This window comes from Carettochelys insculpta, chromosome 2 (assembly GCF_033958435.1).
Source record: "Carettochelys insculpta isolate YL-2023 chromosome 2, ASM3395843v1, whole genome shotgun sequence".
NCBI classification, from domain to species: domain Eukaryota; kingdom Metazoa; phylum Chordata; order Testudines; family Carettochelyidae; genus Carettochelys; species Carettochelys insculpta.
The window spans coordinates 143517965-143662143 of NC_134138.1; the positions used below are offsets into that span (position 1 = coordinate 143517965).

At 47.8% G+C, this 144179-nt stretch overlaps 1 protein-coding gene across 10 annotated transcripts; it reads left to right on the forward strand.

Annotated features, from left to right (window-relative positions):
* The first annotated feature begins 8200 nt into the window (after window positions 1-8200).
* LOC142009567 (uncharacterized) lies at window positions 8201-118907 on the forward strand. 10 transcript variants are annotated; one of them, XM_074987806.1, is made up of 5 exons: window positions 8201-8336; window positions 8725-8810; window positions 71239-71412; window positions 115660-117232; window positions 118051-118907. In XM_074987806.1, the coding sequence occupies exons 4-5, from the start codon at window positions 116746-116748 to the stop codon at window positions 118593-118595; spliced, it is 1032 nt and encodes a 343-aa protein (XP_074843907.1). In that variant the 5' UTR covers window positions 8201-8336; window positions 8725-8810; window positions 71239-71412; window positions 115660-116745; the 3' UTR covers window positions 118596-118907. The 10 variants fall into 10 exon arrangements, 4 of the variants coding, with proteins under 4 accessions (XP_074843907.1, XP_074843908.1, XP_074843910.1 ...); XM_074987807.1 differs by lacking the exon at window positions 8201-8336 and adding an exon at window positions 8440-8522; XM_074987809.1 differs by lacking the exon at window positions 8201-8336 and adding an exon at window positions 8451-8487.
* The last annotated feature ends 25272 nt before the right edge of the window (window positions 118908-144179 follow it).

Consider the following 144179-nt stretch of genomic DNA (forward strand, 5'->3'; position numbering starts at 1 on the left):
GCACGTGTAGACCCAGCCAAGAAGAAAACCAGTGTAGATGGTGCTCTTTCGAAAGTAAACCCCAACTTTGAAAGAATCTGTTTTCCCATTAAATAAAGGGAAGAAGGATTCTTTCAAAGATGGGGATTATGTTCAAAAAATCAGCGTTTACACTGGCTTTCTTCTTTCAAAAGAAGCTCTTTTGAAATTAGAATATGCAAATGAGGTGTCAATATGCAAATGTATGCCTCATTTTGCATTTTCAATTTACCTCATTTGAATGCCTCTTTTGAAAGAGGAATGCAACTGTAGACGCACCCAGGCTGTGGCCACACTGGAGAGTCACATCGAAATGGCTTATCCATGTCCGTTATTTCGAAATAAGCTATTTCGAAATAAGTGGCATGGAAATGACTGCACACAAAATGTGGATCAACGTTGAAATCCACAACATCAAAAAGACTCCCAGTCATTTTGAAATGGAGTGGCTACAGCTTCGTTTTGAAATAACAGGGCAGGAAATGGCGAGGGCAGGGACAAATGGCCAAGAAGCCCTTCCTAGCGCATGGGTGAGCCAACCCTTTAAAGGGCTCCTCCCAAACACACCCCCCATGCACAGGCTGAGGACCCTGGCGGCTTGCAGCATGCGACCTCCAGCACAGCACTCAGGAGAGCCTTGGTTAGCCACCACACCACTGCCTGCCATGGACCCACAGCACTTCACTGACAGGGACACCTTGACATCGTGGACGGCCTGATGGCCATCCTGACAGCACGCCATATGAGGCCACATACTGCCCAACACATGGCCAGCCTCCTACAGGCTCCCACCATAGTGCATCTGGAGCATCTGCTGTTCCAGCCCTGCCGTCGCTTCTGGCTGTACCCCACCAGTGGGGAATGGTGGGACGACATTGTCCTAGGAGAGGGGGACAACGACCAGTGGGTCTGCAACTTCTGGATAACTCAGGCCACCTTCATAGAGCTGTGCCATTGGCTGGCACCACCACTTCACCACCAGGACACCTGCATGTGGCCTGCTCCCACCCTGGAGAAGTGAGTGGCCATTGCTCTGTGGAAGCTGGCCACCCCAGACAGCAACCACTTGGTCAGCCACCAATTTGGGGTGGGGAAGGCCGCCGTTGGGGTCATCCTCCTTGAGTTAAGGCACCCGGGGCCAAACACCCATGGCGGGATCCTGGGAAGGGGGGTCCCTGGGAGGGGGTCCCAGGGAATAATGCGCCGGTAGGGTCCCCTTGTATGCTACCATACACTCATTGGAGCCTGTTCCCTCTACCCTACAGGTTGTCACCACCATCAACAGGATCCTCCTGAGCCGCCTGATCCACCTTGGGGATGTGGACGCTGCCATGGCCAGCTTCCAACAGCTGGGATTCCCCAACTGAATTGGTGCATTGGACAACACCACATCGCCACCTGGGTCCCACCACACAGCTGGGGACAGTACATCAACTGAAAGGGCTACCACTCCATCGTCCTCCAGGTCCTTGTGGATGCCCAAGGACATTTCACGGAGCTCTGTGTGAGCTGGCCGGGCAGGGCCCACGGTGCTCGCATCCTGTGGCACTCATGGCTCAGCTGCAGGACTTCAGAGGGCACCTACATCCCCCCATGGGAGCTGCCAGTGGGGGACGTGACCATGCCCCCATGCATCGTTGCCGATGCTGCCTTCCCGCTCCAGGCCTGGCTAATGTGCTTCTACATGGCACACACCAATGAGAGCCAGGACCTCTTCAATTCCCATCTCAACCAGGACAGGAACACTGTGGAGCAGGCATTTGGCTGTCTGAAGGCACATTTCAGGTGTCTCCTGATGCGCCTGGAGGTAGGCCTGCCCAGAGTGCCCCTGGTCGTGGTCACCTGCTGTGCACTCTACAATTTCGTGGAGTGCAAGCAGGAGCTCTTTGTGGCACACTGGTCAACTGAGGCCGTGGCGCACTATGAGCAGCCAGGTGCAGTCCCGTGTCGCCAGGTGCACTGGGACAGGGGTGAGCGTGTGGGAGTTCCTCCAGGAGACCTTTGCCTGGGGGCCCCTATGACCTTGCCAGCTCACTCCACACAACCCCCCCCATTCTCACCCCTGCCCCACCTGCACCCCCCTTGCCATCCCCACCCGAGGTAGGACACGAACACATACACCGTTAAATAAATTCAACTGCTATGTTTGGAAAATAAAGAATGTGTGACTATTTACGGGGGGTGAACTATTTACATGGGGGGGCAGGGGTGAACAATACATGTGGGGAGGCAGGGGGCTTCAATCCTCCATTGGAGTGGCTGGTCAGGAGCCATGACAGCCCCTGGAGCCATGACTGGGCAGTGGAGACAGGATGGGGCAGGTGGAACAGGGAGGTATGGCTGGACTGGGGTATCTAGGGGCTCGGACTTGTGGGGAGGAGGGGGGGGAGCCACGGATGGGCAGGGCTCGCCTGTCCACAGCCAGCGCACCAGCTCCTGCCACTTGGCTGGGGTCATGTTGCTGGGAGCAGAGCTCCAAGGGCTGTGGGGGGGGAGGGCAGAAGGTGTGCGGGGGGAGCTGGGGAACAGAGAGGAGCTGAGGAAGGGGGGAGCAGAGGAGGAGGCTGGAGCACAGTGGGGTGGTGGGGAAGAGGAGGGGACCGGGGAGGAACTGGGGGCTGGGGCAGAGGGGGGTGCTGTGGGAAAGGCCATCCTTGGGGTGGGCGGCTGGCAATGGCCAGGGTCAGGGTGTCAAGATACTCGGCCACCTGGTCCCAGGCTGCCCGCTCCATGGAGAGCCATTCCCACAGCAAGAGGTTCTGCTCCTGCCATGCAGCTGTGTGGTCTGCCGCCAGATCATCTGCCCAGCTGCAGAGGTGGTTCCTCCCACCACGGCACCTGGTTCGGGGAGGTGTCGCCCCTTCACCCTTCTCTGCTGCTGCGGGGCCTCTGGGCATGTCTAGGGGCTGGGGTGGCTGGCAGATGCCAAGACTGCAAAGACATAAGGCGAGAGGGTGGTGCCCCTAGAGTCATGAGCCCGAGTACCGTGGGCCAGAAGCCTTGCCCCCACCACCATCCCACCGTGATTGTGGTGAGGGGCTCTGGAGCAACCCATCTTCTGTGGGGTCCATCAACACAGGGCTGTTAGAGTGGTTGCGCCCAGCCCTCCTGGGCTTCTGACCCTCATGGCAGCCCATGGCCCCATGTGACCCCCCCCCCGGCAATGATGATGGCCGTCCCTGGCCTGTGGCCATGTGCTCAGGTCCCTACTGGCTGCATCAGGGATTCCCCCCTCCCTTTCCCACATGACCAGTGCACCCCACGCCCGGTCCTACATGAGGGTTCCTTGGGTGGTTCAGGGGAGGCCAGGGTGGCTCCACCATATATAGGGTCTGCTTGAGTGGTGCAGCCTTCCTGGGTCCCAGCAGTTGGTGAAGCTCCTTGAAGTAGGGGCAGGTGGCCAACGCTGCCCCTGACTGCCTGGCTGAGTCCCTTGCTCAGGCATATCCCTGCTGCAGCTCCTTCACTGTGGAGAGGATCCGGTCAGGGGTCCAGTGGGGGTGGCCCCTTGCGGCAAGGTTGCTGGGGGGGGCAAAGGTGTCCACATTTCTCTTCCACCCCTCCATCCTGAGCAGGATGTCCTCCTTCCCCCAGACAGCCAGCAGGTCCCGGACTTCAGCTTCCGGCCAGAGGGCCTCCCTCTTCTTTGAGGGCTGCCCAGAGCCCTGGGAGCCCTACTGCCTGGACCCCTTCGCTCTATGGGGATCCTGGGGTCTTGGCTGCTGGCCATCAGTCCAGCCACCTCGTGCTCCTACATCTGCCAGCACACTCTCAGCTTCCTGCACAGGGTTTCGGTGTCCCTGCAGCTTTAAGGCACCCACAGCTGACAGCCATAGAGCTCTGGCTGCTGGTGGGAGGGGCTGGCTCTGTGGAGGACTTTACATTTCGAAACGGCAGCCAGGGAGTGGCTACACACATTTAATCGAAATGAGGCGTTATTTCCAAAACAGGAGTGGAATAACCATTTCGAAATGAACGGCTTTTAATTTCTAAATTAATGTCGAAATAAGGAATTGCTGTGCAATCGCTCTCTTGCTCATTTGAAAATTGTGCCTTATTTCAAAATAATTTTCAAAACGAGCTGCTAGTGTGGCTACAGCCCCAATGTGTTGAAACCTGTAGCCCTCAGCTTAACCCCCTCCCACACGTTATTAACAATCTGCAACTTATACCGGAAAATGATCCCTCACTCTTACAAGCCTTGGGTGACAAGCCTGTTCTTTCCTATGGACAGCCACAGTAGCCAGACAGAATCCCGCCGCTTCACTCCATCTTGCCCCTCTTCAGTGCCTCAGAGCACAGCACAAAGAAACAGCACAGTCTTGGAATGTTTTGAGAGCACAGATGTGCTAATCTCAAACACTGTCTGCTGGTGCCTCACAAACACAGATGTGCTTTGTCAGCATGACCCTGGACTGGAGAATACCGATAAGGGGGCTAACGGTCTAGCTGACGGCCTCGGGGCTTCAAGCTGCCCTTGGCTGGTATTGATAATTGAGCCATCCACACTTTCATCCCAGGAGGGGAATTTTACTGCCCATGTGAAAGTTTGCCCCGTTTCTATAAATCTAGTTATCTCTGTCTTGCAAGTGTAACTGCCTTGTAAGTGCTGGCGTCACAAAGATGAACCAGTACAATTGGTACCTTATAGATAAGGAAGACTATACATGCCCCAAGGGTGTATAAAGAGGGGCCCGGCAGCCTACTCTAACTGAGCTCCAATTACCTACACCTGCCGGCCAGGTAAGGTCTTTGCCTCCCGAGGATCCAGGGGACTTTCTTCTCATATTTGTTCTTCTCAAGGGATTCACTGAGCGACGTTGGCTACTCTGGAGTTGAAGGACGCAGGGCCGAGAATTATACCTGCAATGTTTTTTTGTGCACATTAATAGTATGAGCTCTTTAGGCTGAGGTGTCTGGTCCTCAAATGGGTAACTTTTCTGATTGACATGTCATTTGTACCATCTTACTAGTAGTTAAGTAAATAGAGCAATAACAGTGTAACCATTAAGATTTTATCTAACTTTTCCTGCAACTGTAACCATTAAGACTTTATATAATTCTGTAACCATTAAGATTTTCATTTCTGCTTTGTAATAAATAGTAACCATGTTTAAGCTTCAGCCTGACTCCTTCTAGTTGCTGTAACTCGGCCAAACACGAACAAAGAACCTTAGCCGGTTTGGCTATATTCAGCCTGGTCAGTGGTAAGGTGCAGTAAAAGCTGGGCGCTGAATCGTGCTGCCTACATGGAGCCGATTCCCGGGTGCACCTGTCAGCCACACTGGCTGCCCACTGCAAAGGGACAGTCTGTCCTAGCAGTTAAAGTCTCTGGTGGATCTCTGGGGCATCTGTCAGGCAGTTTTGGCTGCCCGCTGCAAAGGGACAAGCAGTCCTAGCAGTTAAAGACTCGGATGTGATAACACACACACACTACGCATTACCCGGCCATCGGCTAACAGCCACCCAACCTCAAAAAAAAGAAAATCACTAGCAGCCGCACACCACACTACAGAAATAGTAACTCAGGAACCTATCCCTGCAACAAACCTCATTGCCAGCTCTGTCCACATATCTACACAAGAGATACTATCACTGGACCTAGCCACATCAGCCTTGCCATCAGGGGCTCATACACCTGCACTCCTAGTAATGTGATCTATGTTTTCATGTGCCAGCAATGCCCCCTTTGCCATGTATGTTGGACAATCTGGACAGCCTCTGTGCCAAAGGATGAATGGACATAAATCAGACATCAGGAAAGGGAATACACACAAACTTGTAGAGGAACACTTTTAGCCTCCCTGGATATTTTATAGAGTTTGAAAGTAGCCATTCTTCTATGAAAGGGTTTTACCACAGGATTACAAAGGGAGACATCTGAATTGGAGTTCATTTGCAAGTTTGACACATTTAACCCAACAATTAACAGAGATCTCAATTCTCTTACTCATTACAGGGACAATTTCCCTACCTTTCATATTTGCAGGAAAGGCACCTATCCCATTGAACTTAATTTACTTCTTCCACTGGTCCTATTAGTGACAATGACTCCCCCCTCCAACTTTTTTTTCTTTTTCTCCTCCTTCCTTCTCCCCCGGCTATTTATATATACCCTGGATTCCAGCTGTCTACTCCCACATCTGAGGCAGTCGGTCTTACCCACTAAAGCTCATTACCTAATAAAAAATGTGTGTGTTTGGTGCTGCAGAACTGCTAGATTTTATGAATTTGCCAAATTTGCATTTTTCCCAAAAAGGCACTTTGTGTGCAAAAGTTAGCCTAAATCAATGGTATAGCAGTGTATCAGTAAAAACATATACCAGAATATGGAGCTGCTAATGAAAGGAACTACACAAACAAAGGTGAAAAATAAGCATAATTAGTTAAGATTTACTTTTTCTGATCTCTTTCTTCACCCCCTTCCCTCCCTCCCTCCCTCAAAGAGCTGTATGTACAAGTTGTTAAATAATTTACTTTATCAGAGATGTGCCAATTAATAGTTTTTAATTGTCCTTTCCAATATACCAGCATTATCTCATGTTCACAAATCAATACAGAATATGTCAGCCAGGAAGTTAGAAAAAATGGTTTATAGTAGATGACTACATACATAAATTACAGCAGTTTTTTCAGATAAAAAAGCTTCCACAGCAAAAAGGGCCTGGCACTAATGGCATTACTTATGAAAACACTGTATGCCTCCCTAGTATTCTGACAGAAGATGGCAAATTTGGCTGATTATGTTGACTGTAGTCCACTCATCGTACTTCATTGGTTTAGAAATAATTGTGAAGTAATCTTTTATTTTCTGCTCACATCTAGGGATCTCCTCTTATATCTGACTGACAAACAACTCCACTGAAGCAAAAAACAACTACATGGGTGTAAACGCCTTTGTAAAGTGATTGGGCCCAATTCTGATTAATAATGGAACTGAAAAGAGCTCGACCCTTCAGGGAAAGACAAGCTACACCGCTGCTTAAATGTTCTTCCGACTCAGATGTATACAAAGAAATAGTTGAATGTGAATACAAAAGGATATCTTTCTGCTATTATAGTAATAAACGAATTGATACCTGGCTATTCAAGTTAACCATGAAGTAATATTAGGATTATTCATGTTTTATTTTAGCCTTAAATACAACACCACATAAAAAATAAAATAAAAGAGCCTTTTCATACCTCTCAAAGCCCTTGGCACACACTTCAAACCTCTATACTAATACCAAACTGCACCTAGTGCACCCTACTACATCTCAGAAAATTTGCTTATCACTAGATCAACTAAATAGCCTATTCAAAAGAATCTCTTCTGCATCTGCTTCACCCATCCACCGATGAAGAAACATATTATTATTATATTTGCTGATTGCCAATAGAGCAAAATGATTGTATGACTGTGAGCTAATGAGAAATGGACCCTCTCAAGGAGAGAGTAATAGCTATGACAAGCAGGTGAGAGTGACAAGCATAAATCTAGATATGAGAGTACTATGTTTTTTCATCTCTCTTGTGTCACTTGGAAAGCTCTGAAATCCTGAATGAGGCTGAATAGGCTTAGACTTAGTGAAGACAGAATGTACCATCCATCCACACCTGATGCACAATTGTAATGCTCCTTTTGTATGTAATATGCCTTAAAAACTAGTAATATGCTGGTCAATAACATCTTGCTAAAATGCAAGTAACTGTACTTCCCGTGAAGGTAGGAATATGAGCTGACACGCTGACTAAAAGTATGGTTGTCCATAGAAATTTGGGATCTGATGAATCCCACTCCTCAGAGACCAGGGGCAAGTTGATGCCTCAGCCAGGTGTAAACAAAGCTAATGGACTATGGTAAGTGACTGCTATTTGCGCGTGCCCAGTTTCCTGCCAAAGAATCTAAATCTTAATAAAGAAACAGCAGGTTTGTTGCCTTGCTCCCTGCTGGCAATGCTTCTTAAATGGGGAATAGAATTAAAACAGGGAGGGGAAGACACTCAAAGGCACCACTCCTCTCTCTCTCTCCGCCCATTAATTCACTGCATGAGAGGGTGCAAAGAAAGTAGCTATTCACCAGAAGAAGGGGTCCTAGCATAGCAATTAGAACAATAAAGCTGTCATAAAAGCATGTGGTGAGAAAAAGTTTGCTGTAAATATAACATAGATTGTTAATTTAGGCACCGACAGTGTCTTATCTTCATTCTTCTGATAAGCTTATCTGACTTTTATGACTCATTGCTTGTATTCACTTAAAATCTCTTCATAGTTAATAGACTTGTTATATCTGCTCCAGTGTGTTTCAGTGGAAATGTTGGGACTCTCCATTTGAGGTATGTGTGCATATAATTTCTATTAATAAAAATGACTGACTTTATATGAATTTGTATTGTTCAAAAGAAGGCCGGCCAGAGCAAGATATGAATTCTTGTGGGAAGAAGCTAGCACTGAGGTGTACTGGCATCAACCTGCAATATACCTAAGGTCTGGCTGGCTGGCTGCAGCATACACAGACATAGGTGGGAGTGACTTACGTGAAGGAAGACATTTGTGAGCAGCCTGGACTGGAGGCTACCACAGTAAATCACTATAAAGTGCACCCAGTTTAAAGGGCGGGGATGACAGCTACTCAGTCGGGATTGTATCCTGGGTATGTGATAGTATGTTAGGATTTTTCTAGCATTTATTCAGAGTTAATTATATCTTCATTGCTTCTTTCAGTTTTTCAATGTTATTTTCTGAATGGCAAGGATCCAATGAGGACAGCAACAGACAACTGGAATTTTAAGTGGTACAATGAAAAGCAGGTAGGAGCTTCCTTCCTTCCCACAGAACATTTTATACCAACACTGGTCACTCCTGGACCTAGTGCCTGTTAAAGATGACAGAAACGGTCCAAAAGGACAAAGGTAACTCCAAGTCTATGGGCTTTGTTCCTGTCAAATCCCAGACGTGTAAATCAGTTGTAAAAGTGTCATACTGAGGCAAATGAATGAAGACAGAACAGCATGTTAGTCACCCTGGGATACTCTGTCAAAGCCCATGGGACTGGGTCCTGCAGTGCTGTTGAAATATTGGTCCTTGCTGTTCCAAAGAGAGAGGATGGGACACAAGCTTGAGGGTCAAGGTGCCAATTTTAATATTGCCCCCACCAAACATATCGAACCTAATGCCCACCACACTAAACCCCATTATTGGCTATGCTGGTATTTTTGTGTACATATACTTAAACTATTCTGTAGCTCATTTTGTTCCTTTTAAGTACTAGTGAGCTTCTGTCACTCCTTTCAAGGGGAACAGAATTGTTCCCTTCATCTTCCATATTGGTAATGCATTGTTGATGGCTCAAGTATAGGATAACTTTAAATCATACTATTTCTTCTCTGGCAATGGCAAATTGAAGTCCAGAAAAAAAACAAGGGGCATTTCTTCTAATTCTGCCAGGGTTTTTGGGTTTTTGTATGCTTGTTTTGGTTCCTGTCTGTCACAAAAGAATCTAGTCTCTGCTCCCCAGTTCATATTTACTGCATCTGCTTATCAAAAAAAAAAATGGAATTGCCAATTTAGAAATGGAACATTCTGACCATGTCTATGCTAGCCATTTATTTAGAAAATAATGTCAGAATAAGACCCCTTTCGAAAAGCACCATGGAGCATCTACACACGTTATACGCTACTTCGAAATTGGGATTGAATATGAGGCCTCACTTCAAAGTCACTCTTCCATTTCTGTATTGGGAATAGTGCCCTATTTCAAAGTGTAACTTCGAAATAGGATGAGTGTAGATGGTCCACAGTCTGCTGTTTTGAAATAGCAGGTCCGCCATGGTGGTGGCCGTCAGGAGCGTGGAGATGCCCTGGCCAGCCCAAGTGGGGCTCTGTGATCACTACTGGCCCCTTTTAAGGAAATATACACACAGCAACCTGTGTCAGGAAGATGAGAGTGTGCTAACAACAGGGAGAACATGAGCTCTTAGCTGCACACCCTCCCCCGATGATAGGGCAGAGATTGCCACCCCCCTGTGCCAATGGCAAGTAGCCAGGAACCGTGTTCCCTCTGGGGTTCCCCTGGTGAATATTCCCAGGGCTCCCAGTAGCCAAGCAATCAGTGAGCCAGAAGGGGCCTCTGGTCAGGAGGAGCTCAAGGACCTCCTCAGCGTCTGGGGAGAAGAGGAGGTCCTCCTTCAGACTGGCGTGTGTCAGTGCAATGTGGACATGTTTGACCAGCTGTCTAGGGGCCTCAGTCCACAGCCACACCGGGGACCAGCTGAGGGACAGGAGGCCGCCACCCCACTCCATCTTGCAGCTGTGTGAAGTCGCCACCAGGCCAGATGCTGTCACTGCTGAGGGGATGAGGAGGTGGCAATGAACCGGACCTTCATGCAGGACATGACAGCTGTGCTCTAGGTTTGCCTGGAGATGGAGATGGAGGTGGAGGTGTGTGTGCAGGTGGCAGATTGCCTGGAAACCCTCACCGAGGCTGTGGCCACCCATCTCAACCAACCTTCCCCTCTCTCACCAGCCCCGCTCCCCACAGTCCCACCAGTGCTCCTCCAGTGCTGCCCTGATCCTGCCGGACCTCTCCCCAGCCAACTGCCTGGAACTGGTGTGGTGGCTGGTGGCCAGTGTGGCCCCTTTGGCACCAGCCCCTGAAGCACCCCATCTCTCCCCGAACACCCAGGCAAGGCTGAGGCTAAGGTCACAGCACCCCACCCCTGCTTGCCGCTACTTCCCTGTGGTCCCAGACCTGTCCCAGCCCTGGAGGGGGCCCCAGATCCAGGGCAGTAGAAGCACCCAAGGCCACCTTAGCTCCTGACCCATCACCCCAGTGGATGACTGAGTCCTCCCAACCCTGGCTCCGTCCCTCAAGTTTGGACCTTCCCCCAATGACATCCCAGATCCCTCTTGTATATAGTTCCCCCCTTGTATATAGTTGCAGGCACCTGTTTTGAGAGCAGCAGGCAGCCGCTTGTACCGGCGCTGGTCTCAGCAGCCCAGCTTTGCATAAGGGCTCTTGTTTACTCTCCACAATAATGTGGAGATCACAGCAGGCTGCAACAAATGTTGGCATGTTCGGGATGCTGACCTCCAACCTTGTGAGGAGGCAGCGAAAGTGTACCTTGAGATCCCCAAACTCGCACTCAGTGCTGTTCCTGGCCTGGTTTAGTCATGCATTGAACATATCCTGGGATGAGTCAGTGCATCCTGTGTAGGGACTCATGATCTAGGAGTGAAGAGGGTACACAACATCAGCCACAATGCAGGGCAGGGTGGTGATGTTTCCCACTGGCAGTTCCCACAGGTGGAGATAGATGCCCTCTTGCATCCTCTGCCCCAGCCAGGGGTTCCTAAACACCCTGGGCATCATGAGTCTTTTTTGACCACCCCATGCACATGTCCAAGAACCAGCCCCAGGCATTGACAAGGGCCTGGAGGACCATGGAGTGGTACCCCCTTCTATTCACAAAAGTGTCCACTTTGTGGTCCACAGCATGGACGGCTATGTGCATCCTGTCCAGAACATCAAAACAGTTTGGGAAGCCCAGTTCCACTAAGCCAGTGATGGTGATGTCCAGGTCCCCGATGGTGATGACCCGGTGCAGGAAGAGGGTGTTTATCACCTGGATGATCGGCATGGGGTGGAAGACAGACACGTCCATGAGTTTGTGGCCGGGTGGTCCCTGACTCCCTGGAGGGCTCCCTGCCCTAGCCCCCTGCAGGGCCACCTTCCATGGCCCCTTATCCAGTGGCTCCCTCCCCATGGTGGGTGTGTGGACTGAGCCAGGCTTACCTCAAGCAGGACTGCCCCGATGGTGGCCTTGCCTACCCCAAGCTGATAGCCGACACACTGGTAGCTGTCTGGGGTGGCCAGCTTCAGATGGCTATTGCAACCCTCTTCTGCAGAGGGAGCACTGGCTGCATTCTGGTGTCATGGTGCCAAAGAGCTGGGGCAAGCCAGTGGCACAGTTCCTCAAAGGTATTCCTGGTCATCCTGAAGTTATGCAGCCATTGGTTGTTACCCCATTTCCCCAGCATGAGGTGGTTCACCATTCGGTGCTGGTGGGGTACACCTAATGTGGCCAAATCAGTGGAATCAGGGGCGCATTGAAGTAGCCCCTGGCAGATGGCCCACAGGAGAGGGCCTGTGCAACAGCTGCTGCTGGAGGAGAGCCACAAGCAGCATGGCCAGCAGGCTGGCTATAGCCCCGATGAACTCCCCCTTGGGAAGTTCCTGTGGAGACATGGTGTCCCTGGTGGGGCTCAGGACCCTGTCCAATGTCTGCAGTGCTGTGGCAAACCTTATAGCCCAGATCACATGCACAGTGTGAGTTTTGGGAGGGACCCTTTAAGGGAGTGCATGGCTCCAAGCCCCAGAAGGGCTTGGCAGCCATGCAACCACATTTGTGGCATTTTCTGGCCCATTATTTTGAAATAGTAGCCATAGATGTGTAGACGCTCCCTTTTGGAATGCTGGGTCACTCTTCCAAAGTGGGGGATTGTGTCTTTGTGGGTGTGGATGTACAATTTTGAAGGCCATTCTTTTGAAAAGTGCTTTTTGAAAGGGGTCCTTTCGAAATTGCAATGTAATGTAGACATAGCCTCTATTCCATACACTACACTTTTGTGAGCATTTTTATAGTATTCTAAATCTGTTTTTCCCATGGCACTTGAAGCTTATGGGGTAGTTCAGATTCTATTGCATTCCTCTTTTTAAGTGCCGGAAACCGGAGAGCTTCATTAGAGTAAAATGTGTGAAAAGTGATACTGAAACAGAAGAATCTGTTGAATTGCTTCTGTCAGTTAAATGCTGAATGATGTTAAATCTGCTTTAATCCGAACATTTCAGTATTTACTGGATGGAAATCAGCAATTACCTCTTAAAATACACTGTCACATAGTAATAATGATGTACATATTTGTGAAACATTCTAATGCAGGAGGAAAGATGACAAAGCAAGGATCGACACTTTGTTTTCAAGAGTGAAGTATTTGAATTTGCAGCCATATTTTATTTTTTTTCCACAAAAGGTGAAGCTCATTGCCCATTCAAAGTTAAGTAGTCCCATTTCTGTTTCTCAAATGGGGAGAAGGAGCACAAGGAGGATGACACAGAGAAACAACTGCCGGAGCTGCTGTTCTATAGATTGCAGTGCTATTTCTAGGGTATCGAAGACAGCGTAGATTAATGGGAAAGAGTTATTCTGCAGATCTGGGATGACTGAGAGTGGTGAGACAGCAAACTACCACGTTTGAGATATGTGCTAAAAAATCCAGATCTGCAGTGCACCAACAAATGTTGCCCCAGGCCTTGGGAAGTGGCCCTTGGAAAGCTATTCACTCCTGAATGCCATCAGTTTGCAATCATCTAATTCAGCATGAAAAAATCAACTCATGTCAGGTATGCATATAATGACATGCATAAAGTACTACTGCATCACATTATTGTAAAACTTGGAAATGATCAGGAGATGCCAGTTTTGCAGATTTGGGGTTTCCAAACTATACACAAACAGCTGGATGTGAGTAAACAGTGTGCCCTCATAGACAAGAAGGTTAACAGCATATGAGGGTGCATTAGAAAGAGCATTTTGAGAAGATCTAGAGAAGTAGTTGTTCCCCTCTATTCATCATTGGTGAGACCAAATCTGGAATACTGTCTCCAGTTTTGGTCCCACCAGTATAAAAATGATGTGGATGTACTGGAGCAGGTTCAGCGGAGGGCAACAAAAATAGTTAAGGGGCCGGAGCACAAGACCTATGAAGATAGGCTGAGAGATTTGGGCTTGTTCAGTTTTCAGAAGAGAAGACTTAGGGGTGATTTAATAGCAGCTTTCAACTTCCTGAAGAGGAGCTCTAAAGAGGAGGGTGAGAAACTGTTCTCAGTGGTGACAGGTGGCAGAACAAGGAGTAATGGTCTGAAGCTGAAGAGGGAGAGGTCTAGGTTAGATATTAGGAAAAACTACTTCACCTGGAGGGTGGTGAAACATTGGAATGCGTTGCCTATAGGGGTAGTGGATTCTCCATCCCTCAAGGTTTTTAAATCCCAGCTTGACAAGGTCCTGGCTGGAATGACTTAATGGGGGTTGATCCTGCTTGAAGCAGGGGACTGGACTAGATGACCTCCTGAGGTCCCTTCTAGCCCTATGATTCTATGACATGCACATATAATTCCCCCATCCACATCCACTCAGGACTCAGTTTATCAGCAGAAAGATTTTTTGTCCATGGGGTTCCCAGGGCTGATTGACTGTGGTAACAGGTTTACAAGTATAAAAACACAGTGGTCTGACAGGATCCATTATGTTAGCATTTTTCAGAGATACATCTATTTTCAATAATGGAGGATTTTACAATTATTTGCCTTTAGTTTTACCTCAGAATTTACACTTTCAGAATTTTTTCCTGCTTAATCAAAATATCAAGGCCAACCTCCTAAGTTTCCTAGTTTCAAATAGGAACCTGATGTTAGATTTGCTTGAACTTCTGCACAAATTTGTTCAGGAAGGTGGATATGGGACTAAAGTGTAATTTATAATGAACCCTCAAATATGACTAGTTAAGTTAGATGTTATTTTTGTTGTGAGAGTTTTACACTGCTCTAATTAAGCAAAACAGCTCACAATAATGTTCACAGGAATTGCAAGTAATGGTGCATTTCTCTAAAAAATATAAAGCCTAATGAGAAAAATTAACAAGCAAGGTAAAACTCAGCATTATCCCAAACACCAAGTTGCTTATGTGCTAACTAAGGTATTCAAGTGTAAGGTAGTTATCAGATCCATTTGACCCCATCTCCTTAGCGATTGTGCTCATTTAATGAGCTTTGACTTTGGTTAGATAAATTCAATTGGCTTAATGTCTGTGTCAGTACTGGTCCCTCCTTTCAAAAAGGGCATGCAAATGTGGCAGATCAAAAATGCAAATGAGATGCTAATTTGCATATTTGGTGTCTCATTTGCATGATGACAGACCCTCATGGTTCCAGAAGAGCTGTTTTCAAAATGCAAAATAGCTGTGTAGATTTGCATTTCAAAAGCAGCTCTTCTGGAATGGTAAGTGGCTACCATTATTCAAATAGAGTGCAGAATACACAAATTAGCTCATTATTGGAATTTTCCATGCAGCACATTTGCATGCCCCTTTTGAAAGGGAAGGGCCAGTGTAGACATAGCCAATGTGCTTTTGTATAAGGTTTACCTCAGCCTGAAAAAATATTGCTTTCTTAATGTGGTAACTTTCCAGTAACTTTAATTTTTTTTCCAGGGTGATAAGTTAAAAATTAAGTTAAGTTTTCTTACAGGGGTCACTTCTTGTATTCAAGTTGTAATTAGAACTAAATACAACCAACTTGTCAATTGTATACACAAGGGGAAAAAGTACAAGCTCATTACCTTGTTATGGTTTACTGGCATTATTTCTATATGGCACATTATGCTTTCATAGTCAAAATTAACTAGACATCTTTAAAAAAAAAATCAAGCCTGAATCTGAATTGGCCTTAGTTCTACTTTGTCAGTTTAAGCAAAACTGCAGCAAGGGTTCCTAACTTGAATTATTAGTTTCCCCACTATATTTATCTGGATCAGAGTTTGAAATTGTTGAACTGTCAGTACACACTCACTGAATTTCTTCAGGGATAAAAATACTTTAGACACGCACTTAAGCACTCTCTCCCTCACCCACAAATCATTTTTAATGAAATGTTTCCTGCCATCTTGACAGCATTGTAGCTGTCAGCAGTACAGAGTAATTACCAATAACAGAATGTTGGGGGAAAATGGGATTTCTCTCATTTTTAAACCAATTTTTAACAACTTAGAAAATTCAATTCACATTTAAATTAATATTTCACATCAAGTTTCAATGAGACCGGTGCAAGAATTCATTGGTTTTGCTTTGCAAGAGTTTATGGAATTGTTATCTTTCAATTTGTTTTCCACAAGTTAGGCTGTAGCCACACTAATTCCTCCTTTTTGGAGGGGGCATGGTAATGGGCGCTTCAACAGATGCTAATGAGGCACTGCCATGAATATGCAGGGCCTCATTAGCATAATGGTGGCTGCACGTGCTTTGAAAGTGCCTCTTTCAAAACGCATTCTACCCGTGTAGCCAGGGGCCTTTCGAAACAACCCTCTGTTTTTGAAAACCCCTTCTTCCCGTTTGGTTTTGGGAAGAAGGGGCTTTTGAAATCAGGATGGTCGTTTCGAAAGGCCTCTGGCTACATAGGCAGTGTTCATTTAGAAAGAGGAACTTTCAAAGCGCAGACAGATACAATCATGCTAATGAGACGCTGCATATTCATGGAAGCACCTCATTAGCATCTTCCAAAGTGCCTTGTTACCATGTTCCCTCTGAAAGGAGGGGCTAGTGTGGCGTAACCTTAGTCATTAAGTTAAAGGTCCCAAAAGATAAAGACACAAAACAAAGGACTGCTGAAGTTCCTTGGTTTCTGATCTTTTCCATTACAATTTCCTTTGAAAATAATGACATTAACCACAAGCATTTAAAATAATATTTTGCTTGAAACAAATTCAGTTTTAATTAACTGCTGTTGCATCAGATTTTGCCATCACACTTTAAAATAGATACATACAAAAACAAAAGATAGGTTTTTTTTCCAAAGACATCCCCAAAAACACCTTTGTGCTTCACATAAATCCTACAATAACTGTAACCCTTTAAATTATATTAGTTAGCACTTCTTGGTGCCACACTTCTAGTACAACCTTTTTATTCAAATTAAAACTCTGTATTCTTATGTAAATAGGAGTACTATTGGAATAAGTGGAGGTTCTATGACAGCCTTATGTGCAGCATAAAGCCCATCTCAGAGGCAATACGATCCACCAGTTGAGTTTTGAGTCTCCCATTGGGATCCCAGAGGTCTCATTTTTGTTCCCAGCACTGGCCTGCTGGCCATCTTAGGCAAGTCATTGAACAGTTATGTCCATTTCCTTATCATATTTTGCATATTTAGACTGTAAGCTATTTAGAACAGGCATTATCTCAATGGCCGTGTCTACACTGGCCCCAAACTTCGAAATGGCCATTTACATGGCCATGAAGCACTGAAATATATACACAGCGCCTCATTAGCATACAGGTGGCCGCGGCACTTTGAAATTGACGTGGCTCGCCGCCACACAGCTCATCCCGACGGGGCTCCTTTTCGAAAGGACCCCACCTATTTCGAAGTCCCCTTATTCCCATCTGCTCATAGGAATAAGGAGACTTCCAAGTAGGCGGGGCCCTTTCGAAAAGGAGCCCCATTGGGATGAGCCGCACGGCGGCGAGCTGTGTCAATTTTGAAGTGCCGCGGCCGTCCACATGCTAATAAAGCTCTGAATATGTCTTTCAGTGCTTCATTAGTAAACTCTGAAATGGCCATTTACGTGGCCATTTCGAAGTTTGGGCCTAGTGTAGACATAGCCAATATGTACAATGCCTACAGTCTTTAGCTGAATGCCTTCAGCATAACATAAAACAGCATAAGTCAAGAGCTCAACATAAAAATATTATTGGCATAAGTTTGGGATGGCCATATTGTTCAACCTCTGCAATATAAACAACGATATCCTGTAGATGATTTTTAGACAAATATTTATGACAGAAGTGTTTTGATCTAATTTTCTTCTAGTAAAGGAAATACAGGAATTTATACCACACTCAGTTTGTGTTTAATATTTTGTTACCTTAATCAGTTATCACTCACTTTGAACCATCTGTTTAGCCCAAGCATTTTCCTTTTCTCCCATCTTGAAAATATCATAAAAAACAGTCCGTGCAAGAAGAGAAGAAAGCTGGTGCATGCATGTGCTAATATAAGAGTCAGACTTAGTAATGCTTTACCAAAGAAGTTAGGAATCAAATTGCTGGTGTTGAAATTAGTGAGAAAAAACAGCTAGAAATGCATACTCATTGGAGACTCAGTCTTGCCCCTACTGAGGTTCTGGCAAAATTCTCGTTTTACTTAAACCATTCAAAGGCCGTGTTTTGCTTTTTGTATGAGTGGAAATATGTCTGGTATCAACTCAAAGAAAATTTTACTCCCTTCGAAAGTTTTAGCATAACCTGGTTGGTCATTCTGGATCATATGAGGGTAAAGAATCATTTTAGCACATGTTTAAAGCCCCTCATCCTTTACCCTTCTTCCCAGTTTTAATGATGACAAAGTTTACCAGACAAAGCTTTCAAAATATATCTACTACTAATTGAGGATTAGTCTTTTTGGATGGGAAATTTTGACTACTTTGTCCTGTTCCCCCTGTAGGGAAATACTTGAATCTCCCTTGTTATTCAGTAACTAAAAGAAGACATCTTTTTACAAAAGAACTTAAGAACCTGATTACAACAGGAGACAGCTGAACTAGAGTTCATTTGCAAGTTCAATACAATCAACTAATGAATGAATGAATTCATCTTAATTAATACACTACAAAGGCAATTTCCCCTATCTTGATAATCACATCTCCACAACAAATTCTGTGAATAAGCCACATTTGCCCTGACTTGATTAGACTCATTAACATTGGTCCTACACTTGACAAGTATTTATTTTATTATTCTTGTACATACCTGTCTCTGGCTATGTCTCGACTGCAGAGATCTGCCACATCCAGAGTGTTCTGTTACCATTCCTGTAAACCTCGTTCTACAAGGAAGAAGGAATGGTCTATGGGGGGCAGTTTTCTGAAATTTGGCACCACGTAGATGGGCAAAATTTCAGAAAAGCCCCTCCTGCCATAAAAGCAGTCAAATATATGCAAGTTGTGGTGTACTATTTGAGAATGTTTTCCCAACATTTCCCCAGAGTGTAGCCTAAGCCTCTGTAATTTCCACTCCAATTCATCTAATGGCATGCGTTTTGTCTAGGAAAGCATATGACCTAATAAAGTGAGCAGTCTCTAAGGTGTCACATGACTCCTCATTGGTTTTGCAGATATAGACTGGGACTATTCCCCATCCTGGACATTCACAGCTCAGTATCTGCTGCTCACTGTGGGCTGTCTGTGTCTTTCTGCAGTTGTCTGATCAACGCTAAAGCTGATTAGAAACTTTGGAGTAGGGGGTTAATTTAAAAAAATAATCTATAAAAGGTGTTCTAATTAAATTGAATTCAATTTGAAGTTTCAATCAGCTGTATTCATGAGCCTTATGAAGCAATCAAAAGATAAAACAGACAATGAGAGAAACAAGTGTGTAGACATTTAAATTCCTCACTTTTGAGTTTTCCCACAAGAGCAGAATTTGGAAGATGAATATACTACAGATACAGATGCGACTGAATCTTTGGCTGGGGATGATAATGGCCATTAAAATTCTTGAACTGGTTCATGTTGGTATCTGGTCTGTGATTCAGTTTAGATGACATATGTCCCAAATTGGTTGTCCATTTCCAAGGACAGATGCTAGCTCAAATTGAGAGAAAAAGCTTTCAGTGGTAATTTGTACTCAGAAGTGATTTGTGAGAATATCTGAGTAGGTCTATACTCTTATTTCGGGGGAGGAATGTCTAATGAATAGAGTATTTTGCTTAAATTGTTCATGGTTTACACTCTGACACTTATTCATGTTTAACTTCTAAGCTCTTAAGCATCTTTATTACAGAAACTTTAGCTTATTAGTCAGTCTAAATAGCCATACCGGGTCAAAACAAAACTCATGTTTTAACAATTCATCCTTTTTTTCTAACAAAAAAAAAGTCTAATAACCAGAAATACAATGGCAATTCAACTGAAAACTGGAAAAATTCAAGGGCCCAGACTATTTTGAATCCTTCCTTTAACAATTTCTCATTTTCCTCTTCACCATCGCTGCTTTGGACTTCTCTTGTAACATATTCTGGGTTGTGTAACAAATGACCTGCACCTTCATTGCTCAAATCATATTTAACTATAAATTTGACCCATCTAGGAATGTTCCACAGCAATCAGTTCAGACAGTGAGCCCAAAGTTGTTGGATGACATGGTTCACTGGGCATGTACTAGTGCTATATAAAATGGAATGGGAAGGACAAATCAGAATCATCTGTGACAGTTAGTGACTTTGTGGTTCAGATCACTTCCAGCATCTTTATTACTTCTACACTAAGGCTACGTGTACATGACAGCGCAAATTTGAAAGGTGCTCTTTTGAAATTTGTGGTTCAAATGATCGCCTTTAGAAATAAAGTGTCCGCACATGAGCAGCAGCTGGCACCTCTGATCTGCCCTTTCAAAAGAAAGGGCCAGGAAACACTGTGAACGGGGTTGCAGGGTGGACAATGTCCTTCCAGCCCACAGCCATCCACTCCCTTAAAGGGCCACTCCCCAACACCCTCACCCTACACACTCTGAGGCCTGCAGAGCGGCCATGAGCCCTGCAGACCAAGTGCAGGCACCAGATGGACCAACCAAGGCCAAATGGACTAACAGCAGCTGGATGTCCTGCAGGACCTAGCCACCAACACTTTCACCCTGCCGTCCAAAGAACTGGTGGCTGCTCTTCACCCTCTCCTGGGGGCCTTATAGGTGTAGATGCACTTTGTCACCATATTGAATAGTAACAGAGAGGAAGCTGTGCTAGTCTATACACTGTCAAAACAAAAAGCAGTCAAGTAGTGCTTTAAAGACTAACAAAATAATTTATTAGGTGAGCTTTCGTGGGACAGACCCACTTCTTCAGACCATAGCCAGACCAGAACAGACTCAATATTTAAGGCAAATAATATGCCCTAAATATTGAGTCTGTTCTGGTACGGCTATGGTCTGAAGAACTGGGTCTGTCCCAAGAAAGCTCACCTAATAAACTATTTTGCTAGACTTTAAAGTGCTACTTCAGTGCTTTTCGTTTTGTCACCATATGTTACTGTCGACAGATGCTTCTTGTGGAGATGTAGCATTTATGTTTTAAGCATTTAAAGAAAAGGGTCTTTGAAAATACAAGTAAGCAAACTAAGGCAACAAATAGAGTACACAGAAGTAATACCACTTCTTATAGTTTTCTTGCTTATTTCCTGGAATTTAAACAGATGGAAGTATTTTTGATGAAAGGTTAATTTACACACACAATAGCTACGTCTACACTGGGATGCTACATCGACATAGCTTATTTCAATGTAGCGAAATCGAAATAAGCTATTTCAATGAATAGCATCCACACATCCTCCAGGGCTGGTGCTGTCGACGTTGAACGTCGACGTTGGACAGCACTCCATCGAAATAAGCGCTGCAGGGGAGCGTCTACATGCCAAAGCAGCCCAGATCGAAATAAGGGTTCCAGGAACACCTGCAGACAGGGTCACAGGGCAGACTAGCACTTGCGGGGCAACAGCAAGTTGCTCCCTTAAAGGGCCCCTCCCAGACACACACAGCCTGCACAGCACGCAGTCTGCAGAGCCACAGGCACGCACACCCCGTGAAGCACCATGGACCCCCAGGAGCAGCAGCAGCAGCAGCCAGAGGCCCACACACCCGCCCCTGGAGGAGCAGTGGCTGCCCTGCTCAGTGCCATGCAGGAGGCAGCTGACCATCTTTTATTTGAGGAAGATGAGCTGCCCCCAGGGGATGAGGAAGCAGCCCTGGACCTTGCTGCCCTCCCAGTCCCCCTCCCGCCCCCCCGCCGCACACACCACCGGCTGTGGAGATATCCCACGAGCACGGACTGGTGGGAGTGGCTGGTACTCGGCGAGTGGGACAACGACCACTGGCTCCGGAACTTCCAAATGAGCCAGCAGACATTCCTGGAGCTCTGCCAGTGGCTCACCCCTGCCTTACGGCACCAGGACACCCCCATGCGATGTGCCCTCACTGTAGAGAAACAGGTCGGCATCGCTGTCTGGAAGCTGGCCACTCCAGACAGCTACCGATCCATAGGGCAGCAGTTTGGCGTGGGCAAGGCCACAGTCAGGGCTGTCCTCATGGAGGTAAGAGGATCCGGGGGGAAGGGGGGATCCCTGGGGGGAGGGGAAAGCCCGGGGGGGGGCCTGGGGGGCGGAGCCCTGGAGGGGAGGGGGTTGAGCTCTGGGGGGAGGGCCAGACACACCCTGCACACCCCTCACCAGTGCTCTCTCATGTTCTTCCCCTGCAGGTTGTCCATGCAATCAACGCCCTGCTCCTCCACAGGCTCACGCGGCTTGGGAACCCGGATGCTGCCATCACAGGGTTTGCCGGCCTGCGCTTCCCAAATTGCTTTGGGGCTCTGGATGGGACCCTTATCCCCATCCGTGCCCTGGAGCACAGCGGAGGACACTTCCTCAATAGGAAGGGATACCATTTGGTGGTCCTCCAGGCCTTGGTAGACAGCCGGGGCTGCTTCCTGGACATCTATGTTGGCTGGCCTGGCAGCACCCACAATGCCCAGATGTTCAGAAATTCGGGCCTGTGCTGCCGGCTGGAGGCGGGGACCTACTTCCCCCAGTGGGAGATCCCTGTGGGGGACACCACCCATGCCCCTCTGCCTCGTCGCAGACGTGGCGTACCCCCTCCGGCCCTGGCTCATGCACCCTTACATGGGCCATGTCACAGCCAGCCAGGAGCGGTTCAACATGCGCTTGAACCATGAGCACCAGGTGGTCGAGCACACTTTCGGCCGCCTCAAAGGGTGCTGGAGGTGTCTCCTCACCCGCCTGGATGCAGGCCTCACCAACATACCCCAGGTTATGGGTGCATGCAACTCACTCCACAACCTGGCAGAGAGCAAGGGAGAGGCCTTCTTCCAGGGCTGGGCTGTGGAAACTGGCAGGACCAACTTCCAGCCACCCGCTGCCCCCAGTCGCCAAGTCGACCCTGAGGGGATCCGGGTCCGGGAGGCCCTGCGGGCCCATTTTGACCAGGCTGCTGGGTGAACGCTGGCAGGGCCAGCTGCGGGTGAGCCACCCACCCATCCTCCACAACACTCCCTGCCCCCACGCCCACACCACAGAGAACCCGAGAGCACACCCCCCCACACACACTTCTGTGCAATAAATGGGATTTTTTTTAAACAAAACTGTGCAACCTGTATTCATTATTAACAGAAGAAGGGGGGAACTATGTACATGGGGGGACAGGTACAAAACAGGGATAGAACAAAAACTATTTACAAAGATGGGGGGAATATGTCCAAGGGAGGGAGCCGGAGAGGGCCTTGGGGGGCAACGTCCTCGGCCACGCACCCCCCTATTGTCCTGTGCCTGGTGTTGGGGGGCGCGACCCACGTCTTGGCCGGAGGCCCGGTTGAGGCTGCATGGGGGCCGGGAGAACCAGCAGATTGGGCTGGGTGGAGTCCAGAGGCCCATGGTCCCCCTCGGTGGCAGGCCCCAGGACAGCTGATGGTGGAGGGATGGCAGGCGGAGCGGCGGGCGAAGCGACGGGGGGGCCAAGTGCTGCGCGATGTCCTCGAAGGTGCGCAAGAAGGCCCCCCAAGCCTCCTGGCTCCAGGCCAGTGCTCACTCCTGGAGATGGAGCTGCCGCTCCTCCACCTGCAGGCGCTGCTTGGACACCTCCAGCTGACGCCAGAGGGTGGCAAGCAGCTGGGGGTCCGTGGATGCCCGCAGATGGCTCTGCCACTGTCCGGCTTGTCCTGGGGCTGGTCTATGCTCCGCCGAGGGGCTGGCCTGGTGGGATGGCCCCGGTGGGCTGTCCAGGACCACTGATGCCACGCTGGTGCTCTCTGGGCCCTCCGATGGTGCAGCTGCAGAACAGAGGGGGGAAGAAGAGTGGAGACAGATGTTAGTCTGGGCCGTGACCCGTGGCCTTTGTCCCCCCACCCCTCTGCTGCTGCTTCCCCATCTCCGTCCCCTGGAGATGCTGATGATGATGATGATGGGTGTCCAACCCTGCTCCCCCTGGAGGACCCTAGGTTCCGCTCCCCCCATCCCCAGGGATGGGGCATGGCACTGTCCTGCTGAGGGGGCAGGGGCTGATGGACTCTTCTGAGGGACATGCCACTGCTGTCCTCGGGGCCATGGTCATCTGGGTGTGTGCAGGGCCCTGGTCATGTCTCTTGTCCCCACCCCTTAACCCCAGGGCTGTGCACCGGGGGGTACATACCTGACAGTCTGCTCCCACTGTTGGGGGACACCCATTGGGCGAACGCCCTGCTGGAGCTGTGACAGAGGAGCTCTATCAGCAGCCCCCCATCGCTGGAGCTCTCAGCTTCCTGCACAGGAAATAAGGGGGCAGGGAGCTTTAAGGGGCTGCTGCATGTGGCGACCATAGAGCTCAGGGGCTGGAGAGAGCATCTCTCAACCCCTCAGCTGATGGCTGCCATGTAGGACCCCGCTATTTCGATGTTGCAGGACGCGGATCGTCTACACATGCCCTACTTCGACGTTGAACGTCGAAGTAGGGCGCTATTCCCATCTCCTGATGAGGATAGAGACTTCGATGTCTCGCAGCCTTACGTTGATTTCAACTTCGAAATAGCACTCGGCACGTGTAGACGCAGCTAATGAGCTATCAAATGATCTATGGCAGTTTCCTGCTTTCCAGCTGATAACCTAATGACCATTTATGCTCACTCATAAAATGGGTTCCATATACCAAATTTCTAAAAATTGCACCATGTTGGGACATAGAACTATTCACAACAGCATACATGCATTTATTGGCTGACTCACCTATCATACACCAACAACATACAAAATTGCTTGGGGATCACAGTAATTCTGTTACATTGGTTAGATTTAAGAGCTCATTTTCTTCTATAAAGGGTTACTTTTGGAAATTCAGTCTGAATTAATATATATGTTCAAGTTATCCCACTTTAAAGGAATAACATAACCAAAAATGGAAAATGACATTTGTTTATAGGGAAGAAATGGATAGTGGGGATCTTGGTACATAGAAAGGAGGAAAACCAAGACAATAAAAAGTGTTGGAAAACATTTTAACAAATGCTACTGCATGTTTGCTGACATAAGAGTTTCTGGAAATACTATTATGAGGTAGGGCAACAGGGTATCCCAATTTCTCTCATCCTTAATTAACACCTTTATTATGGCCTTAAAGGGACAGTTAAATCTTAAATCTCCACTAGCTCCTTGACAAAGGACTTGGAGGCCATGTTTCATCAGGGAACATCTTCTGGGTACCAGGTTTATGACAAGCAGATTTTGGTGGCCCAGGGTCATCTTTTCTAGGGGCCTCACCAGGACCATGGCTCTCTGTTAAATGGAACCACAATGATTGACAGCGGTACCAAATGGACCTTTAGATGATGGCAAGGACTGTACAATTGACAATCAAGACAATAAATGCAGTCCCCTGGAAGTCTTGTATTCCTGGCCAGATATACCTTCATAAGATTCATGCTAGGTTTTCCCCACTCCTTGGTACCCTCCAAACAGGTAACTGTGGATGAGGTTTAATATTGCCCTCTGATATTTCCAGGGTACTAGGAACTGGTGTATATTTTCCTCCATGTAAGCCTCCCTGGATATTTGGCCACCTGACCTTCTAGGATTGGAGCCAGGTACTTGCTACAAAAGGGACCTTCCTTAGGTAGTCAGGTCAATTCTCTGGCTATCATTTGTCTTCCTACCAACATGATACTTTTTTGTTGGAAGTAGATGGATTGTTCCAGCCTACCCATTCAAGAAGATCTGGCAGCAGTCCCTGCATGTAATGGCCTATGGCCAAAGCCTCCAAAACTTCTGAGTGCCACACTTCAGGCCATGAACACTTCCTATGAGATGTGGATGGGACTTCAGGAGCTTGTCCTCCTGGTACTTCCACTCAGGGACCATGTGGGCAGGTACTGCTGTTGATACCCCAGTTCTGCTGACACCTTTTGCAAACAACCTGTGGCCCTCAGGACATGTATACCTTTGGACTGTTGAGTCTAGGGAATGAGGATCTTCAGCTGGACTCATCAATTTGCATCATCTGACCTATTAATTACTGGTTGAGTTCCTGCAGCAAACTCACATACTTCTGTTGTGCCACCACCTGAACCCAAGTGTCCTCCTGATGGGCAGCTGTGAATTGTACCAAATATTCCACAACCTCCTCACTGTGGCTAGGAACACACACACAAGCAAAATAAATCCAAAGCCCAGTGCATACCTTTTATTTTTTTCTTTAGCATGTGTATGTTCCACCACACTGTAAATAGTATGACACCTGACACCTGCTGTGACAAAGCTCCTTCTCTGCCTTTGTGAGTCGCACACTTTGAGCAGGTTTCTTGCCTCAGAAGCTCATGGCAGCCCTCAGTTTAGGTGCTTTCCTCAGTGGTACAAACTTGCTTTTGACTTACTCATCCTTATTAATAGCCAGCATAAGGGAAGGAGAACAATCCCCAAGTCTCTAATGCCCCTACTAGTGGGTTGGGGACTGCCCAGAACCTCTTCCAAAATATTTGTTCCCCTTTTGTTTATCTCACTGTCTAGGTCAACTCTCCCATGACAAATAGGGAGGTAGGTTGGTGGGGCGGGGGGCGGTGTGTAGAGACAGGACCCAGGCCTGCTCTCTACTCAGGGTTCCAGACTAGAGACCCTCTGAATAGTAGCTGTTTGCAACATCTCCTGAGCTAACTGCATGACAGCTACAATTCCCTTGGCTCTTTCTTCCTGGTCCCTGCCCACCCCCTTCTTTATCCTTGCCGCAGGACTTTCCTCTGATGTCTACTAGCATTTGAGCCTCCCAGTGCTCCGGCAGCACCCTTTCTTACTCTTGCTCCTTGCACAGTGTGAAGTAATTTAAGGGGAGTCTTTTTAACTAGTACTAGCTGCTTCTTAATTGACTCCAGATGTTTTTGTTAGCCTGACAAAATTGGTTCCAGCAAGTTCCTGGTTGACTCCAGGCAACCTGATTGTTCTGAATTAGGCCCTGTTAGCTTGCATAGGGAAAAGAGACCTGATTAATCTGGGGCTCTTGTACATGACTTCTATGACTCTCCTGTTGTGGGCTTGTGACTACCCACATTCTTGGTCCTCAATAGTATCGCTGTTCTGTAGCCATTTGACCTGAGGCTGTCACACTATTTACAGGGTGACTGTCATGCCTTGTAGATAAAAAGACGTTGAAGAAATCTGATATCTACAAATAAAACAATATTGCCTCATGATCTAGGAAGAATAAATTCACTTTTGCTCATGTATGCAACAGTTGGCTGTGGTAGTGTGTATGTAGCAACATATGGAAAGATTTTGGAGCTTATCTAATCGTATGCCACCACAATGCATTGCTCATCTTCCTGTCCCAGAAACAATTGCATCACTGAGGATGATTAAAGCATGATCTCTCCCACTGGACATGAATGCAAGGTCTTTACTTAAAAGGCACAATGAGAAAGGAATATTTTATCTGTTTGTGTAGCAGGTTGTAAATGAGTCCATTCCTAAAATGCATCTAAGTTGCACAGTGCCATATGTGAAGAAATTTGTTTTTGGTCCTAAGAACATGATCATGTTAAATCCTGAAACATAAATTTGGATTAGCCTTTAGTTTGCACATTAGTGTTAGCTGTCCCACTATATCTAACTTAATGACTTCGCACAGTGAATTTTACTGATACAAAGGCCAATCGCTTGTTATTGTTTGCTAAGTAAACTAGCATACAGTCATGTTATTTTGCTTTATCAGACAGAACACTGGTGGTACCACTAAGGCCGTGTCTACATGAGCCCCAAACTTCGAAATGGCCACGCAAATGGCCATTTCGAAGTTTACTAATGAAGCGCGGAAATGCATATTCAGAGCTTCATTAGCATGCAGGCGGCCGCGGCACTTTGAAATTGATGTGCCTCGTCACCGCACATCTCGTCCTGACGGGACTCCTTTTCAAAAGGACCCCGCCTACTTCAAAGTCCCCTTATTCCCATCAGCTCATGGGAATAAGGGGACTTCGAAGTAGATGGGGTCCTTTCAAAAAGGAGCCCCGTGGGGATGAGACGCGTGGCAGCTAGGCGCATCAATTTCAAAGTGCCGCGGCCGCCCGCATGCTAATGAAGCTCTGAATACGCATTTCCGCGCTTCATTAGTAAACTTCGAAATGGCATTTGTGTGGCCATTTCGAAGTTTGGGGCTCGTGTAGACACAGCCATTCAGTCAATCAGTATATCTGAGAATTCTAATGCATTTTTTCAAATGAACATTGACTTAGCTTGAACTTCATCTATTATTCTGGGTAATTCTTACCGTATTTACAACCACGTCAATAATTTTAATAAAGAATGAACTTTCCATGTCTTTCTCCAACTCCTTATAGACTTCTGATAAATTATAGTTTTACCATCCTGAATCTCTATCCCAGGGTATGACAACATTTCAGCAAATATTTCACTTTCCTTCCAAGGACTTTGTGCTTTGATGAGCCCTCAACTAGATCATACAGTAGTTCAATGCCTTCCAGTGTTCCTGACAAATAGTTTCCAAAAACAGTGATAACACACCATTTTCCATCCCTCAGAGGCTCTTCTTCAGCCCCATTCTTCTTCTACAATAGCAGCTATATATAAAAACTTCCATCCATCCACATCTTGAGCTTCCAGTCCATCTCAGGCTCTCCCCCAAATTCCAGCCTTTGACAAAACATCAACCACAAGATTGCCTCCCTGGAGTCCTGTTTTTGTTTCAAGGTGACCACAGGAGTTAATTGCATATAATATTCCACTGGTTCTCCCTCAGTCTGGCCCTGGCAGGCACTTCTGAGAAAGAGAAGAATCTACAGCATGGTTCTTCTGTACCTCCTCCTCACAACTGCACCTAGCTTTTTTTAACGCCTCCTTGAGTGTGACAAAACTTCAGGTTGTAACATGTTGGGACAAATAGCAGTCTCAAGAGCGGTTGAATGATTTTCTAGTTGTTTAGGTGTTTATTTACCCCCACCTGTGTTAAAAATGACTAACCCCAATATAGCTCTTTAAGTCAAACAAATTAACAGCTCATCTTTGAGTCTTTTACTCTGGAACCGTTTGCCTGATTCTCTGTCTTGCATCTTATGTACTCAACTTACAACTATGCACCATGAACAGAAGTGAAAGCCAAAAATGACAAATGAATGGATTGGGAATGAGGAAAGCTAGGTTCTATTTCAAGTTATGCCACTGATCTTCTGTGTGACCTAGGTCACAGCACAGCATCCCTGTGCCTCAGTTGTTCCAGCTGAGAAATAGGATTATAGATAATAAATCTCATCTATTGCACGAGCGTTTCATAACAGCTAAGTGTTAATAAATATTTTATTAAGGACTTGATAGTTATTCTTGTGGTACTTAGCTAGCTTTAAAAAATACCACCCCACATAATATTGGTAGAATTCTGCTTCCATTTGGTGTAAGTGTCAGTTTTCTGTTGGCTTCCATAAGGGTAGAGTTGGCTCAACACTGAGTTCTTGAAAAATATCACACATTGTGTTCCAGTAGACTTATTTAATTATTTATTAACCTTTTGGAAGTACCTTACCATGTTCAAGAGGCACAGTTTTTCTTGGTAGAAGCCACACTGGTTTGACCTTCTCATGTGTTACACTATTCCATCCATAATCAGATTATCAGTCAGTTTCCCTAGACTCTGGTAAAGCTCATGTGTACAAATCCTAGCTAGCTCTTATTTCAGAGGTCTGGAGAGCTGTTGCAGTTGATAGGCTGATTTACAGAGCTGAAGATTTGACCTTACTCTACCTAAACCAACTGATCTATAAAGATTTACATCAGCTGATGATCTCATCCGTTTCTTTTAAAGTTCAGCACTCTCACTGGTACTTGAGAGCTTTCCTTTCGAATGTGTAAATGAATACAGTCCAGCTCCAGATCATGGCCTCAGGTTTAAATGGAGCTGTACATTAAAGAAAAAGAAATTGGGCTTAAATGTCTGGCGTCAAACCTTGGTCACTAATAGCTTATTACACTTGATTTTCTTGAATTACTTCATAGCATCCTCCTTTGATATTTCAGTCATGGTCAAATACACACAGTAGATACTACAAAAATTACTTTTATGAGATTGTTAGCCTTTTTCTACAGTAATGATTAGAAAAATTAAATAAGTTAATAAAATATATTCCTATTCCTTCACTTTTCTTTGTAGTTCTAAATGGCTCAGTCACAGGTGTGGCCTTCCTGTATCTAAATAAATGAATAGGGTTTATAATTTAAATTGTTGTCTAGCAAAACTTCATTGAATATATGTGCTTTTAGGGCTGATGCATTTTTCACTTGCAACCGAGTTTTTGCAGAAAAAAACATCCACAGAAAAATGCAATGTTTCATGGAAGAAAAACCTGAAAAACAAATCCAAAAGAGAAATTTCGACTATTAGCATTTTTTTAATATTAAAAAATAATCTTCTATTGAAAACTTAAAAAGAAACTGATCTGGGTTCTTGTCATTTTTATTTCTAGTTTGCAAGTAAGAAGGAATAGTTCATGTTATTAGAGTATTCCCTTCCCTCACCCTTTCACGGGATGTTTCTCTAGTCCTAGACGTTCTCTGTAGCTGGCTTATCTCAGTGAAGTTTTCTCTCTGTCTAATTTTACTTTTTGCTCATTAGCACCTGAACATTCTGTGCATTTAACGTATGGTTCTGCTTCCATAGTGGAAAGCGATTGACACATCATAGCGGTGCCTCCTCATTGTTCATACTCTGTAAATACAACAAGAAGTCCTGTGTCACCTTATAGACTAACAGATATTTCGGAGCATAAGCTCCCACGCAAAGATCAACTTCGCCAGATGCATGAGTGGGGTGGTTTCAGAAGACTGAAAGAGCGGGAGTCTCCTCTGAAACCCCTCCACTCATTCATCTGACGAAGCAGGTCTTTGCCGACAGAAGTTTATGCTCCAAAATATCTGTTAGTCTATAAGGTGCCATAGGACTTCTTGTTGTTCTTGAAGATACAGACTAACATGACTACCTCTCTGATACTCTGTAAATAGTCACCCCATGTCAGTGAGTGAGTTTCCTCTGTGATCTAGCTTTCGTCCTCGTCACATTACTGCCACTATTTATGTTCACACTCTTTGTGGGTAACAAAATTCATCAAACAATAGTCCAGCAAATAATTCAAAGACCTGATGACAAGTTGCTGGCTCAGAATCATAGTTCATGCCACTTTGTCAGTGGCTAGTAGAGGAATCGAGGCCTTCGCTGAGTTCTAATCCAGGTACCTTTATAGACAGCAGCCAAGATGGGTACCATCACACACCTTACTGCTGTTTCTCAAGGCTGCTTCCAACACAGATAATATCAGGCTTCCTGCTCTGCAGCTTCTCTGAGGCTGTGTCTACACTAAGAAATAAAATCAAATTTAAAGGAGTTAGCTCAATTTTAAAGCATCACTGTCTTCTTCACTGTAAATACCATTAGCTCTATTTATTGAGCCCTAAGACCAATAACAAAATGTTGATATTACGAGACAGGTATAGTATCAATTTTGAATTTAAAATATATAATAAAGGCTAGTGTGGAAGCACCATGTCCTTAATTAGAATTTACTAGCCCCCAGAAGTGTCCTGTATGCATCCCACAAAGATATGCCGTGACCCTCCATGCATGGCTGCTTCGTTGTGCACTGCTCTCCATCCAAGTGCACAGGAAGAAACTCGCAGGAAGCCCAGAAATTTTTGTTTGAATTAGAATTTGAATTTGAATTGGATCTTAGCAGCACCCAGGCCTGCAAATATAAAGGGCGCCCATAATGAAAAATATTCCTTTGCCCATCGCATCGCACCGCATCAGTAGCAGTTGCACCGCTACCCAGCTACTGCAATACTGAGCACTCAGGGGTAGTAATCAGCCTAGTACTTCTCAGGCTCACAAAAGAGCCCCAGTATGGAGTCACCAGGAGATTCTGGCTCTTCTTGTGATTTGGAGAGACCAATGGCAGTGAAGAGACTTTGGGTGGCCAAGAGAAATGTGGCAATCTATCATCAGATGCCGTGCAAGATAATTAGCAGAGGTTACTCCTGGGACTCTATGAAATGCTGAGTGAAGGTGAAAGAACACCGTCAGGCCTATCAAAAAGTCTGGGAAGCCACCCAGTGGTCAGGGACAGCTCCATGGACCTGCCATTATTATGAACAGCTGCACATGTTTATGGGGAGCAACTCCACCATGGAGCCTGGTTTTAATTATGACACTTGTGGAAGCCCTGGTTTAGAGTTCGGGGTGAGCCAAGAGGAGCTGGGAGCCCCAGAGGAAGAGGCCAACAGAGAGGAGGAAGGGGGCAAAGAGCAGGGGACTAAGGAAGTTCTTTCTGACAGCCTGGAGCTTTTCACCATAGACCTGGAGCTGGTCCTCTCTATGCCAGTCAACTCCACGCCAGTCCATGAGCCCCCTCGACAAAGCTGTTAGGGTGAGTATTTATTCTGCATGCTAGAAGTGGGTTGTGGGTGGGTGTAGTATAGGACTGGGTATGGGTACAGGTTTGCTATGGTTCACTGTCCCTCAAAACAGTGAGTAATTGTTTCTCGGGATGGAGTGCTTCTTCTTCTTGGAGATCTGCTTGATGGCCTCATCCAATCACTCTTGTGTTTTTTTCACTAAGTTCTTGGGAAGGCCTGACTTGTTGTGGCTTCCATGGTAACACACCTTACCACAACAGGCAACCAGATAGCAATCTGGTGTCACGCCTCCACGCAGCATTTTAGCAAATTTTCCAGGCTTGTGGTCACACAGCATGAGCAAGTATTCATTCTCCATATATGTTAGTTTTAGGAGGGTGATGTCTTCTTTGGCAACCTACAGCAGAACTGGAATTTGCATCAGATCTTTTTTCTACCATGCTTCCTGCTCTTTTACATTTTCCTGCAGCAGCTGGTAGGCACTCCTTTCCCCACCACCTCTGTAGCCCCTGTGGGGCTTCTCCCCTCCCATGTTCCTTTCCAACCAGCATTTCTTTTTATTTCACAGGCATCCCCTGCACCCTGTGGCTGCCGGGCTCTCCAGGTCATTTCCCCCAATGTCCCTTTCCACCCAGCATTTCTTTTTATTTTTTATTCTACAGGGGTCCCCCCTTCCAACCCTTCCCCACCATCCTGTCTTGCCACACAGCTTGCTTATTGGGGAGGATTGCTCCCAGAATGGCCAAAAAATTTCTCCTGCCCTAAGACACTCCCAGGATGCCTGATGGCTTCCTCTGCTTTGCAGCCCTCCCCTTCCCCCAAAAAGCAGACAACTGCTTATAGCTTACAATGTCCAAAAAGAAATGTGCTGGGTAAGTGATGGCAAATTATGTATTTTGAAATGCACATTTACAATCCCATCCTTAAAAAGCCTTTAGCAGACTTCAACAAAGAAACATTCTCTGACAGTAGACATAGAGACCCATTCATTCCATTTGAAAGCACATTATGTGAATTGTATCTTAATTTTGACCTTCACTTTCCAGCTGCCATGCCCAGAGGAGAAGAGAGACAGAAATAGAAAGAGGTGCAAGTAGGATGTTATCTTGCAGCATGTGGAGTGAAATGAAGCAGAGCACAGTAAGCTGACAAAGGACACTTCTCAGTGGTGTTGTACTACAGCTCATTGCATCAGAGTCAAACTGAGCTGATTTCCAGCAACAGCAAGCAGTAAACCAGAGTGAGGCCACAGCAAAGCTCATAAGGGCAATAACAGAGACAAAGGCTGTCCTGTGTTCGCTGCTGCAGCTGCAGAGGGGTGCCCAACACAGCAGTACAGGAGCTGATACCTGCTGCCCAGAGTCCCCTGAAGAGAGGTCACCCATCCCCCATTGATGTGGACCCAGAATGCAGGGAAGGAGGACAAGGGCAGCCTGCCACTCTAGCCCCAAGGGCCTCTGCAAAAGGCTTTTTAGAGCCTTGAGAAGGCTTCTTGCCCATGCAACATAAACCTCTACTCTCCACAAAATAAAATCATTCTTTCGAGCGTGGTGTGATTTTATGGTGTGCAGGAGTGGTAGGGAACATAAATCATAGTGGGAGCTGGAGGAAAGCTGAAGGCACAACTGCCCACCACTATGTGGAGCACCTCACAGAATCACAGAATCATAGGGCTGGAAGGGACCTCAGGAGGTCATCTAGTCCAGCCCCTACTTCAAGCAGGATCAACCCCAAATAAGTCATCCCAGCCAGCACCTTGTCCAGCCAGGACTTAAAAACCTCAAGGGATGGAAAATCCACCACCTCTCTAGGCAACGCATTCCAATGCTTCACCACCCGTCTGGTGAAGTTTTTCCTACTATCTAACCTACACCTTTCCCTCTTCAACTTCTGACCATTACTCCTTGTTCTGCCATCTGACACCAGTGAGAACAATTTCTCACCCTCCTCTTTAGAGCTCCCCTTCAGGAAGTTGAAGGCTGCTATTAAATCACCTCTAAGTCTTCTCTTCTGTAAACTAAACAAGCCCAAATCCCTCAGCCTATCCTCATAGGTCCTGTGCTCCAGACCCTAAATCATTTTTGTTGCCCTTCGCTGAACCTGCTCTAGCAAATCCACATCCTTTTTATACTGGGGGGCCCAAAACTGGACACAATATTCCAGATGTGGCCTCACCAGTGCCGAATAAAGAGGAATAACTACTTCCCTAGATCTGTGCAAAATGCTCCTCCTAATGCACCCCAGTATGCCGTTAGCTTTCTTGGCTACAAGGGCACACTGTTTACTCATATCCAGCCTTTCATCCACCATAACCCCTAGGTCCCTTTCCATCGTACTGCTGCTGAGCCAGTCGGTCTCCAGCCTGTAACAATGTTTGGGATTCTTCTGCCCCAGGTGCAGGACTCTACACTTCTCCTTGTTGAACCATATCAGATTTCTTTTGGTCCAGTCCTCCAATTTATCCAGGTCCCTCTAGATTCTCTCTCTACCCTCCAATGTATCTACCTCTTCCCCTAGTTTTGTGTCATCTGCAAACTTGCTGAGGGTGCAACCCAGTCCCTCATCCAAGTCATTAATAAAGATGTTGAATAACACCGGCCCCAGAACCGAGCCTTGCGGCACTCCACTTGAAACAGACCGCCATCCAGATATTGAGCCATTGACCACTACCCGTTGAGCCCAACCATCAAGCCAGCTTTCTATCCATCTTATAGTCCAGGATCCAATCCATATTTCCTTAACTCATGGACAAGAATGTTGTGGGAGACCATATCAAAAGCTTTGCTGAAGTCAAGGTATATTACATCCACTGACTTCCTCATGTCCACAGAGCTTGTTACCTCATCATAGAAGCTAATCAGATTGGTTAGGGAGGACTTGCCCCTGGTGAATCCCTGTTGGCTACTTTTGATCACTTTCCCCTCTTCCAAGTGCTTCAAAATGGATTCCTTGAGGATTCCCTCCATTATTTTCCTCCTCTTCACCCCAGAGTCCCAGCAGGTCTCGGAGCTCAGCATCCACCCAGGAGGAGCCCCGCCGCTTTTTGGCCACCTGTTTGGCTGCCTGAGGTCCATGGGGCCCCTCAGGGGAGATCCCTGGGGGCACTCAGGGGGTTGGCTGGCTGCCATATGTGCTGGTTGGACAAGTCAGGGTCTGTGGAGGGCATGCAGGGCTGCCACATACATGTGCTGCTGCCTGCACGCTCTCTGCTTCCTGCCACAGGATATCCAGGTCCATGGTGCATTAAGGGCTGCTGTGTGCTGTGACCATAGAGCCCCACAGGGCTGGACAGCATGTCTTAACCTCTCAGCTGATTGCTGCTATGGAGGACCCCGCTATTTCAAAGTACTGGGACTCAGGTTGTCTACACATGCCCTACTTTGACATTTAACCATGAAGGAGGGCACTATTCCCATCTTCTGATGGGAATAGTGATTTCAACGTCTTGCCACCCAACGTCAGCTACAACTTTGAAGTAGCATGTGGCGTGAGTAAACGTTATGCATGCTATTTTGAAGCTGTGCTGGCTACTTTGAAGTAGCTGTCTAGTGTAGACACGGCCTGAGAAAGAACAACACCTGTCAAAGGAACAGAAGGCAACCACAGGGCAGCAAGGAGAAGCTGAGATGGGGATGAAGACAGAGAGGTGCTGCTATAAAGTAATTAGAGTCAGCTGAGAACTGAAGTTGCCCTAGGACTGGTTAAATGGCCTTCCCTGCTGGGAAATGGGGAGACAATGAACAAGGGTAGGGCTAGTGTCCAGGAAGACCTAAATAAATTGGAAGATTGGGACAAAGAAAATCTAATGAGGTTCAACAAGGACAGGTGCAGAGTCCTGCACTTGGCATGGAGGAATCCAAGGCACTGACATTAGCTGGAAGCTCACTGGCTAATCAGGAGAAACTGGGATTACAGTAGATGAGAAACTGGATGTGAGTCAGAAGTGACAGATGACAGAACAAGGAGCAATGGTCTCAAGTTGCAGTGAGGGAGGTCTAGGTTGGATATTAGGAAAAAAACATTTCACCAGGAGAGTGGTGAAACTCTGGAATGGGTTACCTGGGGAGGTTGTAGAATCTCTTTCCCTAGAGGTCTTTAAGTCTTGGCTTTTGAAAGCCCTGGCTGGAATGATTTATTTGGGAATGGTGGTGCTTTCAGAAGAGGTTTGGACTCAATGACCTCCTGAGGTCTCTGCCAACTCTATGATTACTGAAAGTTTGTGTGGTTTTCCAACAGACCCTGCCAAATAATTATTTGGGTCTGTGTCCTTCCAACAATATGAAAGAGGTGCTTTTAAAATAAAATAATTCTTCTGTCAGAAAACCACAAAGTATCCAGAATGCACTGGTAAACAAGTCAGCAAAGTTTTCTGTCCCACCAAAGATACCTGACAGATTTCATGGTGCAGCAGATGGAGGAGGAATATCTTGGCATGGCAGACTCTCACTGGAAGATGCTTCTCAGTATGCCTGGCATACCTGCTGCTGCTCCCACAACAGACTGGCACCACACCAAAATCACAGATTGGTGGGATCACTTTGTCATGCAGACCTAAGATGACTAGCACTGAGTCCTGAAGTTTTGCATGAAGACAGAAACATTTGTGGTGCTTTTTGAATAGCTTGCCCAGACTATCCAGAATGAAGACATACAAAGGAGGACCAGTCCAGTCCAGAAGTGGGGTTCCGATAACAGTACAGAACTACAGGTCTAAAGACAGCCAATGGATGGTTGGAAAGTTCACTATATGTAAAATGGTGGCAGAGGTTTGAGTCAATCATGTATGTGGTTTACCCCAAAATTGAGGGCATATAAAATAGCCTGGAGGTAACTGCTGGCTTTGGTAGAATTCAATTTCCTAACTGCATTAGCGCCTCTGGTGGAACTCCTGTGCCCATAGTTTGCCCCTCTCAAGGCTCACTTGAAGACACAAACCAAAAAGGATTCTGTTCTATTGTTCTGCAGGCTCTTGTGGAAATGTAATCTGATATCCACATCCCTGACAAAAGAAGGTTTAATTACACACTAAGCATGTCTAAAATGGAATGTGCTTTTGGCAGCTTAATACCACATTGTAGATGTTTACAGACCCATTTGGATGCTGATGTCATTAATGCTATTTTGTATTACTGTGGCTCACTGTGCTCTCGACAGCCTTTGTGAAGCCAAAAGAAAGCCATTTCTCTCTGAATGGACCTCTGACAGAGAGGGGCCATTGAGTCACTACACTCAGCTTTTAGATCTGGAGCTATTTGCTGCCTGGTAACCGACTTTAGTGATACTTGGTGCTTCCACATTATGGACTTGCATGGCCCAATGGCAGAGAGGGAATCAGACCCATGCAAAAGTGCTTGTGAATCAATGGGACTTTTTGGTGGGGAAGGGGTCGCATTTAGTGCTTAGAAGGTGTGTGGGCTTGGTTACAATTCAATTTCTGAACCACACAATGGGTAATTGGAATGGGAGGTAGCATGGGTTCGTGTAAGGAATTTAATGAAATGTGAATAGCTGTACCTGGGTAAATAAAGGGGCAACATATTGTTTACCAATGCATAATTGCTCCTGATCATATTTTCTAACTTTATCGTCTCTTTATGACAATATCATGTGATGCCATGAAAGCAAACTTTCTTGATGACCTTAAAATGCTTTATTTTATTAGATATGTTATACATATGTAACCCTTCTGTTAATGCCAGATGCCTGCCAGAAGGGCCGGGTTTAACTTTTGTAGGGTTTTTCTATTAAGGATACAACCAACCGGCTCGAGCCCCCACCCAGTGGCCTGGGACAATTTCACCCCCTTGCTGGGTGCCTGTAAGGCGGTTCTCCCCCCACCCTTGCAAGCACAGAGTCTGAGATAGAAATGGCTTGTTTAATGACCATAACCTACCCCAAGGTTACAGCGACAGATGCAGTATATCTCAGCACAGAAGAGACAAAACCCCTTTTACCCAGATACCATCCCCATATGCAGTAGAACCCAGTCTCTTGCTGGGGCTCTTGGCCCTTTTCCACACACACACAGTTACAGGGTGTACTCTCTGCAGTGCAATCCCAAACTTAATCTGTAGCCTCCCCTTGCTGTCACGTGCCGTCTGCCAGTCGCTGTCACCTGCCAGTCTCCATCATCTACCGCAGCCGCTCCTACCAGCCACCCACCATCGTCTACTGGCTGCCAGCTGTTGTCCGCTGGTCCTAACCCCACTGCTTGGGACTGCCCTAAGGCAGAACCCAGTGATTGCAGCTCTGTGTGGCCTCAGCTGTCACTCTGTGATTTCAGCTCTCAGTATCTCTAGTGTGGGGTTTCACAAGCACCCTAGTAACCAGCTCTATCTTTTAACAGGTGGGGAGGATTAGTCAAGCCAGGCTTATAGCTATAGGGCCAAGGCATAAGCAGGGCCAAGACACTAAACAAGCTGGCTCAACCAGTACCCCTCCCCTTTCTCTCACAATGCTTTAAACCAGGAAGCCCTGTGTAATCAATGTCTTACACAGCTAAGGCAACTGCCCTGTCCCCCGCAACAACCCAAAGCATTGGTGAGATCTCACAACTCCCGCATTAAGTGTCAGCTTAAATTGTGATTTTACAACTACATGTTTACAATAAACCAAATCTCATGGCTTACTTGCTACCCATTAGGCTTTGCCTGAAAAGGTATCACACATGCACACCTTTTGCATTCTTATGCAGATGAACTCTGGGAGACTCATTTCTCCCAGCCTTCAGCAGCACTGCATTCCTTCTGCCACATTCCCTACATCCTCCCCTCAGCTGAGAATTTGATGTCCCGGCAAAACACTGTTTCGATTATAACATCCACATGAATTCCCCTCTAATGGCCTGAGAAAGCTCACTATGGCTTCTACGAGTCTGTGTGCCAGATGTATTACATCCTCCCCAACTACTCCAGGTGCCTTACAAGTTAGTCTGTTTATGGGCTTTATGGCTCTATTTCGCCTATTGAGGATGGGGATGACAGGGGCAGGGTCCTTCTCTGGCAGCAGGGGCAAGGGGCATCCTCCCCGGGACTTCCCCTCCACCTGCGTTGGTCCTTGTGTCTTTTGCTCCCAGACTGGGATATCCTGGACAAAAATGTCTCCGTCAGCTAATGGGGGTGTATCTGCACATGCCTGTTTTTTCTCCAAACTGTTGGCAGTTGGGGCAGGTTCATCATCCCAGACTAGTCTTGTTGTGGAAGGAGGGTCCCCAGGCTGGGGCCTCAACACTTCTGCTCTGGGATTTAGTGCCAAAGGTGTTGCCCTTTCCCCAGGTTCCTGCAATAGACTCTGGGATCTGGTTCCCACTCTAGGGTGTTCCATGGGAATCTCATTCTCTTTAGAATCACTCTTGAAGGTGCTGTAAAAGGGAAGATCATCTTCATTGCACCCACTGCCTGTGTTGGGTAATGGATGTGACCTTGCACCTGGTTGTATGTCATAGTCCATCTCTGCAGATGCACCAACCAACTCTCCCACAGGCAGTAGGAGATTCCTATGTATGGTCTTTATTGGCCCTGATTCGCTCTCAGGTTTAATTTTGTAAACAGGTAGGTCCTTAAGTCTTTCCACCACCAGGTAGGGTGTTGCCTTCCATTTATGGGCAATCTTGTGTTTACCAGCAACCCCTAGATTCCGCAGGAGAACTTGGTCCCCAGGTTGGAGCTCCTGAGGGCACACTCTTGCATCATACTGGTGTTTGTTACGATCTGTGTTCCTGCGGGCAGCTGCTGTAGCCAAACGGTAGGCATCCCGCAGCTTTTCCTTTGGTCGGGAAACATACTGTAAATGTGTCTCATATCCTTCCCCATACCCTGACACCCCGAAACACAAGTCTATTGGTAGTCTGGGCTCTTGTCCAAACATTAGCGAATACAGGGTGGTTTCCATAGCATCATTCTTTGTGGCATTGTAGGCATGCACCAAAAAAGCAACATGTTGACTCCAGGCCGCTTTTTGCTCTGGGCGCAATGTCCCCAGCATATCCAATAAGGTTTGGTTAAACCGTTTTGTCTGTAGCCTCCCCTTGCTGTCACCAGCCGTCTGCCAGTCGCTGTCGTCTGCCGCCGCTCTTACCGGCCGCCCGCCGTCGTCTACCGGCCGTCCGCTGGTCCTGCTGTTGTCCGCCGGTCCTAACCCCACTGCTTGGGACTGCCCTAAGGCCTTACAGGCACCCAGCACGGGGGTGAAATTGTCCCAGGCCACTGGGTGGGGGCTCGAGCTGGTTGGTTGTATCCTTAATAGAAAAACCCCACAAAAGTTGAACCCGGCCCTTCTGGCAGGCATCTGGCATTAACAGAAGGGTTACATAAGTGGGGGCTCATCCGGGATCTCTTTTTCTGGGTAGTACCCCCTTTCAAGCACAGAGTTTGAGATAGAAATGGCTTGTTTAATGACCGTAACCTACCCCAAGGTTACAATGACAGATGCAGCATATCTCAGCACAGAAGAGACAAAACCCCTTTTACCCAGATACCATCCCTATATGCAGTAGAACCCAGTCTCTTGCTGGGGCTCTTGGCCCTTTTCCACACACAGTTACAGGGTGTACCCTCTGCAGTGCAGTCCCAAACTCAAAGCCCACAGATACATCACCAGGGCAATACTAGCTGTCCACTTGTCTGTAGCCTCCCCTTGTTGTCAACAGCCATCTGCCAGTCACTGTCTTCTGCCTCTGCTCCTACTGGCCACCTGCCAGTCTCCATCATCTACCACCGCCCCTCCTACCGGCCACCCACCGTTGTCTACCAGCTGCCCCCTGGTCGTAACCCCACTGCTTGGGACTGCCCTAAGGCAGAACCCAGTGATTTACAGCTCTGTGTGGCCTCAGCTGCCACTCTGTAATTTCAGCTTTTGGTATCTCTAGTGTGGGGTTTTACAAACATCCTAGTATCCAGCTTTATCGTTTAACAGGTGGGGAGGGTTAGTCAAGCCAGGCTTATAGCTATATGGCCAAGGCATAGGCAGGGCCAAAGCACTCAGCAAGCTGGCTCAACCAGTACCCCTCCCCTTTCTCTCACAATGCTTTAAACCAGGGAGCCCTGTGTAATCAATGTCGTACACAGCTAAGGCGACTGCCCTGTCCCCCACAACAACCCAGAGCATTGGTGAGATCTCACAACTCCCGCATTAAGTGTCAGCTTAAATTGTGATTTTACAACTACATGTTTACAATAGACCAAATCTCATGGCTTACTTGCTACCCATTAGGCTTTGCCTGAAAAGGTATCACACATGCACACCTTTTGCATTCTTATGCAAATGACCTCTGGGAGACTCATTTCTCCTGGCCTTCAGCAGCACTGCATTCCTTCTGCCACATTCCCTACACATAGATATAGATATATTATACATAGATATATGTATAGATAGATATAGATCTATATCTATATGTATATGATAGATATAGCTCATCTTTTACATATATATATACATACATAAATATATAAAATATATAAAATCATATATATAAAATCAGTAAAACTAGTCACCATTTCTGTACTGGCCAGCTGCTATTGCAACCCCCCCCAAGAAAATGTACCACAACAACATACTAAAGAAGTGCTGTGCACCTGATCACTATGTGGTCCTGGCCATGTATTCTTTCCTGGTTTCCCATGTGTTAGGTACCAGGAGAGGGGGCTGGAGGTATCAGCACAAGAGGGGGTTGAAGAAGCCAGGCTGCATGAGGTACAGTTGCCCTGCCGAAGCTACTCACAATCTGAATTCATAAGCCACCCTGACTTACAGTTGTCCAAGTTATTGCACAACAGATTCCAGTCTTGTGTGTCTTTGCTTCTGGTACAGCACCTGCAATTTTGTCTTCCAAAGCACGTTAACTATAACTTCATCATGCTATTGCTTTCTTTTGAGGTGGTACCTGAGGTGCATTGGGCCTGAGTATCTCTCAGTTGAGGCAGAGGGGGCTAAAACAGGGCAAGCAGCTAGGCTTATTGTCTAATGTAGCTCAATGGAGCAGCCCAAAATTATTTTTTTGAACTATCAAGGACATAAAGGTACATTTCAAAACAGAAACAGCGCTTATTACAAAGGGGATGCAGACTCTTTGTACACAGCGTCGTTAATCACAGTTACAAAACTGCAAAAACAATGAAATTTAAAACTGCTACCTTTTCTTGTTCTATAAAATTTCATAAGGCCTTTCCTATCATTTCAACCCTTTCACATTTCGGAAGACGTAACTGGTCTTGTGATGCTGTCTTTGAAAAGTGCGATGTTATTTCACTCTTCTGGTGGGAACTTGCAGTGTGTGCTGCAAAATTGTTCAAACAGATAGTGACTGAACAGTGCGACTGAATGGAGTGGGCTAGTCAGCTATTGAAGAGTGCCTATTTCACTGATGTGGCTAAGTTTCCGAAGTTGCTTCCCTAGGAAAAGTTTGCCGCTATTAGTAACTAGTAATGGATCAGAATTTATGAAGACGTTAACGGGAGGGTGCTTTAGTTCACACATGGCTTACCCTGTTATTGTTGCATGTAAACATGTAGAACTATAAAGTTTTCTTTCCTTCTGCTTCTGGCACAATTTTGGACAAAAAGGAACTTCCATTCATCCTTAGGTGACATAGAATCTATAAGATTAAGGTTGGAAGAGACCTTAGGAGATCAATCCGAACTAAATAATCCCAGCCAGGGCTTTGTCAAGCCTAGCCTTAACCTCTAAGGATGGAGATTCCATCTTCTCCCTCTGTAACCCGTTGTAATGCTTCACCACATGATTTTGTGAGCCACAGACAACATGGAATACCTCTAGCTGAAAGGGTCTCAGAAGAAGACTGTATAAAATAGACGACTGTTTCCCAAACCCACATACGTTGAACTCAGTTTCTGGGCAGTCCTATTGACTGGTATAATTACTAAGCTGAAAATTTCAGGCCCTAACTATTGAAAGCAAAATATGTATCACTCTAACAGACATCTATGACTTAACAGAAAAAGTACTCTTTAAAGCTGATTTCTAATATTTGAAATTCCCAGTCACCACTGTGAAATCCAGAACAACCTTTTAAAGTAAAATGACAATTCACTGATGGAAACAGCAGCAAAAAATCACAGAAGGGAAAGCTGAAAACTATTTCATGTTCAGGGAAAATGAGATGGGGGGTTGTTTGTTTATGGTTTGTTTTTTGTTTGTTTTTATTTAGTTTTGTTTGCTTCAGCAGTTCAACATTGGATAGATTTTCCTCTTAAAACAGCTTATGCACTAAAATTGTTCACTTCTGCTGTTTTGTATTTTAATTAAAATGTTGAGTGGAAAGTGTTTTCTATGCAAGCTGTACCTTCTCAAAGTCACTGGCCACGATCACTGCTGTGTTTTCAGGCAGCAGTATTATACTGAGATTCATTCCAGGGTGGACTTAAATGAGGGTCCCAACTACTGGGAAGTTGCTTGCACTCATGTGGAGCCCATTTAGCTCTTCAAACAGCAGGACATTCTCATCTCTGAACCAATTCTGTTCCCAGGAGAAGCACTCAGCACTTGGTGTAGGGGACTTACCTTAACTCTCTCCAGTTGTCCTTTCTCAGAACCAGGTAAAAAGCACAAAGAAGAACTTCTATTACTTCCCTCCAAAGCTGGCTCATCTGAAAACTCCAGCCTTTGAAACTACCTCATGCTGCCCCATACCTGAATCAGCTTATTGGAAAGCAAGGGATGGAGGGAAGAGGAGAGACAAAAATACTTTGGCACTGAACTTCTACTGGGAAATTGGAGTCACTAAAACAAATACATCTTAAAATTAATAATTTTCCCTTGCCTTATTAGCAAACATCAAGGCTGAAAACAGGTTAATTTGAGCTCAGAGAAATCTAATGTGCATTTTGTCCATGTGGCCAATTTACTTACAGCCTAACTAACCATGTTTCTTGTTGTCACTTCAATAATGGACCTTGCAGCCTATGGAGCTCTGACTGCAGTTCCACTGACCATTACACACATACATGAATGGCTCAATTCTTTCATCCCAGTAATACAACATTAATTAATTATCAGGAACCCTAGTCATGGACCACAACTCCATTGTGCTAGGGTCATCACCACAATTCAGCTCAAGCAAACATGGGCACAGCTTTTTTCTGATTCCAACTGTATTCCACTGTTTTGTCTGAGCTAAAATTGCTGCAAAATGTGAGAACATATGAAGAAACCATTTATATCTCGATATGTTAATGAACCTTTAAAACACCATATCTCACTGAGAATGCAGATCTGTGTGAGAATTGTTCCTCCTGGCACTTGGCAGATAAGCTCCCACTGAAGCCAAGATTAAAACTTGTATGGACTCAGCACCAGACAATGAGACAGTGAGTTAAGTATATTGATTATTCAGTCTTGCAAGCATTTCTAATACATAAAGGCTATGTCTACACTACAGCACAATTTCAAGTTGTGTCCTTTTGAAATCTACCTTTCAAAAGACAGCTTTTCAAAATTGTGTGTCCACACACACAATGCAGATTGAGGTCACAATCCGCTATTTCAAAGGAGTGGCCCAGCATTTCCAAAGGGAGTGTCTACATAGCCACGGCTGCTCTTTTCAAAATAATGGGCCTGGAAATGCAGTGGATGGGGTTGCATAGCTGCCAAGCCCTTCTGGGGGCTGCACCCAGCAGCTCCTTTAAAGGGCCCCTCCCAACATCCTTATCCTGCATGTGTGCAGGGCTGCCAGTCAGTCCACAGAACAGCAGACACTGTGCGGGGACCTGACATATAGCAGAGGCACCATGGCTCCCCAGCAGCTCCCTGAAGGGGAGTTTCTCCAAGCTGTCATAGCCTGCTTGCCACGCTGCTTGTGGCTGTCCTCAGCAGCATCAGAGGGCCAACCGCACAAGCCCCAACTGGGAGGCCATCTGCGATGGGCTACATCCATGTCACCTCTACCTGGGAATTTGGTGATGGTGGGGCTATACCACCAGCACCAAGTGGTGGAACTGCCTCATCCTGAGGGACTGGGATGGTAATCGCTGGGTCCAAAAATTCTGAATGACAAAGCAGATTTTTAGGAGCTCTGTCACTGGCTCACCCCAGCCCTCCTGCCCCAGGACACCAGGATGTGGCCCGCCCTCCCTCTGCAGAGGAGGATAGCGATTGCAGTCTGGAAGCTGGACACCCCAGACAGCCACTGGTCAGCCAGCCACCAGATTGGAGTGGACAAGGCCACCATTGGGGCCACCCTTATGGTGGAAAGCCAGGCTCAGGCAAAACACCCACCATGGGGAGGGAGAGGGGCTACTGGGCAAAGGGGGGCCCTGCATGGGGATGGGGAGTACCTGGCCACACACTAATGGATGTGTCCACCTTCCACCCCATGCAGGTCATCAGGGCTATATACACCCTCCTTCTTTGCTAGGTCATCTCTGCTGGAAACCTGAATGTCACCCTCATGAGATTCATGAAGATGGGCTTCCCTCACAGCTTTGACATGCTGCATGTGATGCACATTCCCAACGAGGTCTCAGACCATAGCATGGGCACTTTTATCAACCAAAAGGAGTGCCACTCTGTGGTCTACCAGGCCCTCGTGGATGCTAAAGGCTGGTTTGTGGATTTGTGCATAGGCTGGTTAGGCAGGGCACTTGACACCTCGGTGTTTAGGAACTCATGGCTCAGGCACAGGATGCAGGACGGGACCTACATCCCCCTGTGGGAGCTTCTAGTCGGGGACATGGCCATGTGCCACTTCATCATGGCCCATGCTGCCTACCCCATGCACCCATGATGATGTGGCCCTACATAGGATACACAGACCCATCTCAAGGACTTTTAACACGTGTCTGAACCAGGCCAGGAACACCACTGAGCAGGCATTCAGGCATCTGAAGGGGCCTATTGTGGAGAGCAGACAGTAGATCTTCATCCAGGGGTGGGCTGCCAAGACTGGCATTGGCTATGAACAGCCACCTGCTGGCCCTTGCTGCCAGGTACAAAAGATGTGGTGTATGTCAGGGAGGCCCTCTGTGAGGCCTTCACTCAGGGGCCACAGTGACATTCCCCCAGACACCCTCCCCTGCTACCCTCTCCCGTAGCCCTACCTCTACTACTCTCCCCACAAACCTTTCATACCGCCACTGCTCCCCCCACAAACTCCTTCCCACATGCCACCCCTCACCACACCCCTATCATACACCAGGGATACAGGAGTGCTGCTGAATCATAACCCCTCTAGTAACCCATAATAATAAAAGCAATGTAAGACAGTGCAACTTGAACCTTAAAATATTTACGGGGGGGGGGGGGGGGGGGGAAACCGTTTACAACAGGGCTCCTTGGGCAAGTGCAATCAAAGTTGGAGGAGGTCCTGCAGTGGGGGAGCTGGGAGATGTACGGTGGGCTTGGGGTGGTTGAGGAGCACGGGGCGGGAGTGAGGACAAGTGGGAAGGGAGGAGTCAGCTCTCGCTGGGTACCACTGGCCACCAGCCACTGGCCAAGTGCCAACCAGTGATGGGTGGGAAGGTGGCAGGAGCAGGGCAGCAAGGTCGGGAACTGCATGCTGGGTTGGGGACAGGGGGACTTGGTGGGTGCTGTGGGGTGAGCTGGTGAGGGAGGGGGAGGTTGGGTCATGCAGGTGGTCACAGCCCAGGTGAGGGTGTCTAGGCTGTCTGCCACCATCACCCACACCCACACCTCCCACTCTGTCATCAGCCAGTCCCACACTGTAACCATCATGTCCCACAGGGTGGCTGTGTTGGCAGCTGTCTCCTCCTCCCCCCATTGGCGATGGCAGCCAGCCCAGCAATGGCTCCAAGCAGACTTGGGGCAGGGTGGGGTCCCAGCCTCCTGGCCTTCTGTTCCCATGCTCTGGCCTTGGACAGGTCTCAACTGGCCCCCAGACAGCAGACCTGGGAGACAGAAGTGAACAGGGAGATGACCCATAAGTCCTTCATCCTTACCCCAGCCCCTGCTCCCATAGACCCCACCTTGCCCCTCCCCACCATGTCTGATGGCCCAGAGGTCCCAAGAGATACCTGTTGTGGAGGGGTCCCTGCATGGTGGGGCTTGTGCTGGGTTCATTCAGTCCCCCCATTCCCTCCCAGGATATATGTAATGTGGGGCTGTGCGGGCATGGGGGGGTGGTGCTGAGTGCCACATGTGTGAATGGGTACCTGCCAGCTGTGGCAGGGGTGGACTCCCCCCCTCCCCAGGCACTGAGGCATCCAGAGCACCTTGTACCTACCTACTGGTCTCTCCATGAACTTGGGAGCTGTCCCAGCTGGATGACCTGGAGAAGAAAGCAATGACGAGGGTCCCAGCACTGGATTCCTCATCATCACTGCCAGCCTCAGTCTCCTGGTACCTCGGATGGGGGATGGTGTCTCCCAAGGGTCCCAGCTTCTCTTCATTGGGTCGCTCTGGCTCCTGCTCTGTATCTGGATTTGGGTCAGCCACGTCCATAATGTACTCTGAGGGCACCACCTGCTTCAGGCCAAGGAGGCAGTCCATAGTGGGGGCACAGGGAGGCTGGTGCCCCCGCTCAGCTAGCCGCATCTCAGCTGCAACAGTTCTTTTACTTTAGACCACACTTAGTCTGGAGTGCAGGTGGGGTGCCCCTGGTGAGTAAGGACATTGGAATGCGGCACAAAACTGGCAACTTTCCAGCTCTGGACCTCGGTTTGCAGGAGGACCTCTTCTTCCCCCCAGAGTCCAAGGAGGTCTTTCAGTTTCACCTCTGCCCAAGAGGGACCCTTTCTGGGAGCCCTGGCTTGCCTCACTATGAGACCCCTGAGGGGTGCAGGGTTCCTGGCCATTCGCCATGGCTGGTATGTGATGGCTTGGGGATCCATCAGCTGTTGTGGGTGGCATGCTGTAGGGATCTCATGCTCTCTGTGATGGAAGCGCACTCTCAGCTTCCTCCCATGGGGTTTCTATGTCTCTATGTCTTTAAACACAGCCAGCAGTAACCATAAATCCCCACTTGGGCTGGCCAGGGTGTCACCGCGCTCCTGCTGGCTGGTGCCATGGTGGACCTACTTTTTTGAAAGAGCAAATTGCAGAGCATCTACACACATCCTCTTTCAAAATTTGACTTTGAAATAGGGCACTTTTCCTAATATGGGAATGGAAGAATGACTTCAAAATGTGGGTTACCATCCCTCAAAATCAATTTCTTAATACTCTCCATGGTGTTTTTCAAAAGGAGTTCTTCCTTCAAAATTGTTTTTGAAATTCGTTACTAGTGTAGATGCAGCCATAAATGAAACTAAAATGATTCCTGTTTGGATAAGTTATCTAGCAAGATGATTTTGGATTCTCACAGTATATAAAATCATAATGGCAGCATATGCTATAGTTAATCCAAATCTTTCTTTTATAATTGTAATGTAATTCACCTTGACCTTTCCTAGTATAGGGCAAAATGTCCATGCAAACCAACTGCAGTGTCTGCACCCTCATTCCCCATTTTAATCAGAGTTCAATTTGGATTTCTATGTCTCAGCAATCAGAACATTGCAGAGCAAGGTAACTGCAGAAATAAATTAGATGTTGCCTTGTTGCAGCTGATTAAAACATGATTCAAGGTGACTTTTAGGTGACACTACAAGCTGTCAGAACAGCAGTGTACTTTATTTTACGGGGAAAAAATGCGTGAGGGATATTTACTTCCCCTCTCTGAGATAAGTGATAGAGTCGAAATGACAGCACTGGTGTGCCCATGGAAATATTTATCAGTGTTTATAGAATCCTATTATTAGACACAGTGGAAATTACTTCTTGGAAAAGCCTCTCATACTGTGGGTAATTATCACAAGCTAGAACACTAATTGATTTTTGATCTGCAGACTGTGCTTCCAATGAGTCTTGCTGAGGACTAATGTGTTTGTATCCAGAACTACTATTTAATGAGTCCAACTTTTATCAGCATAATGGATCAGATCTTACTAGGAGGGGGAGAAACAGCCATGAATGAGATTATCTAAAAAAAAGAATTGCATATATTGTACATTTGTTCAGTTACTAAAATGTAAAAGATGCATTAACTCCAGTTAGACAAAGAGTTAGAGATTAGAATCAAAGTTGATCTCATTTACAATAGTGGAAATTCAAGGGTGGGTTTTTGTTTTGCTTTGTGCAGAATTTGGCCTTCAAGCTGAGTTTCTTAAGACAATTTCAGAACATTGATATATTAAGCATCACAAAAAAGGCTATTTAAAAGCAGGCTTGGAACGGGGGAAGGTGTTCTGCAGAAAGTTTTGCCTTTCAGAGAAAAAATAAAAATGAGGATTTCCTGTTAATCTAAACTACATATCCCATGATCCACCATAGTCTCCCACCTTTTGCTGAGATTCTGTGGTGCATCTTGGCTCGTAGAAAGGGAAGGGAGCATGAGAAACAGCACCATCACATTAAACAGCACCATCACATTAAAAGCTCCATCTTTGGACTACATTTTTCAAGTCTTTGTAAAAACAGACAAACAAACCCAGACAGTGTTCTACAGAAATAAAACACTTCGACTGTGTCTACACTTGCATTCCATTTTCAAAAGAAGTATGTAAATGAAGTACATTGAAAATGCAAATGAGTTACAAAACTGCATACCTGACATCTCATTTGCATATTCTTATTTCGAAATAGCTTCTTTCAAAAGAAGAAAACCAGTGTAGATACTTCTCTTTGGCTATGTCTACACTAGTCCCAAACTTCAAAATGGCCATGTAAATGGCCATTTCAAAGTTTACTAATGAAGCGCTGAAATACATATTCAGCCCCTTATTAGCATGCGGGTGGCCACGGCACTTCAAAATTGAAGCAGCTCACCGCCACGCGGCTCGTCCTGACGGGGCTCCTTTTCAAAAGGAGCCCGCCTACTTCGAAGTCCCCTTATTCCTGTGAGCAGATGGGAATAAGGGGACTTCGAAGTAGGTGAGGTCCTTTTGAAAAGGAGCCCTGTCAGGACAAGCCGTGCGGCAGCGAGCCACATCAATTTCGAAGTGCCACGGCCAGCCGCATGCTAATGAGGCACTGAATATGTATTTCAGCGCTTCATTAGTAAACTTTGAAATGGCCATTTGCATGGCCATTTCGAAGTTTGGGGCTAGTGTAGGCACGGCCATACAGGCATTAATAAAGGTGTTGAAGAAGACGAGCCCTCAAACCAATCCTTGGGGCACTCCGCTTGAAACCAACTACAAACCAGATATGGAGTCACTGGACCCAACATTCTAGTCAGCCTTCTACTCACCTCACAGTTCATTTATCCAATCCATATGTCCTTAGCTTGCAGGCAAGAATATTGTGGGAGATTATTTCAAAATCCTTTGCTAGGACTAAGTACCCAGACCTGTTCTTAATATGCAAACCTTCTTTTCCAATAGATGGTGCTCATTCAGCAAAATCTTGGCCACTTACAAAGTATCTGATATTCTGAATACAACATTGCAAAGCAGGATATTTTGTTTCATTTCTCTTTTTAAAAAATTGCTTTGGAGTGTTGAAATTTTATTTGTTCTTCTTGGATGCTGCAAGAACACTCTGCCTCTGTTTTTACATCTGCCAAACCACGGACTTTCTGTTGCACAGGTGTAATGTATTGAGATTTAAGCTGTGATACCAGAGAATTGGATTAAGTCCAGTGTGTTAACAGTCATAGGCTGTGTCTACATGGGCCCCAAACTTCGAAATGGCCATGCAAATGGCCATTTCGAAGTTTACTAATGAAGCGCTGAAATGCATATTCAGCGCTTCATTAGCATGCGGGCGGCAGCGGCGCTTCGAAATTGACGAGCCTTGCCGCCGCGCGGCGCGTCCAGACGGGGCTCCTTTTCGAAAGGACGCCACCTTCTTCGAAGTCCCCTTATTCCCATGAGCAGATGGGAGTAACTAAATATTTTGGTTAGACTTTAGATTAGTATGGCTTGGCAAACTCCATGGGCATGACTTGCAGTGGGAGATGGGAAAGACAGTTATGACATGGACATGTTTTATTTAAACTAGGCCGTGTCTACACTAGCCAAAAACTTCAAAATGGCCATGCAAATGGCCATTTTGAAGTTTACTAATGAAGCGCTGAAATACATATTCAGCCCCTCATTAGCATGCGGGCGGCCATGGCACTTCGAAATTGACACAGCTCACTGCCGCGTGGCTCGTCCAGACGGGGCTCCTTTTCGAAAGGACCCCGCCTACTTTGAAGTCCCCTTATTGCTATGAGCAGATGGGAATAAGGGGACTTCGAAGTAGCCAGGGTCCTTTCGAAAAGGAGCCCCGTCTGGATGAGCCATGCAGCGGCAAGCTGCATCAATTTCGAAGTGCCGTGGCCGCCCACATGCTAATGAGGCACTGAATATGTATTTCAGTGCCTCATTAGTAAACTATGAAATAGCCAATTTCATGGCCATTTCAAAGTTTTTGGCTAGTGTAGACATAGCCCTATAGTTTTCAGGGTGTGCCTCTGTGGTTAAGCCTGAAGTAATCAAACTCTTCTCAAAAGGCTTCTATGAAACATAAAAACCTACTTCATAGTACCAACACTGAATTCAAATTGATCAAAATGACTGAAAGTGGACTATTTCAGTGACTTTGCTACGCTAGAGAAGAAGCCCTTTAAATTAAATGATAACATGGAAGTTAGGGAAATAGTGAATTTTGGCTGACACCAATACTTTTGACTAATTACAATAACAATTCACATGGAAAAATTTAAAACCAAGAGAATAATGACAGAGAACCTTATTTTCACTAGCAATGACACTAGGGTTACACTCATATGCTTTATATTAAATGCCACTATTGGATTAAAGAAAAATGGGGATCTAGATTTCAAGCACACACCCTCACACACTCACACCCTTCTGTACTACTTACACAGGCAAACCCATGGAAGTGAAAAGTTACACAGGGATAGTGGAGGAAGCCAAGGGATAGTGGGCCCAGTATGTCTAGCTGTAGTCATGAATTCAGGGCAGCAAGCTGATTGTATGATTGCCTTGCCTGCTTGCTTTCTTGTCAACAATAGTACTCAGGAGCAGCCAGTACCATCCGTTATGGGGAGATGGGAAGAAGCCCAGGGCCAAGGCCCTGGACCTCCTATTGCCTTCTCAGACTAACTCTTGCAGAGTTCTGGTGGCAAGAAGAACCTCCACCCTATAGTTTTGCACCCATCTTTTTATATGTTTCAGTCCTCTTGTCCTGTCCCACTGACCCAGGATGCTGTAGGACCATGAGCTAACAGAAGACAGGATTTTGATCTTCTCTTAATGGGGTCTCTTTCTCTTTCTTGGGTGGATTCTTTTGCAGCCTCAGATCCTGTTACTCTGGCCATTTAGGTGTGGCTGGCATCCAGATAGGCTGGGTTCAGGGACTAATTCCATTGCATGCGTGCTCGCGCGCACACACACACACACACATTCACACGCAAAGCTCAGAGAAAGAAATCTTCCTTACAAAGGGACAGCCAGGATTTCCCACAGACTTATGACATCTTACCAATTTAAAACACTAAATATAGACCCAGAAGCTGCCACCAAACAAAACTCATGAAATAAAACACGACCATATAGGACTTAAAACCAGAAATGAATGAAAGTTACAAACCTTACATCTGCATTGTATTGGACTGAGTGGAGGCTTTGTACAACAAGCACAAATAGTTGGGAGAAAATACTCTTGTTCATATGTAAATATCCCTTTTTACTTGCTAATAGGGGGATTCTTAAGAGCAGTGATTCCCCAAACAGTTGTCCAAACAAAAAAGTTGTTCATGGGAGATGTTCTGCAATAGCTGCCAAATAGAAGAAGCTCCCTGAATGAAACAGATTCATGAAGTTAATTGAATGGTGCCCTACCCTATTTTACAGTGTCTACCAATAAAATCTGGTAAGCATTTAACATATATTGAATGAATAATTTGGAGATCTCAAGGTCCTTATTTTACAACCTTTTAATAACAATTTGATGGTGCTCATGGGAACATCTGAGAGAAACTGATTCCATTATTACATCTTCTAACAATGCCAGCATTTGTCCTTACCATGTAATACGCTTTCAGCATAAAGTAGTTTCAGAGAAAAGTAAAAGGAAATTTCATGCACATGTAAAACAGAGAGAGACTGTTTTCACTGTGATAACTTTGTGAATTTAAAACATTATAATTTTGGTAACTGGTCATCACCATAATTTCTGATTTTATTAAAAATTTGGACAAAATAATTCATTCATATATTTCACTGTTGATGTAAAGAAGACAAAAATAAGCTAATACTCACCATTACTAACCCTAGTGCTTTCAAACATTGCTAGACACTGTCATTTCAGGTCACCATCTTGGAAGAAAAGATTAGAGGATTTCAGGCTCAAATATCAACCCTCCGGTCCATCAGAGAAGATGCAGTCTTTCTCAACAGAGGGCTGCATTTAGTACTGCAGGCACAGCAGGCTGAGCAACCAGAGAGGGCAGTACAAAACAAGTAAGAAAACTGCAAGCATGTAATCTTGAGGAGAAGAAAACCAATTCAGGTATAGCCAATTCCGGTGGAGGTGAGCAACTGCTTTCATGCTTTGTGCACAGATGCTAAGGTGGAGACTGCTGTGTCAGAGACCTCTCAGGAAAGCATTGAGAAGACCCCACTCACCGGAAGGCATGGGATGCAAAGTCCTAGGAGCTGGGGTTCTATGATCACCACCCTAAAAGAAGAAGATGTGTGGTGGAGGTGGTTGGGGACTCTTTCCTAAGAGGAGTAGAGTCATCCACCTGTCGTCCAGACCTGGAATCTCAGGACACTTGCTGATTACTGAGAGCTACAATCCAGGATGTGCCAAAAAGTCTCCAAAAATAATCAGACCTGTGGATTATTACCCCTTCCTACTTCTCCAGGTAGGAACCAATGACAAAGTAAAGAACAACCTTGGGAAGATCACCACAGATTATGTTACTCCAGGAAGCAAGATCAAGGGATATGGAGCTCACGTGGTGTTCTCATCCATCCTCCCTCTTGAAGGAAGGGGTCCAGGCAGGGAATTGTTGAACCATGGAAGTAAATGTGCATGGTTGCAGAGGTGGTGTTGGACAGAGGGCTTTGGTTCTCTGACCATGGTATTCTCTTTCAGGAAAAGGGATTGTTAAGAAGAAAGGCGATCCACCTAATGAAGAGGGGAAAGAGCATCTTTGTGGGCAGGGTAGCAAACCTAGTGAGGTGGGCTTTAAATTAGGTTTGTTGAAGGATGGTGACATAAGCCCTGAGGTAAATGGGGACAGAGTACAGAACAATAAAGTAGGTTTCCTGGGTGAAGAGGAGAAAGTTGGCCAATCAATCACTTCTCTAAGGTGCTTGTACACAAATGCAAGAAGCCTGGGGAGCAAACAGGAGGTACTGGAGGCCTTGGCACAGTCAAAGGACAATGAGGTGATTGGAATAATGGAGACTTGGCGGGATGATTTGTATAACTGGAGCTTGGTCATGGAAGGGTATAAACTTTTCAGGAAGGACAAGCAGGGGCGAAAAGGAGGAGTTGTGCTATGTGTGAGAGAGCAGTGTGAGTGCTCAGAGCCCCAGCATGGGGAGGGAAAAGAGCCAGTTGAGAGTTTTTGGGTTAAGCTTAGAGGTGGTAGTAAAAGAGACAATGTTGTGGTTCGTGTCTGCCATAGACCACCAGATCAGGTAGATGAGCTACATAAGGATTTCTTCAGACAACTAAGAGATGCTTCCGAATCACAGGCCCTGGTTCTCATGGCAAACTTTAACCACCCAGACATTTTTTTAGACCAATACAACAGCACACAGACAATCCAGAAAGTTTTTAGAGAATGTTGGGATAACTTCCTGGCACAAGTGCTAAAGGAACCAGCCAGGGGCCATGTGCAGCTTGACCTGCTGCTCACAAACCAAGGAGAACTAGTAGGAAAAACAGAAGTGGATGACAACTTGAGCTGCAGTGACCGTAAGATGGTAGATTTCAGGATCCTGACAAAAGGAAGAAAGGTGAGCAGTAAAGTACAGACCCTTGATTACAAAACAGCAGACTTCAACTCCCTGAGACAACTGATGGGCAGGATCTCTTGGGAAACATGTGAAGGGAAAAGGAGTTCAGGAGAACTGGCAGTATTTTAAAGTCTTATAGAAGACACAGGAACAAACCATCTTGCTGCATAGTAAGAAAAGCAAACATGGTAGGCAACCAGCTTGGCTTAATAGGGAAATCCTTGGGGAGCTCAAACTCAAAAGGGATGCATATAAATAGGAGAAACTTGGACATATTACTAAGGATGAGTATAAACATATTGCTGGTGAATGCCAGGGAGTAATCAGGAAAACAAAAGCACAATTGGAATTGCAGGTAGCAAGGAATGTGAAGGGTAACAAAAAGGGTTTCTACAGGCATGTTAACAATAAGAGGGTGATCAGAGAGGGTGTAGGGCCATTACTGGATGAGGGAGGTAACCTAGTGACAGATGATGCAAGAAAATCTCAAGTATTCAATGCTTTTTTTGCCTCAGTTCCCACAGTGTGGGAAGAAGGTGGGCAGCCCTCAGTGGAGAAAGAACAGGTTAAAAGATATTTAGGAAAGCTCGTGGTACGCAAATCCATGGATCCAGATTTAATGCATCCAAGGGAATGGAGAGAATTGGCAGATGTCATTGCAGTCTTTGTCCATTATGCTTCAAAACTCGTGGAGATCAGGAGAGATCCTGGATGATTGTAAAAAGGCAAATGCCATGCCTATGTTTAAAAAAGGAAAGAAGGACAATCCATGGAACTACAGACCAGTCAGCCTTACCTCCATCCCCAGAAAAAATCATGGAAGGGATCCTCAAGGAATCCATTTTGGAGCACTAGGAAGAGGGGACAGTGATCAAGAGTAGTGAAGAAGTATTCACCAAGGGCAAGTTGTGTCTAATCAATCTGATTAGCTTCTATGATGGGGTAACTGGCTCTGTGGACATGCAGAAGTCAATGGATGTGATATTCCTTGACTTCAGCAAAGCTTTTGACACAGTCTCCAACAACATTATTGCCCATAAGTTAAGGAAGTATGGAGTGAATATATTGGCTGTAAGATAGATAGAAAGCTTTCTTGATGTATGGGCCAAACGAGTACTGGGTAGTGGCTCAATGTCAGGTTCTCAGTTGGTTTCAAGAGGAGTGCCCAAGGATTGGTTCTAGGGCCAGTACTGTTCAGCATCTTTATTAAGGACCTGGATGAGGGGGTGGATTGCACCTCCAGCAAATTTGCAGATGGCACTAATTTAGGGGGTCAGATAGGTATATTGGAGGATAGGAATAGGGTGCAGAATGACCTTGACAATTTGGAGGATTGGGCCAAAAGAAATTTAATCAGGATCAACAAGGAGAAGTGTAGTCCTGAACTTGAAACAGAAGAATCGCAAACATTGTTACAGGCTGGGGACCGACTGGTTACATAGGAGGACAGCCAAAAAGGACCTGCATATTATAGTGGATGAAAGGCTGAATATGAGTCAACAGTGTGACCTTGTAGCCAGGAAGGCTAATGGCTATTGGAATGCATTAAAGGAAGCATTTCCAGCAGATCTTGAGAAGTTATTCCCCGCCCCTTGGCACATCTGGAGTATTGAGTCCAGTTCTGGGCCGCCCAATATATAACGATGTGTATGCATTGGAGTGGGTTTAGTGGAGGGCAAAACAAATGATTCAGGGGCTGAAGCAGTTGGCCTATGAGGAGAGCCTTGTGGATCTGGACTTACTTAGTTTGCAGAAGAAAAGACTGAGGGGTGATTTTATAGCAGCCTTCAGCTTCCTAAAAGGGAGTTCTAAAGTGGATGGTGAGAAACTATTCTCTGTGGTGACAGATGGCAGAACAGAGAGCAATGGTCTAAAGTTGCAAAAAGGGATGTGTAGGCTGGATATTAGGAAAAAATATTTCACTAGGAAGGTGGTACGGCCCTGGAATGCATTATCTAGAGAGGTGGTGGAATCTCCATACATCGAGGTTTTCAAGTCCCAGCTTGACAACGTTCTGTCTGGGATGATTTATTTAGGGTTCATCCTGCTTTAGGCAGGGGTCTGGACTCAATGACCTCCTTAGGTCCCTTCCAGCTGTTGGATTCTCTGATTGTAAGTCAGAATACTGAAGAATCACTTATAGGCTAAGTTCTCTGCTGACTTTTAAAAAAGGTAAATGAATAAATAACTCCATTAGAATAATTTGATTTGCATCAGTAAATTTGAACTAGTAGCATAGATGTACAATGGAGGGTTCAGTCTGAACCTCCTTTCTATCTACACACGTGCCTAGGAACCAGGACACTAAGGGCATTAAGGTGCTGAGTTTGAGTCAAACCAGGACACAATGTTCAAGTGCTATTATTTTGCAGTTAAACTCATGCTGAAGAAGTACCTTTCCAACAGGATACCACAAACAGGGGGCTAAGAATTCCTTCATTTTGGGAGGCTCCAGGAAGTCTGGGATACATGTTGCTGGATTCAGACCTACATAATGCAGTGCAGACACTGAAGTCTAAGCTTGGGATTCAGGTTCAAAATTTTCTAATGTGAAGTTGCAAAAGATTGTAGGTGCTCAATTTCCAAAGGCATGCTATTTTATAACAGCGAAGGATCGAGCCCCAGGACTTGTGTTGTATCCATCAAATGATATTACTGTGTTCTCTGTCCTGGGGGGAGGGTGTTAATATCAAATTTACATGTATGTCTATTATTTTTGTGCTTGTTTTTAAATGAATGAAACATTAAATCTTGAAAAATGTTCTGACCATTAAAAATGAGAAAAGAGATTTGCCAGGCATAAGAAATAATCAAGACTAAAAGATAATGTAGTTGAAGAAAAAAATCATCACAACTTTGAATGTTATATGTCAGGAAATCCGTGCTGCTTTCACATACAGTTGCATTTTGAAATGGAAGATTCCATCTCTTTTTAAACATTGTTTTTTTTTTTAATTTTCTCTAGTGTCCAAGTCTACAAAGGTCAGGTGCCAGTATGATCTAGAATAAGACCACTTGTGAATAATTTGGAAAGGTTACTGAGAAAGAAATCTAATACATGAGAAGCCTCCGGAAATATAGCTGACTCCATCCTATTACTTTCTTTTATAGGTGATACCACTTTAGATATACAGTATGCTAGATTTTTGAATGGTTAGGGGACAATACGGCACCATATCAAACAACAAAAATAATTAAAATCAGGAATGTGCTTTGGGTCCATATTTCTTGACAAGTTTACTTCTTCTTAGCATGATCATGCAGTGAACAACTCCAGAAAGAAAATAAAACAAAACAAAAAACTAGTAAAATGTCTATGCTAATTTCCTGCATTTTCAAAATTAATTTATTCTCTATACTATTTAGTACAAGGGAAGGTGCTTCATTTCACCAGAGATGTGAAGCCAAAATTTACATTCCTCACAGTACCATTTTTATGTAATATTCGCCCTTAGATTATCTGTCCTCAGATAATCAAGGGATGCTATAAGAAAAGGAAAGATCAGACAGGCATCTGGAAAAAGGCAAGGGACATTCCTAAAGCAGTCTTTGAATATAAAATCAAAAAAAATTGAACTATATTTGCCAGGCGAGCAATGTAGAATACAAGCATTGTGGCTGCATGCCAAATTTGATTGATAGGTTTTGTACCATTTGCAGCTTTCCTGAAGTATATTAAAGCACTAAAGTCTGGAGTGTGTGATTTACAAACATGGGCAGTAGGTAATGTAGGCAAGGGAAGACATTGCCTTCCCAAAACTGCCTATACTTCCCAGGTGCTGATTACACTTGATTACTGTTCCTCCTTGTAGACCTTCATGTCAATGCCTGCAGGCACTTTGACCTCTCCAGTAGCCCAGACTGATGAGTGAAAAAGTTGGTGTGCCTATCCCAAGGCTGTGCCTTTCCACTAGTGCAATACATAATTCCATTCCTGACCTTTACACTTTGGTCCCATACTTAGTTATTTTGAACATTCATATTGTGGTAACTGAGTTGGCATGAAAGCTGGAACTTCCTATTATCATCCATTATTAATTATCAAGAAACAAACAAAAAACCATAAATACTCCAAATAGAAGTCTATTTGCAGCCTGTTCTTACCCAGTTTTCTTCTTCTGCCTAAACATTGTGCTGAGCTTGCCTTTACTGATTGCAATTTCAGGAACACTGTGGGAATTTGGCCAAACCTTTTTATTTGGACATCAATAGCAGTAGCTTCATAATTTAGCTGAAAGGGAACAAAAGAAGAAGTTTTGCAAATATGTTACTTTTAAGGGACCAAGTAGACTAGTTTCAGGCCTAGTGTAAGTCCTATTTTGTTTTTTAGGACCAATATCTGTGGTGCTTTAGGATTTTCCAACAGACAGCATCTATACACAGATGTGCATGTGATTTGAAAAAAATCATATAGCCAGGTTCATTGCAGAGATTAACTTGAAGCTGCTGCAACCCACAATAAATCCTTCTTATGTGTGTGGACAACACAAAGGAAAAAGCCAAGAATGGGAGGGTGACGGGAGCTGGAAGCAAGTTCAAACCTCAGTCAGGACAAAATTTATTAGCCCAAAAAGCTTTTTATGTCTTTCAGCAGGTCTGTAGTAAGGCTAATAGGTGGCAATGAAGGAATGGATAATCATTTGTGTAGTTCTTCAACTGAGATTTAAATAGCCATTTACCACAGTTCTTTTCACCATAGTGCAAGTGGTTTTATATTTTGCTGAGAAGCATCTAGAAGGCAAAATGCATGCATTTTATCCCACTAAAATTAATTTATAGGGTCCCTCACACAACCGGGTTCCCATGCAGATCAGTACTTTTGGCTGCTAATGACAATAATAAATACAACAAAAATGGACAAAACTACTTCAGTGCACATGTAATTACCATTCAGAATGTAAACATACTTATAGTAACAGAAAGATAGCTGTGCTAGTCAATATACTATCAAAACAAAAAAGGAGTCCGGTAGCACTTTAAAGACTAACAAAATAATTTATTAGGTGATGAGCTTTTGTGGGACAGATGCACTTCTTCTTAAACATACATATATTATTCAAAAGATGATGATAAGGTGTTTAGGTGGACTGTATGGAGTCCAGACAGAGGATACTTCCTGGCAAACAATGCACATAAAACTGGAAACAGAAGTCTGTGGTAGTTGACTGTTACAAGAAAAACTATGATTAAGAACGTAAAGAAATATTTCCTGTTTAAGGACAATGATTCCATACAATAATACTTAGGCTATGGCCACACTTGGCCAAAACTTCGAAATGGCCATTTCGAAGATTACTAATGAGGCGCTGAACTGAATATTCAGCACCTCATTAGCATTTGCACACTTCCAGCTGCGGCGCTTCGAAAGCACCTCTTTCAAATGCGCGCGGCTTGGTGCGGCTCCACGAGGGGCCATTTTGAAAGGACCCCTCACATTTCAAAATCCCCTTATTCTTCTCAGCTGAGGAGAATAAGGGGATTTTGAAATGTGCAGGGTCCTTTCGAAAAGGACCCCTGTGCAGCCGCACCGAGCCGCACATGTTCAAAAGCAGTGCTTTCGAAGTGCTGCGGCAGGAAGCATCCTAATGCTGATGAGGTGCTGAATATTCAGTTCGGAGCCTCATTAATAATCTTTGAAATGGCCATTTTGAAGTTTTGGCCAAGTGTAGCCACAGCATTAGAGACAGACAACTTGGGGCGGGGGAGGAAGGGGGGAAGGGAGGAAACAGAGCATCTGCATCAGAGCCCAGTAATTCAAAGAGGTTCAGGGTGCAGCAGTGGGAGCAGGTGCACCTGATCCTTTAGACTGAGTCTGGCACCCTGCACGGCTTACCTCAAACAGCACTTGGGGCTGCCTGAGAGGGGCTAGCCCACCTCCCTGCTGTTTCCACCCATTCTGGGTGTGCAGAGCTGACCAACCCCAACTTTACTCAGGGCCTTGGTTATTATGTCAGCCCCTCTACTTGAAGAAGTTACTTAGTTGAATGCAAGACTGGAATAGTAGCAGTAGTAGCATCCTTCAGTCTGTGTAGACTATGGATAACGCCCTTTGTAGTTCCATTTGGGATCATCATTTGCAGCGTCGACTGTGACAGCCCACATGAGAGTGACAGTCCTTGCCGCATATGTTGCATGTGTAATGGGTGTCTGGCAGGTCTTTACTGTGCTTTCTGTGGGCTCACTTCTCCTCTGCTAGCTGTCTGATCCTCATCTCACCCTTCTGAAGGCCCTTGTGTAGTTCCTGCCTCCATCTGCTGCAATCGTCTGCCAGCTCCTCCCAACTGTCATGCTCGATGTCTACCTCCCTGAGGTCCCTCTGGCAAACATCTTTGTACCGCAACTGGGGGCGTCCAGGAGGTCTTTTGCCAGAGGCTAGCTAGCCATACAGGGTGTCTTTTGGGATCCTTCCATCATTCATCCTGTGGATGTGGCCAAGCCAGCGGAGCCGACGCTGCCTGAGGAGGGTGTGCATGGTTGGGATTCCAGCTCGCTCAAGGACGGTGGTGTTGGACCCTCTGTCCTTCCATGATATTCCAAGGATGCGCCTGAGGCATACAGGGTCCACAACTTGCTGCCGTAAAGGAGTGTGCTGAGGATGCAGGCTCTGTAGACTTGCATTTTGGTGTGGGTGTACAAATTGTTGTTATTCCACACTCTTTTGCTGAGTCTGGACAGAGTTGTGGCTGCTTTTCCGATTCTCCTATCTAGCTCAGACTCCAATGACAGGGTGTCAGTGATGGTGGACCCGAGGTAAACGAACTCATGGACGACCTCTAACGAATAGTTGTCAATGCTGATTGATGGAGGGTCAGCAACGTGCTGAGCAAGTACATTTGTCTTCTTTAGGCTGATGGGAAGCCCGAAGTCCTTGCATGCTTTGGAGAACTGATCCAGCAGTTTCTGAAGCTGATCTTCTGTGTGTGACACTACAGCAGCGTCATCTGCGAACAGCAAATCTTTGATGAGGACTTCCCACACCTTGGATTTAGTTTTCAGCCTTGCAAGATTAAACAGTTTCCCATCAGATCTTGAGTGCAAAAAAATTCCCTCTGTTGAAGATCCAAAGGCGTGCTTCAGGAGAAGCGCGAAGAAGATCCTGAACAATGTTGGAGCAAGCACGCATCCTTGTTTGACACCACTCCTGATGCTGAAAGCATCCGATAATGTGCCGTCATATTGGATGGTTCCTCTCACGTCTTCGTGGAAAGACTGGATCATCTTGAGTAACCGTGGCGGACAGCCTATCTTGTGGAGCAGTTTGAACAGTCCATCCCTGCTGACCAAGTCGAAGGCCTTGGTCAGGTCGATGAAGGCAATATAGAGTGGCTTCCTCTGCTCTCTGCATTTCTCCTGCAGCTGCCTCAGAGAGAAGACCATGTCAACGGTAGTTCTCTCTGTGCGGAATCTGCACTGTGATTCGGGATACACCCTCTCAGCAATCTTCTGGAGTCTGCCGAGGATGAAGAGAGCGAACAGTTTACCAGTGATGCTTAGGAGGGAGATTCTAGGGTAATTGTTGCAGTCGCTTCTGTCTCACTCGTTCTTATACAAGATTACGATGTTAGCATTGCGCATATCCTGTGGAACCTCTCCCTCTCTCCAGCACAGGCACAGTAGCTCATGTAGGGGTTCCAGGAGAGTGTCTGTGGCACACTTGATTACCTCTGGTGGTATACCATCCTGGCCCGGGGCCTTTCCTACTGCAATGCTGTCGATGGCTGCCAAACCAAAGCATTTGTCCAATTCTAGGTACTGTGAATTATGCATACCTTCAGTGATCAGTTTTGTGTGTTTCCAATAAAAGAAATTGAGGAAAGCTGGGAAAAGAATAATTCTTGAGGTTTATTTGCCAGTTTTTATTTTAGTCCTTGAAGATATGTAAGGCACTTAGCATCTGTTCCTTTTTCTCTAGCACTAACATGAGTCAAAATAGGACATTTTATTTTAGCCATTTTATTTTTTTTTACAAGATACTTTTATGAACTTGGGATTTTTTTATTTCCCCAGCCTTTACAGGTAGGTCATTATCTGATAACCTTCAATCATTATGGATATGAACATTTGAAAATTTCAGAACCAAGACTTAATGCCAAGTTTGGTGATCCAGATGCCATTAAGTCACATATAAACCTGTAAAAGTAGACAAAAATGAAGGAAAAAAGACAACAGGAAAAGCACCAAAATAGATTACCAAAATAAAATGCTGAAAAATATTTATAGTTCATGTCAGGCATTTCTGTGCCAGCAAGGAATGACATTTTCCTACTGAATGAATCATACACTAAACTGAGTAAATATTTACAACCAATTAATAGCCAAATTGCACAGAATAAGAAATAAAACACATAAACCATCCACAGAACAGAGGTGGGTTGCAGCTGTAACAAGCAGTGAACATGGTTAACAATAGTACTTTGTAACCCACCTTGCCACATGTACATGTGATGAACTTATGTAACAGCAAGCAGAATTTGGCCCATTAAACAATTGTAACCTAAAAGTGTTAAGAGGAAGATATGTTACATGTTCTTAAACAGGTAGGGTCAAAATGTGGTCTGAGTTACTGAAAATTTGGGCAGATTTCATCTCATTCAGTGGTGTTCAAAATGTTCCCCATTCGTCCACTCCTGTTCTCCTTCAGAACTGGCAAATACTCTGAAAGAATCTTAATCTTCTCTTCAAAAGAATTCAGGCTTGGTGTCTTTCTTACCTTTTGAAAAGCTATATCTATGTCCCTCATCAGCTGCCCCCCCCCAATTTTTATAACTGTATTTAATATAAGAAAACAGTAACTCAACCTGAACTCATTATTCTAACATACTCTCATTATTTCTTTACATGGTGCTAGAATAATTCCATTAGACATATATAAAACCTGTATTGATGGAGTTCAGAATTGTGCTGGCTTTCTTTATGACTCATTTCCCTGCCCACAGCTTTAGAGATTACGCCCATCAGAATTTCCACAAGCTAGGTCTACACTATAGCCCTATCTCAGAATAACTTCTGCAATTTGGGTTGTGCAAATTACATAAGTAATTTTGAAATAAGTGCCTATTTTGAGCTTCCCACTATCCCTCTCACAAGGAGATATAGCAGGAGCAAAATACCATGCTAAAAATAGCCCTGCTATGTAAATGTTTCCTGATATAGGAACCTTAGTCCCAGTCTTTTCTTATTTAAACAATGTGTCATCTAGCTATTTAAAAATCTGCTTTACTTTGTTGGTGGCAGTGGTTGTATGTTTGTTTGCTTCGTTTGGCTGCAGCCATTTTCTTTACAATGAACTGTACTGCGTTTTAAAGATTTAAAGATTTCCTTGTCTGTGTTGCCTAGTGCCTCTTCAATTTTGTCAGGAAAGAACTCAGGCAGGTATCTTGCAATAACAAGTATGAACTTAACAGAACACTGTAGGCCAAATTTAACTCTTATTTATATTGCTAGAAAAACAAGAGATCTCGTATATCAATGTGTGAAATCAAATACAGCCTTATAAGTGGGAAAATTTATGCTTTCAAGACATTCATGGGCATATCTGAGGGCAGAATGTTGCCTAATGACACTAAATGCACCTTGGCTTGGCACCTGGGGTCTGGCACAGAAGAGGAAGAGAATATTATGTTTTAGTCATTGATTCTCTCTACTGTTGAAGAAGGCTGTTAGCAACAAATATTTTGGAAATGAGAATAAAATATTATTAAATAAAGGGTGGAAGTCTTTGGGGATTTTATTTTTGCCATGTCTGATTATTTCATTCACTAGGTCAGTTCTGTCTTCTAGGGGAGCTTAAAGGTTTGCAGATTAATTAGAGAATAGTATCTCCATGATAGCAGGTACAGTGCACTTGCATTACTTCCATTTATTTTACAGCACAATGCATACATTCTGTAAACTTTCTGACCTGAGCTACCACAGCTACCCTGAAATAACTTCCTTTGATGCTGGAAAGCTTTTGATATTCACTCATAAAATTGGTTTTATCAGTCTGAAAGGGTTACCTGAACTACAGTGAAAAAATATAAGGTCAATAAATGTGTACTTCAGGAAAGAGCTAAGCCTTGGCATGCTCATGGAAAAAAGATGTAGCATAGGGCAGGATGGATTGATTTGAATCAAAGAAATTTAAAATAGCAATTTTAATCATGATTTAAATCAGCAAGCAGAAAAATCTTGATTTAAATCATAATTTTAGATGTGTTTTGCTTATGTACTTTTTCATGTATACCATAAAGTGGGTCTTTGCCCATAAAAGCCTATGCTCCATTAAATCAGTTAGTCTATATGGTACCACAGAACTTCTTGTTATTTTCACTTTTTCATTATTCTCCTAAAGAATGTTTGATTCCTATTAGCTGAGAATATGAAAACAGGTCAATTTGCAAGTAAATATAGACTTGCAATGAACATGTTGTTTACTTCTGCTTACCGGGGCACACTATACATATTTATTTAAGCAATTATATAAACTTAGCTAGCATTTATTCCTAATTTTTATATTTTCATTATGTTAAAAATGAAGGATGATGCATTTATCTACTAGATTAACTTTTAACTTGTGATTCATATCAAGCTCAATTTGAATGCAAATGGAAACACTTTTTTAATTCAATAAAAGTTTAATTCAAAATAAGTTTACAAAATTTATCACAAAACATTTTCTACTTGGTAAACAAAAGAAATATTATTCATACTTATTGAATAGAAGTGATAGCCATGTCCTTAAAAATTTTAAAACTAGGCGATCTTACTCTCTCTTCTGTAGTTTTTATACATAAATTGGAAGAGAAATACTACCTTTTCTGCTTCTCCAGTACTCCATGTTGGTTTCTTCACATTGAATAAAAGAGAACGGAACTAATTGAATAACCTAAAATTAAGAAAATACTATAATTCAACCTGCAAAAGAAGCCACTGCTGTCTAAAGCTGGTTTAGCATTTCAACAAACTGTGATCCCATGTGCTCAGCCAAAGGCTTTCGGCAGTTCAATAACTAGACTTTCTTCAAAACTTGGTGTCAAACATTTAAAGTGTTTCTACACATGCACATTATTTTGGAAAGACAGGCCCTCTTTCGAAATCACAGAAGGAGCAGCTATACGTGCAACGCGCTCTTGCAATTGGAAATCGGAGGAATGCAACTCAGACATTGAAAGTCGGATACTGATCACATAGTGGGAAGAGTGCCCCCTTTTTTAAAAACTATGCCGAAAGGAAGTATGTGTAGATGCTCCATGACCCCCTCTTTCAAAAGAACAGTCTTCCAGGGCATCACCCAGCTGGAGTGCGGAGATGCCCTACTCTGCAGCAGTGGGGCTCTATAACCCATGCGTCTGACCGCTCTTAAAGCCACACGGACCCAGAAACCCATGGCAGAAAGCTGAGAGTAGGCAAGCTGCAACAGAACAAGCTGCCAACAGCACACCTACTCAGCCGCCCTTGATGATAGCAGAGGCCACATGGCCAGCTCACAGCAGCTTCCAGAGCCCCAGGCCCCCCTCTCAGAATCCTCACAGGGTTTCCAGGAGCCAGCACCAGAGAAAAAAAGAAAAAGGGTCCCCTCCTGGATGGAACCTGAGCTCCAAGACCTCCTAGGTCTCTGGAAGGAGGAGATCCTCTGGGAGATGGGGGCTAAGCAGAGGAATGCTGCAGCCTGGCCCAGGAACTGACCAGACATGGCCACCTGGAGTAGACTCTGGATCAAGTCTGGAGCAAAGCGAAAGAGCTCCATCAGGGCTACGCCTGGGTCCAGGATGGGGCCAGGCACTCAGAGGCAGGTCTCGCTACCTCTCCCTACTACCAGCAGCTCCACTCCATCATGGGGCCCCAGGACAGCTCCCTGTCCCCAGCGGTCCTGGGCTCATCTGCGGACCAACCCAATCTAGAGGACCTCAAGGAGCCAGGACGAGCCAGCTGAACTGGGGGTAGACACCACCCAAGACTGGTCCAGGGAGGTGGGCAACCTCATCATAGACCTCCCCTCGCTGTTGTCCAGCTGAGCCACAGGGAGTCAGGTGTCACCTGAGGTCATCGAGGGATCCCCTGGTAAATGTACAGTGGGGGTGACACAGCTGCCAGTGGGCCATGCATGGGCCTAGAGGCCTTGGGCCAGACACCTGGCTGGCCATGGCCCACAGCACACAAATGGTGCACACCCATATCACCCAGCACCCAGCCCATTGGACAGCTCCAGGCATCAGATGCATAGTGGGAAGTATGCAGGTCCAGGCCACAGCCAGGGATGAACCCCATGTGTCCCCAACACCACACAGATGCCATGGCCATCACACCTGGGCCCTGGGGAGACAGGGTCTCGGGGTGATGGGGAGAATGGGGTCCAAGGGAGTTGGAGTCCTTGGGGTGATGGGGGGGGGTTCCAGAGGGGATGGGGCCTCAGGTGGTCAAGGTCCCAGGAGGCATGGGGCTCCTGGGAGGGAAAGGGAGGGATGGAGGACTGGGTCCCGGGGGGACAGGGCTCCCGGGGGGATGGGGTCCTGATGCGGCACTGACATGCCATCTGTCTCCCTTTCCATCTGCAGCAATTGTGACTATAGTGACTCAGAAAATCCCCATCCCAGTTCAAACCACATGTTAATGTGCCAAATTTGCATATAAAAGCCAGCTCGGCTGCTTCCCTTTGAATAGTGGTGCGAAAGTTTTTTCTCTCGTCTGCATACTTGGCTTAATCTAATTCTTGACCTTCCCCCGCCCCCAACTCTCTGATTTGCTCACCTTGATCATTTTTTTCTGATTTGTCCTCCTTGCTTACTGTTTTTGGTTCCCTGTGCCTTAAATATTGAGTCTGTTCTGGTCTGGCTATGGTCTGAAGAAGTGGGTCTGTCCCACGAAAGCTCACCTAATAAACCATTTTGCTAGTCTTTAAAGTGTTACTCGACTGCTTTTTGTTTTGATAGTTTATGGGTTTGATTCTTCTCTTTTGTTTTGTAATAAACACATTTCAAACCATATGAATGTTATAAATGTATCCATGAGTTAATGCACCAAAAGTGGCACACCAAATGATTGCACATGAAAATGGCTAGAGCATGCCTAAAACAGCATTCAGATGCCCAAAACACAAAACATAATAGCACAAAAGGCTATGTTTGGGAGAAGAATCTTATTCTAATATTGTCTGGATGTTGTATCCAATTGAACTCACTGCTTGTGAAAGTAGAATACTGAGCCTCCATTTTCTGCAAAGAGTGAAATCAGATTGTTTCTGTTCATCATGAGTGGTTGGAAGTCCACCCCAAAAATGCCTTCTGCTTTAGGACAGCTCCTGGGCTACTTTCTGAGGTTCAGCCACTCTGTGCACCCTGCCTGTGCTCCAGTGCAGGATACTAGGAAGCCTGCCTTCCTTGTGTTCCAGAGCTGGGGTAGCTGGGGCCACATGCCACCTGCTCTCCCTGCGTTCAGGAGCTGGGGAGGCTCCCTGCAAGAGGCTGAAGGACTGCCCCTCGGAGGGGAGGGGCTTGGCTTTTGTTTAGAGTAGGGCCTAAGGCAGAAGGGACTGAACTGGGGATTTACCTCCCCAGGCCCTAGTTTCACCCACTATTCATGCTGTGCAGTGAAATGTTTTTAAAAGATATTTGTAGTTATAACTCAATTAGATAAAGGACAATTCTAAGTTCAGGGCTTAGATGTGCTTCCAGATTTGTCTAAATTTACAAAGACCTAAATCTGATACACAAAGTCTACAAATTAGGTTAAAAAATTATCTTTGAAAATAGGACAAGCAACAATGGGCTTAAATTGCAGCAAGGAAGGTTTAGGCTGGACACTAGGAAAATTATCTTAAACTGTAAGGGTGGTTAATTACTGGAATAATTTGCTTAGACTGGCTGTAGAATCTCCATCATTGGAGATACTGGAGATATTTAAGAACAGGTTGGATAAATATTTAATGGGGATGATCTAAATGGTCCTTGGCCCTTCTGTGAGGGCAGGAGATCGGTCCATTCCAGTTCTAGTATTCTATGATTCTGTAACAATCAACACTGGTCTCTTCAATTTGACTCAGAGTGGTGACATGGAGAGGACATCTGACTATGACATATGTGAGGCCAGGTTGCTTGAAGAAAGAAGCAGCCAACTGAAAAACAGCTGCAACTCTCTATGAATCCCCGTGCCTACTTGTCTGCTTCGCAAGAGGCCATTTAAAGCAAAAAAATCATTTTCTTTTTGCTCATGTTTATCCACTGAAAGCAGTAGAGTACAACAGGGCTGTCCCAATTTTTCATCTCTTGAACAATAGGAATTGGCCAGCCAGCAGTTTTGTCTCCCTCAATATGACCTTCAGATGAGAGGGAAGGCAATGGACTGGAGTGACAGATACTCCGGTCTAGTAATTGTTGCAATTCCTGAGAACAACTCCTTTTGAGGGTCTGATGGGGAAGGGGGGAACCACAAAATGTGAAGATTTGACTGAAACCATTGTAAAGACTTTTCCTGTGATCAGGACAGAAGGTCTTAAGGACCTTCTCCCTACCCAGAGATGATTCAAAGTCCCCCCTAGAACAACCACATGGAAATTAAGGGAAATGGGGTGGAAGGATATGTAATAAAAGGAAGGACAATGGAAGCTGCCATACATTCAGATACCACAGTGAGAAGTGACCTCATAAGAACTTGGACATCAGTCATGGAATATTAACAACTGAGGCCGTGTCTACACGTGCCCCAAACTTCGAAATGGCCATGCAAATGGCCATTTCGAAGTTTACTAATGAAGCGCTGAAATGCATATTCAGCGCTTCATTAGCATGCAGGCGGCAGCAGCAGCGCTTCGAAAGTGATGCGCCTTGCAGCTGCGCGGCGCATCCAGACGGGGCTCCTTTTCAAAAGGAAGCCACCTACTTCGAAGTCCCCTTATTCCAATGAGCTCATGGGAATAAGGGGACTTTGAAGTGCACGGGGTCCTTTCGAAAAGGAGCCCCGTCTGGACGCACCGCGCGGCTGCAAGGCGCGTCAATTTCGAAGCGCTGCTGCTGCCCGCATGCTAATGAAGCGCTGAATATGCATTTCAGCGCTTCATTAGTAAACTTCGAAATGGCCATTTGCATGGCCATTTCGAAGTTTGGGGCACGTGTAGACGTAGCCTGAGTGTGATTTAGGAGCTATCTCTGAAACTATGTTTTTCTCCGTCAGGCAATAGTTTACTGCCTTTGACCTAAGAGTAAATCATTAGGTATTTGCATTTAAAATTTTTTTTCTATACACCAGTTTCCAAACTGATTTCACTGTATGCAGAAAATTGCACTTGGAACTCTAATCTCTCTTAATGTTATTGGAAGAATTAATTCATTATTCATCATTAATTGGAACAAGCTCATTGTCAGAGTTTTCACTGGTTGAGCACTATAATCTTCAACACATTCTTAGAAGAGTTCTTTGATTTCTACATTTTTGAGGAAAGTTAGCTTTTCAATATTACTATTTCTGGAATTAAATTGTCATAACTTAAATCACTGTAAAATAGTCGCTACTCTACAGTATTTCCCTTTAAAATAAATCTGAGAGAAAATCCATAATCCAATAATGCATAAAGTTCTTAAAATCACGTAAAGTAGCTACCTTTCCTGGTAAAAGGAATAGCCACTAATTTCCGCTTTGTAATGTACCAAAAGAGTGTAACTTCCCCAATAAGATCACTGTTGCATTCAGTTTGTCAGTATAATTAAGAGAAATCTACTTTAAACAGTATATATTCCTTCTAAATCTCAAGCACTATACGGTAGGTTAAATTGTCCCTGTAGTCTGTACATATTGATTTAAAATGAGAGCTTGAGACCTTTAGAAATCTTGTAATTAAATCTTCTAGCCAACGCAAATATATTAATGTCATATAATCATTAGCTATTGTCCACTGTGAATTTCTATCCTGGTAGTGAAAGAAAACTCTTAAATGTTCTGTATTCATACATATAGCATGTGATAAACTGCAGCAGAATAGACAGAACTTATCTTTTGTTATGCATTTTTGTTTCTTGCATAAGAAGTCAGAAAATGTTAACTGAAAAATTGTTTACCTAATGCTGTTTGCAATTTCCCAGTATTTCAGACAGAGCACCAGAATATTGGATAATACGATGACGACTAACTACAAAGCAGGTTGAACCTCTCGAATCTGTACTCTCTCGTCCAGCAACATATGTAATCCAGCATGATTTTGGTTAGCTGGATGCCACTCATCATGTGCGTGGCCAAGTTCTCTGTGATCCCATAAGGTTTGTTTCCAGCCATTACTCCTGGCTCTCTGTTTTGTTTGCTGTTATTTAACTGTCATTTACCCCAAGTGTATTGTGAGAGTGCAGGAAGCAGAGTAAGTGTTGGTAATGTGCTAGATAATATTGACCTTCTGCGGTCCAGCGAATTCTCTCATTCAGCACAGGTCAGGTCTCAAGCGTGCATGACTAGAGACGTTCAAGCTGTACTAACCAATTCTAGCTAAAATTTTTTCCATTGAATTGTTAAAGACTGAGAAAGCATGAAGCTATTATAAATGTTAACTTATTTTACACTAGAGATCACACCAGGGTTACATTCAAATGTATTTAAATGCCACCATTGGATTAAAGGAAGAAAGAGGAACTAGCTTTCAAGTACACATCCACACACACTCTTACCCTCCTGCTCTCATCTACTTACACAGGCAAAGTCACACAGGTGAAGAGTTATATCTTCTATAATTTTCATTATTCTTCACTTGTATTAATTTCACTATCAAAGTAATCCTGAATGGCACTGAACTTTTCATGGTGTCTTCTTCACAGGCTATGTCTGCACTAGAGGGTTTTGTCAGGAAAATAGCCAGTAAGTTGGAAGAAAGCATCACTTTGTTGACAGCTGTACCCCACTCTAAATGAGGAATAATGCCTCTGTAGACAGATCTCTGTCTACAGAAAGCTTGTCTGGATGTTCAGAAGAAAGAACTAGGAAGCACTGCAGATGGAGTCACAAGGCAGACAGGCCCTTCTGGGCCTGCAGCCAGTCACTTCTTGAAATAACCCTTCCCCAACACCATCACCCTGCACATCACAAGGGCTGTGGAGCTGCAATGACCGGTGCAGACAAAGCAAAATGAACCATCATCAGCAGCTTGAGCTGCTTCTGGCTGGCACCAGCAGTGTGGTTGCCTCGATGTCCTCAGCAGTAGCAGCCACCCGTGGCACTGCCCAGGAACCCCCAAACCTGCGACTCCTGCAGCACTCCTAGCCTGGGTTCTCCACTGACCCTGGAGCTACCCCAGTAGCTCCAACTCATAGGAGCTCCTGGTGATGGGGAAGTGGGAAGATGCTAGGTGGCTGCAGAATTTTAGAATGTGGAGGCAGACCTTCCTGGAGCTCTGCCAGTGGCTTGTCCCTGTGCTGTGGCATAAGGCCACGTGGATGGGGAGGTTCGGCTGGGGGACTGTCTTGGCAGGGGACTTGCCATCAGCAGGGGCCTTGTCAGATTGGCCCACTGTGGGGCAAGCAGAGGAGCAGCTGGAGGGGCAGCAGGAGGGTGCAGCTGGGCCAGAAGCTCCCTGGAGGTGCCTGCCACATCCCTCGGGGGTCTCTGTGATGGGGTGTACCAACCCTGCACTGACCAGCGGGGTGGGACCAGGCTTGTTGGCTGGAAAAGTCCCCACCCCCAAGGCCCTGCTGGGCATTCTCCAACTGCTACTCAGGTATAAAGGCGCAGGAGGCCAGTCAGTTGGGGCAGACCACCTGACAAGCAGGAGCTCTTGGTATGGAGTGGGGGCAACACTCAATGCAGCAGTAGCAGCAGCAGCAGCAGCAGTAGCAGCAGCCCATGGAGCAGCAGTTGCAGCAGCAGCAGCAACCCAGGGAGACGCAGGTGGAGCCAGGACAGCCCATCACATCCAGAGCAGGGTAGGAAGTGGCCCAGGGCAGGAAACTGTGAAGGCCCTGGTTGTAAGCTCAGTGTGTTGTGGTGAGGATCCCCAGTGGGCTGGTGGCTGGGGATACAAGCCCATCACCACCAGAGCCCTGGGCTGGAGATCGATGGAGTGGGAGGGCCCAAGTTCCCCTACCCTCACCTCCCTGCGACCCTGAGACAGGGAGAACCAAGGCCACTGAGGCCTTAGCTGGGTCTCTGGTCCTGGGAATTGTGACTAGGCTGTTAAGCCAGCGAATTGGGACTAGGCTGTGGAGACCTTGGGTAAGCTGCTGCGCCTGTGAGTTTTGACGAGACTGCTGAGGCCTGACTTTGGTTATTTGGCTGCAGTGCCCTGACTGCACGAGTGATTTGTACAGCCTTTGGCTGCTAGGCCACACTGCCCCGACTGCAGGGACAATTCGTACTGACTAGGCTGCTAGGCCTGTGAACTTTGACTAGGCCACTGAGGCCTGACTAGGCTGTGGGGACTGACAAGAGGGCAACACAAGAGCCCTTGGGAGGGTCACAGGGCAGGAGACCCTGCCACAGTCCCTATCAAGTCCCCCCAGGCCTCCCACTGCCAGGTCACTTCGGCCTTCTCCTGGTGGAGGTGCCAGTCCATGGCCTTGACCTGGCTCCAGACAGAAGTGGTGAGGAGGATATCCTCCATGCTCTGCCTCTGGCCTCTTCTAGAATGGGAACAGCCTGGAGCTGGTGTTGGGGCTTCCCAGTCTCTGTTCCTTGACTCTGGCAGGCTGTCTGAGACCATAGAGAGTGCAGGGCTCTCCTGGCCCCTCTGACAGCACAGTTGTGGGAATGGAAAAGAAGAGACAGGCCTGTGAGCCAACCCCCACATCCCGCTGTGGGCAGCAGGTCTCTATCCCCCGTCTGACTGCAGGGCCCTGGGGGATCATGGAGGCAGACAGGATCCCCAGCCCCATGGGGGTGAACCCATTGCTAGGTCTGGCCCCTCCCACCTCCTCCTACTGGGAGCAGGCCAAGGCACTATCCATGTGAGTGGGTACTGAATGCCACTGGTGGCTGTTCCAGCATCTCAAGGGCCACATCCATCTGGGCTGTGATGGGCCAGGTTCCTCTGGGGGTGTGGTGGGCCATCTGGAGGGTATGGAGCCCCCATCCAGTGGTCTGGTTTGTGCTCCCTGTTGGGTACGTGCTAGAGGATCCACCGCTGAAGTTAGGGATGCCCAGCTTGTAGAGACACAGCAGGAGGAGCATGAGGGGAGGTTGATGATCAGGTTTCCATCACTGGTCAATAACTCTGGAGGTGGTTCTTGGTCGGGTATGGTGGGGCTGTCTGTAGTCCCTAGCTCCTCCTTGGCATCAGGGTGAGCTCCTTGGTGGTGCTGTCTAGGACAGCAGGTGAGGTGGTGTCCCTCACCCTCAGGATGCTCTGCAGCTCCTTGCCAAAGGGACAGGATGTGGGACCTGCACCTGACCGGCTGGCCTAGTCCATGGCCCGGGCAGAGCCCTGCTGCAGCTCCTTAAAATCCTGACCTGCTCAGGAGTGTGGACAGTGTGGTTCAGGGAGGAGAAGCCGTTGGCCACCCAAGCAAAAGTGGCTGAATTCTGCTGCTTTGTCCCCATTTCCTGAGGACCTCCTCATCCTGCCACAGGTCAAGGAGGTCCCTGAGCTCATGTTCAGTCCAGGAGTGGGCTTGTTTTTTCCCAGACCAGCTGGACCCTTGCAAGCCCTGGGCATGCTCAGGGGTGCGGGGGTGGGGCTGGGGCTCCTCAAATGCCATCGTGTTCTCAGCTTCCTACAACTGGGTGTCTAGGTCTGTGCGGGTTTAAGGGCTGCTGGACGCATGGACCACAGAGCCCCACAGATGCTGGGTAGCACGTCTCCACGTCCCAGCTGGACATGGTGGACTCGATCATTTGAAAGGGCAGATTGTGGAGCCTCTACACGTTTTATTTTGAAAGGGCCTTTCAAAAGGGGGTGAAGCTTCTCCTATTTCCAGTTAGGAAGACCAAACTTGAAAAATGAGGCACATTCCTTCAATTTTCTTTTGAAGGAGAGTGCTGTGTGTGTAGATGCTCCACACTCTCTTTTGAAAAAGGGCCTCAAATTTCAAAAGTACTTGTTAGTGTAGATGCAGCTTACGTGGAGCAGAGACAGGACTTTCCAACCACTCTTCAGGGGAGATCAAAACCATTTCTTAGTGGCTTCCCCCGCTCCAAGAAATCTGAGACTGGGTAGAAGCCACAGGGTTTTCTGCAGAAGAAGGAGACTTGCTGAGGTGGGAGCCTCCCACTGGGAGCCCACCATCTACAGGCTCCAAGCTGTAAGTCCCCATAGGGCTGGGGACGAATAGTGTTTGTCCTTTCCCTTCATGACTACTCAGGATGGGAGACTAGGGGACATCAGACCCACCTCAGGTGTATCTTTTGGCTTTGGACACCCACTGTTAAAATGCCATGAAATTTCAGCTGTAAGCACAGGAAAAAGTGAAATTCAACTATATTAAAACCCTATGGTTATAAATATGATCAAAATGGACCATGAATTTGGTAGGGCTCTAAGTATAGCCGTTTATTTGAAGATTCAGGTAGTGTGGAATGTCCTGCTGGGTTTCAGTAATACCAACTAGATCAAATGTAAGCTCATAAATGAGCAATTCCAGTTCCTTTTGTTTGTTGCCCAGGCTCCTAACTTTAGTATATAGACAATTCAAAACTGTTCTTTCTTCATGTCCCATCATACCCCACTGAACACCAACCAGCCAACCTTAATATAAACCTCAGTAGAGGCCTCAATTCTTTAGTAGAAAGAGGGTTTTTTCTCTATATGTAGTACACATTAAATATAGTTTAATATAAGGAAATCAAACAAACAGCAATATAATTTGTTAAACATTAGAATTTTTGTAGGAACTGGAGAACAGTCATATTACTTGAAAATTTCCACAAATGTATCTAGGTGCAAGGAACCCTGCATTATTCTGACAGGGTTTTTAAAACTATTTTTTTCCTTACCCAAGCCTACCCTTGGATAATCTTAGCAGGTTTTTCCCATTAGTCTGCCTAAGGCTTATAAATGAGCAAAACTGATGTGAGGCTTACCAAACTCCATTAATTTACAGAGTGAAATAATAGGAACGTGAATGACAACATGCACTATTGTTTGTCATTTGAGAAAACCAAGGCAAATCACAGACTCCCTTGTGTCATGTTTGCAGAGAGGAAGGATTATTTGTTATTGTACATGAGTGGCATCCCTTTATGTACTACATATGCATGCTCTACGAGGGAGAGTCTGTGCTGACTGTTGCAGCTCTGACAAGAGGGATTTACAGTTCCTTTTGATCCATGTTGGTGCCCTCCTAATTCTGGGATGTTCCACATTCTAGAGTAGCCCCCGCACAGTGAAATCTAGGTACTCAAAGGGACTGTAGTTACAGCAGCTGCCTAGCAACACTACCTAGGACCTCCTCAGTACTGCACACTAAAGCCCTCCACTCAGCACCCTTTCTGATCCTAGTTATCCCCCTTACACTATGTGGTTTACAAAGGGGTCATTGGAGACCAATCTGTGGCTTTCTTCCTCAGTGCCTGGGCTGGGGAAATTCTCCTCTAGACAGATCTAGTGCAGGTACACCCCCTTTATGCAACAACTGCCCCTTTACCAAGGATTAAGAGACCAGAACGCAGTTGAGAATCAGACTTAATGCACTGAATGTGCAGTGCAGCCAAAATTTTGGAAAATAAGCTCCTGAAGTCAGCTAAATAAATGTTTTGATTTTCAAAAGTGCAGAGCAGCCAGTGGCTTACATTCAAATCAGTTGTTGCTCCTGGGTTCTCAATTCTGAAAAATCAAGCCCTCTTCAGGTGTATCAGGTAGGGCATGCAGAATAATCACGCTTGAAAATCTCATCCCAGATCTCTAAATATGGTTTCATGAGCCCAACTTTGCACAACTTAGTAATTTTTGACTAAATCACTAAGGCCATTTCTACACATGCCACTTTCAAAGAAAGTGGCATGCTAATAAATGGCCCAAAATATGCTGATAAGGCACAGATGCAAATTTCCCATGTCTCATTAGCATAAGGTCGCGTGATTTGGAGTCCAGAAGGCGGTCTTCTGGAAGGAAGTCCTTCCGGAGGCCCCTTCGTCCCAAAAATTTTCAGGCAGAAGGGGCCTCTGAAAGGAGGACTTCCTTCCAGAAGACCTCCCCCCCATGGGCCATGCTTCTAAACAACATTTTGGAGACCGGAAGAACATCTTCTGGACTCCAAATCACGTGAACTTATGCTAATGAGGCATGGGGAATTTGCATCCGCACCTCATTAGCATGTTTTGGGCCATTTATTAGAAAGTGGCATGTGTAGAAACGGCCAAGGAGAACCTGCCTCTGATATGCTTCAAGAGCTAGGACTCTGAGGGAGGTGATATAGAATTGGTCATACTGGCGCTGACACACCTCTGCATTCTTCTGTACCAAAAAATCGCTGATAATTAGTTAATGGAGCATTAAGGAGAGTTTATTTTATCTCCAGAGTAGTGCAAAGTAACTTGAATGGATGCCAGGAGCTGACCCATACTTTCCACGGAAGATCTGAAATAGCATTGGATGCACTGTATTTGGGAATGCCTTGCAATACCAGTGCCATATGCCAGAGACTCTAGCATTCATTTATACATCAACTTTAATGTGAATAAATTTCAAGATGTCAGCCTTAATAGTGGTTGTCTGGTGTTCACTGCAGCCTAAAAGATGAGATGAATCCTGAGGTTTAAGAGCTATCTGGTCTAGAAGCTTCCTAACAATGCAAAAAAAAAAAAATTATGCACCATCTCAAAACTCCATCCCAAAAGTACATACAGCACAACTATGATGCTAATCAGGAACACTTCTTTCCCTCTGCTGATTTGAATGACACTATTGAGGGAAAGTAGAGATACATTGCAAATGAGCATTAATTAAAGAGTTAGGGGCCATGTCTACACTAGCCCCAAACTTCAAAATGGCTACGCAAATGGCCATTTCGAAGTTTACTAATGAAGTGCAAAAATGCATATTCAGCACTTCATTAGCATGCGGGTGGCTGCGGCACTTCGAAATTGATGCGTCTTGCTGCCGCGCAGCTCGTCCCAATGGGGCTCATTTTCAAAAGGACCCCGTGTACTTCGAAGTCCCCTTATTCCCATGAGCTGATGGGAATAAGGGGACTTCGAAGTAGGCGGGGTCCTTTTGAAAAGGAGTCCCATTGGGACAAGCCGCGCGGCGGCGAGACGCGTCAATTTCGAAGTGCCGCAGCCGCCCGCATGCTAATGAAGTGCTGAATATGCATTTCTGCGCTTCATTAGTAAACTTCGAAATGGCCATTTGCGTGTCCATTTCAAAGTTTGGGTCTAGTGTAGACGCAGCCAGGATGTGATTCAAAGTCCACCATAGTCAAGACTTCCATGAATTTCTGTGGAGTTGGAGCAGGCCTTTGATAAGGCAGAGAGATATGCATGATGGTCATATTGGGAGTTAACCACAGAGAGGTAACTGTGTGAGTCTGTGTCTTCATAAAACAAAAAAGCAGTCATGTGCCACTTTAAAGAGTAACAAAATAATTTATCAGGTCAAGAAGTTTTGTGGGACTGACCCACTTCTTGAGAGACTGAAAGTGAACTAGCGTGACAAATATATAACAGAGATAAAAAATAAAAATATTGAAATAAAAACTGACAAATCAGCTAGGAGGGGAGAGTTGTGCAGGTAAAGGCTGTCACATCAACAGAGTAGGTATGGTGGAAAAAAATCAACAACAACAAAATGAGGGAGACAGAAGCTGCGTCTACACGTGCACGCTACTTCGAAGGAGCGGCGCCAACTTTGAAATAGTGCCCGTCATGGCTACACGTGTTGGGTGCTATTTCGAAGTTAACATCGACGTTAGGCGGCGAGACGTCGAAGTCACTAACCCCATGACGGGATGGGAATAGCGCCCTACTTCGACGTTGAACATCGAAGTAGGGAACGTGTAGTCGTTGCGCGTCCCGCAACGTCGAAATAGCGGGGTCCTCCATGGCGGCCATCAGCTGAGGGGTTGAGAGATGCTCTCTCCAGCCCCTGAGCTCGATGATGGCCACGTGGAGAGGACCCTTAAAGCTCCCTGCCCCCTCCCTTCCTGTGCAGGAAGCTGAGAGAATGTGCAGGCGGCAGCCCAGACACGCGGCCAGCCTGCACGTCCCTCAGCCACCACAGACACCCCCCGCCAGCTGTGATGGCCGCATGCCAGGCCCCCAAGCGCTCCCAGGGGACCCCCCATAAGGGGAGCCAGGGCTCCCAGCCCAGCAGCCAGGTGGGGAAGCGGCAGCGGGGACCCTCCTGGACGGAGGCCAAGCTTCAGGACCTGCTGGGGCTCTGGAGCGAGGAGGAGGTGCTCCAGGTAATGGGGAGCAAGAGGCAGAACGTGGATGCGTTCGCTCGGCTGGTTGAGGGCCTGGCCTCCCGGGGTCACCCTGCCCGCACTCCGGATCATGTCCGGAGTAAAGTGAAGGAGCTGCGGCAGGGTTACGCCCGGGCCCGGGATGCGGCCGGGAGATCTGGGGCCGCCCCCGTCACTTGCCCCTTTTACAGGGAGCTCAGGGACTTCCTGGGCCCCCGGCACACCTCCTCCCCTCCAGCCACTCTTGATACCTCGGCCGAGGAGCCCCAGAAGGCCCTGGAGGCAGAGTTCACCCCGGAGGCAAGCCCCGCACCCTGTGGGCCCCCCCAGGAGCCCACCCCCGGGGCACCAGAGGAGGAGGAGGAGGAGGGGGAGTCCTCCTCCAGCGACGCCGGCCTGAGGATCGTCCTGCCATCCAGGAGCTCCAGCCGGGTGTCCACCCCCCGGGTGTCCCCCGACCATGGGAGTGGACCATCAGGTATGTACCCCCTGCCCGGTGCACACCCCCGGGGTTGAGGGGAGGGAGTAATAGATATGACCAGGGCCCTCCACATGCCCAGATGACCATGTCCCCAAGGACATCAATGGCATGTCCCTCAGAAGACTGCATCAGCCCCTGCCCTCCCCCCAGCACGACAGTGCCATGCCCCATCCCCAGGGCTGGGGGGAGCGGAATCTCTAGGGTCCCCCGGGGGGAGGGGGTGGGACAACCAGCAGCAGCAGCAGCAGCAGCATGTGATGCAGTTGTGGGGAGTGCAAATGCGAGACTCAGGCTACATATGAGAAACAAGCTGAATAGCTCCCAGTGGCTAAGGATGATCCTGGGGCTACAACTGGCAGGTTACACCTCTGCCCTGAACAAAGAAGAGGGAGAAGCTGAGCTGGGTTTGAATCGGGGGTGGCAGTTAGAGGCTAGGGTAAGGGAGAGCTAGAAGGCAGCCAGCCTGAGGAGGGGGAAAGCTACAGCTCAGAGGGGCACCCCTCAGGGTCTTCTCCCCAGGACGGGTTGGAAGGACTGTCTCTGACTGCTGTACTGTCGCTTCTGTGAGAAACTGGGCATTTGCTGCCTAATAAACCTCCTGTTGTACCTGCTGAGTGAGAGTCACTCCTGCCAGTGGACGGGGTGCAGTGCAGGGGGATCTCTGAACCCCATCACAGCAGCATCTCCCTGGGACGGGGATGGGGAACCTGCAGCACAGGGGTGGGGGGACAAGGGTCACGGCTCGGGGCCCACACTCATGGCTGTCTCCACTCTTCTTCTCCCTCTCCTGTGTTCCACAGCTGCACCATCAGAAGGACCAGAGAGCACCGGCGAGGCGTCAGTGGTCCCGGACAGCCCTCTGGGGCCATCACTCCAGGCCAGCCCCTCGGCAGAGGACCGACCAGCTCCACGGTGGGGAAGACGGCGGACCCAGCACCAGCAACCGACGGCAACGGACCCCCAGCTGCTGGCCCTCCACCGTCGGCAGCTGGAGGTCGCCGAGCAGCGGCTGCGGGTGGAGTAACGCCGCCTCCAGCTGCAGGAGTGGGCGCTGGCCTGGTGCCAGGAGGCATGGGGGACCTACATGCAGACTCTCAACTGTATCGCGGACTCCCTGGCCCCCCATGCTGCACCAGCCACTGCAGCACCCGCCCTGCCTGCTGCACCTGCTGCTCCACCCGCTGCTCCACCCGCTGCTCCATCTGCTGTCGCACCGCCACCCGCCACCAAGGGCCCTTCCGCCGAGGGGGACCTGGGGCCAGCTGACACTTGCCGGCCGTATCTCCCGGTCCATCTGGCCCCCAGCCAGCCCCGGCCAGGGCTGAGGCCGAGGCGGAGATCCCAGCCACCCACTCCCAGCACTGGACTTTTGGGGCGTGGGGCCCATGATGTGCCCCCCCCCCCTTTGTATATATTCCCCCTAGTTTTTAAATTACTTTGCTGTAAATAGTTTGTATATTTGACCCCTGTTACCATGGTGATCCTTACCCCCCCATGTAAATAGTTCTCCCCTTCCTTGTCTTCCCCTTTCATGTTATCCTTATTTTTATAATGTATATATATTTATTGTTAGAATTTCCCTGTACATAGTTAGTTAGTCTTGTTGATAATAATAATAAGTGTTCTAAAGATATTTGAGTTGACGAACAACTGTCTGCTTTTATTTTTACAAGAAAAGTGGGGCGGGGGGCTCGTGGGTGCTCTGTGGTGTGGGCGTAGGGGCAGGGAGTGTTGTGGAGGATGGGGGGGACAGTGGAGGGCCTTCCAGCGTTTACCCCGCGGCCTCGTCGAACTGGGCCCGCAGGGCCTCCCGGACCCGGGTCCCTTCGGGGTCCACCTGGCGACTGGGGGCAGCAGGTGGCTGCACATCAGCCCTGCTGGCCTCCACAGCCCAGCCTTGAAAGAAGGCCTCCCCCTTGCTCTCCTCCAGGTTGTGGAGAGCGCTGCATGCATCCACAATCTGGGGGATGTTGTTGGGGCCCGCATCAAGGCAGGTGAGGAGACACCTCCAGCTCCCTTTGAGGCAGCCAAATGCGCGCTCCACCACCTGGCCCACATGGTTCAGGTACTGGTTGAAGCACTCCTGGCTGGCAGACAGATGGCCTGTGTATGGGTGCATGAGCCAGGGCCGGAGGGGGTATGCCGCATCTGCGATGATGCAGAGGGGCATGGTGGTGTCCCCCACAGGGATCTCCCACTGGGGGATGTAGGTCCCCGCCTCCAGCCGGCGGCACAGGCCCGAGTTCCAGAATAACCGGGCGTCGTGGGTGCTGCCAGGCCAGCCCACGTAAATGTCCAGGAAATGGCCCCGGCTGTCCACCAAGGCCTGGAGGACCACTGAGTGGTAGCCCTTCCTGTTTAAGTAGCGTCCTCCACTGTGCTCCGGGGCGCAGATGGGGATGTGAGTCCCATCCAGAGCCCCGAAGCAACTGGGGAAGCCCAGGGTGGCAAAGCCCACGATGGCGGCATCTGGGTCCCCAAGCCTTACGAGCCTGTGGAGGAGCAGGGCGTTGATGGCGCGGACGACCTGCAGGGGAAGCACAGGGGACAGCACCAATGAGGGGTGTGCAGGGTGTGTGTGGCCCTCCCCTGTCAGGGCCCCCCTCCCCTCTCCTCCACTCCCCTACCAGAGCCCACCTCCCCGCCCCCCGCCAGGGCTGCCTCCCCCACCTCCCCTGCCAGGGCTGCCTCCCCCCCAGCCCCCGTGGGTCCTCTTACCTCCATGAGGACAGCCCCGACGATGGCCTTGCCAACGCCGAACTACTGGCCCACGGAGCGGTAGCTGTCTGGAGTGGCCAGCTTCCAGACAGCGATGCCGACCTGTTTCTCGACTCTGAGGGCACGCCGCATGAAGGTGTCCTGGTGCCTCAGTGCGGGGGTGAGCCACTGGCATAGCTCCAGAAATGTCTGCTGGCTCATCCGAAAGTTCTGGAGCCAGTGGTCATCGTCCCACTCTCTGAGCACCAGCCGCTCCCACCAGTCGGTGCTTGTGGGGTAGCTCCACAGCTGGCGGCGTGTGCGGCGGGGTGGGGGTGGTGGGGTGCTGCAGGGTTGGGGGTTGCGTCCTCCTCCCCTGCGGGCAGCTCCTCCTCTGTGGCAAGGAGGTGCTCAGCTGCCTCCTGCATGGCATCGAGCAGGGGGGAGCACTGCTCCTGCAGGGGTGGCTGTGTCGACCTCTGGCTGCTGGTGCTGCTGCTGCTGGGGGTCCATGACTGCGTCGCTCGAGGTGTGCGTGCCTATGGCTCTGCAAACCACGTGCTGTGCATGCTGCATGTGTCTGGGAGGGGCCCTTTAAGGGAGCGGCTAGCTGTTGCCCTGGAAGCGCTAGTCCGCCCTGTGACCCTGTCTGCAGCTGTGCCTGGCACCCTTATTTCGATGTGTGCTACTTTGGCGTGTAGACGTTCCCTCGCAGCTCCTATTTCGATGTGGTGCTGCGCAATGTCAACGTTGAACGTCGACGTTGCCAGCCCTGGAGGACGTGTAGACATTATTCATCGAAATAGTCTATTTCGATGTCGCTACATCGAAATAAGCTACTTTGATGTAGCGTTCACGTGTAGACGTAGCCAGAGAGTGGTCAGTCCTGGGGGAGAGGGTGAAGGAGCAGAGAAAAGTGAGGTTCATGAGGTGAACAGAACAATGTCCATGAAGGTTTTAAAAGTGAGAATTACATGCACAATTCAATCCTGAAATGAACAAAGAATCTAAACAGTTAATTGAAGATTGAGATAATGTGGCTGTTTTTCTCCACATGTATTCCCCTCTCCACCCACTCAAAGGTCCCTCCTGCTCAACGTTTCACGCTTCTTGGGGACAGGGGAGTGAGAAGCAAAACAGAGAGTGGAAAGACTGCTGCTGGGGCCTATGGCTCAGTGGAGGGGCAGGGCTTTCAGGGCAGGAGAAGCTGGCACTCAGAGAATCTGCTGGCTGGGCCTAGCGCTAGGACTGCCCTGGTGCTTCAGGAGATGTGGTGCTGGGACTGGCCTAGCACTTTGTGGGGGAACCCAACAGGTTTGCCCAGCCCATCTGCTAGTACTAGGCTAACAACTGTAGCTGCCTGCTCAACCAGGCATTGGGGTTAGCCTGATGTTCAGGGGCCAGAGGAGCATCATAGTTTCATTCTGGGTGGGAGGCAGCAGATTGTGGGGGACAACAGTGGCTCAGCCTGATTTGTCTGAGGTGGGCAGACTAGGGCACCTCTGGTCTAGGGAATACCTTGGGGCTTTTTCTTTTACATTAAATTAGTATACTAGGCTTGTAAGGAGCTACCAAGCAATAGAGCTGCCCCAAAATTCCCTTTACATCAGCTGCTGGGAGGAGTGTGGTCTAAGACAGACTGTCCAAGCCAGTTATATGGCTCTACTGTGCTCTCAGAGCACCAGAAAGGACATAGTGAAATTCAAGGATTAAGCTCCAAGTCATCATTTTGATAATTCAACTTTGAATCTCTGCTTTGTGATAGGACATTGAAATCTCACACAGAATGGTCAATAGTCTCAGAAGGGTAGCCATGTTAGTCTGTAGCTTGACACATACACACAAACCAACCCCCCCTGCCCACAAAAAAAAAAGTCCTCTAGCACCTTAAGGTTTGTAAATTATGAGACTCTCCTTAAAATTCTTAAAGCTCACCTGATGGAAAGTATACAATCAGAGCTGCATTAATTAAGAAGTCTTCATTTTTCATAAAAACGTCCATGATAAGAAGAAATCAATTAGGCAAAGTTTCAGTGTGTGGTGTGTTGCACTCCCAGCTGTTACAATAAAGAATAATCAGTACATAATATGTTGTCTTTAGAAAAGACATGGAGGGAGAGAGAGAGATTGCAAATATTTGTTCATCAAACCACTGCACTTGACATAATGAGATGCTCAAAATATTGAGCGATAACTGTATAAAAACTGTTTTTTGTTTAACTTTTTTGTTTCTATGTGTAGGGAATGTGGCAGCAGGAAGGCAAGGTTACTGAGGCTGGGAGGAATGTGTTTCCCAGAGGTCATCTGCATGAGAATGCAAAGGGTGGCATGTGTGATACTAAGGCCGGGAGGAATGTGTCTCCCAGAGATCATTTGCATAAGAATGCAAAAGTGTGTGTGTGTGATAACTTTCAGGCAAAGCCTAATGCGTAGCAAGTAAGCCATGAGATTTGGTCTATTGTAAACATGTTGTTGTAGAATCACAATCTAAGCTGACACTCAGTGTGGGAGTTGTCAGATCTCACCAATGCTCTGGGTTGTTGTGGGGGACAGGGCAGTCGTCATAGCTGCATAGGACATTAATTGCACAGGGCTCCCTGGTTTAAAGCATTGTAAAGCAGGAGGAGAGGGGTATTAGTTAGGTTGGGTTGTTGAGTGCTTTAGCTTTACTGATGCCTTGGCTATATAGCTATAAGTCTGGCTTTGCTACACCTCCCCACTTGTTGAAAGGTAGAGCTGGATGTTAGGGTGTTTATGAAACCTTACTGCAGATATTAGAAGCTCAAATGGCAAAGTGGCAGCTGAGGCCCTGCAGAGCTGAAATCTCAGTGTGATCAGTAAGGGAGCAATGGTGGTGGCTGGTAAGAGGAGTGGGGGTGGGTAATGGTGACTGGTGGGTGGTTGGTAGGAGGAGTGGCCAGCAGGTGGCAGCAAGGGGATATTGCCACAAGTGGACAGCTAGTACTGCCCTGGTGATGTATCTGTGGGCTCTGGGTTTGGGACTGCACCATGTGAGATACACCCTGTAACTGTGTGTGGGGTAAAGGGCCAAGAACCCCAGCAAGGGACTTGGTTCAACTGCATATGGGGATGGTATCTTGGTAAAGGGGGTTGTCTCTTCTTTGCTTAGATATACTGCATCTGTCACTGTAACCTTGGGGTAGGTTATGGTCATTAAACAAGCTGTTTCTATCTCAGACACTGTGCTTGTGGGGCGGGGTGTGGGGGGAGAACCGCCTTACAGGCACCCAGCATGTTGTGTGAAATTGTCCCAGACTACTGGTTTGGGGCTCGAGCCGGTTGGTTGTATCCTTCACTGGAAACCCCCAGGAATTGAACCCGGTCCTTCTGGCAGGCATCTGGCGTTAGAAGGGTTACATATGCAATGTTTAGTACAGTTAAGTGGTGCCCAACCAGGTGTCCATGGACCCCTGGAGAGGTCCACTAGGGTATTGTGGGGGATCCATAAAAAAACATAAATAAAATGATAAAAGAAAATGGAACTGGCTGTGATGGTTTGCAAAAGTTTGTGAGGCAGTGACTGAAGTTCTGCTCTAGTGAAAAGGTTCAGAACCACTGGTCTAGTCCCTTTCCTTTCCTTTTTTTCCCCCTTTTTTTCTCTTCTTTACTGAAGAAAGTTACCATTCCTTCATTTACTGATCATTGTTGCTGGAATGTTGCAAAAATATTGTGGATACACAGTGCTCAGAATTTACTGGCGTATGCAGCAAGATGTCATAATCCAAAACGCAGCAATATTTTATTTTTCACATCAATGATTGTATGGATAAAAGGAAAATATTTGGAGATAGCCAAGATTATATATAAATTCAGTGTAAAGGATCATTAGAAAACACAAAATTGAACTGGTTATTTGTTATGCAAATTAGAAAGTGAACACATGTGATAAAAAAAACAATTATCTTTGTAACAAGTTGTTTCCTCAATAAATAAGATGGTTACTGCCTGTTTTCCTTATACAGATGATGGCCAGTTTCCTTGGAGGGAAGCATACTTTGGGTATGTCTATACAGCACTGTTATTCCAAAATAAGCTATTATTGAAGATATAGTCAAGAACAACTTATTTTGAAATAATGCTGCTACATACCAAATGCAAAGGGCAACAAAAATGATTTAGGGGCTGGAGCACAAGACCTCTGAGGATAGGCTGAGGGATTTGGGCTTGTTTAGTTTACAGAAGAGAAGACTTAGGGGTGATTTAATAGCAGCCTTGAACTTACTGAAGGGGAGTTCTAAAGACGAGGGTGAGAAACTGTTCTTAGTGTTGTCAGATGGCAGGACAAGGAGTAATGGTCTGAAGTTGAAGTGGGAGAGGTGTAGGTTAGATATGAGGAAAAATTACTTTGCCAGGAGGGTGGTGAAGCACTGGAATGCGTTGCCTAAAGAGGTGGTGGATTATCCATCCCTGAAGGTTTTAAAGTCCTGGCTTGACAAGGTCCTGGCTGGGATGACTTAGTGGGGGTTGATCCTGCTTGAAGCAGGGGGCTAGACTAGATGACTTCCTGAGGTCCCTTCCAGCTATAGAATTCTATGAGAACTCAGTTGCAAGTGAGCCAAAGAAAGTTTCCACAGATTTTTCATGACTTGCTCTATTTGTCAGACTTGAAATGAATATTTTAATGCATGAATAGTATGTGTTATTTTACTGAGTATTCAACCAATTGTAATCAAGAAAGTGCATAAATTCTACAGTTGTGGTGAATTATGAAGCCAAAGACACATATTGAGATATGGGGCCTCATTCTCCATTCCAGTGTATCAATTTGCATAGCGAGTCCTCAGTGGGACTGGCTTCCAAGGCAAATATTATCTTCTGTAACGAACCATAGGAAGGGACTCCCATCAGCAGATGGGAAGACCAGGCTTCTCAATGGAAAATGTAATGCAACTGGGGTTCCTAGTCCCTAGCACCATGTTTGAATTGAAATTATTAGACTTCGATCAAAGATTTTTCCCACCCTGTTGGGTCCTAGAGCCTCAGCTTCAGCTGGTGTCCAGATATCTACAGAGCAATGAAATCTCTGCTGTCCAAGATCTGTGAGCCCAAGTCAGCTGGCACAGGCCAGATGATGATTTTGGTTGTTGTTGTTATGTAGCCATACCCTCAGACTCATCACATTTAAGACAGGTTAAAGTTAGAAAGTATATCTGAGCATGCGTGCAGAGAGCAAGAAATAGAATGATGAAGGGCTCTGTTTGTTTATTAAAAACAGAAGTGGCAGATGACTAAAACCAGAATAACATGAAACCCAGAATAGATTATCCTCTGAAGTCTTCCTGTATCCCATAAAACCACAGCTTCCAGAAGAAGTTGTTCTGTTCTTTCATCCAAAACAGAAATTAACTGAAAATTCATATGGATGATGATATACTGCCTTGGATGCTGATCTAAATTAAAACCAACAATGATCATCCAAAAAAATAATAAATATGATGAAAAGAAAAAAAAGATATTTTTCACTTAAAATGAACACAATCTGTTAAAACTTTTGATTCTCCTTTCACTCACACTAATGTAAATCAGAAGCCACGCTCCTGAAGACAGTGTTACATCCCTTTTAAATCAGGTTAAGCATGAGGAAAACAAGGCTGTAAAAGTCAGTCACGTCGTAAACAAATCTGTCTTCTTTAAAAGTTATTGACTCACTGTGACCTTTAGCTAACAATTCAACTTTAAAGTCAGTTCCTTATGGCCCAGTTTGGAAATCTTTCCCAAAGGAAGAACAGGGAATGAACAGAACTGAGATATTCCAACACATGAAAGACATAAAGCTTTGCCACAGGGCAAGGTGAATGGTTTTCTACAAATCATAGAATCATAGAATTACAGGGATGGAAGGGACCTCAGGAGGTCATCTAGTCCAGCCCCCGGCTTCAAGTAGGATCAACCCCCATTAAGTCATGCCAACCAGGACCTTGTCAAGCAGGGACTTAAAAACATCTGGAGATGGAGAATCCACCACCTCTATAGGCAATGCATTCCAGTGCTTCACCACATTACTGGTGAAGTAATTTATCCTAATATCCAACCTACTGCTCTCCCTCTGTAACTTCAGACCATTGGTCTTTGTTCTGCCATCTGTCACCACTGAGAACAGTTTCTCTCCATCCTCTTTAGAGCTCCCCTTCAAACCTGGCAACTTTTTTTATAGAACGAAGAAGAAAATGCAATGGACATATGATTTCGTATTGAATTTTCTTTTTAAGATGAACACCAACATAGTGCTCTTCCTGTTGAAAAGCATTTGCTATTTTTTACTCTAAGTATAAAGTAATTGCATAATTTCTGCAAATGCTAATGTAGTACAGTGTAGAAAAATGGTGTGAGACGACAGAAGGTTAGTTTTGTATATGGTGTAAATATTCATAAGAACACCTGCATTCACGGCAGTGTTTTGTGTATTAAGCTGCTTCATTCTACCCCAAAATAATAGGTTTGTGAATAAAAAAACCCAGTCATGTAGCACTTTAAAGACTAACAAAATAATTTATTAGGTGGTGAGCTTTCGTGGGAAAGACCCACTTCTTCAGATCTAGAGCCTTACTAGAACAGACTCGATATATAAAGCACAGAGATCCCATGAAAGCTCGTCCCTGAATGAATTGTTTTGTTAGTCTTTAAAATGCTACTTGACTGCATTTTTGTTTCGATAGAATACAGACTAACAAGGCTATGGTTTGTGAACATGTGCGTACATGCTGTGCCGATCTGCACTACCATGAAAGGCTGTCCAAGAAGGTCAAGGGGGTGCCTGTTCATTTTTTTTACTGTGTGTCATGCGAGAGAGAGGACCACATTCCTGTGTAGGACTTTCAGTGATCTAGCCTTGCCTCTTGCAGCACAATTGCAGGTTGTGCAGTTCTCACTGCCCAGTCATGAGTACACATTTTTTATTCCGTCCTACGTTTTTTGTTTCAATGTGTACGATCAGCACCACCCCAAAGTAGAGTTCACACACACACACACACGCATGCGCTGCACACGCCCAGTGTAGAGATATAATAGTTGGTACTAATTTGCATTCTTGAGCACTTTTTTTAATTTGGCCTGGGGGGAATTCAGTTACAGTCTGTAGGCTCCTATGAGGAATAAGCTGGATGAACCTCATTATAACTGCACACAGGTCCCCTGAATAATTCATTTCCCCTGCAATTTCACAGTATCCCTCTGTAGTCAATGTAATTCTGTCTGGGTCAAAGAGCAATTCAGAGTGTTTCTTGCAGGACTGGAGCCCAATGCCAGCCTTGGCATATGGAGGGAAGCAACAACTAGAGACTGGATCAAGCTAGATATAGCAAACAGTTATTATCAATTATCTTCAAAACTGTGATTTAATCTTCATTGATTTCACTGGGGTTTCAGTCATATTCCAGGCTACCAATGTGAACCAAGATGAAAATAATTTTTGTTGGGAAATTACGATAGGGCAGCAGCTAACAGGGGAGTTTACCTGGGATATATCTGAAAGGAGCTCAGGTAAGTGTGGCTTTTGGGGGGCTGTGTTGTGAGCTGGTGGGGTGAGTATCCAAATGTCTGTCTGTAAGCATTTGTTTAACTCTCTGTTTGGCAGTTTGAAAGCAGGGCAGTTTGAAAGTGTATTTGGCAGTTTGAAAAGTTTGAAAAGTGTGCATTGGGAGTGCTTTGTTCCAGGTGAGCCTTCAAGGGCTGATTGGATTGGAGGCAAGGCTTTGAGCCAGACCTAGCCAACAGCCTTCTAAAAAGGCAGCCACAGTGAACGTTGTGAGCAGCCAACAGGCCAGCAGCCAATGAGGGAGTTTGACTAGGAGTTCACCTGGGGGGAACCCCCATAATGGTCAGTCTTTTTCTTATAGATTTGTTTCTCATCTGCTCTTCAATGGGACGCTAAAAACATCTGGTGAAACTCTGTCAAGAAAGGGAAAAATGGGTCATGATGAGTCAGCTCTTGTGACCTGCACAGCATGTGCCATATTTGTCTTCCTCCTGGAAGATAGAAGGGATTTCATCTGTACCAACTGCAAGGTGGTTGCCATCTTGGAAGACGAGGTTAGAGGACTTGAGGCCCAAATATCAAGCTTACGGTCCATCAGAGAAGATAGAGCTTGGCAGGTGGCAGCATTTAATTCTACAGCCACAGTGGGTTGAGGAACCAGTGAAGGCAGTACAGAACAAGGAAGAAAATTGGAAACACGTAACCTTCAGGAGTCCAGGAGAAGAAAACCAATTCAGGTATCTCCAAGCCTGGTGGAGTTAAGCAATCACCTTTAGGCTCTCTGCAGTGGAGAATGCTGTGCCAGAGACCTCTCAGGGAATGAATCAGAAGTCCCCACTCACTGGAAGGCAGGGGATGTGTAGTCCTAGGGAGGGAGTCCCTGACTGCCACCCCTAAGATAAAAAGATGGGTGGTGGTGGTCAGGCACACCCTCCTCAGAGGGATAGAGTCATCCATCTACCATCCAGACCTGGAATGTTGGGAAGTTTGCTGCTTACCAGGACCTAGATTGCAGGATGTGACAGATAGTCTTCCAAAACTCATCAGACCTTCAGATTATTATCCATTCCTACTTCTCCAAGTTCTCATCCATCCTCCGTGTGGAACAAAGGGGTCCAGGTAGGGATCATTGAATCGTGGAAGTAAATGTTTGTGGGTGTAAGAGAGAGGGTTCGGGTTTCTTCAACTATGGGATTCTATTTCAGGCACAAGAATTGCTAGTCAGAGACTGGTTGAAGAGGAGATGAAAAGGACACAGCATCTGTGTAGGCAGGATTGCAAACCTGGTGCAGAGGACTTTATACTCAGTTTACTGGAGGATAGTGACACAAGATCTGAGGAAAGCGGGGAAGTGGGGAATCAGGGAGAAATACAAGGAGGAAGGAACAACAGAGGAGAAGCCCTGAGACAATCAGCTATTTAACTAATGCAATCTAATTACACAAATGAAAGAAGCCCGTGAAACAAACAGGAAGAAGTAGAAGCCCTGACACAGTTGAAGAAGTATGAGGTGATTGAGATAAGGGAGACTTGGTGAGATGACTCACATAACTGGAGCACAGTCATGGAAGGATATAAACTTTTCAGAAAGGAAGGAGGAGTTGCACTGTATGTAAGAAAGTAGTATGATTGCTCAGAGGTCCAGTATATGGAGGGAGAAAAGCCTGCTCAGAGTCTCTGCATTAAGCTTAGAGGCAGAAGCAACAGAGGTGATGCTGTGGTTGGTGTCTGCTATAGACCACCAGATCAGGTAGATGAGATAAAAGAGGCTTTCTTCAGACACTGAAGGGAAGCCTCCAGATCACTGGCCCTGGTTCTCACAGGGAACTTTAATCAACCAGACATGTTTTGGGAGAGCAAAACAGCAGCACACAGGCAATCCATTAAGCTTTTGGAGAATGTTGGGGTTAACTTCCTGGTACAAGCACTGAAGGAACTAACCGGGGGCCATGTACAGCTTGACTGGCTGCTCACAAACCAAGAAGAACTAGTAAGAGAAATAGAAGTGGATGGCAACCTGGACTGCAGTGATCATGAGATGGTAGATTTCAGGAGCCTGACAAAAGGAAGAAAGGTGAGCAGTAAAATACAGACTCTTGATTTCAGAAGAGCAGGCTTCAAGTTCCTCAGAGAATGATAGGTAGGATCCCCTGGGAAACTAATATGAAGGGAAAAGGAGTTCAGAACTGGCAGTATCTTAAAGGAGTCTTATTGAAGGCACAGAAACAAACCATCTTAATATGCAGTAAGAAAAACAAACATAGTAGGCAACCAGCTTGGCTTAACAGGGAAATCCTTAGCAAGCTTAAACTCAAAAAGGATGTGTATAAGAAGTAGAAACTTGGACAGATGACTAAGGAGCAGTATAAATATGTTGCTGGAGAATACCAGGAAGTAATCAGGAAAATGAGAGCACAATTGGAACTGCAACTAGCAAGGAATATGAAAGATAATAAGAAAGATTTCTACAAGCATGTTAACAATAACAGGGTGATCAGCGAGGGTGTGAGGCCATTACTGGAAGAGGGAGATAATTTTGTGAAAGATGATGTGGGAAAAGCTGAAGTACTCAATGCATTATTTTGTCCTCATCTACACTAGCCAGCTACTTCAAAGTAGCTGGCACAACGTCGAAATAGTGTGTGCCACATGCACACATGTGATGCACTATTTCAACATTGAAATCAGCGTTAGGCAGCGAGATGTTGAAATCACTATTCCTGTCAGAACATGGGAATAGAGCCCTACGTCAACATTAAACATCAAAGTAGGGCATGTGTAGACGATCTGCATCCCACTGCTTCGAAATAGCGGGGTCCTCCATGGCGGCAATCAGCTACGAAGTTAAGACGTACTGTCCAGCCCCTGCAGGGCTCTATGATCACCACAGGCAGCAGCCCTTAAAGCACCACGGACCCGGATTTCCTGTGGCAGGAAGCTGGGAGAATGCAGGCAGCAGCACAAACATGTGCTAGCCCTGCACACCCTCCAGAGTCCCCGAACCACCCAACCAGCACCCATGGAAGCCAGCCAACCTCCTGAGTGCCCCAAGGACTCTTCCTCTGAGGGGACCCAGGGCCCCCCAGCAGCCAAACAGGGCCCCAAAAGCAGCAGCCCCCCCCCCCGGATGGAGGCCAAGCTCCAAGACGTGCTGGGGCTCTGGGATGAAGAGGAGATGCTCCACTTGATGGGGAGCAAGTGGCGAAATGTGAAAGCATTTGCCCAAATGGCTGAGGTCCTGGCCACCCAGAGTCACCCTGCCCACACTCCAGATCATGTCTGGAGCAAGGTGAAGGACGTGTGCAAGGTGACACCTGGGCCCAGGACTTGGCCAGCCAGTCTGGGGCTGCACCCGCCACTTACCCCTATTACTGGGATCTCAGGGCTGTTCTGAGGCCCCGGGACACCTCCTCTCCCCCCAGCCACACTGGACACCACAGCCAAGGAGTCCCCACAGGCCTCAGAGCTGGAGTCAGACCTGGAGGCCAGCCCTGCACCCCAGGGCTCACCCGAGGAGCTAACCCTTGGGACGGCAGAGAAGGGGTCCAGCAGTGAGGAGGGGAGAGGCCTCCCCTTCCAGAGCACCAGCTGGGTGTCCGCCCATGGGGTTTCCCCTGACTGCAGCAGTGGATCGTCAAGTACATACCCCAGAGGGCACACACCCCTGGGCCATGGGTCGGTGGCCCAACACATCCCCAGCGGACCCCGACACACAATTGCACAGCCACAGCATGGTCCCAGGATGGCAGCATGGCCATCAGCTCCTGTCAACACCCACACCCACGGACAGCCCTGGGGTGGGGCATGCAATGGGGCCACCAACAGGGACACCACACCCATGGACTGGGGACTGACACCCAGCACCCAAGGGGGTCAGGGGGCATGGGGCATGGGCCAGGGCACAGTACTAACAACCTTCCCTTCCCTCTCTCCCACTTTCCACAGCCACACCATCTGAGGCCCCAGGCAGCCAAGTACCCTCCATCGACCCGGAGAGCCCACTGGAGGTCAGGCACTGCTAGTGCCTGAGGACACTGCCAAGGCCAGGATGGGCATGTCCCCTGTGGACGTCCAGCTCCTGGCAGCTCTCTGACAGGCGGAGGTGGCAGAGGAGAGGTTGTAATTTGACAGGGAGTAGTCCACGGGGCACTGGGCAGCATGGCAGGAGTTTATGGGGGTTTTCCAGACATAGCCAGTTTGTTCTGGGAGGCCGTGGCCTGGCTCCTGCCCCCTGATGCCTCCCTTGCTGCCCTCCCTGCTGCTCCACCCTGTGCCCCACCTATCACCCCGCCTGCCTCGCCTGCCACCCCGCCAGCCAGGACTGGAGTTCACCGGGGATGAAGGCCCATGGGGGGGGCATCCCAGCCCTCCCTGCCAGGCCTCCTGCCTCCCAGCCTGCCACACCAGGGACTGCGGACAAGGAGAGGGCCCATGACCTGAATCCCTTGGGGGTTGTGCCCTTCTTCCCCCACCCCAGAGTGATGGGCTGATAGCTGAGCCATCTGCTGGCCCCCCATTTATATATAGCTGTCTCCCCATTTGTATATTAGTTCCAGTTTTTGTTGTGCACATAAAATACCAGACAGTTGTATCAGTTATTCAATAATCCACTGTTTTATTTTTCAAGGAACCCTGTGAGACGTGTGCTTGTTGGGGGGATAGTTTGCAGGTGGTGGGGGCGGTGTGCGGATGGTGGGGGGTGAGGGGTGGGAGGCCATCCAAGGATGGACATGGAGGTGCTCAGGGGTCTTCCTGATCAAAATGGGCCTGCAGGGCCTCATGGACCCACACTATGTCAATGTGGGCCTAGTGACTGGGTGCGGCCACTGGCTGGAGGAAGCCCCTGCTGACGTCGACTGCCCCCCCCACTGGCGTTGACTCCCCATTCCTGGGCAAAGGCCTCCCCCTTGTTCTTGATGATCACAGAATCATAGAATCGTAGAACAATAGAGCTGGAAAACACCTAAAAAAGCCATCGAGTCCAGCCACCTGCTCTAAGCAGGACCAAACCCATCAGATCAGCCTCACCAGGGCTTTGTCGAGGCGAGACTTAAACACCTCCAAGGATGGAGACTCCACTACTTCCTTGGGTAGACCATTCCAATGCTTCACCACCCTCCTAGTAAAAAAGTTTCTCCTAATGTTCAACATGGACCTTTCCAACTGCAACTTGAGACCATTGTTCCGTGTTCTGCCATCAGTGACCACTGTGAACAGCCTCTCTCCAGCCTCTTTGCAGCCTCCTTTCAGTAAGTTGAAGGCTGTTATCAAGTCCCCCCTCAGTCTTCTTTTCTGCAGACTAAACAGTCCCAATTCCTTCAACCTTTCTTCATAAGTCATATGCTCCAGCCCCCTAATTATTTTAGTTGCCCTCCGCTGGACCCTTTCCAGTGTATCCACATCCTTCCTATAACTGGGGGTCCAGAACTGGACACAGTACTCCAGATGAGGCCTCACCAAAGCCGAATAAAGAGGAATAATCACTTCTCTGGATCTACTGGGAACGCTCCTCTTGATGCAACCTAATATGCCATTAGCTTTCTTGGCTACAACGGCACTCTGTTGACTCATGTCTGTCTTCTCGTCCACTACAACTCCAAGGTCCTTTTCTGCAAAACTACTACTGAGCCAGTCGGACCCCAGCCTGTAACAATGCTTGGGATTCTTCCAGCCCAAGTGCAGGACTCTGCACTTGTCCTTATTGAGTTTCATCAGATTCCTTGCAGCCCAGTCTTCCAATTTGTCTAAGTCAGTCTGGACCCTGTCCTTAACCTCCAGCATAACTACCTCTCCCTGTAGCTTAGTGTCATCCGCAAACTTGCTGAGGGTGCAATCCAACCCCTCATCCATATCATTGATAAATATGTTGAAAAGAACAGGACCCAGAACCGAACCTTGGGGCACTCCACTAGAAACCGACCGACATCCCGACATCGAGCCATTGATCACTACCCACTGGGCCCAACCTTCTAGCCAGCTTTCTATCTATCTTACTGTCCATTTATCCAATCCACATTCCTTTAACTTGCTGACAAGAATATTGTGGGAGACCGTATCAAAAGCTTTTTTGTGGAGTGTACAGCACGTGCCCACAACCTGGGGGGTGTTCAGGAGACCAATGACCAGGAGGGTGAGGAGACACCACCACTGGCCCTTCAGGCGGCTGAAGATCCTTTCAACCACCTGGCGGGCATGGTTCAGGTGACCTTTGAACTGCTCCTGGCAGGCATTGAGGTCCCCGCCTCCAGCTGGCGGCACAGGCCCAAGTTCCAGAAGACACAGGCATCGTTTGTACAGCCGGGCCAGCTTATGTAGACAACCTGGAAGCAGCCCCAGCTGTACGCCATGGCCTGCAGGACCATGGAGTAGTAGCTCCTCCAGTTTATGTATCATCCCTCACGGTGGTCCAGGGCGCGGATGGGGGTATGGGACCTGTCTAGGGCCCTGAAGCAGTACAGGAATCCCATGGCAGTGAATCCTGTGATGGCTGTGTCCAGGTCCCCAACTCAGACCCCCCTGGACCCCCCAGGGCACCTCCCCATCCATCCCCTCTCTCCCAGGTACCCCTTCCTCCCCAGGCCACCACCCGGCCCCCTCCCTCCCTGGCACCCCATCCCCCAGAGGGTGCATGCCCAGGCCTCCTTGCCTCCATGACAACAACCCCGACCGTGGCCTTTCCCACTACAAACTGGTGGCCAATGGAGTGGTAGCTGTCTGGAGTGGCCAGCTTCCAGACAGCTATTGCGACCCTCTTCTCCAAGGGGAGGGTGTGCTGCATCCGTGTGTCCAGGTGCCTTAGTGTGGGGCTGAGCTAATGGCAGAGCTCCAGGAAGGTTTGCCGGTGCATGCAGAAGTTCCGCAGCCACATGTTGTCATCCCACTCCCCCATTATTAGCTGTTCCCACCACTCAGAGGTTGTGAGGTAGCTCCAGAGGCACCAGAGCACCTGGTGAGGGAGGAACGGGGAGCCTGGTGGTCAGGGGTCTCCCCATCTACCCCCAGGGATGGCTCCCATTCCAGGAGCTGCTGGGCAGCCTCCCATGCAACACCTAGCAAGGCTCTTGCTCCCTGGGTGAGAATGTGGAAGGCTTCCAGGTGCTGCTGCTGCTGCTGCTGCTGAGAGTCCATGGCTGCTGTGCCTTGGTCTGTGAGAGTGTGGCTAGTGCTCTGCAGACCTCATGCTGTGCAGGCCAGGTGTGTCTGGGAGGGGCTCTTTAAGGAGCAGCTTGCTCTTGCCCCAGAAGGCCTAGTCCAGCCTGTGACCCCATATGCAGGCTTTCCTGGCCCCTTTTTTCGAAGGAGGGCACCTATGTGTGTGGATGCTTTGCTTTTCCTTCCAGGGCAGCCTCTTTCAACGTTCCCCATCGTTACTTCGACATTGAACATCGACATCACCAGCTCTGGAGTATATGTGGATGACACGCATCAAGGTAGCCTATTTCGATGTTGAGAACAACAAGAAATCTTCTGGCACCTTAGAGAATAACAGATATTTTGGAGAATAAGCTTTCATGGGCAAAGACCCGCTTCATCAGATGCATCTGATGAAGCGGGTCTTTGCCCACGAAAATTTAGGCTCCAAAATATCTGTTAGTCTATAAGGTGCCACAAGACTTCTTGTTGTTCTCAAAGCTGCAGACTAACACGGCTACCTCTCTGATACTATTCCTAAGTAGTTACTTTGAAATAGACTACTTCGACGTAGTGTCCTAGTATAGACGTAGCCTTTGCCTCTGACTTCATGGACAAGGTCAGGTCCCAGACTACTACAATAGGCATGAAGTATGGGCAGGATGTGCGCAGTCCTTTGTGGGAAAGAACAGGTTAAGAACTATTTGGAAAAGCTGGATAATACACAAATCCATGGGTCTGGATTTAATGCATCCAAGGGTACTGAGGAAACTGGCAAGTGTCACTGCAGAGCCTTTAGCCATTATCTTTAAAACATCATGGAGATCAGGGTAAGGCCCAGATGACTGGAAAAAAGGCAAATATAGTGCTCATCTTTAAATAAAGGAAAGAAGGACAATCCAGGGACCTATAAACTGGTCAGCCTTCCCTCAGTTCTTGAAAAAATCATGGAGGGGATCCTCAAGGAAACACTTGGAAGAGGGGAAAGTGATCAGGATTAGACAGAGATTCACCAAGGAAAAGGTACTCCTGATCAATCTAATTAGATTCTATGATGAGGTAACGAGCTCTGTGGACATGGGTAAGTGAATGGATGTCATATACCTTGATTTTAGCAAAGCTTTTGATAGTATCCCACAACATTCTTGCCCATAAGTTAAAGAAGTATGGATTGGGTACATGGACTGTAAGGTAGAGAGGAAGTTGGCTAGGGGGTTGGGCCCAACAGGTTGTGATCAATGTCTCAATGTCTGGATGGCAGTCAGTTTCAAGTAAAATGCCCCAATGATTGGTTTTAGGGCCGGTATTGTTCAACATCTTTATTATTGATCTGGATGAGGAGATTGATAGCACCCTCAACAAATTTATGAATGACACTAAGCTAGAGGAACTGTGGAGGGTCTGGATAGAGTTCAGAGTGATCTAGATAAATTGGAGGATTGGGCCAAAAGAAATCTGATGAGGTTCAGCAAAGACGAGTGCAGAGTCCTACACTTTGGAAGGAAGAATCCCAAGCATTTTTACAGGCTGGGGACCAACTGGTTAAGTAGTAGCACAGCAGGAAATGAGGTGTGGATGAAAGGCTGGATATAAGTCATTAGTGTGCCCTTGTAGCCAAGAAAGCTAATGACATATTGGGGTGCATTAGAAGGATCATTTACAGCAGATCTCGAGAAGTTATTATTCCCCTTCAGTCGTCACTGGTGAGGCTGCATCTGAAATATTGTGACCATTTCTAGGCCCCCCAGTACAGAAAGGATGTAGATGTATTGGATAGGGTCCAGCGGAGAGCAATAAAAATGATTAAGAGACTGGAGCACATGACTTATGAGGAGCGATTGAGGGATTTGGGCTTATTTAGTTTTCAGAAGAGAGGGGGTGAGGCATGATTTGATAGCAGCTTTCAACTTCCTGAAAGGAGAGATTCTAAAGAGGATGGAGAGAGGCTGTTCTTAGTAGTGATGGATGGCAGAACAAGGAGCAATAGTCTTAAGTTACAGAGCGGAGGTGTAGATTGGACATTAGGGAAAAATTATTTCACTAGAAAAGTGGTGAACCACTGGAACGCATTACCTGAAGAGGTAGTGAAATTTCCGTCCCTGGAGGTCTTTAAGTCCTGGCTTGACGAAGTGCTGGCTGGGATGTTTTAGATAGGGTTAATTCTACTTTTGGTAGGGGGCTGGACTCGATGATCCCCTTTCAGCCCTAGAATTCTATGATTCTTAACAGTAAATTCATTGCTTTTTTAGTTTGTGACAATAGAAATATACAAAGCCAGTAAGAGTTGCTTTTAAAATACCAACATATTTTTCTTTTTTTCAGGATATATATTCAATAAACCATTCGGTCTGAAATAGGTAAATGGATAATTTACCTAGTTCCACATTGGCCGCGTCTACACGTGCACGCTACTTCGAAGTAGCGGCGCCAACTTCGAAATAGTGCCCGTCACGGCTACACGTGTTGAGCTCTATTTCGAAGTTGAAATCGATGTTAGGTGGCGAGACGTCGAAGTTGCTAACCCCATGAGGGGATGCGAATAGCGCCCTACTTCGAAGATGAACGTCGAAGTAGGGCACGTGTAGATGATCCGCGTCCCGCAACATCGAAATAACAGGGTCCACCATGGCGGCCCTCAGCTGAGGGGTTGAGAGACGCTCTCTCTCCAGCCCCTGCGGGGCTCTATGGTCACTGTGTGCAGCAGCTCTTAGCCCAAGGCTTCTGGCTGCTGCTGCCACAGCTGGGGATCCATGCTGAATGCACAGGGTCTGCAACCAGTTGTCGGCTCTGTGGATCTTGTGTTGTTTAGTGCAACTGTATCTGGGAGGGGCCCTTTAAGGGAGTGGCTTGCTGTTGAGTCCGCCCTGTGACCCTGTCTGCAGCTGTTCCTGGCACCCTTATTTAGATGTGTGCTACTTTGGCGTGTAGACGTTCCCTCGCAGGGCCTATTTCAATGTGGTGCTGCCCAATTCGAAGTTGAACATCGACGTTGCCAGCCCTGGAGGACGTGTGGACGTTATTCGCTACATCGAAATAAGCTATTTCAACGTAGTGTGCACGTGTAGACGTAGCCATTGTCATTTTTATTTTAATGTAATCCCTTCTCCATCTTTTCCATCTCTTTGTCATTTTTTTTTACATTTACACAAAAGAATTCTCAAGACCCTTCAATGACTGTACTCCAGGCACTGACGGAGTTTTCCTCTGATCTTGCAGTCCTAGTAGAACAGTAACAGAAGTTGAAGGGATGTTGTAAGATGTGTTGTAAGAAAAGACACGTCAAGGAAATGTACAAACAAATACATTATAGTTTCCATGATCTATTACACACACCTAGGCTGAGGAGAATAAGGGGATTTTGATGGTGCAGGGTCTTTTTGAAAAGGACCCCTGTGTAGCCACACTGAGCTGTGAGCGTTCGAAAGTGGCACTTTCGAAGCGCTGTGGCCAGAAGTGTCCTAATGCTAATGAAACACTGAATATTCATTTCAGCGCCTCATTAGTAATCTTCCAAATGGCCATTTGCATGGCCATTTTGAAGTTTTGGCCAAGTTTGGCCACAGCCCTACTGAATTTTCTTGCTATATCTCATCTCCTACTTGCTTCTTCACCTTTATAACTTTGAAATTCTAAGCTCTGGAGTTTTGTCCATATTGTGTCATTTTGATGAGACTCCTTCCTCCCTTTACGAACCTTGTCTAGTTGACCCCTAGGGAGTAATTTTGACTGGCTAAAACTGTTCCAGGCAAATCAGATCCATAAACCAATGCATTAAGTTATATTTTTCATGTCATCATCCTTGTAGAAGCATCCTTACTAAGGTCTTCTCCCTCTAGCTCCACACAAAGCACAACCAAGAAACTTAAATGAAGTTATACAAAGTGCACTGTATTCTAAATAGTTGGGATACAGTGTACGGTGGCCTGACATAATACCAAGTGTCTCCATATGTACTATTATTGTTGTGATTGTTGTAAAAATTGTAGCAATCAGAGACAAGAAAAAAAATAACAGAGTAGAAAAAATGCATAAACATTGCTATATAATGGAGCCTTCTTAAACCAGGGGAGGGTGTTCCACACGCAAAAATTGACTGTAAGCAGAGAATCATTCAATGCTGCAATTGAAATCACTGTCTTTACACTGACATTGTGACACAGTGTATGTATTCCGACTCATTCTAACAATAACAAGAAAAAAATATTTCCCCCTTAATGTCAAAATATGGAAAGTTTGAAAAAAATCAGCAATATTGAAATATTTATGTACAGTGGAACTTCTTTAACTCCAAGATATTAGGATTATTCAGCTCTCTAGCCTTCACTGAATTAATTTAATAAATCACAGGCTTCCAGACATATGATGTTCAGGAGTTGCAGATTACATTCAGGAAGAATGTTTCCTGCTGACACATTCCCATACACAGCATTATTCAATGACCTTGCAGCAGTAAGTTTTGCTGTTTTAAATCTTCCTCTGACAGTGCAAGTGTCAGGTGTTTCAGAAGCATGATGCTAGATAAACTGAGTGTATCAATTGGCTAAGGCCGAGTCCCTCAAGATAGTGATCAGGTCCCAAGCTAAGAATTCAAATATGTATATAGAATGTAAGCATTGTATAATTATAAGCAGGGCAGGCAGCATCACATTGTAATATGCCTATGTAATATTATGTAATAATAAGCCCAAGACATCTCCTTGTAAGATCCTGTTTTCAGTTGCATTTATAACATTGTCAAACTTTAACTTTCCAGACTACAGTTTTCTCTGCAGGGTCTTTAATTCAAGTTGTTGTTTTTTTTATGACGTGCCCAAGCAGTTTAGCCCTTCCTGCGACTGGGAAGAGTAATAATAGATTTCCATTTTCCCCATGTTAAGAGATGTTGAGAATCCTGTTTTTGAAAAGCTCAAACAACCCACAGCTTTGGCGCAAGGATCTGAAATTAGGCAGGGTGCTGACCTACATCACAGATGTGTCTTTTCCCAACGCTATGAAAATGAAAACTGTGTGTGTGTGGGCGGGTGGATATGACTGAGAAAGAAAGATGCACAGTTTGAGTGGGGAGTGTATGACTGGAGATTTGGATTGAAAGGTGGATAGGGAAGACAGAGAGATTGTACGAGTGGACAAGAGGGAGGAATTGGGACTTAGTGGCTGGAAACTGGAAAAATATGCTGGTGGTGGGGAAGACTGAGCCTGGATGAGGAATTCATTGAAGGGTGTTCAGACTGAGGCCTGTGGATGTGGGGGATGGATAATAACCGAACATGTCCAGAAGCCAGTAGAGTGAAAGGGAATTGGTTGGGCAAGGAGACTGCAGTGAGTAAGCCTGAGGAGCATAAATCCAGGTAGCAGGAAAACTTAAGATTTCAGGAGGACCCTGGGAAGGAATACTGGAAGGTAATGGAAGGAGGGAAGAGACAGTATCTGAAAAGGATACAGGTGAGAAAATGAGGATTCTCAGGTCGGGAGTTTGAGACTAGGATAAGAAAACAGGGGAATGGGGATTATATACAGAAGGAGAATGGAACTGGAGCATGGAAGACAGAGATGGAGGGTAGACTGGAGGGGACAAGCAGAGGTGCCAGACTTTTAGGGAATGGGCAGAAAAGTGCCAACCAGAACATGCTGTCCTTCAAAACATGAAGTGGCACCCAAGGTCTCTGAGACTCACAAGTCATCTCTTGACAGCAAGTATCTGTGAAACACACAACATAAAGCACATCTCATTCCTCCCCTAGTGATGGTCCACACATAAGATGACAGCCAACTGTTCTGCTAACTGCTGTGTCTACACGTGCCCCAAACTTCGAAATGGCCATGCAAATGGCCATTTCGAAGTTTACTAATGAAGCGCTGAAATGCATATTCAGCGCTTCATTAGCATGCGGGCGGCAGCGGCGCTTCGAAATTGACGAGCCTTGCCGCTGTGCGGCGCGTCCAGACGGGGCTCCTTTTCGAAAGCACGCCACCTACTTCGAAGTCCCCTTATTCTGGTGAGCTCATGGGAATAAGGGGACTTCGAAGAAGGTGGCGTCCTTTCGAAAAGGAGCCCCGTCTGGACGCGCCGCGCGGCGGCAAGGCTCGTCAATTTCAAAGCGCCGCTGCCGCCCGCATGCTAATGAAGCTCTGAATATGCATGTCAGCGCTTCATTAGTAAACTTCGAAATGGCCATTTGCATGGCCATTTCGAAGTTTGGGGCACGTGTAGACGTAGCCGGTCAAGTGGCAGAGATCTGCAGGAGTATGGGGTCCTTAATGGCTTCCCCAAACCACCCTACGGATGGGATGGCTCTGATGATGGAGATTTCACAACCTCCACAGATAATTGATTCCAGGGGATAATCTCCAAGACAATTCAAACATTTTTCCTTGCGTCCAACCTTAATTCCTTTGCAGCAATTAAAGCCCATTGCTTCTCATCCTAGTACAAGAGAACTTTTTTGTTTCCCCTATACCTCTCAAGGGATGTTTTGTTTTGTTGTTTTTTTTTTTGTTTTGTTTTTAACTTCAAAAACTCACTCAGGTTAAAAAAAAAAGAAATAGAAAAAAAACATAACTAAAATGGAAGGCTTATTTAATTGTTTGATTTTCAAATGCTTTAACTGTTTTTCCTTCTTTTCTATATGTTCAATAATTAAGTGTTTTTTGTGCCATGGAAGTCCTTTTATTCCAAACCTTTTTTAACACTGGTTAGTGTTGGGCAGTGACTGATATACATTAAAACCTTTAATCCATGTGCTGGGGTGTACAAACCATATACTGGACTAGAAAGGGTTACAGGCCTCTGTGCAGTGCAGATGGCTTAGCCCTTTTGGCTGAGCAGAACAAGTTCCAGGTGGAGACAGGGTTGAAGTGGGAGCAATTCTTCTGAGAAGGGAGGAGGGCATACCTACCTTGAAGGCTCATAGCAAAGCAGTCAGAGAAGCCACCCTATTGGAACGGTACTATATTCTGAGTGTGTTTGGTGATGACAGGCTGGTTTCTTTTTAGAAGATAATGGAAGTAGAGTAATTCTTCAGCGGCCAAATGGTTTTGTCTCTCTTTGGGCCCTGTGTGGAAGCACAGTGAAATGTGTAGTCCTGAGCTCCCCAACTACTGCAACCACTACACTAGGAGCTGCTAACCCGTAAGCCATACAGTCCACTAGAGAGTCTGTTATGGCTAATTTAATTCTATTATTGCCCAAGTCCCACCCTCTTTTTCTTACCGAATGTTGCTCAAAATCAGGGTTACAAAAACCCTGAGTCCAAGGCTTTGGTTGGGGGGGCAGCTATTATAGAAAATTTTGCTCCAGTAGCCTCTGTTCTTCCTTATCTCCCTCTCCCAAAAAATGGAGAGATCAGTGGAATAGCTTGTACCCTTATTATTCTGTTCACCTACCAGATCTAGTTTCTGATATACCAGTATTGGTTCACTGACTTCTGGACCCACATTATCTTGTTTACCGAGGATAATCTAAACATAGTCCTTGAGTTATATCAGTAGTCCTTTTTTAATTTAGATTAAAAGTATTTTTATTGTTTTGGTATCTTTTCCCATCAACATTCATTATTTTAGATTTATTGTGACATCTTGTGAACTTTTATAAAAGGTTGAGCTTACACAAGGTAAATTTGTCAATCCAATTATCACAACAGTGTTAAAGAGGCACATGGATTTCAATCACTAGGGCTGTGGTCACCCTAGCCCCTCCTTTCAGAATATGAATACACTGCACATCATTAGAATAATGACAGCCATGTGTTCTTCGAAACTGCTGGTTTTGAAACACACGCCTTTCGAAACGACTCCCCTTATTTCAAAAGCCCCTTGATCCCAAAACCAGACGTCACCCCTTGTGAGTAAGTTCAGGAGATCCAAAGGCTATGGGAGTAAACCCAGACATAAAATCTGAAGTGGAGACACTAAGGTGGTTAGCAGACAGGATTTGTCCAACCTGCTTTCTAGCATCTCCTTGCAGTCACCTCAGTTCCAAACGTAGTGCCTTCTGTCTTTCCTTTGGATTCAACTGGGGTGACTGAGAGGGGGAAAGTGCTGCTTGGGCAGTGCACTTGCTCCAAACACTAACCCAGGCAATGCAGTGTGTAAGAGGGTACCAAATGGAGATGAAATTCCATCCTTGCTGATAGCATGGAAACAACATGGGAAGTGGCAGTTACGGGTTATAAGCCCTCACCATCTGGTGAAGAGGAGGACTCCACAGATCATTTTCATTGGTGGGAGGAGTCATCATGCTCCACTGGTCAGCAGCCTCCCACCTCAAGCCCGGCAGCCCCCGATCAAAAAGGTGCTGACCAGCCACATCTGCCTTCCTGATTGTGTGTATTGGGATAGACTAAAAATTGAAAAGCAGATGTAAATGATGTACCCGCCATAAAATGAAATAATAAATCAACTTGCCTCTGGTTTGGTAACTGGAATGTGTGGACCATGTATCCAGGACTTGCATCTTCCCATGACTTTACGAACACTGATTCAATATGCAAAACAGCAGTCATAGATCAACAGCTACACAAACTGAACATCAACATCTCTGCTCTCCAGGAAACCAGGCTGGCAGATGCTGGGTCAGTTAAAGAAACCAACCACCTTTTCTTCTGGAAGGGCTTGAATTCAGAGGAACACCTCCTCTGTGGAGTTAGATTTACTGTTTGGAACTGTCTGCTGAAATCTATAAATATGCCCACAGCTGAATCAGAATGCATAATATACTTGAAGCTCTGCACCAGTTCAACATCATCAGTGCTTATGCACCCACGTTGGCATCATGCACCAAAGACAAGGACAGCTTTTATTATAATCTACAGACAGTTATCGACTCCTTTCCAACTGTTGAGCAACTGTACACCCTTGGCAACTTCAATGCTAGAGATGGCTCAGTCCTGGCCCATCTGCCTTGGTCATCGCAGTATTGGGAAAATGAACAAAAATGGTCAAAGGCTTCTCACATTCAGCTGTCAGAATCAGATCTGTATCATTATTACTTTCTTTAACTTGAAAGAGTGTCACAAGGTTTCATGGCGCTACCCCAGATCCGGTCACTGGTATCAACTTGATCTTGTAATGGAATGCAGGAAACATCTCAATGCCATCACATTTACATGCATGTACCACAACACAGATTGTGACACTGATCACTCCTTGATCATCAGCAGATGGAAAATCATCCCAAAGAAATTCTATATGACAAAGGAATGCAGTAAGCCAAAGATCAATACTGTCAATACCAGAGATGTGCTGAAATGCTCTGTCCTCACAGATGATCTCACTCACAAAATGGAACACAAACCAGACCAAAAAACCATTGATGAAACATGGTCCATGCTGAGAGATGCAATATACAATTCTGCCAAATCTGCCTTTGGAAGATGTAAATTCTCCAACAAAGACTGGATCAATGAAAATGCTGACATTCTTAGGCCTCTTCTTGAAGAAAAACACAAAGCACATCTGAATAACATAAAGAACTGATCTCAAACCACAAGAGATCAACTTCAACATGCGAGATCTGTTCTTCAGAGAGAATCCAGGCAGAGTGTGAACAAGTATTGGGCCGATGTATGTTCTCATATTCAAAAGGTGTCTGATTTGGGTGACCTGAAAACTATGTATGATGAATTGAAGAAAACACTCAGACCAAACATTACCAAAGTCACCCCAGTGAAGCATTTAAATGGACAAGTGATCACAGGCAAAAAGCTGCAGAAGTCCAGGTCAGTGGAACACTACTCAAGTCCTTATTCTCACGAGCATGCTATACAACCTGAACTTGACAACTTCATCCCAAATCTTCCAGAAATGTCTGAGCTAAATGCAGGGTCTGCAGAGGAGGAACTTTCTCAAGCTCTTGATGGTCTCTCCAATGGAAAAGAGCCAGGAAACAACAGCATACCAGTTGAAGTCCTGAAGGCAAACAAGTCTGTGCTCTTCCCCTTCCTCTGTGATTTACTCCTAAAATGTTGCAGAGTAGGACATGTCCCACACAAAATGAAGGATGCAAACTTCATCAATCTCTATAAAAACAAAGGAAACAAGGGTGACCACAACAACTATAGAGGCATCTCATTACTGAGCATCACAAGAAAAGAATTTGCCCATGTCATTATCAAATGCCAGCAAAAAATCCCAGCTTGAGTCTATCCAGAAACACAATGTGGCTTCGGGGTTGGCAGGTCAACAATGAACATGATTTTGTCTCTTTGGTAACTACAGGCAAAATGCAGAGAAGAAGGAAAGCCATTATTCATAGCATTTGTGGACTTAAGAAAGGTGTTTGACACAGTTAGTAGATCAGGACTATACAGACTATTAACCAAGACTGGCTGCCCACCAACTCTACTCAAGCTCATAACATCCTTTCATGAAAACATGAAAGCAACAGTGCAATATGATGGATCTACGTCGGATCCATTTGCAATGAACAGAGTACTCAAAAAAGGGTGTGTTCTTGCCCCTACCCTCTTCGGCATACTCTTCTCAGTTCTACTAAATTGAGGATTTAAAAACTCACACAACGATGTAGTTTTCCACACAAGATTAAATGGCTCTGTCTACAACCTGGCAAGACTCAAGCCCAAAACTAAAGTCAAGAAAGTCCTCATTAGGGAACTTCTCTTCACAGATGATGCAGCTCTCGTAGCTCATAATGAAAACACGCTGCAGTCACTGATGGATTCTCTGTCCGGAGCCTGCAAGTTGTTTCCCTTGACATAAGTATGGAGGACACTGCTGTATTCACTCAAGGTATACCTCAGCGACCCAATGCCATTCTGGATAACAGCCCATTAGATGAGGTTCAACAATTCTGTTACCTTGGATCTACTGTCACCACAAACCTATCCATGAACAAAGAGTGAACATAAGAAGAGGGAAGGCAGCTGCTATTTTTGACACACTTATGAAACGAGCACAGAACAATCCTAAACTGACAGTAAAAAGACAGATACTAATCTACCAGACGTGTATTGAATATCCTGCTATATGGTTGTGAGGCATGGACCACCTACTTGAACCAGGAGAAAAAACTGAACAGCTTCCATCATTGCTGCCTCTGTAGAATTATGAATATCAACTGAAAAAATAAAGTTTCAAATGCAGTCCTGTCAAGATCTGGCATACCCAGCCTCATAGTGATCCTCAATAGCAGAAGACTACAATGGCTTGGCCATGTGAGAAGAATGGGTGATGAACATCTTCCTAAAGAAATCCTCTTCAGTGAACTGTCATGTGGGTTGAGAACAAGAGGAAGACCAAACCCAAGATTCAAGGGTACATGCAAAAGCACCATGAAAAAATTCAACATTAATCCAAAATCCTGGGAATCTGCATCATCAGATCAAAATATCTTGCGACTATTGTTATGACAGGGTATATCATCCTTCTATAGTATACGTGCAAGCCACACAAAATAACTTTGTCTTAGAAGGGAAAGCTCTCAGACTCAAGAATTCAGAAATAGGCTGACGTGATTATTTCAGTTGACTCTGCAAATCCAATATTGGATGGATAAGCCATGAGAGAAGTTGTAGACTCCAACACTACCCATAGATTCTTACCGCCACTGCTAACCACTGCCTCTCTAGATGAAAATGGGTCATATAAACCAATATTTGATTATAATGAGAGCCTAAAAACCTCCTGAAGAGATGTACATTGCAAACCTCAAAGTATTCTGAATAACATTTTCACCCTTTACGTTAAGCAAGCCTGAAAATCCTGAGTGCCTCACCAGATAAATTTCAATATCAGTGGACCCATGTTTGAAAAAGGACTAAGTTGGCACTGACATATTTACTCTCTCCCCTCACCAATCAATCTCTAAGGGGGAGTTGATTTATGCTGCAAGATTTTTTTGCTACCTTAATGAAGAACAGAAGATCCTCCAGGAACTTAGAGAGATGGAAGTAAGAGTCCATTATAAAATGTATATGTTGGGCATTTGGAGTTTATGTGGTATAAATGAGAAAATCTCTTCTTGACACCTTTATTCCACAATGTCCATCTGAAGGTTTTTCCGCATGTCTGCAATCTACCCCATTTTCAGCCTATTTCATTCATATTTTCATCCTTCTTCAATCCTTTCTGTTCTTTGTCAAGTAGAATGCAAGCCTGACAATACTGAATTGAACTGAATTTTCAAATCCATGAAGTTCAAGTATGAAGTTAGAGAGAAAAGAAGGTTACCCATTCCATGCAGGAAGTAGACTGAAGTTTCTTGTTCTGTAGAGAACTTTGCATATACAAACAGTGTACGTTAGCTAATAAAGCACTGGCTAAAATGCACTTGAAAATTACTTTAGTAGAAGCTGCTTCAAATAAAAAAAAATGTTCTTCAGCAGTGAAAAAAAAAACTGTGCTTGACTCATTGCCACATAAATTAGAAGAAAAAATAGGCTAAATACTTTCATTTGAAATGTTCATTTGTTTTGTATTATGATCTTAAAGATTACTGATGTTTTACTAATGGAGTTTAAGCTGAGAAAAGTAGTAGCCACAGCAGTCTTGAAAGTATCCCCGGCAGGCAAATTCTAATTTATTATTCTAGGGGAAAAATAGGCATTTTAATGGCTGTTATTAAGCATAGATTTACATTAGCATAACTGGGCTGCAAAATGCCATGAAAGGTTTCAGTTTAGTTGCCTTCCCATTTATCTGCATCTGCAGATCAGAAGTGCAGCAATGCTTGCTTGACATTTGAACTGCTTTGTCACTCAATAGAAAACATATTCACACTTATAACATCAAACCGGAAGGCAGCTGCTACTGTTTTGTTCGCTCAATGTGAAAAATGTGGAGACCTTGGGAGACACGTGTAATTTTCTATTATCTAGCTGTAGCTCAAACCACCACAAGAAAATGTTCTGCATGAACAATATGCGTAGTTCACTAATGCTTCATTACACCATATTGAAATAAATATTTGTTGTTGACAAGGAAGCACCACATCGGTTCCTGGAAAAGAAATGAAAACAAAAATTAATGAAGACTGAACCTCAGAAGCATCTGATTGAATGATCAGCAAAGATTATGGTGCTTATCACGTTATCTTTCTGGAAGCTTCTTCATCTAGGTTTATCTTTTATATGACCTCGATTCTCCTGGGAATTCAGGGTATCTTTTGTTTGGGGAACCATCCTCTCATTCCATGATGACTATTAATGAACTCTAGTATTACAAGAAAGTATTTTCATGTGTTCTTCAGGACTTAACTATTCTATGTTGAACATTAGGTCATTAAATGTTGACAAACTCCAGATCACCACTGAATTCTAAAGCAGGTTACATGATCTCATTGTAGTTATACTTTTAATGAATAATGTTCTAAAATAAAGTGGTTTCACATTTACCAGTTCTTACTTTCTACAGCAGGAGATGCAGTTGACTGGCTAATGAAGTTTCATAGCTGAAAAAGCTTCTTGCTTTCACTGAAAGTGATTGCAGGTTGATAGAGTATGATAGTGTACTTTCCTAAATCTTGATTTGAGATTAATTTTCATAAAGAAATGATGGCAAATTATCTGATCCTTAGCTGCTATAAATTAGCATTGTTCCATTAATGTCATTAACTTTACTGTTCTTTAAGTTTTCATTCTAGTACTAATTGCAATATACTTTTATTCACATTTTCTACAGTCTCAGAAAGAATATGATCTTTCCACAAATATCAGAATTTAGATCCTTTATGGAACTATTACAACAATTTATAGCGGATGAGGGTTTGCCCCTTTCAGGCAGTGTCTAAACTAGCAATTTATTTAGAAAATAATTTTGAAATAAGGTCCCCTTTCGAAAAGACCCACAGAGAGTCTACATACATTATGTACTACTTTGAAATTGAGATCAAAATAACAGGGCTGCATTTTGAAGTCGTTCTTTCATTCCCGTATTGGGAACAGTGTCCTATTTCAAAGTGTAACTTCAAAATAGGACATGTGTAGATGTTATGCATTCTGCTCTTTTGAAATAGTGGGTCTGCTATGGTGGCAGCCCTCAGGAGTGACGAGATGCTCTAGCCGACCTAAGCGGGATCTATGGTCACTGCCAGCCACATTTAAGGAAATACACACCCAGAAACCTGTGGCAGGAAGCTTAGAGTGTGCTAGCACCAGGGATATCATAAGCTCTCAGCTGCATGTCCTCTCACTAATGACAGGGCAGAAATTGCAACCCCCCTGTACCAGTGGCAAGTAGCCAGGAGCCTCATGCCCCCCCCCGGGGTCCCCTGGTGAGTCCTCCCAGGGCTCCCAGGAGCCAAGCCAGTGGCGAGGCAAAAGGGGCCCCTCCTGGTCTGAGGAGAATTTCAAGGACCTCCTCAGTCTCTGTGGGGAAGAGGAGGTCCTCCTCCAGACCAGGGTACATTGCCACAATGCAGATGCATTTGACCAGCTCTCCAGGGCCCTCAGTGCCAGTGGGCACCCCAGCCACAGTAAGGACCAGGTTCAGTCCAAAGTTAAAGCACTGAGGCAAGCATACGTCTGCAGCCAAGACGCCGCCAGCTGCCCAGGGCACCTCCCAACTGCTACCCACACCATGGAGAGCTGGACCATCTCCTGGGTCCCAATCAGGTGCCACCCCCTGAGCACATCCTGGACACAGCTGCCCCACCCCCACACAGAGACCGAGACCAGAGGAGGTGGAGCTGGGACCCTCAGGTGCCACCAGGAGGAGGGTGTTTATCACCCAGATGACCTGCATGGGTCACAAGACAGACACATACATGAATGCATGGCTGTGTGCTCCCCAGACCCTTCCTGGTGGCTTCCTCCCAGGCCCCTTGAAGAGTTCCCTACCCAGCCCCCAGCAGACCCCCCTCCATGGCCCCTTGCCTAGTGGCTCCATTCCCACGGTGGATGTGTGGCCCAATCTAGGCTTACCTCTAGAGGACTGCCTCTATGGTGGCCTGGCCTACCCCATACTGTTGGTCGACAGACCAGTGTCTGTCTGGAATGGCTATCTTCCATACTGTGATCACAACCCTCTTCCACAAAGGGAGCACAGGACACATCCTGGTGTTGTGGTGCTGGAGGTCTGGGGTGAGCCAGTGGCACAGCTCCTCAAAGGTCTGCCTGGTCATTCTAAATGTTTTCAGCCACTGGTTGTCACCACATTCTCCCAGAATGAAGTAGCCCCTGGCAGACAGCCTGCAGGAGGGTGCCTATGTGACTGGCCCTCTGGTGCTGATGGAGGAGAGCTGCAAGCAGCAGGGTCTGCAGGCTTGCCGTGGCCCACATGAACTTCCCCTTCTGAAGCTGCTGGGGAGGCATGGTGTCCCTGTTATGATTCAGGTCCCATCACAGGGTCTGCTATGGCTAGCCTTGCAGCCTGGAGCACATGCAGGGTGTGAGTGCTGGGAGGGGCCCTTTAAGGGACCAGCTGGCTGCAGGCCCCAGAATGGCTTGGCAGCCATGTGACCCCGTCCACAGTGTTTCCTGGCCCGTTACTTTGAAATAACAGCTGTGGCTGTGTAGATGCTCCCTTTTGAAATGCTGCTATTCTCTGTCAAAAAAGGAGATCGAAGCTTGGTGCATGTGGATGCACCATGGCGAAGGCTGTTCTTTCAAAAAGTGAATTTCGAAAGAAGTCCTTTTGAAAGAGACTGATTGTAGCTGCTCCTCAATAAGTGGAGATCACTGGAATGTGTCAGGTCTGATCCAAATTTGAGAGTCAAAAAGTATCTCCTTTCTATCCCCCTAAACTTGTAAATTTAATCTTATGTTGGTCCAGAACTGCCTTATCTCCAGAGAATATTAAGGTATCAAACATATTTATTCAAAGGCACACTTTTCAAATATTACTGTGCTGTAAATATCTTTAAGTTTTCTGTCATGGATAAAATCCTCTTTGCAAACTAAACAAAGTCAACAAACTATACAAGAGGGCTGTTGGCTATCTGATAGATATTGTCTTTCCTTTGTATATGCTGCATCATAGAGGAGTTTTTTTTTCAATGTTTGACTCTCCTAATTATCTACAAGCCAGAATATCTTTATGGTGCAGAGCTCTGCATGATTCTACTTCTAGATCTAATCTCACCCAGCCACAAAAGCATGTATAAAATCTCCGGGAACAAAAAAAAAAGAAAAAAACAAGCCTATAACACAAAAAGATATAAAGGCACCCATCTTATGACACATGAATTCAAACTGATAGCTTATCAAATATGTACATTTGAATTTGAACATCATTATAAGAAAACACATTCTTAAGAGAGACCTTTCTTCCTCAGAGGTGGAATTTCCTGCAATACTGTCTAGACCGTGTTCTGACACTTTTGTGTGCCGATGATTCTCATCCTAGATCTCGTGGGACACCTGTAGTCTAATCAGAGCACAGCTAAGGCCCAGATCAGTTATGTACTAATGTCTGGTCTGTGTACTGGAGTCTACTGGGTTCTCATCTGCTCAGTGGGATCTGGTCTTGACCCACATTGTGGGAATCCAGGGTTGGAGCTCCCATGTGGTTGGAGGTCCAGGGCTCCTAGCTGAACTCACAAGCTTCAGGTTCTGTGGTAACTGCCCATTTCCAATCCAGGGAAGCCACCTGGCAGGGTTCCTTGGTAGCCAGTCCACCCGATGTAGTGGGATCCTGGTGAGCTCCAGGGAGGCTGTGTGGCTGGCCACTACCACATGGCAAGAGGTCAGTGTCCAGGCTGCTACTGCCTTGCCACTTCTCCTCTGTAGCCCAGGTAATATGTGGGCTGCATATGCATATAATAAGATGAGAATTATTGCTATGGGTAAACAACAAAAGGAAACTTTAAAAATAGGGCTATCAGGAGAAGCAGTTTCTTCATGAAAGCTTCTCTGAGTTTCACTTGAGCAAGGTGGCCTGAGGTCCCTTTCTTGAGACCCCACTGCCTCTACCACTCTTGCACAGAGCACCTGGTACAATTGGGCCTAATCCTTATCTGTATCAGTAAACCTGGTAATAAACATGGAGAGTCCAAATTAAGCCTTAAGTCTGTAGAAGTCTAGAAGCATGAGCACTAGCTAAACTACTTTCCCAAGTGATTTCTTGCCTGCATTATGAAAATGGAATCACAAAACATCTAGAGCCTATTTATGAACATCATAGAGGCCGTGTGGCAGACTAACATCCTCAGAGCAAGTCAAGGTTTGTGACTGGTGCCTTGTGGCACTCCTCTACTCCTCTACTCCTCTACTGCTTTCCTCACTGTTTCACTTCACTTATCTAGGTGCTGACATGTCTGGTCACCCTGAAGAGAACCCTTCTGCTGCTCAGTGCCTGTCCCTTCTATTTTTAACTACCTTATGCTTGACTGAGGCTGTGTCTATCTGTGCACATATTTTCAAAAAAACAGGCCCTCTTTCTAAAGAGCGCAGGGAGTGTCTGCATGTTCAATGTGCCCCTTCAAAAGCAAATTGGAGGAATGCGACTCAGATGTTGAAAACAGGACCTTGATCCTGTATTGGGAAGAGCGCCCCATTTTGAAAAACTCTTTTGAAAGAGGAGCCCTCCATGGCAGTGGCCAGCTGGAGCATGGAGACACCCTGCCTGCAGCAGCAAGGCTCTATGATCTGTGCGTCCGGCTGCTCTTAAAGCCACACAGACACAGAAACCGTTTGGCAAGAAGCTGCGAGTAGGTGAGCAGCAACAGCGTGAGTTGCCCACGGTGCACCCTCACAGCCACCCCCAACCACAGACAAGAACACATGGCCAGCACCTGGCAGCTGCCAGTGCCCCACGGCCATACCTCAGAGCCCTCACAAGTCTCCCAGGAGCCTACCCCAGAGAAGGAAAAAAGGGTCCACTCTGGTTCTGAGACCTCCTCGGACTGTGGAAAGAGGAGGAGGTGTTGAGGGATATGGGGATCAGACGAAGGAATGCTGCATCTTTTGCCTTCCTGGCTCAGGGGCTGACGAGCTGTGGGCCAACTGGAGTTGACCCCTTATTAAGTGCAGAGCAAAGTTAAGGAGTTGTGTCAGAGGTCAGGACAAGGCCAGGCACTCAGGGCATGAGCCTCCACCTGCCCTTACTACTGGGAGCTCCACTCCACCTTGGGCCCTGAGAGAGCTTCCCACCCCCAATGGTCCTGGACACATCTGCAGACCAGCCCAAGCCAGAGGCCTTGAAGGAGTCAGCACCAGCCAGCCAGGAGGGCAGACACCACCTGCAACTGGTTGACTAGCACCCATCCCTGTGGACAGCTCTGGGTATCAGATGCATGGTGGGATGTAGGCAGGCCTGGGCTGCACCTGGGAATGGTCCCACCCAGACAGAGAACCCCGTGTGCCCCCAAAACCTCATAGATGCTGTGCCTCTCCCACCTGGGGCCTGAGGATTTGGGGGTATGGGGTCCCTGGAGGGAAGCCGTTATGGGGTCCCAATCGGGGACTGACACACCATCCTTCTCCCCTTCCAGCTGCAGTGATTGAGGGCCAGCAGAATCATGCACAGTTGGTGATCCTGGAGAGCCCTCCAGAAGTGGTGGACAAGCCAGATGCCCCCAGCAGCACCATCACGCCGCACCCACAGCTGGACCAGAAGGCTGTCCTGGCCTGGCAGAGGGAAGCTTGGGACCACATGATGTCCCACCTGGAGGGCATACATGGGACCCTCCAGGAGCATGTGGACAATGTGGCATGGCTCCTAGCCCACTGTGTTGCCCCTCCTGCTGCCCGCCCCCTGCTGAGGCCCCCACGTATGTCCCCCAATGCCCCATCTGTGCTCTCTGCCCCACCCCAGCCCCATCATGCACCCTTTATCTGGGGAGGAAGCGGCTCCTGGGGCCAACAGGGGCTCTCAGCATGCAACCCCTGTACCTGAGTGACTCTTCTCATTCAGGTTCCTACCCACATCTGTCCCAGCTCAGGTCTCTCTCTGCACCCCTCCCAGTTCTCGTCCCTCCCTGTCCCACATTGTACATAGTTGGTCCTCCACTCCTCACTGTAAATACTTCTGGGTTAGCACATATAATAGCTGTGTCTACACGTGCACGCTACTTCGAAGTTAACTTCGACGTTAGGCGGCGAGACGTCGAAGTCGCTAATCCCATGAGGAGATAGGAATAGCGCCCTACTTCGACGTTCAACGTCGAAGTAGAGACAGTGTAGACAATCCGCGTCCCACAACGTCGAAATTGCCGGGTCCTCCATGGCGGCCATTAGCTGGGGGGTTGAGAGACGCTCTCTCCAGCCCCTCAGCTCACTGGTGGCCGTGTGGAGCAGCCCCTTAAAGGTCCCCTCCCCCTCCCTGCCTCTGCAGGAAGTTGAGGCAACGTGCAGGCTGCAGCCTGCACACGCGGCTAACCTGCACAGCCCTCAGCCACCCACCCAGCGGTGATGGCTAGCCAGGAGCGCCCCCAGGGGACCCCCCCAAGGGGAGCCAGGGCAGCCAGCCCAGCCAGAGGGCCAGCCAGTCTGGGAAGCGGCAGCGGGGCCCCTCCTGGACGGAGGCCGAGCTGCGGGACCTGCTGGGGCTCTGGAGCGAGGAGGAGGTGCTCCAGGTAATGGGGAGCAAGAGGTGGAACGCGGATGCGTTCGTTCGGCTGGCCAATGGCCTGGCTGCCCGGGGTCACCCTGCCCGCATTCCTGATCATGTAAGGAGTAAGGTGAAGGAGCTGCGGCAGGGTTATGCCCGGGCCCAGGATGCGGCCAGCCGATCTGGGGCCACCCCCGTCACTTGCCCCTTTTACAGGGAGCTCAGGGACATCCTGGGCTCCCGGCACACCTCCTCTCCTCCGGCCACCCTTGACACCTCGGCTGACGAGCCCCAGCAGGCCCTGCAGACGGAGTCTGCCCCGGAGGCAAGCCCCGCACCCCAGGGGCCCCCCCCGGAGGCCATCCCCGGGACATCGCGGCAGGAGGAGGAGGAGGAGGAGGAGGGGGGGGGCTCCTCCTCCGCAGAATCCAGCCTGCAGATCCTCCTGCCATCCCGGAGCAGCAGCAGGGCCTCCGCCCCCCGGGGATCTCCGGACCGTGGGAGCGGACCGACAGGTAGGTACCCCTCTCTGGTGGACACCCCTGGGCTTGAGGGGCGGGGGTAAGAGATATGTGCCCTGGGCCCCCCACATGCTCACATGGCCATGGCACCAAGGACACCAGGGCCATGGCCCTCACAGCACTGCAGCCCCATCCCCGGGCCAGGGGGGAGCGGAACCTCGAGGGGCCCCCGGGAGGAGGGGGTGGGACACCCCGCAGCAGCAGCATGTGATGGAGTGGGGGGAGTGCCAAAGGGAGACTCAGGCTACATATGAGCCACAAGAGCCGAAGAGCTCCCAGGGCCAAAGGAGGATCCTGGCACTACAGCTGGCAGGTGACACCTCTGCCCTGAACAAACAGGAGGGAGGAGCCGAGCTGGCTTGGAATTGGGGGGCGAGGGCGGGGGCCACAGGTAGAGGCTAGGGGAAGGGAGAGCTGGTAGGCAGCCAGCCTGAGGAGGGGGAAAGCTGCATCCCAGAGGGGCCCCCCTTGGGGTCTTCTCCCCACGACGGGTTGGAAGGACTGTCTCTTCCGACAGCTGGTGCTGTCACTCCTGCCAGAAACTGGCCAACTGTGGCCTAAGAAACCTCTCCTGCTCTCAGACCCTGCGGGGTGAAGTGAGAGTCGCTCCCACCAGGGGACGGGGTGCAGTGCAGGGGGACCCCTGAACCCCATCCATCACAGCAGCATCTCCCGGGGACGGGGATGGGGAACCTGCAGCACAGGGCGGGGGGGACAAAGGCCACGGCTCGGGGCCCACACTAACGCCTGTCTCCATTCTTCTTTCCCCCCTCCTCTCCTGTGTCCTGCACCTGCACCTGCACCATCCGAAGGACCGGAAGAGAGCGCCGGCGAGGCCTCAGTTGTCCCAGAGAGCCCTCCGGGACCCTCGCTCCAGGGCAGCCCCTCGGCCGAGGAACGACCGGCCCCGTGGAGGGCTAGACGGCAGACCCCGCGCCTACTACCGCTGACGGCAACGGACCCCCAGCTGCTGGCCATCCTCCAGCAGCTGGAGGTCTCGGAGCAGCACCTCCAGCTGCAGAAGCGGGCAGTGGCCTGGCGCCAGGAGGCATGGGGGGCCTATATGCAGACATTTAACCGGCTCGTCGACTACCTGGCCCCCCATGCCGCGCCGGCCGACCCATCGCCAGCCCTGCCCGCTCCTGCAGCCCCACCACCAGCTGCTCCGGCCGTCACCGGCCCGTCCGCCGTCGCCCCACCACCCACCCGCAAGGGCCAGAGTGCCGAGGGACCCCTGGAGCTACCTGAGACTCGTCGGCCCCGATACCTTCCGGTCCAGCCCGCTCCCACCCAGCCAAGGACCAGACTGGAGGCACGGCGGGGCTCCCGACCGGGCACGCCCAGTGCCGGGCTATAGGGGCGAGGGGCCCGGGACGTGGCCCCCCCTTGTATATAGTTGGACCCTGTTGTTTTGGTGCCCCCGTTTGCCGCGTCCCCCCCATGTAAATAGTTCTCCCCTTTCTCCTCCCTGGTTTTCTTTTTATTATGTATGCCACACAGTTGTTTCTTTGGATTGTTTTATTTTTGTACATATTGCTTTGGTTGAACGTTTGTACTTAGTTTTCTGTTTGTGGTTGACATATTTATTTACACCCCAAAAAAAATGTTCGTCCAGAAAAAAAAAAAATTACGTTCAGCCACACATTCGTGCTGTCATTTGTCCAGGACAAGTGGGGGGGGGGGCGGTGGGGTGCTCCATGGTGTGGGCGTTGGGGCAGGAGTGTGGTGGAGGAAGGGGCGGGCAGTAGGGGGCCTGGGCAGAGTTCACCCCGCGGCCTGTTGGTCGAAGTGGGCCCGCAGGGCCTCCTGGACCCGGGTCCCCTCAGGGTCCACCTCCCGACTGGGGCAGCAGGTGGCTGGACGTGTTCCCTGCCGGCCTCTGCGGCCCAGCCCTGCAGAAAGGTCTCCCCCTTGCTCTCCACGAGGTTGTGCAGGGCGCAGCAGGCACCCACAATCTGGGGGATGTTGTTGGGGCCCGCATCCAGGTGGGTCAGGAGACATCTCCAGCGTCCCTTCAGGCGGCCAAATGAGCGCTCCACCACCTGGCGCGCACGGTTCAGGCGCTTGTTGAAGCGCTCCTGGCTAGCGGAGAGATGGCCCGTGTAGGGGTGCATGAGCCACGGCCGGAGGGGGTAGGCCACATCTGCAATGACGCAGAAGGGCATGGTGGTGTCCCCCAGAGGGATCTCCCGCTGGGGGATGTAGGTCCCCGCCTCCAGCCGGAGGCACAGGCCCGAGTTCCGGAAAACCCGGGCGTCGTGGGTGCTGCCAGGCCAGCCCACGTAAATGTCCTGGAAACATCCCCGGCTGTCCACCAAGGCCTGCAGGATGACAGAATGGTAGCCCTTCCAATTGAGGTATCGGCCTCCACTGTGATGCGGGGCACGGATGGGGATGTGAGTCCCATCCAGAGCCCCGAAGCAGTTGGGGAAGCCCAGGGTGGCAAAGGCGGCGACGGTGGCATCTGGGTCCCCCAGCCTCACGAGCCTGTGCAGGAGCATGGCGTTGATGGCACGCACGACCTGCAGAGAAAGCACATGGGACAGCCCCAATGAGGGGTGAGCAGGGTGTGCGTGGCCCTGCCCTGCTCTGACCCCCCTGCCCTGCCCTGCTCTGCTCTGGCCCCCCTGCCCTGCCCTGCCCTGCCCTGCCCTGCTCTGGCCCCCCTGCCCTGCCCTGGCCCCCCTGCCCTGCCCTGGCCTCCCCCTGTGGGTTCTCTTACCTCCATGAAGACAGCCCCGACGGTGGCCTTTCCAACACCAAACTGCTGCCCCACGGATCGGTAGCTGTCCAGAGTGGCCAGCTTCCAGACAGCGATGCCGACCCGTTTCTGCACCGTGAGGGCACGCCGCATGGCAGTGTCCCGGTGCCTGAGTGCGGGGGTGAGCCACTGGCACAGCTCCAGGAATGTCTGCCGGCTCATCCTGAAGTTCCTGAGCCAGTGGTCGTCGTCCCACTCCCCAAGCACCAGCCGCTCCCACCAGTCGGTGCTGGTGGGGTAGCTCCACAGCCGCCGGCGTGTGAGGCGGGGGGTGGAGCGGGGTGCTGCAGGGGTAGGGGTTGAGCCCTGCTGCCCTGGGGGCATCTCCTCCCCTGGGGCAAGGAGGTACTCAGCTGCCTCCCACATGGCATGGGCCAGGGCAAGCCCTGCTCCTGCCGGGAGGGCTGGGTGGACCTCTAGCTGCTGCTGCTGCTGCTGCTGGGGGTCCATGACTGCGGCGCCCGGGGTCTGTGTGCCTATGGCTCCTCAGACCGCGTGCTGTGCAGGCTGAGTGTATGTGGGAGGGGCCCTTTAAGGGAGCAGCTAGCTGTTGCCCTGGAAGCGCTAGTCCGCCCGTTGACCCTGTCTGCAGCTGTGCCTGGCATCCCTATTTCGATGTGTGATACTTTGACGTGTAGACGTTCCCTAGCTGCGCCTATTTCGATGTTGGGCTGAGCAACGTCGAAGTTGAACATTGACGTTGCCAGCCCTGGAGGACATGTAGACGCTATTCATCGAAATAGGCTATTTCGATGTCGCAACTTCGAAATAAGCTACTTCGATGTAGGCTTCACGTGTAGACGTAGCCATACTGAGTGGTGGTTCAAAGCTATAAATATTTTATTGCACACCAATGCCCGTGTCCCATGGTCTCATGGGGAGGGGGAGTTGTGGGTGTGGTAGTGGTGTTGATGGTGGTGAATGCAATGGGGGCGTGGATGTGGGGGGTGGTGAGAGGTGGGGAGGTCAGTGTGGCCTGGGGGTGAAGATTCCCCGGAGGGCCTTCCTGAACCAGATGCTGTCCTGGTTCACCTGGCAACTGGCAGTGGCAGCTAGCTGCTCGAAATCAGAGCAAGCCTCAGCTACCCACCCCTGGACGAAGGTGATCCCCTTACCCTCCATACTGTTATGGATGATGCAGCAGGCACCCACCACCTGTGGGATGTTGAACACCCCAAACTCGAGGCATGGAAAGGAGGTACCTCTACTGCCGCTTCAGACACCCAGAGTCTCGCTCAACCACATGCCGAGCCTGGGTAAGGCGGTTGTTGAGGGTCTCCCGGCTGGGGTCAAAGTGGCTGGTATAGTACCACATGAGCCATAGCAGTAGGGGGTATGCCACATCAGTAACCATGCCGAGTGGCATGGTGCTGTCCCGCACCAGCAGCTCCCACTGGGAGTTGAAGGTGCCAGCTTCCATACACTGGCACAGTCTGGAATTGTGAAAAACCTGGGCATTGTGGGTTTGGCCTGCCCAGCCCACGTAGATGTCCTGGAACCAGCCTTTGTGATCCAGCAGGGCCTGGAAGATAACTAAAGACTAGCCCTTTCAGTTAATATAGTGGCAGGCACTGTGTGGTGGGGCGCAGATGGGGATGTGTGTCTCATCCAGTTCGGGAACCCTAGCACTGCAAATCCCCTGACGACAGCATCCAGGTCCCCAACATGGATGACCCGATGCAGGGGGATCACATTTATGGTTCTGATGACCTACATGGGATGGAGGACGTGCGTTCACATGACAGTACAGCGGGGAGTCCCCAGTCTGCAGCCCCCCTCTGAATCCTCTCCCAGCCAGCAGCCTGCAGGGGTCCCCAAACCCAGGAGCCCCTCCCCACTCCCTGTGGTGTGGATATGCCCTGGGCCTAGCTTACCTACATGAGGACTGCTCCAACGGTGGCCTTGCTCACCCCGAACTGGTACCCTACTGAGCAGTGGGAATCTGGGGTGGCCAATTTACATATTTAAATGGTGACCCACTTCTCAAGGGGGAGTGTGTCCTCATGCCTCAGTGTGGGGGCCAGCCAGTGGCAGAACTCCTGGAAGTTGTCCCAGCTCATGTGAAATTTCCACAGCCATGTGTCATCATCTCATTGTCCCAGCACCAGCCACTCCCACCTGTCAGAACTTCTCCATGGGCGCCAGAGTGCCGGGGGACAGGGGGCAGTTTGGGGGGGATCCATGTCCATGGGGGGGTCACTCTGTCACTCTAGGAGGGGGAAAGCAGCCATGATCACTGGGCACACAAGGTGGGCCACAGTGTTCACAATCTGTGCATCCAGAGCACAATCTCTGCATCCAGAGCCAGGAACAGGGTCTCGTCCACCTTGGTGCTGCTGCGCTGGGATCTGTGTTGCTTCTGGCAGCTTGGCAGGCCTCAGATCATTCAGGGTCGGGGTGACCGCCTTTTAAGGAAGAGGTTGGCTGTGGGCATCAGAAGGGCTTGGCAGCCATGTGACCCTGTCTGTGACGTCTCTGCTCTGTTCTTTCAAAAGAGCACTCCTATCCATGTGGATGCTCCCTTTCGAAAGAGGGGATCAGACTTGTGCACTGCCTTCAGCATTTGGTCACATGCTTTTGAAAGCCTGGATTTCGATTCCTAACTTCCAATTTTGGTATTTTGACTGCGGGTTCTAGTGTAGACATAGCCTGACTGAGCAGCCAGTTTTTATCCTGTACTTTCATCTATATCAAAAGAAATCTGGGCGTGGTTAGACTGCTACCATCCTTGGGAAAGGAGATCTGAGCTAGAAATGAGCTCACTGCAGCTTTATGTAGGGAGTCCTAGTCCAGCTGGTGAGAAGAGAAGGAACTATTGCATCTTTAAGGGCTCTGCCATGGCAACAAAAAGAGGAAGGGAAAAATGTTTTATCTGTATGGAGTGGAGAGGAGCAGGAAATGGCTGGACCATGTCAAGGGGACCTGTCTAAACTGGCCAGAAAGTGTATATATGGGGTGGGGTATTTATACCCTGTGCAGTCCGGGAGAAACCCAGAGGCATACATCAGGGAGTGACTAAAATTGTATGTAAGCAATGGTAAGTCATATTTGTGTATCCAGATAGATCTTATTGGCTACTGAAGCTTTTTAGGGAGGAAAGCATATATTCTGATTTGAGGGGCAGTTATATATTTGTCTGATATTAAGACATGATTCCATAAATATCTGAGAAGTTGAGGGGTGTGTGGATGGAAGGTAAGAGGTTGGTGGTGCTTCCTTGTGATGGATGCCCAATGCAGTTAGTCATTATAAAAGGGATAGAGTTACTGGATAAAATAAATAGGAAAGAATGTAAACTAAAGCATCCCTTAAGGTAACTAAGAACTGAAGTCTTGGGTTTCCTAAGGCTGTTACTCCACAGAGACAGCCCTCTCCTTTTCTAGTCCTGTTAATTTTTTTTATGGGGGATGATGGTGATGTCCCAGCAATAGGATATCTGAGAACAGGTTGGGGTTTATATGTAAAGAATTATGGAAAAGATGGCATTCTTTACTGCAAAATTTATTGCCAGGTAATCCCGGATATTTTAACTCAATAAGGCTACGTCTACACGTGAAGCCAACATCGAAATAGCTTATTTCGATGTAGCAACTAACATCTACACGTTCTCCAGGGCTGGCAACGTCGATGTTCAACTTCAACGTTGCGCGGCACCACATCGAAATAGGCGCTGCGAGGGTACGTCTACACGCCAAAGTAGCACACATCGAAATAAGGGTGCCAGGCACAGCTGCAGACAGGGTCACAGGGCGGACTCAACAGCAAGCCGCTCCCTTAAAGGGCCCCTCCCAGACACAGTTGCACTAAACAACACAAGATACACAGAGCTGACAACTGGTTGCAGACCCTGTGCCTGCAGCATGGATCCCCAGCTGCGGCAGCAGCAGCCAGAAGCCCTGGGCTAAGGGCTGCTGCCCACGGTGACCATAGAGCCCCGCAGGGGCTGGAGAGACAGCGTCTCTCAACCCCCCAGCTGATGGCCGCCATGGAGGACCCGGCAATTTCGACGTTGCGGGACGCAGATCGTCTACACGGTCCCTACTTCGACGTTGAACGTCGAAGTAGGGCGCTATTCCGATCCCCTCATGAGGTTAGCGACTTCGACGTCTTGCCGCCTAACGTCGAAGTTAACTTCAAAATAGCGCCCAACGCGTGTAGCCACAACGGGCGCTATTTCGAAGTTAGTGCCGCTACTTCGAAGTAGCGTGCACGTGTAGACACAGCTTAAACTGGCAGCCTAATTAAAGCTTATTCATTTTGTCCTATTTTTTTCTGATGTTGCCATTCAATGAGAGTAATCTTCATGAAAGCAAAGTGACTGTGATACCTGGAGGGAATTTATTTTTCAGGAAATGAGTTTATATAACATTACTTTGGACAGGTTAATTTTACAGGAATTGTAAAGTGTTTTACTGGAGAGGGTGAGTCAGCTAGTGTCTGATCAAAGCTTTCTTCTGTGGATTGATTTCTGAATTCCCAGAAATTGTAAGTCCTGTACAAGGTAAATTGTGAGCCTGGTTGGAAGTCAGATAGCAGATGCTGACCTTTTACTTGGTTATTTTAGTTCTGGGGCTTGTTTTGAATGGTTGGAGGTTTGTGTTAATCAGTGACCATTTGAAAGTGCAGCTTTCTGGAATTCAGTTTAATCATGCTACAACAAGACCTATTTGATATTTTACAGAGTTAATAAAAAACTGCTGTCTAAGCACAGTAGCAAATGATATAGCAGGAAGAAGAGAGAGAGGACTCATAGTTAAACATCAAAAGGAAGCTATATCCACAACCTAATTAGATAATACTCTCTCAGCGGGAGAGTGGGAACTAGGTTTGTGTATGTTTCTGATTATAACATGTATGTAGGGCACTCCTGACTTGTTCAGGTGAGAAGCTTTTTGTGGGTCCAAAGTAATCAACTTTCTTCAGAACACATGGAAAGAGACAAAAAGCTTATGGCATTTGTATGTCACTTTCAATCTGTAAAATGAACAAGTCTTGGTCCATTCCCTCCATTTTCTTCATTGTCAGTGTCAGGAAGAAAATACAGCCAAAAATTCTTAACTGACTCAGATCGATTCATTGTAACCTGGCTGGTCTTGGTTCTTAAGACAGAGGAAAATGTCATTTTCATTAAATGCTTGAGTATTAAAACAATTGGTGTCTTCAATCAGCAACTACTAATACAAAAATTGTCAGAAAATCCAGTGAGTCCCTTGTGTCTTTTGTTGCAATTTTCTGCACCATCCAACTCTTTGGAGGCCCAATTCTGCATTCATTGAAGTCAACTGTAATCATGCTTAGTGAGTGAAGAAGCAGGCCCACCTTGAATTTGGTACTTTTCCACTGGAGTGGGAAGAATGGAACACAGACTTCCCAGCCTGGGGAGATTCTATTTAAGGAATGGAAAGCAAGCAATGATTATCTTCAGCTGGCTTCACAAACTGCTCCCCATCAAACATGAACACATGGAAGGACCTGTGAAGAAAAGAACTCTAACTAGAACTCATAAGCTGTTATATCCAGGTCAGAGAAAAGATCATCCCTGGCTTGAAGAGTTTTACCAGAAATAAGGACTAAGGTGAGAAATTATGATTTGTATCCATTTCTCTTAGTTAATTAGGCTTTGTTGCTGTGTTTTGTTTATTTTAGCTTAGTAATTTTCTCTCCTCTATCTGCCATCAGTTGAAAACAACTAAACATACATTTTATACTTAAGAAAACATTAGGCTTATCATCTGTCCCACTGTATATAATTGTTATGTTACTGGTTGTTGTGAGGGGAGCAACAGCTATGCATATCTCTCTTTAGCTACGTCTACACATGTATGCTACATCAAAATAGCTTATTTCGATGTAGCGACATTGAAATAAGCTATTTCAATGAATAGCATCTACACGTTCTTCAGGGCTGGTGCCGTCGACGTTCGACGTCGACGTTGGGCAGCACCACATCGAAGTAGGCGCTGCAGGGGAGTGTCTACACGCCAAAGCGGCCCACATAGAAATAAGGGTGCCAGGAACAGCTGCAGACAGGGTCACAGGGTGGACAAGCACTTCCGGGGCAACAGCTAGCCGCTCCCTTAAAGGGCCCCTCCCAGACACACTCAGCCTGCACAGCACGCGGTCTGCAGAGCCACAGGCACGCACACCCGTCGAAGCAGTATGGACCCCCAGCAGCAGCAGCAGCAGCAGCCAGAGGTCCACACAGCCACCCCTGCAGGAGCAGTGCTTGCCCTGCTTAATGCTATGCAGGAGGCAGCTGACCACCTTTTATTCGTAGAACAGGAGCTTCCCCCAGGGGAGGAGGAAGCAGCCCCAGACCTTGCTGCCCTCTGACCGCCCCCCCGCTGCACACGCCACCGGCTGTGGAGCTACCCCACGAGCACCGACTGGTGGGAGCGGCTGATACTCGGCGAGTGGGACAATGAGCGCTGGCTCCAGAACTTTCGCATGAGCTGGCAGACATTCCTGGAGCTCTGCCAGTGGCTCACCCCCGCACTGAGGTACCAGGACACCTGCATGAGGCGTGCCCTCATGGTCGAGAAACGGGTCGGCATCGCTGTCTGGAAGCTGGCCACTCCAGACAGCTACAGATCCGTGGGGCAGCAGCTTGGCATGGGCAAGGCCACTGTCGGGGCTGTCCTCATGGAGATAAGAGGACCTGGGGGTGGGGCTGGGGTGGAGGGCAGCCCTGGGGGAGGGAGGCCTGGGGTGGAGGGCAGCCCTCAGGTGGAGGGCCAGACACACCCTGCACACTCCTCACTGGTGCTCTCCCATGTCCTTCCCCTGCAGGTCTTCAGCGCCATCAACGCCCTGCTCCTCCACAGGCTCGTGCGGCTTGGGGACCCGGATGCCGCCATCGCGGGGTTTGCTAGCCTGGGCTTCCCAAATTGCTTTGGGGCTCTGGATGGGACCCATATCCCCATCCGTGCCCTGAGCACAGTGGAGGACGCTTCCTCAACAGGAAGGGCTACCATTCGGTGGTCCTCCAGGCCTTGGTGGACAGCCGGGGCCATTTCCTGGACGTTTATGTGGGCTGGCCTGGCAGCACCCACGAAGCCCAAGTGTTCAGGAATTAGGGCCTGTGCTGCTGGCTGGAGGCGGGGACCTACATCCCCCAGCGGGAGATCCCTGTGGGGGACACCACCATGCCCCTCTGTGTCGTCACAGACGCGGCGTACCCCCTCTGGCCCTGGCTCATGCACCCTTACACGGGCCAGGAGCGCTTCAACATGCGCTTGAACCATGTGTGCCAGGTGGTTGAGCACACTTTTGGCCGCCTCAAAGGGTGCTGGAGGTGTCTCCTCACCCGATTGGATGCAGGCCCCACCAACATCCTCCAGGTTGTGGGCGCATACAGCATACTCCACAACCTGGTCGAGAGCAAGGGGGAGGCATTCTTCCAGGGCTGGGCTGTGGAGGCTGGCAGGGCTGACATGTAGCCACCCGCTGCCCCCAGTCGCCAGGTGGACCCCAAGGGGATCTGGGTCCGGGAGGCCCTGCGGGCCCATTTTGACCAGGCCACGGGGTGAACATTGGCAGGCCCCCCCACTGCTCCCCCCATCCTCCACAACACTCCCTGCCCCCACACCCACACCACAGAGCACCCAAGAGCACCCCCCCCACTTTTCTTGCAAATAAAAATGGACCTGTTGTTTTTGAAACCAAAAAACAGTGAATTCTCTTATTATTAATAACTACAAATATATTTATATATAGTAAGAACAAAAGGGGGAACTATTTACATGGGGGGCAGGTACCATAAAAGAACAGGGGTCTAACACAAACTATATACAAATATATGATGGGGGATATGTACAAAGGGGGAGGGGGGCCACGTCCTGGGCCCCGCACCCCTCTACTGTCCTGCGCCCGGGGTTGGAGGTCACGACCCTCGCCTCAGCCTGAGCCCTGGCCGAGGCTGGGTGGGGGCTGGGCGAACCGGCAGGTATGGCCGGCAGGTGTCAGCAGGCCCCAGGTCCCCCTCAGCAGAAGACCCCATGGTGGCGGACGGCAGTGGGACGGCGGTCGGAGTGGTGAGCAGGGCGGGCAGAGTGGCGGGTGGCGTGGCATGGGGGGGCCAGGTATTCCGCTATGCGCTCGAATGTGTGCATGAAGGCCCCCCATGCCTTCTGGTGCCAGGCCAGCGCTCGCTCCTGGAGCTCCAGCCGCTGCTCATCCACCCGCAGCCACCGCTCCGACACCTCCAGCTGATGCCGGAGGGTCGCGAGTAGCTGGGGTCCGTGGCTGTCCTCAGGTGGTGGCTCTACTGTCGGTCCTGTCCTGGGGCTGGTTGGTGCTCCGCCGAGGGGCTGGCCTGCAGCGATGGCCCCGGTGGGCTCTCCAGGACCACGGACACCTCGCCGGTGCTCTCCAGGCCCTCTGATGGTGCAGCTGCAGAACACGGGAGGGGAAGAAGAGTGGAGACAGCCATTAGTGTGGGCCCCAAGCCATGGCCCTTGTCCCCCCACCCCTTTGCTGCTGGTTCCCCATCCCCATCCCTGGGAGATGCTGCTGATGATGATGATGGGTGTCCCCCCCCCGGGGGACCCTAGGTTCCACTCCCCCCATCCCCAGGGATGGGGCATGGCACTGTTCTGCTGGGGGGCAGGGGCAGATGCACTCTTCTGAGGGACATGCCACTGCTGTCCTTGGGGTCATGGTCATCTGGGCATGTGGAGGGCCCTGGTTATGTCTGTTGTCCCCGCCCCTTGACCCCGGGGGTGTGCACCAGGGGGGGTACATACCTGACAGTCCGCTCCCACGGTCGGGGGACACCCTCTGGGAGGACGCCCTGCTGGAGCTCCTGGCTGGCATGGCGATGTGGAGCCCCCTGTTGCTGAAGGAAGATTCCCCCTCCTCTTCCTCCGGCATCCCAGGGGTGGGCTCCTGGGGGTGCCCCTGGGGCGCGGGGCTTGTCTCTGGGGCAGACTCCTCCTCCGGGGCCTGCTGGGGCTCGTCGGCTGAGGTGTCAAGAGTGGCCGGCGGGGAGAAGGTGTGCCGGGGGCCCAGGATGGACCTGAGCTCCATGTAAAAGGGGCAAGTGATGGGGGCGGCCCCAGATCAGCTGGCCACATCCCGGGCCCGGGCGTAACCCTGACGCAGCTCTTTAACCTTACTCCTGACGTGGTCAGGAGTGCGCGCAGGGTGACTCCGGGCAGCCAGGCCCTCGGCCAGCCGAGCGAACACATCCGATTTCCGCCTTTTGCTCCCATTACCTGGAGCACCTCCTCCTCACCCCAGAGCCCCAGCAGGTCCCGGATCTCGGCTTCTGTCCAGGAGGGGCCCCGCTGCCTCTTCCCCAGCTGGCTGGATGCCTGGGAGCCCTGGCTCCCCTTGCGGGGGGTGCCCTGGGGGCGCTTTGGGGGCTGGCGGGTGGCCATCACAGCAGGGGTGGTGGTTTGGGGCTGCAGGGAGGCGTGCAGGCTGGCCGCGTGGCAGTGCTGCCGCCTGCATGCGCTCTCAGCTTCCTGCACAGGAACGCAGGGGGTGGGGCGCTTTAAGGGGCCGCTGCACGTGGCGACCATAGAGCGTCTCTCAACCCCTCAGCTGATGGCCGCCATGGCAGACCCCACTCTTTCGATGTTGCGGGACACGGATCGGCTACAAGTGTCCTACTTCGACGTTCAACATCGAAGTAGGGCGCTATTCCCATCTCCTGATGGGGATAGCAACTTCGATGTCTCGCTGCCTTACGTCGATTTCAACTTCGAAATAGCACTCGCCACGTGTAGACGTGGCAGGCACTATTTTGAAGTTGGTGCGGATACTTCGAAGTAGCTGGCATGTGTAGATGCGGCTTTTCACTGATAAAGAGAGAACTTTTTGAATTTTCTTTTGTAACACTTCTATATGGAGCAAGAGAGATTTATTTGGGATTTTGTTCTTTGTAGGAGCTGAGCACCTGATTGCTGTCAGGTCCTGTAGTGGGGCACTATTTGAGAGCTGGTGGTGATGGTGGGTGGCCTAGGCCAGTCCAACAATGCCCCTCCCCCAGCCTAGTGGAAGGAGCTACTGGACCCAGACTCAGTAGAATACTTGGGAAAAAATTAGAAAAAACTAGAGATGGGGGAAGATGAAAAGTGCCTCCCAGGAGTAATCTGCAGAGAACTAAAACACTAGGACCCTGGGGGCAGCACTGGTGATGGGGGGCAGTCGGAGGAGGGGGAGGAGGGGCAGGGGCAGGCAGAGGGGGAGGGCTGGGGTGGGGCACGGCTCAGGAGGGTATAATAGGGGTCTGGGTAAGGGCAGGGTTGATGACAGGCCTGGAAGCAGGGCTTAGGGCAGAAGTGGGAACAGGGCTAGGGACGGCAGTGGGAGTGGGAGCAGAGGCATGGACAGGAATGGGGGTGGGAGCAGGAGCTGGGGTAGGGAACAACTCTCAGCTGGGGTCCAAGGGAGCAGGGATGCGCAGGGGTCCTTGCCAAAGCTGTGTGTGGATGGTTCCAAGGAAACCGTGGCATCAGCTGGTGCAGAGTCAGTTGCCAGAATGCCCTTGGGGAGGAATGGTGGCCTTTCCCCCTCGATGATAGAGATTGGGGCTGGTCCATGGGCCACCCAGATAATGGTCTTTGGATGTCACCCTAAGTTCAGCAGCCTCTGGCACTGTGTTATCTGCAGCCACGTCGGTGGGCAAAGTGAGGGGCTCCCCAGGACTGAGGGCAAAGGCAAGCACCTGGGTATCAGGGGAAGGGGTAGGAAGGGTTGGCAGAACAGAGCTTCTGCCCAGATTGAGGCCTGCTGGTAGAGGGTCGTCCTCCCTCTGCATAAGTGAGATCAGACCCAGGGCCTCTATCTCCTCAAAGATGGAACCAAAATCCATGCCCTCAGCCTCTGAGGCAGCAATCACCTCGGTGGCAATGGCGGGGGGCATAGATAGAATGGGGGCTGGGTTGGATCCATAAGAGGCCTTCAGCGTCCAAGACTCCATAAGGGAGTCAACTGTGTCACCCCCTTCCGCTGCCATGTCCACCTCAGGGGGCCCCAGCTGCCATCACTCACCCAGGGGGGCAGTTGTTCAGGCCAGCTTGAGGGTAAGTCCCTGGTCCTCCACGTCAGAGGTCAGGGACCAGGACCACGAGCCATGGGATTTCTTTTTCCCCCAGACAAGCACCTAGCCCTCCGTGGTGGAGATGAAGAGCTGTTCGTCTGGGCCAGGGTCCAGAGGTGTCTGGCCCGGGGTGCAAGGTGACGGGGGGGAAGTGGCCTGGGGCAGGGGAATCTCTCCCCTGGGTGTGTCCCTCCCCTTCTCCCAGTGGTGACCGTGCCATCCTCTCCTCCACCCACTCATCAGGACTGTCTGGGAGAGCTACTCCCTGTTCCCAGGTGGGGGTGGCAGCAACAGGAGAAGGGGTAGCCGTGGCAGCTGGGACCTCTGGGTTGCCAGTGGTTGTGTCACTGGTGCCCTCTCATGCCATGGTGGGCCCCAGACACCTCATCCAGCTGGACCAGGGGCATTCTATCTGGCCACACTCTATCACCCAGTACAGGAAGCACAGGGGCTCCTCTGTGGAATAATGTACCCTGTAAGTGGCTCCTTGGAAGGGCACCAGGAAGGATGCCTCCAAAGCCATGCCATCACATGCCGCCAGCAGCCCTTGTATCTGTACCTGCCAGTGGAACAATTAAACATGATGGAGGGCAGGGTCCTTGCAGTCCAATGGGAGAGTGCTGATGGTGGAAATGGGCCTGCCCAGGGTGGAAAGGGCAGGCAGGAGGGCAGAAATCAGGAGAAAAGGTAGGATGAAGGTTAATACCACCCATACAGCCAGGTCTTCCAGAGGTTCCAGGGGCACAGAGATGCCACTTACTGCCAAGCCACTCTCCAGCACCTTCTGGGTGGCAGCCCCTGAGGCAAGGATGAACACAACCTTTCCATATATTTTGGAGACAGACATCATGGCAGACCTTCACCAATGCCTGCATATAAGTTTTGATATGCGTTGAGGTGAGGACCAGGAGGCAATGGACACAACGCCTCCTTGTCAAATTCAGGAAGGGACTGTGGCCACTCTAGGTGGAACCAGAGATGGTCGTCAGGGCAGATATTATTGCAGTTATCAAGCGGGTTGTGGCCACCTGGGCATAAGTGCATGGGGTGGAGGGTGGCATGGGGACAGGGATAGTGGAGGGGGCAGTGAGGGGAGAAGAAGCCACGGTCAAGGTTGTTGCAGACATGTGGAGTTTGGGTGGTCTGACTGGGCCCTTGCCCTTCATCTTCCACTGGCCCTTTTTGCTGGTTTGGGTACTCCCAAGTTGGAGGGGGTGTCAGCCATGGCAGCAGCGGTGGGCCAGGTGCTGAGAGGTCTGCCATATGGGTTTCTGGGGATGGAAGTTTAGGGGCATTCATGGTGTGGGTGGGGTCAGTAGAGGCAGGAGCAGGAGTGGAGGCAGAGGTGTCTGCCACGTGGGAGAGTGGAGTTGGGGGGCAGTGGTGTACCAGAAGGAGGGGGGAATCAGCCACTCTCCCTGTGGGGTTGCAAGCAGAGAAGGAGGGTGGGAATCCAGTGAGAAAAGAGAGGTCTCACCACTCCTCCCTGCAGGGTAGGGTGCTGAGGAAGGGACTGTGGGTTGTAAGGGGAAGGGAGGGAATCACACCTTCCTCAGAGAGGAATGGTGTGGTAGGGGGTAGTGGTTTCCAAGGGGGATGTTCACCCTCTCTTCCCTGTGAAGTGGAGAGCAGAGGAGGAGGGCATCAACAGGTGGGAGAGGGTGGGGCATTGGGGATGGGGGGATGGGGAGGCTCACCACTCCTCCCTGCCTAGCAGAAGGCACAGGAGGAGGGCATTGATGAGAGGGGTGAGAGTGTTGATGGGATGGGGGTTCACTCCTTCCTGAGGGAAGGAGGGCAATCGGGGGGGCAGATGAGGGGGGCAGAGAAGGGGCAAAAGTGGGGAAAGGCACCTGCTCCTGCCCACTAGGCTGGAGGTGGAGGAGGAGGGTTCCAACAAAAACAGGGGAACCCAGGGAACACAAATGGGTGCAGGGTTGGGGGCCGGCTCCTCTTTCTCTCTGTCTGGGGAAGGGGGAGCCAGCGACAGCAACAGTAGTTGGTGATAGTGGTGCAGCAGTCCAGGGAAGAGGGTCAGTGCAGCTGCAGAGCAGCAGTCCAGCTGGACAGGCAGCTGGGTGTCCTTCTCCAGGGCAGCAGTAGTAGGAGAAGCTCACCCACCTGTAGTGTCAGAGTAGGTGCCCACTGAGCCGGAGGGGGAGGAGCCCCTCCAAGAGCCATACTGGACTGAGCCTGGCCCCTCCCAGTCACCTGACTGGAAGTCAGGAGGTAGGGTCAGGACTATAGAATCATAGGGCTGGAAGGGACCTCAGGAGGTCATCTCATTCAGCCCCCTACTTCAAGCAGGATCAGCCCCAACTAAGTCATCCTAGCCAGAACCTTGTCAAGCTAGGACTTAAAAACCTCAAGGTATGGAGTATCCACCACCTCTCTAGGCAATGAATTCCAGTGCTTCACCACCCTCCTGGTGAAGTAGTTTTTCCTAATATTCAACTATCTCCTCTCCTTCTGTAACTTCATTCTGCTGTCTGTCACCACGGAGAACAATTTCCTTCCATCCTCTTTAGAGCTCCCTTTGAGGAAGTTGAAGGCTGCTATTAAATCACCCCTCAGTCTTCTCTTCTGTAAACTAAATAAGCCCAAATCCCTCAGCCTCTCCTCCTAGGTCATGTGCTCCAGCCCCTTAATCATTTGTGTTGCCCTCTGCTGAACTTGCTGTAGCACATCCGCATCCTTTTTATACTGGGGGGCCCAAAACTGGACATAATATTCCAGATGTGGCCTCAATAGTGCCGAATAGAGGGGAACGACCACCTCTCTAGATCTGCTTGCAGTGCTACTCCTAATGTACCCTAATATGCTGTTAGCCTTCTTGACTACAAGCGCATGCTGTTTACTCATATCCAGCCTTTCATACACCATGACCTCTAGGTCCTTTTCCTCTGTACTGCCGCTTAGCCAGTCGGTCCCCAGCCTATAACAATACTTGAGATTTTTCCATCCCAAGTGCAGGATGTCCCAAGGGCTGAACCACATCAGATTTCTTTTGGCTCAATCCTCCAATTTATCCAGGTCACTCTGGATCCTATCTCTAACCTCCAATGTATCTACCTCTCCCCCTAGCTTAGTGTCATCCACAAACTTGCTGAGGGTGCAATGCAGTCCCTCACCAGCTAATTAATAAAGATGTTGAACAACACTTGCCCTAGAACTGATTCTTGGGGCACTCCACTTGATACCAACCACCAACCAGACACTGAACCATTGACCACTACCAGTTGGGCCCAAACATCAAGTCAGCTTTCTATCTATTTTATAGTCCATGGATCCAATCCATTCTTCCTCAACTTATGGGCAAGAATGTTGTGGGAGACTACATCAAAAAAAGCCCAGCCTGAGGGCTCAGTCCCCTCCGAGTAGCCAGAGGATGGCTTTGTGCTCCCAGCCAGGGAGGCTGTGGCCTCTGTTGGGCCGTCTGGGTCCCTGCCGATCCTGACACCCCATGGACCCCAGTGGAACCTGCCTGATGCAGAAAACCAGCCAGACCCAGAGGACTGACCTGAGTACAGGCCTCAGACTGCACCCTGAGCCAGACTGAGACAGTGGGATCTACAGGCCATGGAGACCTGGATTGGGCCACCCAGACCCCAGTCAGACCTGGAAACCTGTGAGCTCTGAGATATCAACTGGGCCCAGGTATGTGCTGAGGGGGAGACTGAGTGTGTCCCATGAGGTAAGAGGACTGTTACAGGGCTTCGTGTCAGCATGTAGCAGTATGGATTCCCCGGTGACTCTTGAAGCTGACTGTGCTGCTGCAACCAGGGTCCCTGGGCCATGACACAGCCGAGTGGGTGGACCTGTATCCCCGCTGCTACCCCACTGCCAGGTGGCAGTCTTCCCCTTCTCTGCCAGCACAGGCAAGGTGTCTTGGAACTGTATGAAGTGTGAAGTGGTTGGTTGCCCTGCCTTGAGCTAATGCTGGGACTCTGCTGAGCAAGAAGACAACCTGTGTCTGTTGGTTTGTTGCCCTGCCCTGCACCAGGGCCTGGGCCTGGGCCTTCCATGACTGTTGGTTTGCTTGCCCACTCTGCAACAGGGCCTGGGCCTTTTGCAGACTGTGTTTGTTTTGACACCCCACACTGCACCAGGGCCTGGGCTCTCTTGGCTGTTTGCTGCCCCACTGTCAGCTAGGGCCTCTGCCTTCTAAGACTGTTGGCTTGTTGCTCCACCCTAAGCTAGGGCCTGGGCCTTCTGAGACTTGAGCTACTTAACCCAGTTGAGACTGTTTGTGTGCTGCCCCATCCTGAACCAGGCCTTGGGCCTTATTGAGTCTGGGTGTTTTCATGCCCCACCCTGAACTAGGGCCTGGGTGCATTGGGAGCATGTGTGTGCTGCCCTGACCTAAGGCTAAGCCCTGACCTGAGCTAATATCCCCAGTGCCTACCTGAAGCAAGGCCAGGCTTTAGACGTACCACCTCCCACTCACCTGAGGCAAGGTGGGAATCAATAACTATTGACTTGGGGGGCTATTGTGGTATCTGTGGCAGTGGGGTGGAGTGGCCACCCACTGACCCATGGGGCAGGAACCCCTCTGGGAAGCCAACCCAGCTACAGGCCTCTGTAATCATGCCTTCACAGAGTTGAGATGTTGTCAGTGTTTGCGTTTCTCTGTTGAGGGCTGTTACACAACTTTGTGCCTTGCTGCGCGAGACCAAAGCTTTTGGCCCAGAAATAAAGTGTGCTTGGGTGTCTTAGAAAGCAGGTATGCAGGCCTATGGCATGATCAGCACATTGGATGATGATCTCAGGGAAAACTTTGTTATCCAACCCATCACATTTAGGATTTCTTGTTTAATTGGTTGGGTTCTGCATTTTTTAAATGTATAAACAATTCGGGAATCTGTGCTGTTATTTGTGGCTTGGACATAAGTTGCAGTCCCTTCTTATAATGTCTTGTTTACCCTGGTTCTGTTTTCCGCATGTTTTCTATTTGTCATCTGCTTTAGTCTTTTCTATGGCCTAAAATATCTTTCCAATTTCTCATTTACAAGGACTATTCAGTAGTTCTCTTTCAATGTAAAACAGAACATCACAGAAAAAATATCACACTGCCTTAGTAGGTCACAGATGAGGATGCCAACTACAGAACTGATTCCTGAGAAATAGGTCAGACACTCTCTAACCTGGTGGTTTTTCTATCATTAGAATATCGCAAGCCAGTAACAAAGGGGAACTCTTATCTCACCACATTCCCACTGGTTCGCAAAAAGGAAAAAATGCAGTTGCCTTAGGCATCCCAACCCTCTGCACACAACCACTTTATGGTGAATGGTTGCTGAAAATACTTTGTATCAGATATTGGATCCTTCTAATCCCAAGGCATTAGCCACTTAGCTCAGTCCATTTGTAAATTAGATCAAGTAATCATGCTGATGACAATCTTTTAGTAACTAAAATTAAAGGTTTAATAATAAAAGAACAGAGAAAATAATGTTTTATGGTGCATATACATGGCATATATGCAGGTAAATTTTCTGTGTTCATAGACCAGGATCATAGCAGTGATGGAATGAACTGCTAGCTCACAAAAAGATGATCTGCAGTTATCCAAACATACTGAGATTTATCAGACTTTGCTTAGAGTTTCCTTGTTAGAAATTCAGTTCAGAAAAATAAAGCAGGAATGCAAGACAAATGAAAATGGTGTCCTGTATAGAATTTTACTGTCCCAAAAAAGATCATAGCCCAGGTGCATGGAAAATTACTGGAATCCAAAGTCACATGTGCATATCAAATGCTTTTACATGTTTAGATGACTCACAGGGTAGCCATTGCTTATATTCTTGATAAGGCATCCACAAGAATATCTAGTGCTGGCATGAGTTTCTTCTACGGACCATTGTTGGAGTGATTTGTCTCTTGACCTTCAACACATATCCCTTGGCCATAGTGTAAATCCTTCCTGGTGGGTTTATATAAGTATACCACATATGTATATAGGCCAGGGGAAAAGATGGCCTAGGCAACATGAATAAAAATGGAGAGCACTTCAGTGAATTTTGTTCCTTCAATGGATTGGTGATAGGTGGTAGTGTTTTTCCATACAAAAGGATCCATAAGATTACTTGGGTTTCACCGGACAATCAGTCAGAAAACCAGATTGGTCACATCTGTATCGGCAATGCTTTCAGAAGATCAATGCAAGATGTCTGCGCTAGAAGAGGAGTAAATGTAGGTTCAGACCAGCATCTGGACATGATAAAACTCAAGTTCAAGCTCAAGAGGTACACCACAAAAGTGACCAAACTGGGATTCAGATTCAACATGGTGCAGCTGAGGGATTTAGAGACAAAAGCCATTTTTCAAGTAGAGCTGTCCAACCAATATGCATTTCTGGTAAACCTCATCCCAAAAGATGCTACCGTGGAACAAATTTGGGAACACATCAAAACAGTCTGGCAAGAAACCTGCAATAAAACATTGAGAAAGACGACAAGGCATCACAAAGAATGGAACATAGCAGAAACTCTGAGAAAAGTGAAGGAACAAAAGGACAGAAAAGCAGCAATCAACAACAGCAAAACAAGAGTTGCCAATGTGGAAGCTCAGAGACCGTATTCAGAAGCCAACAAAAAAAGTTTAAAAGGCTGTAAAACAGAACAAGAAGAACTTTGTGGAAGATCTTGCACAACAAGCCAAACAAGTTGAGAAATTTGAAAGACCTCTAAGTGCACACAGAAGGTAGTTGGGTCATGGCATACAGTACATCAGCCAGTATACGGTAAGAAGGGGCACATGCTAACAAACCCAAGTGAGCAGTTTAGTAGATGGAAGGAACATTTTGAAGAGCTACTGAACCTTCCTGCCCACAGGGAACCTCCCAAGTTACCACCTGCAAATATACCGCTGCAAACAGCAAAAGACCTACAAAAGAAGAAATCAGAAAAGCCATTGCCCATCTGAAATGTGGAAAAGCCCCTGGTCCAGATAGTATTTCCACAGAAGCATTTAAGGCAAGTAGTGAGACATCAGTCAACATGATGTATAATCTATTTGGGACATTGAAGAGATCTCACAAGAGTGGAAACATGGCTACCTTTTGAAGCTTCCAAAGAAAGGCAAACTGGAGGTATGCAAGAACTAGAAGGGCATCACGTTACTGTCTATTCCAGGAAAAGTGTTCAGTAGTTTCTCTTGGAGAGAATAAATACAGAAATTTGTAGACAGCTCAGAGAACAACAGGCTGGCTTCCAAAGCAAGAGGACGTGTACTGGAGAAATAGCAACTATAATAATGATCAGAGAACAGTCACTTGAGTGGAACTCCGTTCCCTCACACACACACACACGCGCACACACACACACACACACTTTACATAACTTCCATAGACTTTGAAAAAGCCTTCAACAGTGACAGTTTATGGAAACTGCTGCAACATCATGGCAACCCATCCAAAATTATTAACTTGATTCATTCAGTATACAAATCCTCAACATGCCAAGTTGTTCACAATGGTGTCTTGACACAATCCTTCAGCGTACTCTCAGGAGTGCAACAAGGGTACCTATTGTCACCTTTCCTGTATTTGATCACAATGGATTGCATTATGAACAGGACAGCCAATGGCCATCAACAAGGCATTCAGTGGACACTTTTCAAACATCTAGAGGAGATTGATTATGTAGATGATGTTGCCCTCCTTTCACACTGGAGAATGTGCAGGACAGAGTGGACAGATTTGCTGCCATGGAGTTCCCTAAATGTGGTGGGATCATAGATGGAATATACATCCCACCAGGCCTCAGAATACATTAATTGCAAGTGGTACTTCTCTATGGTCTTGCAGACAATGATGGAACATGGAGGTGATTTCCCCAACATCAATGTGGGGTGGTAGGGCAGGGTGCATGATGCATGAATCGTTAGGAATTCTAGTCTATTTACAAGTCTTTAGAGTGGTACTTTTTTCCCAGACCAGAAAATCAACATTAGGGATGTGGAAATGTCCATACTGCTTCTTGGTGACCCTGCTTACCCCTTGTTCCCTTGGCTCATGAAGCCATAACACAGGCACCATGGACCCCAGTAGGGAGTTCCTCAACTACAGGCTGAGCAGGTGCAGAATATTGGTAGATTGTGCCTTTGGCCATCTAAAAGCCAGACGACTTCTGACTTGCTTAAACCTCAGTGACGACAACATCACCCTGGTCATTGGGGTCTGTTGTATTCTTCCTAATATTTGTGAGGCAAAAGAGGAGAATTTGATTTCAGTGTCAGGGGCAGAGGCAGATCACCTGGCCAGCAATTATCAGCAACCAGACACAAGGGCAAACAGGAAAGCACAGAAAATCAGGGAATCCTTGAAAAACCAAGTTTATGAATGAGAGTGAAGGGTCCTGAATCTCCTGCCACTAACTAGAATCCTACACACACACAACCATTTATGAAACCACCTGCAACCCTGTGACAACCCTCACCTCACCCAATATCAAGGCACGTTAACTAATAAATGAAACTATATTTTGTTCTGACCTACAATGTTTTTATTTAGGGGTCCAAATGGCAGAGTGCTGAGTATAGGTAAAACAAAAGGATAATAAACTCATTGTTGCTACTCGGTGACTCTCTGGGAGTAAAGTGCGGGGATCTCCATGACTTCCCCTCCCCATCACCCTGGGGCCCCAGTGAAGAGAAAGGGTTGAATATTCCAGGGGAGGCAGTATGCAAGTGGGGCAGGGCATAGACTGGACAGGGAATGAAGACCACTGAGCAGGACAGGGACTGATTGTGTGGAGGAAGGTCTGCAACTGGGGGCCTGGAGTGGCCGGTGGATACGAAGCCCCAGCAAGGAGAGGAGAATGAATATGGAAAGGATAGTATGTAATGGGGTATGTATTGAACAGGGGATGTAGAATTCAGAGTTCAATTTTTTTCAAAGCATTGCTTCCATGAAATCTATCTGCCTGATTGGAGGAGGACCATAGTGGACAATCTCTCAGCTCCTCTTTTTCCTTTTCCTGATGTTTCAAAATAATCTGCCATTATTTCCTGATGTGTTGTCTTCTTCCTCCACATTTGGGGCAACATCCTTTGGTAGTCTGGAGCCTCGAATCCTCTGACTCCTGTTCCCAAGGTCATTTCCTGCATAGCAAAATGCTAAAATATTAAGGACATTTTCAATAACAACCATTTTATCTTTACTCAGAACAATGAGCATACTGACAGAATGAATGGTGTCTCTTTGGAAGAACATATTGCAATGACAAAGCAACTCTGTGGACTCTTAATGCATGATTCTGAGCAGAACAATTCAAACACTTCTGCAGCCGACATTCACTTTGAACACAATGGTAAGCTATTGTTGGTTCATGGCGTGAGGGAAATAACGTGGAGGCACCCCTTCCACCATTTGGCTGGGGTATGCCACTGAGTGGTGGGGTTTTAAAGTAGGCTGCACCCGTATTTAAGAACTCATTAAAAGTCACTGCAGGCGTGCAAGTGGAACAGTGCATGGTCCATTTACCCACCAGCTGAGGAGGATGGGCGGGGAGGGGGGCTGCTGAATGTTCAGTCAGATGCCAGCCCAGGGGAGAGTGGGGTTGTCCACCTCTTCCTCAGCCACCAGTTCAGAGTCCGCTTCATCATCCTGCTGAGCAACCTTAATGAGAAATCCATCCATTCTTGGGGGGAAGAGGTTGTGTCTGCCCCCAGAATAGTATGAAGCTTATCATAATAGCAGCATTTCTGCAGGGATGCCCCAGACCCAGCATTAGCTTCTTTGCTCTTTTGGTAATTTTGCCTCAGCTCCTTGATTTTAAGGTGGCACCACTGAGCATCCTTGGTGTACCCTTTCTGAATCATGCCTTATGTTTTCACATAAATATCAGCATATCTTTTGCTGGTTTTGAGCTGTGTAAAGATAGCTTCTTCCCCCCACACTGTGATGAGGTCCAGGATCTCCTGATGGCTCCGTGCTGGGGCTCTTTTGCAACCCAGAGAACTCGTGACTACTAGGCCCGCTACAGAAGCATGATACTGAAGTCTCTCCATGCTGGCCAGAAAGGAAAGGAAATTCATTCAAAATTCCTGGGCCGATGACCACTGCTTCCTATCACCTACTTACTGCTCGCCTGGGCAGCAGAAGGGGTGAAACAATGACCAGAAAGGATACATCAAGGGGTATGGTGGGATAGTTTTGGAGGCTAATAACATGGATTTTCATAATGCCGCACATGTATAGGTCAACATTGAAGAACTGATTTTTAGGAGTTACTCTTGGTGAATTAGAGGTATAAAAGTTGACCTTAGAGACCCTTAAAATCCACTTGTTGAGTGCTGTGGTGAAGTCGGTTAGTTTATAAAATTGACCTATGACCCGTAAATTTGATATAATCCCCTTGTGTAGACCTGGCCTACGAGAAACACTGTAGCTCACGCAGTCAGATGAGACAAAGGCGGCAGGGCCAGCCCCTTTCTTACTGCTTAACTTTGCTTTATATCAGTAGCTCCCAATTTTTTCAGCATCATGCCTCCCCTTTTGATTTTTGAGAAACCCTCAGGTCCCCCCACCTCTTCTTCCCCATCATCCAACCCCTTTTTAACAAAAAGATCAATTTGTAATTAAAAATGAACACAAAAATTTGATATAAAATGTTATTTGAAATTAAAAATAAGTACAAATAGTTTTTCTTGGACCCTTGCAGGTACCAGCCTGGGCCCCATGCCAGCCACCAGAGCTGCCCACACCATCTGCCTACCCGCCTGAGCCCTATGCTGCCATAGCCATCCATCCAAGTTGACCGAGCCCCACACTGCTGGGGCAAGCTGCCCGCCTGCCAGTCTGAACCTCTCAAGTCCTGCAATGCCTGGGACAGATGCCCAAACACCACAAGCTGGCCACCTGAGCCCCACAAGTCCCCCTGCCCAAGCCCCTCCTCTCCGTCAAAGCTAGGCACCCCCATTCCCCCACTCACTCCATCCCCCTCCCACAATCCAGGCATCCCCAGCCCCCATCTAACCCCATCCTTCTCCTCCTCTCCCTCCCCTCCCCAACCCACACTCACTCCCCTTTGCAAGAGGCAGCCAGCTCCATATGGGTCTTCTCCGGCTGCCTGCTTTTTATAGCGGCTACACCAGGTTGCCCCCATAAAATGGCAGGGGGTGAGGGCTGGAAGCAAAGGCTGTTTCTTTCTTCAGGTAGGGGGAATGATGGGGGGGGCTGGGCCACCTCGTGCCCCTACCTGCAATTTCTTCATGTGCCTCCAAAGAGTCATGCTCCCGCCCCCCCGCCCAGTTTGGGACACTGTGCTGTATATTGTCAAAGTCTTGACCACAGTTGCTTAGTGCTCAGGCCTCACACCAGGCCTGTGACACATGGGCTTATGTTTCATGACCTACAGATGCTAGATTTCAACCTTCTGGATAAGCACAGTTGATACACAGACAGTTTGTAGTCCAGGGCCCAAAAAAGGAATGACAGATCGCAGATTTCCATCCCCCAAATGGTAAATACACAGGCTGAGGCCTCTACAGAAGCACTCAGCAAAGGTACAGGAGTGCAGCTAGCTCTATAACTGTGACATATTGTTATGTTACAGAAGTCAAGGGAGGATATTGATTTTGTTCATTTAGCAAATTGTAACAAAAGTCAAGTTAAATAACACCTATCAAAAGGCATTAGTCACTTAGGTAACAAAATAACACAGCAGATGAAAATGTGATAGGCAAATGGAATGATATCTTGTTGAATCACTGTTGTTTATGTCAAAGGAAATAACAAGTAAGAAGCAAAAGTTTGAGCCAATACACCATTTTTGTTTCCTCTGTAAATGTGTTGCTTCCAGCACCCTGTCTTACATAACCCTGCCCCTGCAGACAGGCAGACATACAAAATATAAATATGGTACACAGCACAGCTACTTCAAGTTGTATGCACATCAATTATGAAATAGGTTCTAACATAATTAGACAAAGGTCTATCCAAGGAACTACAGAAACTTAGTCGCCACTGACCACTCACTTTGACAAAGCCCTGAGGGCTTGTTTACACATACATTGCTGCACTGCTGTAGCGTTTAGTGAAGACACTGCATAAACCAAAAGGAAAGCCTCTCCTCAGAGGCAGACCTTCTGACACCAGAAGAAGGCCCCCTTTGACATAAAACTATACCAGGGGCTAGGACAGTACAACTGCATTGTTCTGGGGTATGAATTTTCCATACATCTGATTGACATAATTATATCAGGATAAGCTGATAGGGTGCATGATACCAAAGTTAAAAAAAAAAAAAGACCTTTCAACCTGCTTAAAAGTCAATAGCTAGGCCTGCACAAGAGTGTTCTTGTAAAAGATGATCTTTTGAATGATACCATCCGGAAGATCATCTTTCGAAAGATCCTGTCTACATACAAAAGGCAGATCAAGCTTTCAATCTGCTCTTTTAAAAGAGCTCTCCAGCCTTTCAAAAGTGAGCACCCACATACCCATAGCTGCTCATTTGAAAGAACAGGCCAGGAAATGCCTTGGACAGGGTTGCATGGCTGCCAAGCCCTTCCGGGGCCCACAGAAATACGCTTCTTTCAAGATCCCCTCCCAAACACCCCCACCCCGCATTTGCTGAGGCCCGCAGAGCTGTCACAAGCCCCACAGCACCCCTGCATAGACAGGATGCTGTCTGGACTCCTGTCTCCATCAACTCCCAGCAACAGCTCCTTGTCATCGAACTGGCTATCCTCCACCCCAGAGAGCTACGGGTCAATGGGGCACCAGTTTGGCATGGACGAGGCCACCATTGGAGCTGTCATAATGGAGGTAAAGTGTACTCAAGTCACATGCCTGGCACATGGAGGGGGGAGGTGAGGGGATCTCAGACAAGCGACACCTTTGGTGGCTGGGAGGGCAGTGGGCAACGGGGGAGGTAGCTGGGAAAGGGCATGGGGGAAGGTGGCCAGGAAGGGATGGGGGTAGAGTTGGGAGGATGTGTCCAGGGCATGGCCCATCACACCCTCACGAGCCAGCATGCCCTTCCTCCAGGTCATACACACCATCAATATGATTCTGCTGCACAGGGTCATCAGCATGGGGGTGTGGATGCAGATTTCACAGGATACACTACACTCAGCTTCCCAAACTGCTTCAGTGCCTTAGATGGGACACACATCCCCATCCATAC

What these genes read in the sequence shown, in the direction of transcription:
- LOC142009567 (XM_074987806.1), top strand. Translation starts at nt 116,746, where the DNA reads ATGGGGAGCAAGAGGTGGAACGCGGATGCGTTCGTTCGGCTGGCCAAT. An exon ending in CCGTGGGAGCGGACCGACAG is followed by an intron (nt 117,233 to 118,050) that starts GTAGGTACCCCT and finishes CACCATCCGAAG; the next exon opens with GACCGGAAGAGAGCGCCGGC.